At 30.9% G+C, this 121,099-nt stretch overlaps 11 protein-coding genes and 2 non-coding genes across 45 annotated transcripts; 4 read left to right on the forward strand and 9 right to left on the reverse strand.

Moving 5' to 3' along the window:
• Positions 1-2,899: 2,899 nt before the first annotated feature.
• On the forward strand, positions 2,900-6,541 carry LOC137830284 (trihelix transcription factor PTL). The gene is made up of 2 exons (XM_068637534.2): positions 2,900-3,778; positions 4,894-6,541. Exons 1-2 carry the CDS (start codon positions 3,273-3,275, stop codon positions 6,185-6,187), a joined length of 1,800 nt encoding a protein of 599 aa, XP_068493635.1. The 5' UTR covers positions 2,900-3,272; the 3' UTR covers positions 6,188-6,541.
• A 7,875-nt stretch (positions 6,542-14,416) lies between these two features.
• On the reverse strand, positions 14,417-16,472 carry LOC137830285 (fructose-bisphosphate aldolase 6, cytosolic). Its single transcript, XM_068637535.1, has 3 exons — positions 16,154-16,472; positions 15,544-15,771; positions 14,417-15,455 (listed from the first exon to the last, which is right to left on the reverse strand). Exons 1-3 carry the CDS (start codon positions 16,179-16,181, stop codon positions 14,638-14,640), a joined length of 1,074 nt encoding a protein of 357 aa, XP_068493636.1. The 5' UTR covers positions 16,182-16,472; the 3' UTR covers positions 14,417-14,637.
• A 4,089-nt stretch (positions 16,473-20,561) lies between these two features.
• LOC137830286 (FKBP-like peptidyl-prolyl cis-trans isomerase family protein) lies at positions 20,562-23,638 on the reverse strand. Of its 3 annotated transcripts, none has more exons than XM_068637536.2 (4): positions 23,187-23,638; positions 22,630-22,752; positions 22,222-22,338; positions 20,562-21,225 (listed from the first exon to the last, which is right to left on the reverse strand). In XM_068637536.2, exons 1-4 carry the CDS (start codon positions 23,556-23,558, stop codon positions 21,103-21,105), a joined length of 735 nt encoding a protein of 244 aa, XP_068493637.1. In that variant the 5' UTR covers positions 23,559-23,638; the 3' UTR covers positions 20,562-21,102. The 3 variants fall into 3 exon arrangements, with proteins under 3 accessions (XP_068493637.1, XP_068493638.1, XP_090161465.1); XM_068637537.2 differs by having other exon boundaries at positions 20,562-21,214; positions 23,187-23,612; XM_090305339.1 differs by having other exon boundaries at positions 22,630-22,729; positions 23,187-23,609.
• Positions 23,639-26,537: 2,899 nt separating this feature from the next.
• Positions 26,538-27,545, forward strand: LOC137830290 (putative phytosulfokines 6). Its single transcript, XM_068637549.2, has 3 exons — positions 26,538-26,724; positions 26,811-26,884; positions 27,233-27,545. Exons 1-3 carry the CDS (start codon positions 26,628-26,630, stop codon positions 27,338-27,340), a joined length of 279 nt encoding a protein of 92 aa, XP_068493650.2. The 5' UTR covers positions 26,538-26,627; the 3' UTR covers positions 27,341-27,545.
• On the reverse strand, positions 27,171-36,219 carry LOC137830287 (polyadenylation and cleavage factor homolog 4). Of its 28 annotated transcripts, none has more exons than XR_011084195.2 (11): positions 35,302-36,175; positions 33,819-33,920; positions 33,374-33,628; positions 32,754-32,873; positions 32,213-32,668; positions 31,427-31,465; positions 31,106-31,327; positions 29,738-30,925; positions 29,375-29,413; positions 28,754-28,816; positions 27,171-27,450 (listed from the first exon to the last, which is right to left on the reverse strand). XR_011084195.2 is itself a non-coding variant. In XM_068637546.2 (9 exons), exons 1-9 carry the CDS (start codon positions 35,695-35,697, stop codon positions 29,402-29,404), a joined length of 2,790 nt encoding a protein of 929 aa, XP_068493647.1. In that variant the 5' UTR covers positions 35,698-36,175; the 3' UTR covers positions 28,857-29,401. The 28 variants fall into 28 exon arrangements, 12 of the variants coding, with proteins under 12 accessions (XP_068493647.1, XP_068493646.1, XP_068493645.1 ...); XR_011084194.2 differs by having other exon boundaries at positions 28,754-28,855; XR_011084193.2 differs by having other exon boundaries at positions 28,754-28,813; positions 31,106-31,465; positions 35,302-36,177.
• Positions 36,220-40,915: 4,696 nt separating this feature from the next.
• LOC137830291 (Ribosomal RNA processing Brix domain protein) lies at positions 40,916-43,659 on the forward strand. Its single transcript, XM_068637550.2, has 6 exons — positions 40,916-41,111; positions 41,193-41,396; positions 42,440-42,685; positions 42,772-43,014; positions 43,107-43,172; positions 43,310-43,659. The coding sequence occupies exons 1-6, from the start codon at positions 41,043-41,045 to the stop codon at positions 43,424-43,426; spliced, it is 945 nt and encodes a 314-aa protein (XP_068493651.1). The 5' UTR covers positions 40,916-41,042; the 3' UTR covers positions 43,427-43,659.
• Positions 43,660-44,855: 1,196 nt separating this feature from the next.
• TRNAM-CAU (transfer RNA methionine (anticodon CAU)) lies at positions 44,856-44,940 on the reverse strand. The gene is given in 2 exon segments: positions 44,856-44,891; positions 44,903-44,940. It is a non-coding gene; the product is annotated as a tRNA-Met (tRNA).
• Positions 44,941-45,610: 670 nt separating this feature from the next.
• Positions 45,611-48,948, reverse strand: HSFA3 (heat shock transcription factor A3). Of its 2 annotated transcripts, none has more exons than XM_068637552.2 (2): positions 48,324-48,822; positions 45,611-47,008 (listed from the first exon to the last, which is right to left on the reverse strand). In XM_068637552.2, exons 1-2 carry the CDS (start codon positions 48,564-48,566, stop codon positions 45,893-45,895), a joined length of 1,359 nt encoding a protein of 452 aa, XP_068493653.1. In that variant the 5' UTR covers positions 48,567-48,822; the 3' UTR covers positions 45,611-45,892. The 2 variants fall into 2 exon arrangements, 1 of the variants encoding a protein (XP_068493653.1); XR_011084197.2 differs by having other exon boundaries at positions 46,961-47,008; positions 47,242-48,948.
• A 1,078-nt stretch (positions 48,949-50,026) lies between these two features.
• CTR1 (Protein kinase superfamily protein) lies at positions 50,027-59,186 on the reverse strand. 2 transcript variants are annotated; one of them, XM_090305344.1, is made up of 17 exons: positions 58,217-59,072; positions 56,687-56,988; positions 56,456-56,600; positions 56,220-56,323; positions 55,952-56,016; positions 55,808-55,875; positions 54,295-54,684; positions 53,835-53,875; positions 52,986-53,054; positions 52,794-52,894; positions 52,591-52,675; positions 52,386-52,484; positions 51,580-51,648; positions 51,357-51,488; positions 50,806-50,900; positions 50,521-50,719; positions 50,027-50,237 (listed from the first exon to the last, which is right to left on the reverse strand). In XM_090305344.1, the coding sequence occupies exons 1-7, from the start codon at positions 58,775-58,777 to the stop codon at positions 54,580-54,582; spliced, it is 1,350 nt and encodes a 449-aa protein (XP_090161470.1). In that variant the 5' UTR covers positions 58,778-59,072; the 3' UTR covers positions 50,027-50,237; positions 50,521-50,719; positions 50,806-50,900; positions 51,357-51,488; positions 51,580-51,648; positions 52,386-52,484; positions 52,591-52,675; positions 52,794-52,894; positions 52,986-53,054; positions 53,835-53,875; positions 54,295-54,579. The 2 variants fall into 2 exon arrangements, with proteins under 2 accessions (XP_090161470.1, XP_068493654.1); XM_068637553.1 differs by having other exon boundaries at positions 55,808-56,016; positions 58,217-59,186.
• A 10,711-nt stretch (positions 59,187-69,897) lies between these two features.
• Positions 69,898-81,101, reverse strand: LOC137830294 (uncharacterized). Of its 2 annotated transcripts, XM_068637554.2 has the most exons (20): positions 80,571-81,101; positions 79,874-80,445; positions 76,605-79,451; positions 76,140-76,517; positions 75,294-75,384; positions 73,920-75,210; positions 73,762-73,841; positions 73,484-73,568; positions 73,321-73,412; positions 73,183-73,251; positions 73,013-73,049; positions 72,851-72,933; positions 72,124-72,594; positions 71,840-71,876; positions 71,701-71,758; positions 71,407-71,549; positions 71,198-71,263; positions 70,969-71,083; positions 70,841-70,879; positions 69,898-70,377 (listed from the first exon to the last, which is right to left on the reverse strand). In XM_068637554.2, exons 2-20 carry the CDS (start codon positions 80,280-80,282, stop codon positions 70,139-70,141), a joined length of 6,630 nt encoding a protein of 2,209 aa, XP_068493655.2. In that variant the 5' UTR covers positions 80,283-80,445; positions 80,571-81,101; the 3' UTR covers positions 69,898-70,138. The 2 variants fall into 2 exon arrangements, with proteins under 2 accessions (XP_068493655.2, XP_068493656.2); XM_068637555.2 differs by lacking the exons at positions 69,898-70,377; positions 70,841-70,879; positions 70,969-71,083; ... (2 more) ...; positions 71,701-71,758; positions 71,840-71,876 and having other exon boundaries at positions 72,523-72,661.
• A 2,913-nt stretch (positions 81,102-84,014) lies between these two features.
• On the reverse strand, positions 84,015-91,287 carry FK (Ergosterol biosynthesis ERG4/ERG24 family). The gene is made up of 13 exons (XM_068637556.1): positions 90,861-91,287; positions 90,643-90,760; positions 90,469-90,539; positions 90,262-90,318; positions 89,159-89,250; positions 88,660-88,707; positions 87,640-87,760; positions 87,505-87,551; positions 86,572-86,653; positions 85,334-85,410; positions 85,104-85,223; positions 84,527-84,601; positions 84,015-84,417 (listed from the first exon to the last, which is right to left on the reverse strand). The coding sequence occupies exons 1-13, from the start codon at positions 90,918-90,920 to the stop codon at positions 84,264-84,266; spliced, it is 1,122 nt and encodes a 373-aa protein (XP_068493657.1). The 5' UTR covers positions 90,921-91,287; the 3' UTR covers positions 84,015-84,263.
• Positions 91,288-94,091: 2,804 nt separating this feature from the next.
• Positions 94,092-94,174, forward strand: TRNAL-UAA (transfer RNA leucine (anticodon UAA)). Its single transcript has one exon. It is a non-coding gene; the product is annotated as a tRNA-Leu (tRNA).
• Positions 94,175-97,460: 3,286 nt separating this feature from the next.
• On the reverse strand, positions 97,461-104,021 carry ATCSLA09 (Nucleotide-diphospho-sugar transferases superfamily protein). Its single transcript, XM_068637557.1, has 10 exons — positions 103,644-104,021; positions 103,191-103,490; positions 103,019-103,117; positions 102,672-102,924; positions 99,835-99,945; positions 99,503-99,639; positions 99,041-99,154; positions 98,762-98,961; positions 98,164-98,358; positions 97,461-98,027 (listed from the first exon to the last, which is right to left on the reverse strand). Exons 2-10 carry the CDS (start codon positions 103,488-103,490, stop codon positions 97,865-97,867), a joined length of 1,572 nt encoding a protein of 523 aa, XP_068493658.1. The 5' UTR covers positions 103,644-104,021; the 3' UTR covers positions 97,461-97,864.
• Between the last annotated feature and the right edge of the window lie 17,078 nt (positions 104,022-121,099).

Consider the following 121,099-nt stretch of genomic DNA (forward strand, 5'->3'; position numbering starts at 1 on the left):
TTAATAAGGAGTAATCTTTTTGCACTAGTAACAACTCTTTGTAAATTCAATTTGCATTTCAGCCTCGAAATTCTAGTTCATAACTACTCTGGTAGAATTGAATTATTGAGTGAACAGAACATAGGCACCGGTTGTATGATGGATTGTGTTGTCTAACTCTTTAGTCTCAAGCGAGCAATTCAAAGGCATGAATGATGATATTTTATGTTCTTTAATTTAAATAAACACCCAATTAATAGTTAGAGGTTCAGACACTTCTCTTAAATGGGCGTATCTGTGTCGGACACATGTATTGGTGTCGACATTCATACTATACTCGTAGGACACTTATCGGTGAAGTGTTCAAATCAAAAAATATTTGTTAGATTTTTAAAAATTCTAACATGATTCTAACACAATTTTAAAAGGTATAAATACAATAATTTTTTAAAAACTCAAATTTATTGTATAAATTTTTATTATGATTATAAAAATAAGGAACAAATTCTTTAACCAGTCATGAAAAATATATTCCTGCTCCCAAAAGAATCAGAAACATATTTTTGCACATAAATATTTATTTTCAATTTATATAATTTAAAATTATATAATATATAGATCCGTGTTCTCGTATTCTATATTTTATAAATTATATGTATTTCTGTGTCCGTATCGTGTCAGTGATAGTATCTGTATATGTGCTATATAGTTCATACCACACAATTTTCATTAATAAAGCATTGGAAGAAGATATTTCTTGAGAGTTTGTTTCTGGCCTTTGAGCAGCTTCAACTTTTACACATGTTCTCTAAACTTGATTATGAATGTTGCACTTAATATTCATAGAGCTTTTAATGTATTAAGTCCAAATTTCAACATACCATTGCACTCACACAGGCACTCATATATATATATATAATATAATATAATATAATATAAAGACCAAGTTAAAACTTATATGAGTTATCAAATTGTTAAAACTAAATTCTCATTGATCATACTCTATCAAGAATACTATCTTTTTTATCATATTTAACTATAACGAATTTAAAAGTGAGTGCATTCAACACAGACTTTATAGTCATATAAGGACTTGTTGTTTTTCTCAAAAGACCCATAATAGTTTATAACTTAATCTGTTATAATTAACCCATTAACAAAACAACATAAAACAAGAATAAACTTTGTTTTTCTTTTTTGCTTGTAGTTGCTTGCCCGTGATGCTCCCCTGAACATTTGCTATAATATTTATATATAGAGACACACCATTATAATATTTTCTTTTGCCAAAAAATTATTTCTAATAATTAAATTTCAACATAAAAAATAAAATTTGAATATAAATTTAATTTTTGCTAATATTTTTTTATTTTTATAAGGTAGTATTAAGAGAGAGAAAATTAAAGTGTATTTAAATTTTAGTTAAAATTCCCAAAAATATTCAATATATATATATATATATTAAATATTGTAATAACGTATTTGACACTTTTTTTATACAACTAGAAGTAAGATTTATCTTAAATTCATAGATTTTAAAATTATAATAATTTTGTAACTACTTAAAATATTAAGACTTTGAATGTTTAGTATAAATTATCTGTAAACAATCCTATTAACTTGAAGTTAAAGAACTTTAAAAAGATTCCACAAAATATTTTTTAAACTAAAAGTAAGGGGAAAGTTAAACAAATTGTTTAAAAGTATTTATTTAAAAATAAATTGAAAGAATTTTTTTTGTAGTGAATGATTACCAAAATAAATGAAAAAGGTAGAATCCGAGACACTATACACGCGTCAGCAATGCAAACTTGCTGTCTTCCATTCGTCATCCCACTTTTAGGACCCTCATTTCAAGCTTTCATTCATTTCCACCCCTCAATACACACACACACACATTTATATATATATATATATATATATATATATGTTAAAATCAAGAGAATAATAAATTAATAAAATATCAATAAAGTGGTATTTTCATTATTTAATTTATTATTTTAAAAAATGAAGAGCGGATATGTTTAATAATTATAGATCTTAAAACATTTCATCTATTAAAGAAGAAGTTTATTGAAATATCATTTTTTTTTAAAATTCTATTGTGATTTACAGTTTCATAAAATAGATTAAATAATCTTTACTCTATTATTTTTATTGAAACCAGGTTTTTAAAAATCCTGATTACGAAATAGTTATAGAAAATTTTGCAAAAACAAATATTATTAAAAGGATTTATTTTTATCACTTTCCTTAGATACTAAATACATACATTATATATATATCAAAGTAAATAAAAAGATTTCCTTTAAATAGTTTTTAAAAATAAACTAAATTGTTAGATATTAGATCTTTTAAAAATATATCGTATGCATAGTGTTTATAAATTTAAAAATATATTTATATTTCATTTTATTTTGATGTGTTATATATTATCTTTGAAATTTAAGTAAACAATATATATATATATATATATATATATATATATATATATGTATGTATAATATTGCATAATTTAATAGTTCAAATGTAAAATTGATTTACTTTAAAAAAAAGTAATAGATATTTTATTTTACGCGAAACTTTATTGCTTAAAAAATAATTTAACTTATGGTTAAGGGGAATTATTTGCTGAAACAACCAGTTTCATATAAAACAAATAGAAGTAAATAAGAGATTAGTGAGAAATTAAGATTTGAATGTTGAATAGAAAATTGTCCGTACACATGTTTAGTTGGAGGATCAGATGGTCGGCGAAAAGAAGTGGAATTTAGATTATGATTTGAATAATCTTAATAAATTATTGAATTAAAGAGTTGATTAAGATTTAATAATATTTTGTGGCCCTCCAAAGTGATAGGCCACACACATATATTCTTGTTGTGTTGGTGGCTTAGGGCTTAGACCCTTTTGCTGGCTCCTCCCAAGCACTTGAACCCCACTCTCCATACTGTTCTGAACAAAGACACAGAAGGAAGCAGCATTGTTCTTCGAAAGGCCAAATAGACAGATAACATACCCAAACACTCCAACACTAATACTATATACTATAGTTTAAACACACACAGTGTCACACTCTTTCTCTCTCTCTCTTAGTCTCACTCTCATACATATACACACACAACATCACAAGCATACACTTGGACATGGGATGGGACCATAGTCCTCAGCTGAAATTTTGAGCTTTTTCGTGCACGACAGGATCCGACTCTGCCGCTTCTACCACTCTCCCCTCTCTCTCTCCCCCCTTATTTCCAATTCATCACACCCTCTTTCTCTCTCAAGTCCCATTCATGGAAATGGAAGATCACCATCACCACCACCACCATCAGCATCAACATCAGCATCAGCATCAGCATCAACACCACTTTGGCGTGAACGATCTCAGGCAAGTCGTCAATGGGCCGAGGACCTCCAACAACAACAACTACCCCTCCATGCCGCCGCACCCAACGGTCGAGCTTTTCCCCGGCCACCGGAATCTCACACCCTTGCCCATTCCCCAACACCATCAACAACACTACGAGGTCATGATGTTCGGTCGTGACATAATGCCACCTAGCCTTCACGACTTCGCTTCCACACCCCATGATTCTGTTGCTGCAGCAGCAGCAGCCACCATGACTCTACCCACTCCACCTACCTTTGATGCCGAGGGTGCAGGTTGCATCGGTGGAGACCCCTCCACTGGAAGATGGCCCAGACAAGAGACCCTCACTCTCCTTGAGATCAGATCTCGCTTGGACCCTAAATTCAAAGAGGCTAATCACAAAGGACCCCTGTGGGATGAAGTCTCCAGGTACACTATTTAACTTTATTATCATCTCCTTCCTTTAACTTCTCCATAATAAGTTAATCACAAACTCTATTGCTTAACTTCTTCAACTTCACTGCATAAGTTGATTTTAGGTTATTATAGAAATTTAATTAAATTTACGTTTTTCTTTCTAGAAGTGTTGATAGAGTGCATAAGTTAATTACAGGTTTCAAGAGAAGTTTTTTATTATATTTTTTGCTAGTAAAATCTATATAAATTACAGAGTTATATAGTAGATTTAATAATTCTTTCTGCTTTGATAGTACCTACTTTTCTCTTCAATTTCTATAGATTCGAGTTGAGAATTTTAAAATGATAAGTTTGGTGTAGTCTGTTTTGGATTTTTGGAAAGAAAAAAGAAAAGATAAGGGCAACCTACTAAATTGGATGCACATGTGGTGCTTCCGCGATTTAGTTAATTGTGAGATGACATGGATGGACTTGACGTTAATTTTGTCGTTGGGAGTTTTGGAAACTATGACATGTAGCGGAATGCATTAATTTTGTTAACCTTCTCTTTCGTGGGAAATGACTATACTGTGTGCAGAAGCTGTTTATACATATATATATATATATAGTTGTATATTCAATTTGCGACTATTGATCATGTACTCAAAAGCATTAAGTTTATGTAAGTATACCGATTCTAGTACGGTTTCCATCACAGTCTGGTTATGCATTTTGAAATTTTGTACCCATCTTTTAGGTGCAAGATTTGGTTCCCTTTGTTTCATTATTTGTTTTTGGTTGTTGAAAATTCATTGACCATTCCAATGCATTTGCACCTGTCTTCTGATACTATCGTATGAAATGACACCAAGCCGAGGCTCTTCCTTCGAAGCCTCACTTATGTGGCAATTGCAGTGTCGCATGCTTTGTTATGCTTGCTATAACTAGGTACCAAGAACCTAAAAACGTCACTGCATGGCATTGCATAGAATTATTAATTAAATGCCAAAGTTCGTGGTCACATGGGAGGATCGAGGGAGGGCTGTTTCTTTGAGAACTAGGGTTCTATTCAACAATAGTTCTTGTAGCCTTTTCCTGTTTAATGTCTTCCACACCCATTTCACTTTTGATTGTGCTGGTGATCTCAGGATCATGTCTGAAGAACATGGATATCAAAGGAGTGGGAAAAAGTGCAGGGAGAAGTTTGAGAATTTGTACAAATATTACAAGAAGACAAAAGATGGTAAGGCGGGAAGGCATGATGGGAAGCATTACAGATTCTTTCGTCAACTTGAAGCCTTATATGGAGAAAATAGTAGCACAGTTTCAGTCCCAGAAACCAATGTTGTTGGCAGCATTCATTTTCAAGCAAGCAGCCATGCCCCCTCCCAGACCAATCAAGATAAGTTTCAGTCTCACAATAGCAAGAATTGTGATAGCCTCAGCCTCACCAACTCCACTAACTTTGATACAACATCATCTGATGATGACAATGACCACCATAGCATGGAGAATGAGTCCATAGAGAAGAGGAGAAAGAGCAACAGTGGGAGGAGTTGGAAGGTGAAGATAAAAGATTTCATTGACTCGCAGATGAGGAAGCTTGTGGAGAAGCAGAAGGAGTGGTTGGATAAACTGGTGAAGACACTGGAAGAGAAGGAGAAGGAGAGGATGTTAAGAGAGGAAGAATGGAGGAAACAAGAGGCAAACAGGTTAGAGAGGGAGCAAGAGTTTTGGGCCAAAGAGAGAGCATGGATTGAAGCCAGGGATGCTGCTCTAATGGAGGCTTTACAAAAGCTGACTGGAAGAGAAATAATGAAGGCCGAAACTCCCAATGATGGTATAAATATAACGGCTGCTGAAGTTCAAAACCATAGTGAAAACCAGAATAATGAAGATGAGAGTATAATGTTAAACAGCAGCAATGTTATCAGAGGTGCTGATAGGTGGCCAGAATCTGAAATCACAAGGCTTCAACAGCTGAGAGCTGAGATAGAGACAAGGTTTCCATATAGTGAAATTTCAGAAGAGGTTTCATGGGATGTAGTAGCAACCAAAATGGCTTGTTTTGGCTACGAAAGGAGTGCTTTGATGTGCAAAGAGAAATGGGAAAGTATCAGTAACTATCCAAGGGAGGGTGACAATAAGGAAGATAGCAAGAAGTGCAAGGAAAACTCTAGAAGCTGCTTTTACTTCAAGAACAACGATGATCATAGACAATCTTCCTTATACGACCAAGGAAATGCCTATTGTGATGATATCAGTGATCAAGGGAAAGAGATTGAGAGGCTACAAACAAATAATAGTTCTTTACCTTCAAAATCCAATGCTGGAAATGTTGATCCCTCTGATAGTTGCTTCCCCTTCTTGATGAGTACCGAGAGTGGAAACTTGTGGGAGAACTACGGCCTAAAGCTCAATAAAGAAAACCAAAACCATTGAGTGAAATATATGGGTAGTGTGATGACTCGTGTAAGAAAGCACAGATATTTGACAGCCTAGTATCCGTGACGATCTAGCGTGCATCGTTTAAGCAAGAGATAACTGAGGGTTTATGTATAGAGATTGATGATGTTTAGATGGTCAATCTTAATCTATATATATATATATATATATATGTGGGGAATTTAGGAGAAAAATAATGGCTTCAATTTATATTTTAGCGAGGGAGGCTGTGTCGGAATATGACACCAATTTCAGGTTAGTTTCTTTTTCTTCAACGCATCAAAATTGTATTACCTGCTATGTTGCACCTTCGACGACATTTGTATATCAGTGTTGCTTACTATTTTCCCTCGTGCTTCTTTCTGAGTAGCTTTGTCTCAAATAGTGCAGGTTTTTTATGTGTACTGAAAGTGGGTAATTGATGTAGTAACTTTTTTCCTTTATTCTTCAGTAAATATTTGTACGAACAAGGAGATTAATGTGCTTGTTCAGGAATCAAACCAGGTCCCAAGTTTTACTATTACGAAAGAGCTTTTGGATTGAAAATTAGAGCAAAATCAAATGCTCATATTCGGGAGTAAATGGTCGTATATGATTTCTTCTTCTCTTTTTAACTTTATTCACTTTGCAAATCAACAAGGAATATATCTCAACAATTTAATTTACCATGCTCATGTAAAACAGTTATCAAACTTTTAAGTTGTTATTTTTATGGTCTGATATATAAAACCTTTTTCGCGCGCCCACATATACATAATATGTATATATAAATACATAAATATGTATATATATACATATATATATACATATATATATATACATATATATACATATATATATGTATGTATGTATATATATATACTGGATTATCTTCAATACTCTTTTACAGAACTTCAGATTTTTTTTCATGAGAGATAGTTTTGATCATGTTAAATACGAAACATTTTAAAAAGTAAAATTTATCTTTAAATATTTAATACAGTATTATAGATTCAAGATTACTAATTACTAATGAAGTTATGCTAGTTTATCTATACTTTCGGCATTCTATAAATCTGTAATAAACTAAGAGTGTTGGCAATGAAATTCATGTAATTATACAGGTTGCAGAAATAAATATATATAATTATGCGCAAAACAACATTGCATTACCACAGAGTTAATTCACGTTTGGTTTTGGATTTGAAAGCCTGAACATATGTTAAAAAGGTAAAATTGAAAAAAACATTTGTTTACACTTGAGTTGAATTAGATTGGAAACCAAGCTTTGTTAGAATTTTGTCTTGAAACTTGGTCTGAAATATAAGAAAAAAGTCTTATCCGTTTGGTGTTTTACTAGAAAAAACCTAGCTAATGGTGCATTTTTACAACTGGATCTGCACCCAAATGATGGTGAGTGATTGAAGTGTTATTATGAATATTATACGTTGTGCATTGATTAATTATGGATAGTTAGGAAAATTGTGAGGAAGAAGTTGTGTGGTGTAATACTTGTCTTAAGTACACTGCAACTGAGATTTTAGACACACACACAGATAAACATGTATGTGTAGGAAGAGCGATCTTTCTTCAGGAATATGATGTACTGATCTTGATGAGTGTGCAAATTAATGAGCATACAGTTAGCAGGTTTGTGCACAAGGATCCATCAATATCATACAGCAACACGTTGCAGCACATACCCAAAAAAGCCATACATCACAGCATAGTAATTCTCCAGCGATACACTCGACAGTTATATATATTTTGTGGTCCTTCCTATTTGACTGTCAAACAAAGCCCCACAACACGGCGCAATTCATTCATTTTACCTTCCTGCCCTTCACTCTCTTCTCTGCCCATACGTTTAGGGTTACTATTTATATATCAATCATCAAACACATTCATATAGTAAAACTATGCACACATCACTTCTAAGCTTCCCTTTGGGGATTCCCATTTAAATATAAATTAAATTTTAAAATTGCATTATCTTTTCTCCACCTCTAATCCATTTTAAGATATATAATTATCATATCAGTTAACTATTTATTTAGAAATTAAAAGAAAATGGCATCTGTATATTATTTTCTTGTTTTATGACGTGGCTGACATGTTAGATTACAGACCTAAAAAAATATGACATGCAACCCAGAGAATCATTGTATAAATATCTAAATCGCAAATGATCCAATCACGATTATTGTCAGTGTCAGGTCTCCATACATGTCTACCATGTGAATTTTCTTATAAAGGGATCGAAATCTGTGTCTGAAAAAGATAAAAAAAAAAAAAAATTCCCACCATAGAGCCATCATAATTCGATACATTTTTCTCTTTTACTTCTTTAACCATGCACTATCCTGGAACAAATGATAAACAGGTTTTAGAACGTGAAGATGTTTTAGGGTAATACGATAATTAATAAAGATATGTTTTGAAATAAAAATGGCATAAAGATGTGAATGGAGCATTGATCCATTACAGAGTGGTGAAAGCGATCTAGTCCCCACCAAAGATGAAGATTGAAAATAAAAAACAAGAATTTTATTTAAGTTTTGCAGTGCATAGAAAGATAAATAAGAGGGTAGGACAAAGTGAAATTGTGCAGTGGAAAGTTTTGTTGTATGATAAGGGTGAGAGGGTACTGGCAGGAGGAGCAGCAGGGGTTTACTATCACTATAGCTATACCACAAAAACAAGAACAAAATACACATGCATTAGATATATATAGGTGTAATTATTATTATTATCGTTATAATGTTACCCTCCTTCTCCTCTGGACAGGCAGTGTCCGGACCTGGGAAAGAGTAAAGAAGCTTCCTGCAAAAGTGAAGCGCCCCACAGGGCTGGGGAGACAAACTGCCAGCACCATCCATCGTCACACCCTTTTCCTTTGACTTCTCTCTCACCTTTTCCCTATCTCTCCAACAACCCTTTCTTCCTTCTTTCTCTCAACGTTAATTACCTCCAAAACACACATTTTCTACTTTTATTTCACCTCTCTCTGCATTTAACTTAACTGCACATTCACTGTTTATATCTAAATTCGAAACTATTCTCAAACTTTTCTATTTTTCATATCCAAAATCTCCCTGTAAGAAACATCAAACCAACCCCATATGGAACAAATTTCGTGTTTGTTTTGGGGTTTAAATCTGAACTCTTTTTACACGGACCGCACGGACCAGGAAGGGGTAATCTCTTAATCTCCTGTCACATATACGTAACATGAACAAATCAGATTTATTAAAAGACATTTTTTTATTTAAATGTGAACCCAGAATATGAGTATTATACAGGTTACTATTTTACACTGATACGTTTTGAGCATTTTTATATAAAATGGATTCACTTTTTTATTCTTTCACCAATTATAAGTACTATTATGAGATTTTATTTATTTATTTATTTTGCTTTTGATTTTCATCTATTTTAAATCGTTCTCTGTTTTTTAAACCAAAGTTTTAGTTAAGAAAGTCAATACGGTTTTTGAAACAATAAATGTATTTCATTATTCTCTCTCTATGTCCCTTTCTATAATTTTCTTACGAATATATCACATGATTTCTTCAATCCAATTATTGGTGGATGAATCGAAGATACCAAAGAGAAAGAAAATATAGCAAAAAGCATCATCTTTACTTGGTTTCGTTACTAATACGAGGAGAAAAAATATTAAAAAAAATTAGTAAACAAGTCACGTGTTTAGTTTTTTTTTTTTTCAAAACAAAGAGAGAGGGTTTCTTATATATATTAAATGACTAAAATTATTCTAAAAATAACATTTTAAATTAAAAAACTATCAAATTATAATATTATGGTTAAAAATAATGGAAAAAATATTTTAAAAATATAAAAACCGATTTACAAATTATTAAATAATTTAAAAACCTATTGTCTTAAAAAAATGTAACTTGTATATTTAATGTCCTAAGAGATGACTAACTGAAAACCTTATATGAAGGAGTGTTGCAGGAGGTTTAAGTATTGTTGGGCGTAGAAGGCAATAAATTTTGATGAGAATTGAGAGGCAATAATGAAAAACTGGCATCAGGTTCTGAGTAGAGAGGGACTTATCCTTCTCATAGTATCTACTACTGTCAACCAAAACCTCATCCATATCTTCGCGAAAACAACTACCCTTACACTCATTAGTCCCTACCACTTTCAAACCTATTCATTCGCACAATACAAACAAGAACCCTAGTGGAATGTTTTCTTCCTGCACCTCAATACTTTCTTCATGCACTTCTATAATTCTTCTCATTTCAAAACTACCCTTATGTAAATACTTTTAGGTTTCTTCAAGGTGAATGATGTTAGTGGTTAAGTGGTGTTTTGTGCTACTGTTTTACTGTAAATGTTGTAGTATTTGGTAGTTTATATTAAAACTCCAACGAAATCTTATAAAATTAATTCGTTAATTCGTGAGGTTTGTCACTACTAATATTTTATTTATCTATACTTATATATAGGGATTCACTCTTTAACTGATCTCAAATTTTTTCCTATTTTATCCTTAGATTAATATTTGGTTTTATTTTATTATTTTGGTTATTGCGTCATTTTCTACTTTTTAAAAATATTTGAAATAAATTATCGATTTTGAATTGTAAGATATGATTTATTTTAAAATTATGAGAGAGAAACAAATATTAGGAAACATGAGTAGTGACCAAAGTAGTGGCAACAATTTTGAAATGTAACATCTTCTTTTTAACTTCTTTCATAAATATTTTAACTCCCCACTTCTTGGGTTAACCTCCACGATTCTCATTTAACTCTTAACTCTTTATTTTAAGTCCTTTAATATTGTTCCCCCTTTAATTCCTTATTTTAAGTCACTAACACTCAACTTTCTCAGAAGAAATTATTACTTTTACTTTTGGATAATAAGAAGAAGGCGAAAGAAAGAGAAATGTTCTTCTATATGTTCCTTCTTTTTGTTAGTATGTTTCCTCTTAACGGAGAGTGACGAAGACGAAGAATGGTTCTCATGGAGTTATTGGAAAGAAGGCTTAACATATGCAATTCAGAGGTATCATCACTGAGTCAGACACCTAATTGAAAGGGAGACAGGCGCAACTCCGTGACTCGATCATTGGTGCACGCTACTCCTCTTCAATCGGTGCACGCTATTGCCGCTTACTAATGCCATAACAACTCCCCTTTCTAATTTTTTTTGTTTCAGTTCGTTATTTTATAATAATTTATTATTTACATCTTTGTCTCTTCTTCCCTTTCTATCTTTTTTTTTTCATTCGTTCTTCTATAATAATGTTCTTCTATAATAATTTATTATTTACATCTCTCTCTTATTTTCCTTTTCTATCTTTTATTCTTTCTGTTGGTTCTTCTATAATAATTTATTATTTAGTCTCTCTCTCCTCTTCCCTTTTTATCTTTTTTTTCGTTCTTTTATAATAATTTATTATTTACGTCTCTCTCTCATTTTCCTTAACTATATACCAACCTTTTTAAAAAATATTATCTTTGAGTTGATTTGAGTTCTAATGGGATCATTCATTTTTTAAATTATTTTTGTTCAATATTTCTGTAATATAAAAATGTGTATATTTAATTGTTGTGTAACAGAAACGGTTAGTAGATTTTATTTTTTTAAAACAAAAAGAATTTAACAAAATAAAATAAAATCAATAGATACAAATTTATAATTTGTTTTTTTAATTTTTTTTATTCGCAGTTAGTTTGGGATTTTATAGAAAAAGGGTGTTAAAAATGGTGTTGATTATTAAGGTTTTAAAATAAATAATTAATATATTTTGATGTCATAAATGAAAATCTTTTATTGTTAAAGATCCATTTTTTGTGAGTATCATTTGGAAGTAAAATATTTTATTTGTTCTCACCTACTACGTTAATTTTTGTTATCACCTAACTGGCAGGAGAGTAGAGAGATTGGTTACTTTTTTTTTGTTTTAAACTGATATTCTTTTTATTAAATAAGCATATTTTTAATTTTAAAATTTTATTTTATTTGTTCTCACTTAACTGACAGGAAAATGAAGAGATTGATGCCTTTTATATTAGGAAAGAGTGGAGAGAGAGGGGTGAAATATGGATTTATGGACGGTTACTAGTTTTTAGGCAAAAGAGTGATATATAAAAAAATTGTGAAAGAGAAATAATATAAAAACATATGTCTCCAAAATCTTAATTTTGAGATTCTGAAAAATTGATATATAAGAGAACTCTGAGAGAAATAATATAAAAACATGTTAATGTCTCCAAAATCCTAATTTTGAGATTCTAAAACTGTATTGTTGTTCTTCCGTCTCCTCAATATTTCATCACCGCCACTTCACTAGGTCTTCCGTCTCCTCAATGCTTCAAAAACCCTAATGTTGAGATTCTGAAATTGTGTATTGCTAATTTTCTTCATATTTCATCTTTTTTATTTATCTTATTTTAAACATATTTAATTAAAAATAAATATAAATATAAGTAATAAAAAATTAACACAAATAATAATATATTATTTAATTTGATTAAATTTTATATTTAATTATATAAAAAAAAATGCGGATTGTGTGCCCACTAGTTTTTTATAAAAAATTTAACATGTTAGGTAGTTTAACTACTTATATACTATGAAATGTTTTAATTTTAATTTTTAGTGAGATGTGAAATTTTCAATAATTTCATTAAGATTTACTGTGATAGTTTGTGGTGGATTCTAATGGTTCATGGTAGTTGGAAGTATTTTTTTGTGATTAATGGTGGCGTGTGGTGGAGAAGTAAGTTATTTTAATTCTATAATTCAAAAGTCATTTTCGGATTCGAAAATAACTTTTGAAATTATAGAAGTCAAAATAGAAAGTTAGCTTCCAAATTCTACAATTTGAAATTATTTTTTAGATTTATACATGACTTCCAAACTATAGAATTTGAAATGAGGGAGGGTGCATGGATTTATATTTAATTTTTAATTTCATTAAGGGTAAATTTGACTTTTTATAAAAAAAAATATGGAGGTGTAAGAAGATTGTATGAAAGTGTAGAAAGAAGGTATGGAGGTGAGGAAGAAAACTCGCTAAATGGATAACCTCTTGTGGCCTTTGTTTCTGACTTTTGAACTATCTACACACAAAAATGGGGCAATTGGACTATACCTTTCTTTTTGTTAAACATAAAACCGGAAAAGGATTTTTTCATGTTTGGAACCCCAATTTTCAGAAACCATCCCATGCTCTTCACAATGGTCACTGTGCTCAAATACTAGAGACACTGAATATTCATTTTAATGCTACCAAAAATTTTGTTTTAACCATCTCTAAACATCAACTTAGGTTTTTCATATAATTAAATTGAGGTGTACTCACAAAATATATCCTTTAACACACTTTTATTATGGATTAAAATTCATTACAAACTACAACATTGTGAATAGGAGTTCATTACATAAGAAGTGATATCCAGATAATTTTATAATTTCTAATAAATTTTAGTTGATGATAAAGAACGTTTAATATATAAAATGTTAGCAACACGTTATTTCAAGAGTCTAGTTGGTTTAATGTGTTATAATGTGAGCTTCTTAAACTAATTATTTGAATAAAAAATTAAAACAATAAGACTCCAAGAATTTTTTTTAATCTTAGGTTAGAGTATTTCACAGTTTTCAAAAATAATAATTTTGATTTCGTGTCATTTGATTTTAAGATACGAGATGTAAAGATTTTGGCACCTCGCGATTTTAATTGATTAAAATGGAACAACAAAAACTAGACTTGAAATTTAAGTGATTTTTGCATTATTTTTTTATTGTAACTAACTCTTAAGAAAAAAAAATATTAAATTAAGTATGTGAAAAGCTTTCATCACTTCTTAGTGTTTTTCTTGTTTTTCAAAAAGTTTTTACTATATTTACATTAGTTACTTACAATCACGTACATTTCTAGGCTAAATTTCCTAAACTATTCATTGTGATGTTGTGCTATAAGTATCCTTAATTAATTTTATATAATATTTTTATTCACTTAAACTGAAAATTATTAAAATCATTAGTCTAAATTAATATTAAAAGAATTATATTTATTTTTTATTAAGTTACCCAATTAAGTTTTCATCGAAATTCAGGCACAAAACCAAGATGCAAGTAATCGATCACATAAAGACATCGATATTCAATGACAAAACATATTTATAAAAAAAAAAACAGAGACGATGAAGCTGTCTTGTATTCGTGGAGAAGAAACAGAAACAGAAACAGAGACAACAGAGTGAAAAGGCGAGAGAAATAGTTATATATTCTCTTGGTCTTTTAATACAAAAAAGTAAACGGCGAGGAGGCCAATATCATTATTCTCAGTACGTCCTATAACAACTGAGCATGGAAAAAGCTCCATACAAAAACCCTACAAAACGGCACCGTCCAACAGTGCATGGAAGGAAGGAAAGCAAACAAACGAAGCCTTATAACATCCTGCAACTCTCTGTCTCTCTCAGTACTTATAATCTTTAACATGAAGAGACTCAGAGGCGCCATCGCTCTTGGCATCACCCTTGTAAGTCCCAAGCGTGGCCTGGGAATTGGCCTTGCACCTCACCAGCAACGCTGCCTGTGCCTTCGGAATGTTCTCGTCCTTCCCACCCCACGCTTTCAGCGTGCTCTGCTGCAGGGCTCTTCCGTACGAGAATGTCAACGCCCACGGCTTCTTACCCTTCAGCGCGTTCATTGCGTTCAGGTTCACCGTCGCCTCCTCCTCGCTCTGACCCCCTGAGAGGAACACGATCGCCGGAACCGCCGGCGGAACGGTTCGCAACAGTGTCCTCACCGTGTGCTCCGCGATCACCTCCGCCCCCACGCGCTTACTCTCCGACCCAGGCGTCACCATGTTCGGCTTCAGCAGCGTCCCCTCCAACATCACGTGGTGGTCGTTCAGCGCCTTGTAGCACGCCGCCAGCACGCGCTCGGTCACGTCCGCGCACTTCTGGATGTCGTGCGGCCCGTCCGACAGGATCTCGGGCTCCACGATCGGGACCAGGCCGTTCTCCTGGCAGATGGCAGCGTAACGGGCCAGCCCGTTCGCGTTCTCGTGGATGGACAGTGGTGAGGGCTCGTTTGGGCCTATCTTGAGAACTGCCCGCCACTTGGCGAACCTTGCGCCCGCTTCGTAGTACTTCTTGCAGCGCTGGGCGAGGTCGTCTAAGCCTTGGGTGGTGGTTTCGCCGTTTGTTCCGGCTAGCTCCACCGTGCCCTTGTCCACCTTAATGCCCGGAAGAACTCCTCCTTTCTTCATTACGTCCACGAAGGGTACTCCTGTGACACACAGAAAAAAAAATCATGAATTTGCATCATCACTTGACGTGTTTGCATTTGATATGGATCCTGGTATGAGTATGAGTACCTGCAGCTGTCTTTTGGTAGAGGGTTTCCTCAAACAAGATGATACCACTGAGGCATTCAATACAACCAGGAGCAGTGAATAGAAGCTCACGAAGAATGCGTCTGTTTGTTTCCACATTCTCCACATTGATGCTCGCTAGACGCTTTCCGATGGTGCCGGTTGACTCATCAGCTGCAAGGATACCCTTTCCAGGGCTCCCAATGTGTGCAGCATTTGCAATCAGCTCATCTGCATTTCATGCAAAATTCTTCATAACTTACCATCATATACACAAACATACATACAACACTTCGATTCTAATAAAAAATGATCTTGTTCATTCATATATACATGCTATTCAATAACATGAATTTAACATCATTGAACTTGGATCATATCTTCTTCCATTCGGTGATATCATCAAATTAAAATCAATATTTTTACGTAAAAATTCATACCCAGATGATCCACCTCAACCTAATTAACTACAAAATTGAAGCACCAAGAAAAAGTGTCCTGGGTGCAAATAGGAACGATAAAAAAAAAACATGATCCCAAATCATATAAGGAGTAATTAACGAGATAACAGTACAGGATCCAACGAAGAAGAAGAGTAGTGAAGGGTACTAACCTTGGTATTTGCTCTTGAAGCAAGACATGGTGGGTTTGTGAGAAGGGTTTGGTGTGTGTATTGATTGAAAAGCAGAGTAGACAAGTGGAAAGGGAGAAGTGTGAAGGTTTAGAAAGCAGTTGTCTGGAGATTTATAAGTAAAGAAATGAAAAAGTCAAAAGCAATGTATGGACCATAGATGTGGAAGGAATTAAAAAGGGCAAAGAATCGCTACAAACTCATGTTTGAAAACGTTTATGTCCGTAAAACAAGTTGGACTTTTTCATCTTTCTTCACTTCACGCCCCACTCGTGCCTTTCCCTACCTTCATCACCTTCTCAATTGCCACTTTTTCTTATTTCTTTTTCTAATAAAGGAATAACATTTCTACTCCTTTTTTATTTCCCAAAATAAACCATTGCTTAATAATTGAACCAATCATAACAAGAACAATAAGATAAACGTCAATTTTTTATTATTAATTAAACTGATTATAAAATTGTGTGATTAGCTTATTGGAAGAACACTGATATTGCTCTCACACATGAGAAATAGAAGGAACTCAAGTGTCCTTAGACTGTTTCTGGTTTTTCCTAATTGCGTCCGAAACAACCGTTTCCTAAGACCTATATAATATAAAGTGTGGTTAACATTTGCTTTCACATAAATTGGAAAAAAAAAACTGAATTATAAAGAAAATATTCATAAATATTTGGAAAAATAAAAAATACATACAATAACGGCCGTCTGTTAAATCGAAAATAGGATCGATTCTATAAGATATGAATATGAATAATATTAAAAAGTTAGTTAAAGTGAAGCTTTAATGATGTCTATGGTTCAAGTCTTCTAGAACAGCTGAGAAACAAATAATGTCTGAATATTCCAAATATAAATATTTTCTTAAAAGAATTTGTCAACTGGTTTAAATTAAATTTGAATTTATGTAGTCTTTTTTGTTAAATCTAATAGTGTTTATATATCTTTGGCATATTTATCCTTAAAACTAAAAAAAAAATCAATAAATTTTAAAAGCTTAAAGACTTTGTTTAAATTATTTTTTTCCTTTTAATTCCTAGATATGTTATTGTTGTCACAGCTAGGAACCAAAATAAAAATTTTAATCACTTAAATATTTTGAAGGACTCATAAAATAATTTTACTGTTAACCATTAAAAATATATGAATGGCGTAAAGAAATACCAACTAATATACTTATACTTTACAATATTATTAGAAAATATTAATTGATATTTTCATCCTCTAAATTGAGGTAGATTTTAGCCTATTAACTTTTTTAACTCACTTCACTCCTTTAACTTTATTTTATTGTATCACTTATACTCTCTTTTTTAATTTCCATCTTAATATTTGAATTTTCAGCATGCAACCAAAACGTCATCATTTTAATTAAGGCTCTTGTTCCTTTGTTTTCTTCTTCATCTCGCATCAGCAACCACTCCTTTTATAATAAATTGTTCTTCTTTGCTGCACAAACATGCTAAGTTGCATCATACTTGAGAAAGAGACAAAGGACGATGACAAGTTTCTCAAATGACGGCATGCTCCAATAAGTGATCTAGGTTTCTACATTTTTCCTCATTTTTAGTCACTTCTTCCTTTTTAACCACCCTCTAATTCAGAGCTACTAACTAGGTTTGGTAATTTTGGCTTCTTATATTTTATAATTTCATGTACATTACCTTCAACTGATAAAAAAATGATATGTCTTTTTTTTTCTTATGATCTGAACTTGATTTTCGAGTTTAATTTAAATTTTATACTTTCTCATACTTGTAATAAAAAAATTATTAAAATATTTTTACATTCTAATTCACATTTAAAATATGTTTGCCACTTAGAAGAAAAATTTATAATGATTTATTTTAATATTTTTCCTATTACAAGAGGTCTAAAATTTAGATTAAAAATAAATGAACCAAAAACATATTTAGTTCTAAAAAAAAATGTAAATTAACTTTGTTAGAGTTTATTGCTAGAAACTTTTCACGTGATTTGAGTGTTCCAAGAATAAAAGGCTTCGTTGTATTTTTTTCATACTAGCAATGGTGTAGCAAGTCTGGACCCATACTGGTATTCCGGAGGCCAAATGTGTTTTTCTTTGGCTATGGAATGTTTTTAATTTGCAGAGAGAAATTTTAGAAGAAAAAAAACTTATTTTTATAAAGAAATTAAAATAATTTATGATAAAATATATTATTTATAAAAAATATTGGAGTTATAGGAAGTTTTGAAAGAAATTTGACTATTCAAAATTAGAAAAGTTGTTTTCATTTAAAAAATAAAAAATTGAAAATATTCATACTTTCTCCTTTCTCAAATTTGTATTTCATTTCTTCATATTTTCTCATCGGTTTCCTCTTGATTTAGAACTTAAAATAATGATAGATAAAAGTTGAGGAACTAAGATTAGACGCAAGAAAATATATAAAACATGCAAGGTAACTCATTTACTTAAATATTAAATTTTTAATATTTATTAAATTATGTAATATGTTAAAAATAAGTAAAATTAAAAAAATCATATTATATATATAAAAGTTGAATTCTCTTTAGTCATATTTCTACTATAAAAGTTTTTAAAATTTAAATAATTTTTTAATAAAATATACACTAGTACAAAATAAAAAAAAATTATGTCACAATTGGTAAAAAGAAATCAACGTGAAAAATATAGAAGTTGTATAACGATAGGCAATTTTATTACATCAATTATGGGAGAAACTCGCGTAAAATATTAATTTTATTTGGACTTATATTTTGAGTACTCTTTATTTAAAATAAAATAAAAACTACTTATTTAAACTTATATTTTAGAGTATAATTTTATTTAAATTTATACTTCAAAAAATAATTTATTTTTAGTTTATATATAATTTTTAAACAATTTAATTTTAAAAACATATAAAATAATTATATATATATATATATAATTTTACTATATTATTTTAGCATTGAAGGAAGAGGAGATTGAATGAAAAATGAAAGATTATGGTATTATTACAACAGTAAAATGATAATTAATAAGTAAAACATTGCAAATTAAATGATGAGTAGATAATAATTACCAAATGAAACTTTTAGAAAGCATAACCATTGACTTAAAATATATGTAATTTATTGGTTGCTGATAACGGTCTAAAACACGCCTAACATTGAAGGCATGCTTAGCTTTGTACTCGTTAGTTTTTCTATAGCTTTCACTGATGACAACAATGCTCATATGCATATGCATATTACAAAACAATTATTATTTCCTTTTTATAAAGAAGTATACAACTCTGACCTTTATTCTTCCTTTCTAGCATAAATACGTAGGAGATACATTAAATTATGTAATTTAATTTCATAATTAATTAAATAAATATATTTTAAACTATTATTTAATTATGTTGGAAATATAAATAAGAAGATTTTATAATATATGATCTCAAAGTTATTGTAACAAGAGTTTATTAAATTATCAGACCATCAATTAAGTTGATATTGGATTATCTATTTAAAGTTTACTTTCTAATACATTAAAAATAAAATATTATTTTAAATTTTGAAAATGTAATTTATTGTCTATTTTGAAAAAACATTTAAAAAAGAGTTTATCACTTTAGTCACACTGTTAGAAAATCTTTGTTCAAATTAATGTTACATGAGTTTTACTACTTAATCTGATTTTAGTTTGTAAACTTAACCAGTTAATAGTCTTCAAAATATTTTTGTAAAGGTTAAGTTTAAGGAATAGTAGTAAATAATTAAGTTTACGAGATTGAAATAGCAGTTAATGATTAAGTTCAAAAATTAAAATTAGTAAATAGTGTTTGAGTACAAGAGTCAAAATAACGATAAATATATAATCGACACATATTTTTACTTTAACGAAGACTTTTCTGATGATGGAATTAAAGTGACACAAAATTTTACTCTAACAAATTTATAAACTTTAATATTTTAAATACTTAAGCGGCAATGAACTATATTTTCAAATGCTAGAATGATTGTTTATTCTTAGATTTATACAATATAGATCATATCTTTAAATTTTAATTAGATTGTTTAATATATGTATATATATATATATTAAAATTAATGTAATATATAATTTTAAACTTATATTAAAATATAGATAATTTAATTACTTTATTTAGTAATCAAATTTAAAACACGTACCTATTTAGAGGTATTTTTCTTGTTCTCCAATTTGCTTACTCCACATGTTGCTACATTCTTATTCTAATACAGGGGTATAAGTAGAAGATCCTCCAATATTCAAGTCACTAATTGAGGGTGATAATTGCAAGTAGGGTAACTAATTGCTGATAATAAGAAGAAAAAAAAACTGCTGCAGTACACCACCGTAGCAACCTTTTCCAGCATGAGGGAAGAGCTCCTAATTACCAACTTAGAAATCAAATCAGACCAAGAAGAAGACCTCCCTTAGATGAAATACACAACATTGTTTCTAAAAAATATCAACACACTGCTTATGTTTAACTATACAAAGTTTACCAATAGGAACTACAAGCAATCATTCAATAATTGAAGTCAAATGCAACTTTCACAGATCAAGTTCAAGTTATCAAATGCAAAGGATTTGTTCCACCTTTCTTCAAAAGCCACATGTCATTCATATGAAGGAGAAAATCTTCCAAAACAGCCAGCCATATTGCTGTGAATTTGACGTTATTGGTCACCATGATCATAAGTCTAAATAACATCTCATTTTCACCCTTCAGTTTTCCACCTTTCCATTTTCACTCTTAGGAAGTATGAGGAATTTGAGGGAATATTATGAGTCCACTTCAAAACTAATAATTACATAGCAGACATCATGATATAACTGCATAAACTATAATAGACCAAAACCAATATGTTATGGAATGCCAAGATAAGTTTTTATCTTTGCCAATAATGATAAGAGTATATAGCTGATTGCCATGCTGTATTTGTTGACTTCACAGATGCCTCACGCTAACCAGCTCAATATCAAATATAACTGTTCCTAAAGTGGAGCCTTCTCCATTTGCACGGCGAGTTGGATTAAAAATGGTAGTGAACAACCTCTGCCTGTCAAAGAACTTTTGTTTTGGAGGAGGAAGGTTGAAGGAATACGACACAAATTACTATAAGAACAATATAAGAACAAACTAAAGAGATTAACAATACAACAATCAATTAAGTTGTTCACCATACAAAAAGGGACAAAAGAAAAGTGGATCATTATTTTTTCAACATCAATTGGGATGATATTTATATTTCATACAGCAACTAGTAATCACTTCATTTAACATGTATAACTTCGCAATGTCAGAAAAAATAAACACAAGATATAACATGGCATGTTACATATTAGGACTTAAGCACAAGAGGAGAGTCTAACTCAAAAAAACTAGTCTATTAGGTGGGAGAGCCTCACTTCAAGTAATTCAAATGAGACTCTAACAGTAAATTCCATACTCTGTGTTAGATAAAACTCCTTTTAACATCAGTGTAGTGTCCCCTTTTTTTTTTGTTTCGGTTTTCCTTTTATAACCCAAAGGAATATTAGATGGATATTTTATCTTTTATCAGTAATAAGAAGTATGAGCCAGGTAGGTTGTAAAAGGAAATTGTTAAAAATCTGTTATTGGTACTGTTTGGTGCATAACAACAAAATTATTGGATAACAAGTGCGCATCATTATGTTATATATTAATTGTAATGATCCAACATATAAGGATGAGAATTTAAGCCTATCTCTAGTTCTTTCTTTTGTTTTAGGAGGCTGCTGCTTTGGCCTCGAATCAGAGTCCAACATTATAAGACATTGTAACACAGCCATAGGGTGCATGGTGTGTCCTGCATATGTTTCAGGGAGGTGTTTTTAGTGCTTATATTCTTCAAGGGGGTAAAGAAAACATAGCATCATCAGCAATTAATTAAAAGGTAATATTGGAGATAGATGTTTACTAGTTTTCTCTGCAATCCTTGGTCCAACAGCAGAAGAGAGTATTGCAAGAAGATTACTTTGAAGATATGGTGTACAAGTACAAGCATAAACATGCAATAAGTTTGGAGCAGAAAAAGTTTCTTACATTAGGTGGGATTGGCTCTTGTGATGTGTTTTGGTAACCAAGTGATGGGGGTATGATGACTCTACGAATACCTCCTACTTTCATCGATCTCACTGCCACATCAATTCCAGCAATAACCTACACATAACATTTGATTCAGATATGACATGCATAGGATATAAATATATAATTTAATTACAAACTTTGAAGAACATTCATATAGAAGTTAGTTTTACAATCCATCCACAAAAAACTTGAGCGGCAGTTTCACAAAATGTAAAGATCACAATTATAAATTTAGGTAGTGAAGATATTTTTCTTTTACTCAACAAAAACATGAGAACATGAACATTAAAATAGTAATAAAACACATTTTGACATTTGTAGTGTTACTATATTCTGTCAGGCTATCTCCCTTCCCTTCTATACCTTGCCAGAGCCAAGGACAAAGACAAATGGACTGGGATCGCCATTGTCATCTTTGTGGTCATAGGTTGAGTCAAAGCGCCATCCCTGCTTTGCTCCCAGCCTCCCATAGTAGTGAATTGCAACCTTCAAAATAAGAACAACATATTTACAATGTTAACCGAGCCATAATAAATAAAATAAATTCAAGAACTTAACATGTTTATGCGTTGATTATTCTACACATATAATGCTACGAATTATCTTACACTGGCAACAAAGTAAATGCATCATGGCATAAAGCCAGCCATAGAAAATAACAAATATTATCACCACTAGAGGGTTTTTATACTATTAACCAATGTAAAACTATTTTAAATATACTTTTTTGAAGTTAACAACTTAACATGTATGAAAATAACTTCAATCATGAGTTGATAGCAATGTAAAAACTTTATATTATCAATGCTTTCTAATTCAAATTAAATTCATATATCATGTAAAATTAAATGAGAATAAGAATTGCAAATATGAAAGATTGGGAAGTGTTAATATTATAGATGTGAAAAGGGGAGAAATACCTGGTCCCCATCTGAGGGAACTTCACCTGAACCATCAAGGAGGTCCAAAGCCTTAACTCCACCTGAATCGGGGATCTCAAAGAACTTTGACAGGGGGAGTTTTGAAGAAGAAGAAGAAGGAGTGGGAGAGGAAGAGGAAGAAGGAGGAGAAAGTGAGAAGATGAATGCAGAGAAAGTGGTGGAGATGAGAGAAAGAGAAAAAGGTCTTCTTGTTGTTGAGGATGATGGTGAAGAAGTTGCAAGGATGATATTACATGGATATTTTGTGAATGGCAAAGGGCCACAGACACGTGTGGCACTTGCAGAGACACAGCAATGTATTATCGGCTTCATTTTCTTAGTTGTCAAAACAACGAACAAGTTCTTGAACATCTTGTTCCATAGCAAATCGCATTTCTATAGTACTTTTTTCTTTTTAATTTTGTTGGAAACAAATCTTTATCCTCAACACTAAAAAACTTTCATTTGTCCGTTATAATAATAATATGATAATATTTTTAATTAAAAAATAAAATTAATATAATTAAAATATTAATTTATTAAGTTATTAAATGGGTGTATTTACTATTTGGAGTGTGAAAGTATCATCACTGAATTTTCTTGACTTGGAAAAGAGACATGCCATTAAAGTAAGAAATTTTCACTTATATAAGGTTGTTATGATTTGTAGAGATAATATGATTTTTATTTTATTTTTAGGTCAGAATTTAATTTTTGGAGAGCTGAGTTCTGACATTTGATCAGCTGCCAAAACTAAATTATGACCTCTATTTTGTTTTTTTTTTCTTTAAAAAATAGTGGAATTGAGAAAGAAGTAGGGGGGGAATTAAATTATTAATGGTTTTAAATAAAATAATTTGAGAAAAAAATGGAATAAAAGTGTAGAAATTTATTTTTTTTAAAGTGAACTTGAAAAAGGTAATTATATTTAATAAGTGTGTAGGATATAATTATTTAAACAAGCAAAAAATTATAAATAAATAATTTTAAATAGATTTATTTTAAAGAAATTTAAATTAGAAATATTCATAAATAAGAAAAAAAATAGAAAAAAAATGAAGAATTATAATTAAGAAAGTAATAAAGTATGTGATATAATTGAATTTATTGAGTTGTAAAATGTATTTTGATTTTAAAAAATAAGTGTGTGTAATATATTAATATAGAGAATAAATATTTAAAGAAATAATTATTTAAAAATACATATATTTTAAGAAAATATAAATTAAAAATATGTAAATAAGAAAAAATTATGAAGAAGAAGATGAAAGATTGAATTGTAAAAGAAATATTACTTATTTCAAATGAAATAATTTGAGGGGAAAAATTGAAATAAAAGTGTAGAAATTTAAAAAAAAAAGTTGAGAAAAGTAATTATATTTAGACATATAAATACGTGATAATCCTAAGAAATACTCATTAAACTCTATATACTCACAAATCTTATACTCACAAATCTTAAAGATTCTTAGCCAGAGAGTTTTTTGTCTGTGAATTTTTCTTCTTTCTTTGTGATAGGTCAATATCACAGAACTAGCTCAATTTGCAAAGAAATCAACTTTTTTTTCCACCTCGGACCCTCATACCTATTTTTGGAAAACAAAAATATTTTAGTAAGAAAAAATAATTTAGATATTTAGATATAAGGTAACAAATAAATTAATTAAGAAGTAATTAATTGGATGTAAAAGTTAAAGAAATTTATTTTCAGAAAACCCAATATTTAGAAGTAATTATGTAGTCTTTTTTTTAAGAAATAATTGTTAATAAATTATTTAATTTATAAAATGTTATGATATATAATTTTTAAAAATTTGTAAATGTAGAATATTGGAGAAGGAAATCATGATGATTTGGTGTTCAATTAATTTAAAATTGAAAGTGCTAAAATGGATTGCCATTGTCAATAATTTTGTTTACTTAAAACATTATTATAAATATATTACCTCTAAAATAATTTAAATTGTGACAATCAATCGATTTTGTGAGTAATGGTTCTAAATTAAGGTCATGAATTCAACTCAAGGAATGAATCATTGCTAAAGAGATATGCTTGGAATTTACTCTCTTATAACTTTAAGGTTGTCCTTGTGAATTTAAGAAGTGAGATCTATTAAATAAAGAGTTGAATAAAGGTCATTTTAAGTAATCAATGTAACTTCATCCAATCACATAAAATGTATGTGAGAAAATATTCTCCTACTATTCCTAGCTGTCACAAGTGGCATCAATAGCATTTGTTTTTCAAGAACAAGAATTAATCATTTTGTGGCAAAAAATTATTCATGTCTTAACTAACCTTCAATTTTGGGTTGAACAAGAACATTAAATAGAATCATGTTCGATTCACATCACTTCTCCTTTGCACCCCTTTACATTCCTTGTACACTACTGAAATTACTTTAGCAGAAAAAGGTGAAGAATGAAAAAAAATGAACTTCTTTTTAGTGATGTGAAGTCCTCCAAATAAACATGTACAGGTTGTGCTTTATTAGAGCATGCCCCACCCATTCTTGCACAGTTTTTGTTTTTAAGCTAAGCTTCGCACGACAATAATTGTTCTCATAATAACTATATTTCTGTATTATGGTAGTCAATGAGTTGGTCCCTTTTTTGGTTGTTAATAATCAGATGATTAGTGTATGAAAATCAGCTTCTATTATGTTACCTTTTAGACTTAAGAATGATATTAGACCTTTAAACCACAGAAATTTGTAGCTTTTTGTTGTCTATTATTTAGCCAACTAGAACCATTGTGAACATTTCTAAATAAACACATTCCCAAAAGTGCGTGGAAGTTCTGAATTTAATTAAGAACTGGTTTCACATTACAGGCTTTTCGATAGATAGGACTAAAGTAAAGTTTAGAGTGCTTTTATGAGCAGATAAGAATATAATGGGAGATTGGTGGTCTCTGAAGATGCAAAATAAATACGTGTTGGTGATCTCATGCTGTCATATTTCATTTTTTGTATTTAAAAGATGCGAAGGAAGTGCTAGTAAGTCATCTTTCATTGTTGGGTGTGATCACTTTAATTCGTTTTGTTTTGTAGCTCCGTTTCGGACCACAATGAAAATGACAATCCTTATTCTCCTGTGTTTTCATGCTGAGAAAAACGGTGGGTCTGCACACCGAAATGATGCGATGCTCTTATCACATGAAGAATGAAGAGGCTACTACGTATATGAGCAAGGTTGGTGTCTTTGTTGGTTTTGAGTTAAAGACAAAGACGGTAAATGGGTAGGGCCCATGAAGGTGCTTCTAATTCATGGACTATTAGGGGGGTCACCACGTGACTCAAACCCTCCTTAAACAGCTTTATTGCAAACCTTTTCATTTATTTATTCCTTCTTCCACTTTCTTTGCTGCATGCTTGCTTGCTTACTTTCTCTTGCATTCATCCCTCTCTATTGCTCTCTCACTCCCTTAATATTCAACCAATGAAGCAACACATTGCTTTGCTTTTCTTTCTTCTCCTTCTTTCCTCCTTCCAAGCTTCTGCCCGTCTCCTTCAACCACCCAAAGCTCCAAGACAAGGTAAACTACATCACATGCTGTATTACATTATATTCTATTTCATGTCTTTGTCTTTGTTCACCTGAGGTTGTAACAACTTTATATAGGTGAGAGGGAAGTGGAGGTCAATGATAACGCTATTTCTCAGTCATCCCTTCAGCTAAATGATGATATGGAAGAAGTAAGAACACATGTGATGTTTAACCTATCTCCTCCAATTTCTCATACAGAGTTTAAAACCAAAATGAACTTGTTTACCTGATTCATTGCCTTCATGGCCTGTAAAATATTTTCTGTTTATATTTCTATCCTCACTTTGAATTATAACAATGTATTGGTTTCTTGTAATTTGTTTTCTGTTTTCAAAAGTTATTACGAAAACAAGGGAAAAGAGTTCTGTCTTTTGTTTTCACTTTCTGTTCACTATTTTTTTGTAGACTTTTTTAAACAAATGAAAACATGAAGTATTTCTCCAAACCAAACGCCAATAGTTTAATTGCTCTCTTGGATGTTATTTCATTTCATACAGTTAATGGGTTCAGAGGAGTGCAATGTGAAGGATGAAGCCTGCAGTAGCAGAAGGATGATGGTGGACGCCCACTTGGATTACATCTACACACAATACCACAAACCTTGAATTAATTGAACTTGAACTTTTGTTCAAAGGCAGAGTATTAAGTATGAGTCCCTAAGATAAAACCAATAAAACCATGTTCTGTTTTTCCGGGATCTAAGTTGTGCCTGTCCCTGAAAATGAAAAAGGAAATAATTAATTATATTAGCTAAGGATAGACGGTGAATCATCAAATAAGGTTTTCGGGATACAACTTTTCCATGATGAATATGTCTATTCACAAATCATAAACGTCTAATATTATTTATATAATTATTCCTACATAACTATGAGTAGACAAGACCATCTTGTTCACTTTGCCCAAACTAAACTCTAAGCTAAAATGCTTTTTAGTCTTTGAATCACAGTTTTGTAATTTTAATTTCTCAGGAGTTTCAGTTCCAAATCTACCTATTCAGTTTCGCAAATGTAGTAATTATGCAATTTTAGTCTCTTGCACTAATAGCACATTGTGAAATGTTAGCATCCCAGTAGAGTTGACATCTTAAATTTTCATCAATTACATGCCATCACATAAAAAATCTATAAAAGCAAGAAAAAAATACAAGTAACTGACAAATAAACTAATATTGTAAAATTTGTACAAAATGGTAAAATTAAAATTGCACAAGTAATCGGATACCGAAATACAATTAATACAAAGTATTTTCCATATTAGCACTCTGGTGACCATGAGTTCATCGAATTTCAGTGACAAGTCCATTTACTCGTGTTGTTTGTATAAAAGAAGGATTTGTAATTCTATAGCCCTTGATGTAACAACAACTTGTCACGAAAAATGGAACACTAAACCTTTTCTTCTTTTCAAGGAAGGTATGTATGTAATTAGGATACCTTATCCCTCCAAAAACCCAAATTATAATTGTTAGACCTTACGAAGTTGAGTGCCCATGAACAATAACCAGTTGATGTTGCATCTGCCACAAGCACCACTAGTCCAATGTTAAGGGGAACACGTTGAAATATGCAGCCAATAGGTTAAAAAAATAACATAAAATACCATTGAGGTATATCAGTTAATGAGTGTATTTCATGACACAATACATAATTGAATAGTTTCATTAACTCCTTAATTAACAAGATTAGCACATGGATGACTAATGAATCCTCTCCAATAAACATTTTGATTTGTTTTTTAAATGTTTTCACACGAACACATCACCTCACATGCGACTCAGTCATAGTTAGAACATGTGCTGAAAGTAAAGCATAAAAAAAAACTGAATATCAACTCTTGTGCAACAAGGAATAGGGAGAAATTTGACAGTAGCAAAAATAAATGACAACAAAAGCAAAACGCAAAAAAAATGCGTTGCAGAAATTTCTTGCACAAAAACATACAAATGCTGTGCGAATACCATTCATTAAGTACATAATTCGCTAACTAAATGCTGGGGGGTGAAAAGGCGTATTTACCTAGCAGAATCAACGTTAAACAATAAAGGCTCAGCATCCAAATAGGAAATGTACATCTTTCTTCTTTATTGAACACCAAAAATGAAAAACTCAGTCAGTACTCTGCAAGAAAAATACAAATCAACATTCACTATTGTTCATAGAACTGAAATTTATAACATTAGGAAAGCAATGTCCCGGTAGAAAGTAACACTGCAATTCCGAAACCCCTAGCAAAGGACCGGGTGTAAGGAAAACACACAAGGGAATCAGAATAGTTGGAATTCATATGTGATACAGAGAATGCCATCCAACATTTGGATAACTACTATGACCATAGTGCTTTGCCCCATATTACAACCAGATGTTGTTTAAAAGGAAAAAAATCCACTTCAATAAGCAAAATGAAGTACTGCAACCACATCAATGAGCAAAAGTTGAGGTGCAAAAGCTAACGCACTTTATACACTTTGAACACCAAGGAATTTCCTCTTCCTTCCTGGGTGCAAAAGAAACTAAAGAAAACAAAAAAAAAAGGTGCACAAAATTTGTTTGACACCTCTAGAAACCAATTAGAGAAACAATTTAGCATTAAGAGCCATCAGATTTGATTAATTCAAAGTAAACCTTTTGTTCCCTCACCTTCTAAGCTCTTGCTACAAACTTGATTTAATCCTGCTCCTGCAAAATGTAACAGATGACATTATCAGAAATAAAAGTCCTTCAATTTGAAGTAAGCAAATAATGGGGAAAAGGTCAGAATAATTAAAAGGAAATAACAAAACAGATTTTTTTTAACTTGAGAAACACAGAACCTAGGACAATCATTTGAAATGGTCTGGTAACAGGGCAAGTTAATTTTCAATGCTCAACTTCCACTGATATATCAGAGCATAGCAACCATAAATTTAACGAGACCCTCTTTCAAATAGGAAAGGTATGTTACATTGAACTTAAACCAGAAAACCTCGTTTCTGTCCACATACATCAAGTAATAAGTCTTACCATCTCAGGGACACTAGAAATCAAGTTATCTGATAAGCAATTTGCATGAATGATAGGACCCCTTCCTGTACTCGTATCTCCAAATCCCATCTCACTGTTGCTATCAGAGTTAGCAAAGTAAACAGCTCCTTTGAACATCCACCCCCCACTTTCCTCACAGTAAAAATCTTCAAATAGCTCACCGCACAACACACACAAGCACTGGTTTTCATCTGCTGCTACAACAGTAGCATCTTCTTGACTTCTGTCTGCTTCATTGCCATATGTATCTACAGAATCAGCCTCATTCTCTGATACACATTCAGCCTTGCCAAAAATCCAGTCACTTGACTTAAGATACCATCTCGATGCCTTAGTTAAACCATTATCTTCTCTATCCCTTGTGGCATGCCACTCCAAGTGTCTATTTAACTGTTTCTGGAATCTAAGTCTAAAGCCACAAATGCTGCAATGATGTGGAAGATCATCAAATAAACCACTAATTACAGATGAATGGAATTCTCGTAACACATCAAGCTTAAACTCAAAGCCAATGAGATTTACAACTCCTGGGCTGGTTGATTCAGACAAGGATATGGGTGTTCTTGCAGTGTCATCAACATCATCTTTGATAGAAGGGACCGGAACAGCTGCAGAACCAGAAGCTGAGGCCACAGGCAAAGAGTTACCGGTGGTAATGCTATCGCTTTCTTCTTCCAACCGAGTCAGCAACTCAGAGGGCACCTTAGTTGTTGATTCTTTTTCTGCAGATATCAAGCCTTTTGCAACTAAAGAGCTTAAAAGATTAGCAATTGGATTCAAGGTATTATTGGCATCACTTGTCTGAGCTGAGGCACTGCTGACATTAGAGGATGCAGGTGGTAGAGTAGATAACCTAGGCGGTTGTCCAACCTTTCTTTGAGGTATTTTTGAGAGAGCAGGTGAATTATCACTGGAAGGACCTAATGATGATGGTAATGCAATTGTGGACACTGAAGAAATTAATGTGGCAGGGGAAGGACCACCTGTTCGTGAAGGTCGAACACCTAATCGAGTTGGAAGATTCCCTGTACTCGTGCTACTTTTAGTTTCTCTGGCTAAAGAAACTTTTGACACAGGTGGCTTCTCAGTCTTAATAGTAACCTCATTGTGAGAAGTGCCAAATTGCTGCTGATGCCTTGCCTGGAAAGTCATTGAAGAGAATGGACCCTGCAAATTTTTCAGTTGTGATCTTTGTAAGTTACCATCCTGAATATTAAGAGGAAGGGCAGTTGAAGAATCTTTAATATAGTGGCTCTGTAGACCTCCCAGAAATTCAGATGCCTTATCAGTCTGGGGAAGGTCTTGCTCTGCCAGATTTTGCAGAGGATGAGAATAGTGCACACTTACTGGCGGTGATGGAGACCTCCGTCGCAAAGGTGACTGTCCAGAAGGGTTTTCATCTCCCAAAGAATGAAATGGTCCTGCAACTCCTGGCAATCCTATGGATGCATTTGACAGGAAAGGCCGATTCCCCATCCTGGCAGTAGAGGCACTTGTACTAGACGGTGTGGACACAAATCTGCTCAACTGACCAGCCTTCCGATCCAACTCATCAATAGAGTGCTGCTCCTGCAATTTCCATGATATTGATGAATGATGCTGAGATGCAGGAAATCGTTTCTTTTCATTGGCTTGAGATTCAATGGCTATTTCTCTATTGGCATTTACCACAAAAGGATTTCTGACTTGGTTCCGATCTTCAACTTCCTGCACACAAAAAAAAATATATATTATATTTATACAACAATTAATGTGCATAGCTACATAATGTTAAGAATGCAAAATGACCAGGAAAAAACCAGGGTTATTGTATTAACTGGTTAGTGAGTAATTTAAGGATCTGTGTTTCTAGGGATTTGGAGTTTAACTGACGGTAATTAGAAAATTAGGGTCAGGTTGTTTGGGTCCCAGAGTCCTGGGATGTGTGATTCCAATTCTAGGTACAACTTCGTTTCTTTTACTTCTTTTTATTGGGATTTTAAGAGTCCTTTAAGCTTGGTTTGTGTATCAATTAGAGTGTCCTGGCCACCTACAGTTGGCATATTATTTCATCCCAAAACAGAATTTTATGAAGAATTTTTCAACCAAATATTGGTTTTCAATACCATCCCTATGAATCTAACAGAAATCAGCTTGTGAGATGAGTGTGACAGTTGTCTCCCAATATATACTTTTTTCAGGCTTTATCTCTGGTCAGAGTAAGAATTGGGTTTTTCCTAGTACAACCCCTCATGCCCAGCACTACTGGACTTGGTGCATAGATAATATGGTAGGTAACCCCTATTTTTTAATGAATCTATGATAATTTTAGAAAATAGATTTGAGCCTAATCAACAAGCTTGTGAGATGCGGATTGTTGTTCATTTATACTCTCTTCAGGCTTTATCTCTAACCATTTCCCAACATATTTTGCATCAATTTGATAGCCAAACCACCAACTACCACCAAGCTTACCAAATTATCATCATCAGCAGTCCAAGCATCTTTGCTCAAGCTGCTAACAATAGATGTACCATGACCAGTCAAGCCAGAGTTCATCTCATCCCATGTGTACTCCTCTTCCTCAGAATTTTTCCAGCTATTTGAGATCACACTGCTCTGTGTGCTTGTTATTTTTTGTGCTGGTTGATGATGTGTATCCAAAATCATGGACTTTGGTGCTTCAGTATTCAAAAAACTATACTTGAGACTCAAACCATTTCTTTGTCCAGGCATGGTCCCCGCAACAACACCAGATTTGTTGTACCAACCTTTGTCATGTCCTGACTCAGTCACCCTACCACCAGGTCGGCTGATACCCAAGCCCAAATTCCTTGAAATATTGGAACCAAATTCATTGCTTCCATAGGATGCACCAGTGCTCTTTTCCGGAACAGAATCATTGAATGCATCTCTTCGAGCACGATCATTCTGCAATGTAGATTATCACATTAAATTATGACAACTGACAGTGAATGGAATAAGGGGAAAGAAACTTTACTTCACGTGAACTGACATTAACAGTAACATTAGGATCCACCCATGGTCGTAAAACACCTAAGGTTCTACCAGGCATCTCTAGGTCATTATTTGAGTTTGAAATGGCTCCAGTCATATCATCAACAACTCCTTTAGTCTTCAAGACAGAAAAAGTAGATGCCAAAAGAATTAAGCACTAGAAATGTGAAATAAGAAAGGATGTGGCAACTTAAAGTAACACGACAAAATCTCTTTTGGTATAACAGTTAAATTATCAGCTCTGCAAGGCCATCATTGTATGGATAATATCTACAGAACAGTGACAGTTAGCTCTCTAACAAACTCATCCCAACTGGGGGGAAGAGTTCAATGTTTCCAAGTTTATGCATCTAAGCTAGAGTTGGTTGACTAGATGTATAAAGTGCAGTTGTCTACGATATCCCACAGGACATATTGTCCGTCAAAAAAGTGTTAGTGATAAGTGTTAAGGTGTGTCAATTAATCCATATGATATATCCAAATCCATTTTCATCAGGGAATGAATTCATATCCAATTCATCACAACATAAATTCTGAATTTGTATCTTGATCTATCCCAAACAAATCAATGTTTTAAAACTTTAAAAGATAAATTTGAGGTGCAATCATTTCACCCACCCTGCTGGACTGCTGTAGACGTTGCCTTTCTAAATACTTGGGATTAACATGGATACTATGAGGTGGGCGTTGTGACTGTGAATCACTCCTGAGTGTAGCAGAAGCAGATGAGCCATTGACTGCAGAAGTGAAGCCTAATTCTTTCTCAATAATCTGAAGGGTCTGAGGAGGAAAGACTCCTTTCCAAGTTCCGAAAAGATGTCTCATACTTTGATGGACAGAAGGATCAACCTGTCTGTATGCTTTGCAGAATACCTAAAATGTAAAGGAGAATTAGAAACTATCGCCTTAAAAATAGACATCTAAATCCAGAAAGACATGCAGCACTTGAGTACTTGCATAACATAACTACTTAACATATTCGCCATATACAAGTAAAAGATGAAGATTACAAGAGAGGAAAAATGAAATCAACAACAGGCTAAAAGAAGAATAAATGTCTAACCTCAGGTAGCCTGGCAGCAAAGTATTTTATATAATCCCGCCCAATATTCTTAACAATACTGTCTAAGAGATAAAGTGATGGCAGCTTTTGATCACTAGGAACCTGGAAATTCATTAACACAACTTATGAAAAAAGACCTTTTTTAGTATTACAAAAAGAATAATGACCAAAAAACAAGAAAAAAGACAGCCTGCACGTGTAAAGTAACAGAAACTAATATATACTGGTCGCACTTGAAAAATAGCAGTAAATAAAATTAAAATCCACAAATAGTATATCAACAGCAATTGGGTCTAAAGTTACATAAAAGTTTCGCTAAAATGTCACGACTGTTCAAAATTGTTAGTTATTTCATTCCTTAGTTCTAGTTGCCTGTAACAGTCAAGGTCTTGTAGTAAGGAGACAAATAACAAAAGTAAACAAAAACAGGATAAATATTTTATTGGCCATTTTGATCATATGTTGCCCTTCATGGAACAAGTGCAACATATAACAAAAGTCTTAACAATGTACAAGATGTATTACAGTAGTCTTCGGAAACTCAAGAAATATGAAACGTCTTATCCACAATCTCCATTCCTATAAATTACATGTAACTTCCTCAATCAAAGCAAATCTACAAGTAGAAAAATGAAATGATAAAAATTACAATGTCTTTGTACAACTTGGCTATAAAACTTGAAACGATGCATTGGATCATGATCTACGGAGTGACAAAATACTGTGAAAGTACAATGTATATTACAAATATTAGAATTGGAGAGAGGGAGATGGACAGAGAGAACATTTATGAGATTGGAAACAGTGAAATGGTAATTTTTTTCCTCATATGATGTGTACACTTAAATTACTTTATAGATTCATCTTCCCCTGTGCATACTTAGTCAAGAAAATACCAGGACAACTGTGGTGTACCACTCTCTAATGATGCTGCTTGTCTGTTGCAAATGATTACAAAACTGCCATAATCTTGCAGATTGAAGAATGATAGCCTTTTTAACTTTATTTTTATTTTGATTGCAGAGCTCTCTCTATATACGCCAAACATTGAGTGGACCAATAAAATGAAATTGGAAAATTATAATAAAGCCCATATCTCCAAACATTTTTTTTCTCCTCCCGTGGCAACTGCAACTCTTTCCCAATCATCAACAACTTCTACAACAGTTACAACAGCTAAAAAACCACATTCCATAGCAAACATTACAATACTGCCGCTTTCTCGGAAAGACGCTGTACCACACTACATAACATAAGAAATGACGCCATTTATCACAATATCAGGAACACCAACATAATATCAAATCCCGTTTTCCTTTTCTATTCCAAGTATGTTACAACAATTTTCTATCAGGATCACCAACATAATATAAAATTCCTTTTTTTTCTATCCGTTCAATTCAATCAGCAATTGGCTACATATCCCTAACAAAACAACAATTGAACAGAGAAACAGCTGCACAGTACTATAAACTAAGTTCACCTCTAGAATGTTAGCACAAACAGTTGCTGCAATGGCCTTCTCCGCAGCTTGGTTCTCCCCTGCAATGATAGTCAAGTTGGTAATTATCGGTTTCGAGTTGAAAGTAAGTTCTGCAAGAGCTGCCTTATACTGAGTAACAAGCTCCTGAAATGGCAGTGGCTGGGGCTGATAACCGCCACCTCCAGCACCACCCCGGCGACCAAAATCATTGCTTTCAAGGTCTCTTTCGTTTGTTCTAAACCTTGCAGACGGTAACGTTGCAACCCCAGAAATCACTTGTAGCTGAGGAAACTGTCTCGCACCCGAATTCGGAGCCCGATCCAGCTCTTCAATCAATCGGGCCTTCTTGGGTCCTGGCTCTCGCGATCTATCGAACGGTCTACGCGAGTTCTCCATGCCCGCCAAATCAAACGCCTCAAAACTAAAAATAAAAATAAACCTAATCCTAACCCTAATTTACATACAATTGCGCGACAAAGATGTAGAAACTAGATTACAAGATGAAAATAGTATCTCTGTTATTGAATTCTTTACATCAAATCAGAAAAAATCAATATAAGCGAAGAAAAATTACAAAATTGAAACAAAAAATAAACAACTATAAATTACAATGATAACAGAACAAAACCCTAATTTCAGTTAGTACAACCGAATAAGAAGAAGAAGAAGAAAAAGAAAAAGAAGAGCGATAGAACAGAGAGGGTTGAAAATTTGTTTGTGTGTGTAAAGAGGAAAAGAAGGGTTGGATGAAATAAGAGTGTAAGAGGAAAGATGGTTTCTCAGTCAAAAGCTCCTTCCTTATATTTTCTCATGTTTTTCAAGGAGGAGGCTATTATAAATGGAAGGATTTCCTTATTAATTTCTGCTTTTGTCCATAGCTTCACTCCAAATTCTGTGTTTTTTTTATTTTTTGTTTTTTCACGTTTGAGATGGGGACACTTATGAATGGTTTACGTGAGTGACACCGTCTTCCACATATGGTGAAAATGGTGGGTTTTGAGTTTTAACAAGATAGAAATGGATAATAATGGAAATTGAAAATTTTAACAAGGTAAATAATTATGTGTCATTTTTAGAAATATAAGTAAAGTACGATAAGACAAAAAGAATGAAATACGGGACATCAAATATCAAGCTTTTGATCTAAGTGAAATTACATTACGTTCGTAAAGTAGTACGAATGAAAGTATATATATAGTTTGGAATCATTAAATCTCATATATCAAGAAAAAAAAAATTGGCTAATTTTCATTTCAATTTTAATTTACTATCTACTTTCTTTCTTTCTTTGTATTTCATCATTTATTTTCTATTTTATTATAGCTTGTTTTTACTATTTTAATAGCAATTCCTTAATTATGTTTTAAAGCATTATCCGGTAGTTTACACAATAAATTTCTCAAGCCAACCCAAAAATTTTAATTAATTTGAATTTAAAATTTCTTAAACTATAGTATTTATGATCCAACCCCAAAATTTTAATTAATTTGAATTTAAATTTTCTTAAACTAGTGTATGTAGGATTCACCCAAAAAAAATAATTAATTTGGATTTAAATTTTATTAAATTAGAGTATTTATATTTCTGGTTAGATAGGTTTGTCTATATTTTAATTTTGTCCAAAATTTTGATAAAGGTAGTTTAAGTTTATTTGTTAATAGAATATATTAATTGTAATATTACATATGGTTAAACTGTAAAACTTTAACAATATACCGCTATCACTTAAATGTTTATTTTACATAATATAAATTTTATGGAAAAAAAATATAATATAATGCTATAGAAATTTTTTATTTATTGTCAAAAAAAATTGAATTATTAAAATATAAATGTTTGGAAAACTATATATTATAAAAGAACAGTGCATTAATATGGTAGAATGACTCCGAAAATAATCTAAATTCATTCTAAAATATATAAAGTCTAATTGTCTCAAGGTTTTAGTGAAACAAATATTTCTTGATTTTCTTGTGTCAAGCCTTGAGGAATAGGTTGATCACATTTGTTGATTTCTTTTATCTTTAAATATTAGTTTACTGATCTTTTAATTAGTCTTTTTACATAGGTTTATCTTAAAAATTGTAAATTTATTACTCCTTTCGTATTATTTTATTGATTTGTTTGATGTTTTTTTTTTAGTTTTGATATACTCTATTTTATTTATTGTTGACTTTTTTTTTAAGGTTTTCAACGAAAATTGTGATTATTAACATAGTGTTGACGTCAATGTTTGACCCACCTGATTAAAGTAAAAAATCATCCAAAGTATTACACTTGTCATGGTGGCGAGTCTTAACTTAGTCCACTCGAATGAAATAAAAAATCATATCAACTATTGCACTTGGCATGGTCTTGAGTCTTAACTTGGTTCACGTGATTGAAGTAAAAAAACCATCACAAGAATTGTACTTGGCATGGTGTCGAGTCTTAAATCGGTCCACTCGACTGAAATAAAAAAATTATCCTAAGTATTGCACTTGACATGGTGTCATGTCTTGACTCGGTCCACTCGATTGAAGTAAAAGAATCATCCCAAATATTGCACTTGGCATGGTGTCGAGTTTTAACACGGTCCACTCGACTAAAGTAAAAAAAAATCATAAGTATTGCACTTGACATGGTGTCAAGTCTTAACTTGGTAAAGTAAAATTTCATCACAAGTATGACACTTAGCATGATGCTGAGCCCAAAGCTCAATCGATTACTACTAACAAAATTTCAATTACTTAGTTTATAAGGTCTCGACCTGAGGCTCGGGGCTTGTGGTGCGGGTTGTTTCCGATTAGTTAGCCTTTAAGATTTGTTCTGAGGTTGGGGTTTAAGGTGTCATAGGTTGAACCCGATAAGTTTTTAGGCTCTTGCGAATAGGATTAAAGTCAATATGAATGCAATCTTAAATAATAATAAACATTCAATATAACAATCCCGTTATTTTCTTCTCATATTATCATAATAACTGAAAAACGGAAATTAGCCTTGAACAAAAAAATTAACATTTAATATAAAAAAACAATGAAAATAAAATCGAATACAAAATAATGGATAAAACAGGTAATGCATAAAAGGAACACATATGATAGAAAAAAATCAGAAAAAAAAAAAAACTTACTAAAACAAGTATGTTTCAAACTATCAAAATTAATAAGGTAACATGTATCATGATTTTCCTTTTAAAATGTACAATTTTGTTAACAAAGTTTGAATTCACTATGTGATTCAAAAGATTTGGTAAGTTTGAAGTTAAATCTTATACATCACTCCTATATATAGTTACATTTAATTCAAACTTTTCTAAGTTTGCCATTTTAAATATATGTATTGTTGCAAAGGTCGTGGAAAGTAAGTTATAAGCAAATTTCAATGGTAAAGAAATGTTTTGAATTCTTACCTTCTTTTATTCAAAAGTGAGTGGATTTATTATCCAAAATCTAAAACCCTTTATTAAAATTCTAAGAGCTATTTCCATTTTTTAGTGGCCATGCTTGGATTTTGGTGCACATATAAAGACCATATTATTTTTTTATTGGAAGATGGTGTTGTGAATTTGGATATGGATACTTGATGCCTTAATTGCATTATTATATATGTTAGGGAAATATATTGAAAATCCTCAGGAGGGATAAGTTAATATATAAATTTTTATTTTATTAGTATGATAAATTTTGTGAAAAAAGTTATAATACTCTGTTAATAATCAAAGAACCTAAGCTATGATCCCTTGCAAGAAAATAAAAAAAAAATAAGATAAAGGATAGAAAAAAAATATCATGAATCTTATATTATTTTGGTTGTGTTTAAATTTCTCTATGAATTTATATATAATTTTAATCACTATAATTTTATGGGATTGTTCTACTATTTTAGATATTATAAACATATTTTGTATGTAAAAAATACAATCCATCAAATCTATAACCCTCTTGAAAACCAAGAATATCACTGGATCACGTAGAAACATATTACATAAAACATTAAACCCTATTAATAGAAAAAAATCAACTAAAAATCAAATGTGAGTGAAAATATATCCTTTGATGTGATAGATAATAAAAAAAATAAGAGCAAGAATTTATACAAATATATCAATATCTTCAATTTCAGAATTTTTTTTACAAATTTATGTTCTTAAAGAGTTATTGAGAACTAGAATAAATTAGTTGTAGTTTTGTAAGACTTGAAACTCTAGAAATATACATAAAAGGTTTTTATATAAACTAATCTAATTAATTATATTCAGTGATGATTAATGTGTTTTCAAAGACTTTTTATGATATTTTAATAAAATATTGAAGTTTTCTTAAAAGCACAGAATAAATATGAGATGCATAGAAAGTGGGCCGATAAATGCAAAACTTATAATAAACTTATTTAAATCGTCTGACTTCTTTTAAAAACCATGACAAAAACACAGAAGTTTTAAAAACTAGTATGGTCCTATAAATGATCCTACAAATGCAAATTACAAGTTAAGACACAATAAGGAATTGTATTGTACGAAAAATAGTCTTTGACAAAATCTTTAAAATAAAAATACATATTTTGAAAAAAATTAAAAAGAACATCCTCAATAGATATTAGTAAATTATTTTGTTATAAGAATATAAAAAAACAGTATGACACGAGAATTGGTTATGAAGAAAACAAACCAACATGCTCATGCACATTATTATCAAGCATCATCTAATCTAATGATATTCTTAGCAATAAAATTGTTAAAACTCAATCTAAACTTGATTTGATAGTCTAAAACACTAGATGAATTTGTAATATAAAGTTTAATAAACCCTAAACCCTAAAGTTTAATAAATAATAAATATGACTAAATATTAAAATGTTTTTTCTTTATTAAATTTTATTATATATATTTCATATAATCATTCACATATCTCTTAATATAACAATAAGTAACTATGTATAAAATAAACTGTGAATGTTATCATTAAATTTTTGTTAAGAAATAATCTAATAGCTATCGCCTATACTAAATAATAACCAATATATATATATATATATATATATATATATATATATATATATTATACCTTACTCGCATATATCAATATTCACCTTCAAAGTACTTACGCAAAATTTGCAGTAGTGCTTTTTAACATTGTGAAGGCTTGTTTTATTTATCTATTAAATTTGATTTAATATGTTTAAAAAAACATTTTTCCATACTTTAATCTTTTTATAACTTCTTTAATAACGATGAATCAACAATAAATAAAAAAATACAAAAATTATAATAAGTTTTATAAAAATTAAAGTTGAGGTCTTTTAACAGCATCATAAAAAAATATTAAATTACTTTTCCTATCTTTATATTCATGTAATTCATTCAAATTGATTTCTATATTATAAAAAGTATAGTTAAATTTCTCAATTTTTAAACAAGCATAATTTCGGCAAATTTTAAAAACCAAATTAAATAGGTTATAAAATTACACGGACAAAAACTGAATAAATTATATAATTCATTTTTTATTAACATATTTGTATGAGCTTCGTATGTAATGGAGATAATATTTTTTTGAATTCTGAATGAATCCCAATAGAACAAAGAAAAAAGAAGAAGAGAGAGTAGAAATTAAAATATAAAAGAGTAGAGAAAGAAAGAAAATAGGGTAAGGGTTTAGTTGAAGAGAAATAAAATAAGAAGGCAAAAACCCTGCGTCCTCTTCAAAACCCTAAAACGTGAAAGTGTTGTGCAAAAAACTGCATAGTCTCTATTCCTGGCGATGTTGGAAATTAAAACCGCCAAGACCCGCAGGGGCAAGCGGGAGCTCGAGAAGCGCGCCCCCAAACTCGTGAGTATTCATCCCTTTTTCCTCTCTCTCTGTTTCTTTTCCCTGAAAATCGTTTACATTTTTTGGGGAAATTTTTTGCAGGTGGAATCGGGGAAGAAAACGCTGATTTTGCATGGAACGAAGACCAGCGCCGTGCTGAACGCCGTGCTGGCACAGATTTTTCACCTGAAGAAGGACAACGCCGTCAAGTTCAGCCGGAAGAACGAGAACGTAAAGCCCTTCGAGGCCGGTGGCGAGACTTCTCTTGAGTTTTTTTCTCTCAAAACCGATTGCAGCATATTTCTGGTAATTACCCCCCGTTCCGTTAGGGTTTCGAGTATGTAAATGACTTGGATTTTAGTTATGTAGAGGATAGCCGTGATTGGTGAGATGATTGTTGTGTGTCCGAGTTTTTGTGTTATGGTAATTCAAGGCCTTTTTCTTCAGAAACATTTGTCAGTAAAATATGTTTTTATTTGATGATGGTAATGGACAGTCTGGATATGTTGCCTAACACGGTTTTATGTAGTATTTGGGAGGGTTGGGTTTTCGAATTTTCAAATAGAGTGATTGGGATTTTTTTTTGCTTAAAGACCACGTGTATCCTCCACCAGAGGCAATTCTACTCGAGCAGGATAAGAACACTGTGTGCCATAAACTCTCCTGCTTATTTGACATATGTATATCCATGATGCGTTTAATTAGTCTAGAGCTGAAATCTTTCATTTTTAACATATTTTGTATGGATAAGGCAATTTAGATCTCTAATTTTTCACATTCTTTGTTCTGTACTGGGTGTTTTTTTTTTAATTTCTGACATAATTTTGCATCTGTGAAAATACTGTTTAACAAAAGACTAAGTAAATATTACCAGTTTATAGAATTCAGAGAAGTGTAAATTGCGGAAAAGAGCGTGCTCAAGATAAAGATATTGCATCAGTTTTGGGATTAGAGTGTTCTCATGAGATCGTGTAAAGATGCAGTTTTTCTAACTGTCTGTCTAGTTGATCGTCAACTAAGTGTATTGGAAAGCATTGGAATGCACTGTAGTTTCTGCATAAACTTGATTTGATGTAAAAAAAATACCGAGAATGCATGTATCCAACATTCACACACACTAAAATTCTTTCATTTTTATGTGGTTTGAATTGATTTTTTTCTCATCTTGCTTGGAAAATATCCTATCGAAGTTCCCATCATTTTAAAGATTCTTTCAATTTGATTTCCAAACAAGTTGATTATATGTGTATGTGAATTTAAATTTACTTGAAAATTGAATTGTTCTCTTCAAATTCTCCACACAAACACTCCATTAAGGTTTTCCGGTTTGCTGTTTGTATTTTTTGCAGTATGGATCTCACTCAAAGAAGCGGCCTGATAACCTTGTTTTAGGGAGAACTTATGATCATCACATCTATGATTTAGTGGAGGTTGGTGTTGAAAATTTTAAACCCATGGAGTCCTTTAGTTATGATAAGAAGTTGGCTCCTAAGGAGGGGTCAAAGCCTTTTATTGTTTTTATTGGAGAAGGGTTTGAGGCTGTGGAAGAGCTAAAACATTTGAAGGAAGTTTTGCTTGAACTTCTTCGTGGTGAGGTGCGTTGCCATTGTTTTGTGTGGTCTTGCAGCATCACTTTTTCCTTTTGCTTATATTGGCCTAAATGATGTGATGGATTGTGCAGGTTGTGGAGAATCTAAATCTTGCCGGAGTAGACCGGGCATATGTATGTGCGGCCCTTTCTCCAAATCGGGTGCTTTTTACACACTGTGCATTGCGGCTGAAAAAGTCTGGCACTGTTGTGCCTAGGATGGAATTGGTAGAAGTTGGCCCTTCCATGGATTTTGTTATTCGTCGGCATCGCCCTCCTAATGAAGGTTTGAGGAAGGAAGCAATGAAAACATCAAGGGAGAAGCCAAAGAAAAAGGTTGGCTTCGTGTCCAAATCTCTTTGCTTTATCTGTCACTGTAAGATGAAACTACATGTCTAAATTGTGTACTTGCTCTGTCACTCTCACAGGAGAAGAATGTTAAAAGGGACGAACTAAAGGGAAAAATTGGAAGTATTTATATTCCAGATCAGAAGGTATATTTTCATTGTATCAACTGTTTTAAATTAGCTCCTTCAGCGATTTTTTTTTTAACGTGGCCTTTGCACGTTACTTTTCTTGTTCTGTCTTCTGAAAAATATCTAACCAACTGCAACAATGTGATTGCGCTTAGGTTGGAGAAACCGCTTTACCTTACAATGCAAAAGGAGTCAAGAGGGAGCGCCGAGAAGCCAAGCGGAAAAATGACAATGATGAAAATGCTCCGAAACGGAAGAAGGAAGATGCTTAATACTTATAAATTGCACCAGTTGTCCTTCCCTGGATCTGATTATAAAGTGATATATTATGTTAGTCTGCAAGCTTTTTAGGTGTCATGAATATTCATGATTTCCCCTTTACGGGGGTTTTGTCATCATTTTATTCACTGTATTTTTACCTTCATATTTTTGCCAAATTGAAATGCTGTTCTTTATCATCTAGTTTTATGAAATCATGGGTCGGAGCTTCTACTGTTTTATGAAATCAGTCTTTCATTTATATTCAGGTAGTGTTGTATTGTAGCATTTTATTGTTTGCAGCGATTCTTTGCAAGTGATATGTTATTTTTTTAAGTGGTCGTGAGCCAGTTTTGCAACCCAGAGTTACTGGATCTTATTTACATTCTCCCGTAGTTCTTCTACCCCGTGGAAAGTTTCCCACTTCAAATATAATTTTGTGAAACTTGTTTTGGGGTAAATTGAAAACTCAAGAAAATAGCTAAGGTTGGGAAGAAAGGGTATATAGTGATCAGTTAATCTTTGAGATCAGTATTTATTCTTAAATCTCCATTCAGGATTGTTGTATGTTTGGAAGAGAGTTTCAACAAGGAAGTGTGGAAGTGTAAAGTTAAAAACAGTATTTTAGAACTGATACTGACGGAGGCTATAACTGATAAAGTTTTGTGGTGTCCATTTCTGGTAGTAGTGTTTAGATTCTATATTCTGAAACATCATACTCTAAAGTCAAGGAATTTCCAGTCCAACTGATTAGAGCATCCAAATGCATGGTTTCAACTGTCGTCAAAACTGAAAACAGATGGTGGAAACAAGAAATCATGTCCCCTTTCTTATCAGATTTTTTATGAACTGAATCACTTACCTGTAGCTGCTTAAATTCTTATTCGGCACGTTTCCAACAGAACAAATATATTCTAATGGAGACAATTCTATAATTTGAGTAATTGTCGCAGTGGATAAAAGTACGTTGCAGTAGATAAAATTGATTGAGGAAAACTACAATTTTTTTGGTCGAGTAACATTAGTTTAAGGTTTGAAACTATGAATCTGTCTGTCTATTTGGTGTCAAACTAAATTTGTTGTATTTTTAAAAAAAATTCCCACTGGACTTGTTTAGTAATCCGTGTCTCAAACAATATATCCTTCCGATGATATTATCTTTTCGTTCATATAACATTGGCAGAAATAAATCCAACCAGAAGCTATTTTTTTTTCTCAAATATTGTTACATTTTTTCTTCAAAAGTGTTTATATTATTATTATTTAATCAAAACAAGATTTTTTTCAAATTCACTTTTAAAATATCATTCGCATTCCTTTTTTTTATATGTATCATTCTCATTGAAGCATCAAATTTCCCCACATTGAATTATTAACTTGAATCATCATTTCAAAATAATAAATATTTTTAAGGATTAGGTTAAATTGTAAGTTAAAAAAAGATGGGGTGAGAGAGGCTCGAACTCTCGACCTCAGGATCACTCAGAAGCTATGAGACCTACGCGCTAGCCAACTGCGCCACCACCCCATGTTCTTGTTATGCTTTTTCTGTAAGTTGTTTAAAATAATCACAATTTTAGTCAAATTTATAATGTAATTAATTCTCTATATATACAAATTAGAATAAGTATCTTCAATAATAAGATCGTTTTTAAAACATTAAGAGTTGCATGTCTCCTATATTTAATTTTTTTTAATTTTTTATCTCCTATGATGCATCCTTTTTCATCTTTATTTTAAAATTTAATTTTAATATTTGTTAGAAGAAATTATCAAATTGATAAAAATAAGTACGTGGCATTCTATCATAATATACATAATTTATTGTAAATCTATAACATAATTTAATGGTAAAAGTATTTATAAAAAATATAACTGTAAGTTTTAGTTATATAAAATAAATTTTATTATGCAAATTGCACTGGATTAAATACAGGGTACAATATAATTTATATGTTAAATTTTTTAATTATATAAAATTAATTATTTAACAAGTGGGATAAAAATAACATACAAATTTAATAATAATAAAAAAACTTAGCAAATTCAAATAACCTTAGGCAGAGTATTATTAATAGAGTAAATAAAAAGTTAAATAATTTTTTTTTGAGAAGAAGCATATAATCAAATAATCTATGAGTGTTTGCTTACCACTCATCAGGAATTGAGCATTATTTGCAAGAGCTGGGCATTGCAGAGAAAAGCAAGTTCCAAAGCAGGGTATGATGAACCTGCCTTCTATGGTATAGACCTGTGAATATTTACTTGAATATGGAAGTTGTCAATAATTACACAATTAGAACTTACATGGAAAATTATGAACAATATTAATGTAAAAGAATAAAGATTTGAAAGTGAATAAGGAATGAAAGCAGGATAATGAATTCTGTTTATAAATCAAATGACTCAATAATATGATCCCAAGGAACCATTAACATAGGAAGTACCCAAAGGGCAACAAGTGCAGGAGCAGATGAAGCCTATGGATCAAGATTCTGAGGCCTATCTTCTTTTGGCTCACCAACTTGACCATCTATTTCACCAATAGAAGGTTCATCACCTGGCCACTTATGAATTCCCAAACTTCCAGAGCCAATATCCCAGATGTCTGATTCAGACATGCCACTTGTTACTCCAAACTCTGGAACATCTTCATAATTCATAGGATTGCCCCACAGCTCATTCCCACAGGTTGAACCAGCACCACTAAGATTGAGGTCCGAGTCCCATATGTCTTCAAGCTTGATAATGTCTTCAGTTCCAAGAGCAGAAAAATCTTGAAAGCCTTTCTCCTGGGTCAAAACCTCTGGGAATGAAGTAAAATACTCTGGAGGAAGTTCTAGACTTGGGCTCATAACACTCTTCCCTTTGTAAAGGGGGTCTTCAGCTCCAAAGCTGGATCCAATCATCATTTCTTGGGGTGGTGTGATCCCGTGCTCTGCAGCCAAATCATCTGTTACAATATTCTCAATTTGAGAAGTCAGATCTTCTGCACCTCCACTCATTTCTCCTGCCAAACACTGTGAAAGGTAGTGAGGTGACTGTTCAATGGAAACCTGACTTAGTTTTGGAGTTTCAGAAGACATGTCTATATTTCTCCAATCAGGTTGGTACCTCACTATCTGTCCTTCTTGGAGAGTTTCTACTGTTCCAGACTCATGTTGGTGCTGCTTGACAAACTTCCTTACCACTCTTGGAGAATCTATTTCTCTTTGTTCCTTCTTATGCCTAAGGCGGGCTAAAAAGGCTGGGTTTTGGATCAACTTGGCCAGGAAAGAAACCATTTGTTTCTGCCTTTGTTCTGCAGATTGGAGCCTTTGATTCACTTCTCCTGCACGGTTAGCCGTTCTTCGTTGTTCTTGCTGCAAATCAACCACCTCTTCCATCAACATAGTCCTTTCATTCCTAAGCTTTTCTATCTCAACCTCAACCTCAGACCTCCCTGCCTCAGTAGAAGATCCAATTCCAATATAGCTACCAACCTGCTGGAATTGTGTTGACCTACGTCTTTGTATGTTCTTCAGCAAGTGCTTCTTCGATCGCTGGAATGCTTCATTGAAAAACTCCCACTTGTCTGTGTCAATCTTGCGGAATCCCTGGAGACAAACACCAAGTTACCTGAGAATGTATGGAGCAGAAGCAGAAGGCCCCAAGACAAGAATGAGTAGGGGGGCATGTATGGTTTAGGTTCACCAAAACTTAGGCACTATGATCTGATAGAGAGAGGAAGCTATATTGGAGAATGCCATCTATAAATTCAGAGCAAGCTTTACACAGAGATAAGGAAAAAGTCAAAATGACACATGCCCCAGAGAACCTTGAGAACTACCTGCGGAAGATGAAATCCCTTCTAGAGGAGGGAGAATATTTCTCCTGTTGTCACTTCCAGTAGTAGTAGTGGTAATCTCTCAAAGTCTCAATCCTAACTACAATGCAATAAGTAAAAATCCAAACCATATTCTTATTACTCAATTCCATTAGTATCAGTAATAAGCATAACTAAAAATAACACACGAGACTCACAACAATACATCTCAATATAACAGCAATTACAATGGGCAGATTCAGTAGACTAAAATACTAGAGTCATGATATGCGAACACTCCATTGTTTCAAATACCTAATTAACACTTATCATTTATCTCTATCTCTCTTTCTATCACATCATATTACCTATTATAACTACATTTGTTTCCTTTTTCTCTCTCTGTATTCCTCTACTTGTCAATTATATTGGAAGTGCCCTACAATCTCTATTCAAACATTAAACTAACTCTGACTTTAACAAAGGAGAAAACACAAGCAAAGAAACCAAGGGATTGTTTGATTCTCTTCTCACTTCCTGTTCTAAAAACTGTTCTCTACATCAATTTGATAGCCATTTTTTTGTTTTCTTCAAGTACTATCCATTGAAGTACTCAGGAGACAAACTTTTCAAAAACAGAAATGTGCTCACTAGACAAACACTTTCCAATGCGATCAGGGGCTGGGACAATTTTAAAAAAAAAACTTCATTTGAAATTGGTAGACAAAACATGGCCTTACACAAAACTAAGCTTCACTCTCCCTCCCCGCTCAAGTACACTACACACCCAATCATTACAAACTCGCAAGCATTCAGAAAATCCGTGCAAGCAAAGAAACCATATTACCTGTTTAAGAAACATTACACTCCATCAAAATGCGTCAAAATTTTAAATTTATATACATTCCCAAACCCCAGTGGATACATCAACTTGACCAATCAAAGTACATACAAGTCAATCTAACCCAAATTACAAAAACACCAAAGAAAACACAACCAAGTAACTTACATATGGACCCAAAAACCAAAAACAAAAGGAACAGTTACAAAGAGATGAAAGGAAGAAGCCATGTGTGGCTCAGTGAAAGCAGAGCGAAGATACCCACATAAGTATTGAGCTGGCGAACGAAACTGGAGAAATTGTTGTGCTTGAAATGTCGCGGCAACACGATTCTGGCGAACTCCAGAGGGTCCCAGACGACGAAGCTAAAGCCCGTGGAGCCCCAGGAGATAATCGGGTCGAGAGTGGGGTCATCGACGAGGTCGAAGGTTTTGGACAAAAACGGTGGAACCGGGTTCATTTGCAGAACCTCCAAGGGCTTGGGAAAGTTGTCATCAGTGGGGTTCATTGTGAAGTGTGAAGATTAATTAAGGAATAATAATAAAGGTTTAGAGTGGAGTTTGGAGGGTAAGAAAGGGGTTATTAAAAGGGTGGGAGGGCGGTGGAGGGTGGAGGAATGGCGGTGGCAAAGGAGGGCCATTGCACAGTGAAAGTGTGAGTGTAAGAGTGCCGACTTTGATTAATATTTGAGGTTGAGGTTGGTTTGTTTCGTGGCAGTTACGTTGGTTAGTTACAACTGGGGATGGTTGATTCTTGGGGAACAGTGTTTGTGTGTTGGGACCGCGTTGTTGGGTAGATATTTTTGTCACAGACACTACTGTTTAGGTGTTTGTTGGGTTTGATTTTGTGGCATTGAGAGCGACTGGTCAAGTCAGATACTTAGTGCACAAGCCAACTCTACCACCCAATACCGGATTACTAAACTTTGCTTTTTCTTCATCTTGTCTTTTCTGCGGATTTTTCCTGGGCCCTCGCCTTTTCTTTTCTTTTATTGCAGATTATTAACGATTCTGCACAGTGCCAAGTTCTTTTCTGGTTCTTTTATTAACACTCGTGTTCTCGTTCAATAAACTAAAATTTCCAACGGGATTTTGCTACCACGTATTCCTCTTGGTTTGATTCACCAAAATTTAAAACCCGAGTCTGGTTTGAAAACCAGCAAGCTATGACTGCCACCTTTCTGTTCCATTCCATTCGCTTCTTTTATAATATTCAAACTTCTCCAAAAATACATTTTTTAATAAATTAAAATTAATTTGTATGCAGATTAAAAATAAAAAACTATAAAAAGTACATAGCTTGTTACAAATCAATTTATATATAAATGAATTTTAACTTACTAAAACTTGATGTTTCTTATTTTCTTCTTCGAACATCTCTTATGTCGAAAATATACAATGTATACTTCTTTCATCTCAAATTTTAACATTTACCGTTTGTCCCAAAATAAATAACTTTGCCCTTACAGAAACTACTTCAATCTTAATGAATTCTCTATATTATATCTTTGTTAGTTAGTCAACCACTACATGAGAAAATGACTATGGTAGTAAAATTATATCACAAAAATATGTATTATTATTCTTAGTTTATGTGTAAAAAATTTAAACTGCAGATAATTTAATACCAAGGGAGTAACTAATAAACACTAGCTGTACATTAACAGATATTTTCTTCAATGCTCCCATTTTGTGTAAAACGATTTTTTCAATTAAGAGGTTTTTATTGAAAATTCTAGAATGACTAGTAATTATAAAAAAACCAAGAAAAATGCGGCGTGAGTACAATGAGTGGCGTGGGACTGAGTATAATAAAGGATGCTCATTCCAGCAGGAGGGTCAGAAAGACATTAATACCAAAATAGCGTATATATATTGATATAAGGAGGGACCAGTTTTGAAAGGAGTCCTACCACGGAATTGATTCAGGTAGAGAGAGAGAGTCTCTTCATTGATTCAGGCACAAAAATGTAAAACACCGCTGGCAAAGCTGCTTATCATTAACTGAATGTAATTACAATGGAGGAATTTTTTTACATACAAAACTATGGAAGGAGAAAAATAAAATATTTCTCAGTAAAATTACAAGATCACCTAATCAACCAATTTTGTCGGAACAATGAAGATGGAGTATCCTTGCTCTGGGTCGGAAATCAGTTTAAAGAAATATACAATTGACTCTGCAACCAAAAGAGACATGAACAAGTATTAGTTTGACCAAGAGGTAAGTCACACGATCAACAAGCCACAATGAATAAATATAAACTCTAACTATATTTTGATCCAGCTGTAACTACGCTTAGCATGATTAATTCTCTTACCCGAAAGTTGTGTATGATAAGAGAAAATCAATATTTCCACTAGAAAATTGACAGTGCCAAAGCACAAACTAACATTGAGAAATATTAAGTCCCATCTAGATTTAGTGTTGGCAAGAAAACCTTTATGGAATTCGACACGTACCTAGGACAACTAAAAATAGTGTAATCTTGTTAGATATCAAGATCGATAAAATCCTGTCATATGTGCATGAAAAGCAACTTGGTGTTCCATTCAGGTGAGTAATGACATGTTCGGACGACCAGGTTGAGGTGTAGGGGGTTTGAGCAATGGCCTCAAAGAATCCATAATACTCGCAAAAGAAGGTCGTTTCCAAGGCTCACTGTAGTAAACAATGTAAATCAATAAAACATTTTGATAGAATATTTAATTGAAATACATAAAAGCAAAAAATGCATCTGAACTTACTTAGCCCAGCAACCCTCGATTAGGGCAGCTACTTGGGGATTCACATCACGTGGGATCTCAAGTCTTTTTCCCTTAAAACCAACAGCTGCCACAACCTACAGACCAATATGAATTTGTGAACATTGAAGCAAAATAAATAAATATGTAGTAGAAACATAATAGTGTGTGACCCTTCGCCCAGACCACTCTCCTTAAACCTGGAGTGTATTTTTACACTTATCTCTGTGTATGCAAACGCAACCAAAGCAAGCGCGATAACAATGACTGACCACATACTAAAAGGCATAAAAAAAATTCTTCCATTCAGCCACAACCTTAAACAGTATACCCATCATTGTTGACTTGTCAAATACATGCTCCAACCAATATACATTTCTTGCAATCATTTTTAGATTTGTATTCCTTGCCACATGCTATTCCAATTTCATACTACATATTCTTACGGCTATTCATTTCACATAAGTTTCATAAATGCTGAAACAATATAATTACAACAAAAGTACTAAGCATAAACATACAGCAATTTCCTGTATAACAGTTATAAAATAAACCTGTGCTGGATTTAAATTAACCCATGGCTGTTGCAATGTTGCAAGCTCCCATAAGATTACACCAAAGCTGTAAATATCTGACTTCTCATTTGATGGCTCATCACGAAGAACCTCTGGAGCCATCCACTCGGGCTATGGGAGGAAAAGGAGAAAAATTAAATGTACCTCTCAAACAAACATAAGATGTAAAAAACAAAAATATCTGAAGCCGATGAGAACTTACAGTCCCAGCAGCTGACTTAGATGAGAGAAACGTATTGGCCTTCAGACGGGAAAGCCCAAAATCACAAACCTACAAAGTAGGCAATACCATTAATAGGGGGAAAAACCTCCACATATGTCCAAGAAAACAGATCAACCCCTCCCACTCACCAGCCCCAATAAAAAAAAAAAAAAACTCGCCCAGACAAATTATTACCAACACACCGCACATGTTATCATAATAAATGGCTTTTCAACAACTTCACAAATTTGCACCAAAACATACACAACTAATTACCAGAAGGCTGAAACTTCTATCAGAATAGAGCAGGTTTAGAACTAAACTCAATCTTCCACCAGTTCAAAAATGTCCAGATGAAACCAAAATACTAAATTATCACTAGAATGTACCAAGAAAACAAGTATTGATTACTATTTCAAGAAAAAAATCAAATCAATAGTTTATTCGTCTAGCTCCATTTCTCTAGAAAATCTAAAAGAGCAGTCAAGCTATGTGGAACCAGAAGGGTGTTCCTAATGGGATGACGTACAAAATTTTAAAGGACAGGTGGGAGAAGGTTGCTCGGTCCCTAGATGAAACCTGGGATAGCCAGGCATCCTAGCAACTGAGCAAATATAACATCTTACTACATTCAAGCTATGCTAGAACAAAAAAGATGTAAACATAGATGACTAATTATAGCGTTGCATCAATGCAATGCTATCTGCAAGAGAAATGGAAATCTACTGCCATGGCTGACAAAATGATTTAAATGAAACTCTTAAGACTATTTGTATTTGGTATACTAGAGAAAACTTCATTCCTACCTTCACTGTATATTTTTTGTCAACGAGAAGGTTTGGAGATTTCAGATCTCTGTGAACAATGGGAGGATTACGTTTATGAAGATAATTCATCCCCTTTGCCTGCAAATGAAAAAATAACATGGATATCAAAGAATACAAAGATTATGAAATTACAATTTCAAAAAATAATAACCAGAACAGTAGAGTTTATTTTATAAATGCATACCACATCATAAGCCATACTAAGCCTACGCCTCTCATCCAACACCTCTTTGGCACCAGATCTATGCAACAGCCTATATAAGCTACCCCTGCACTTCCGTCAAAAACTCTTAGATCTCAATGTCTAAATATCCTATAATCCTATATAGCCTTGAAAAACTTCACTCTTTCAGGGAAAAGGATGTAGAACAGGTAGAGGAGTACAACCTTGACAAATATTCCGTGACAATTGATAAGTTAGGGGGCTGTGTGACTGCCCCCATAAACAAAACAATGTTTGGATGCCGCAAACGTTTCATTATTGAAACCTACAAAGAGAAGCGAAAACACAGCTCAAATAAGCAACAGGCAAATATCTAAAAAACACAATATAAAGCATGCTTAGGATTTCAAGCATACCTCCCTCAGGAACTCCTGGAAGCGCTCAGCATGAAAATCCTGTTCCATCAAAATTTTCACAGCAACATCCTGCAATTGATTGTTTTGAAGGATGTAAGAACAGAAAAACTAAAAGACAAACAGGGTTGAAAGGAAGAGGGAAGCATAAGAAAAATGTGTGAAACACTATTTCTGTTTCAAGCTTCAATGAAGCAATCCTGGAAAATACACAATCCTCACGGATGATATATATAATATAACCCCCTCGGCCCCAACACATACTCATTCGAAATGATGACACAAATATGGCTAAAAAACATGAAAACAAAAGAGCATAAGCCCAAAATATCTAACACTTTGGCAACATTATTTAAGGCTCCATTTGTTTGCTGAAAATAAAATGCTTGATGGAAATAGCTCCATGAGCAACAAAACACCTAATCCTCTTGGCAGATGACATTTTTTCAAATAAACTCCTCGTCTTTCGATGGGCAACTCAATTAGAAAACAGAAATTGTATATTATTGTTACTGATGGCTGGGCTTGTACTAGATGTGCATTGGGCGGAGCCTATAAGGATAATTCTTATTAATACTATTTAAGGAGTAACATTGGGCAGGACTTCTGTTTGTATTAGTTTTACTATACTTGTCTTTGGCATAGATTATTAAGCATAAATAGGAGTAAACAACTTAAGGGCCGGTATATCATATAACAATATGTCAATTATACAGCTTATTATTACTCTCTCTATTCACTTTTCATTCATTCCCTGAAATTTTAACAGGAACAATTCAAACAACCACATGCTGGCCAATTTATAAAGCATCAATTAGAGAGAGAGAGAGAGAGAAGGAGAGAGAGGCTTACTGAGCCATTCCACTCAGCACGATGTACAGTTCCAAAAGAACCTGAAATACAATGGGCCACTTTCAATTTAATGACTATCGATACTAATTACAAAAGTCATGCCAGTACAAGAAGCACGTTACTAATTCATTACTGATCTTTTAGTTAGGAGAAGAGCTTGGTGATTAACTTGGTTTGGGAGAAGCAAGGAAAAAATTGTGTTTGTGTGGAATATGCGATTGGATGTAACACTTTGAATTCTTTTATTTAATGATCTACCCATAAAGCCCTTAATGGAAGGCCCCGATCAAATGTGCATATGGATTGGAGACTGCACAACTGAGATGGCTTCCTTTTTTTAGTTTCCTTCTTTTCTACTATCATTACTTTATATTCTCTTTTCTCTATCCAATAGTATGGCTATTTTTGTCCCCAAGACATTCAAAAGCAAAAGTTGTGACTTATAAAGGAGGAGATATACCTGACCCAATTTTCTCTCTTAAAACAAGATCACTCCACGGGATGTCCAAATCCTCCATGTCAAGCGTAAGCTCTCGAGTATGTTTACTAGGAATCAGTTGACTTCCTTCAATAAACCTCTTGCCCTCAATCATGTCATCATTAGTATTTGTAAGTGCTAACGGGGTAGGTATACCAACAGGACGCTTATGCTTTATTGGTGGTGGATACTTTCCCACTGTCGAGTCTACAATGTTCTGAGGAGCATCACATGGTAGATATGTTTCAGAAAATTGTTCACGTGTACTCAGATGAGAATCTTGGGGATGGAGAGGAAGGTGGGAACTTCTATTGCTGTCTGTTGAAATTGGCCTGGGGTTATTCCTGTCTTTGTACTTCCCATCAAACTGCTCTGAAATAGAGAATCCAGAACTTCCATTAGCAACTAGTTCAAATTTAGAGGATGACAAGCACAACTACAACTAATGTCCAACATGCAACATGAACATTTATTCAAAGAACACGATTTTTGGCACTATTTCAGATGTTGATTTAATTGCAAATTTACCAAACATTAAATAAAAATTCACTCAAATTTCATCCTGTAGACAGACTATATTATGTTAGCCGCTGTTCATCACAATAAATCAAGAATTTTGTAAAGATATTCAACAGACTTGACCAAGTAACGTGAACTGTTCTTCCAATTCTACAATACAGAACTCAACTTAAAAGGAACATCATATAGCACAAACATCAAAGAGAAAAAAACATTATGCTTTTGTAGTAGACATCACATTCTTGCAATTTACAAGTTTAGAAAAACCATGTCAACTAATTGTAGTGAACATATGAACGACAAAATTACAGACACCAGCCATCTAATCTCTTAGTGCATATAAATTGATTAAAACAACAAAAGGACAGAATTCAATGAAAAAAAACGAGAGTTTTAATTTAACACACTAATATATAGGTTTTTAAGCAAATTAATTATGGAGTATGGCAGGCATAGCAGATTTAACACCAGAAACTGATAGTCTAATAATTATCTGAAGCCAGGACCTATTACAGGTAAAAAAAATCTACTCCAGAGCAGAATGCTGCTCCTCAGAAAAGATATCTTCTTCACATACAATTAAAGCCAAAAGTAATTGCGAAAACTAACTCCTCACTCTTTCCTCCCCATGACCTTCCCCCTACATGGGATCTATGGCTCTATGCCAGTACAAAACTAACTCTTCCAACTTAGATGACCAAGTCTGGCGGCCTACTTCTTTTCCCTAACATGAACCTTCCAAATTTTGGTCTTCTTGACCACTCAACCCTATCACAGAGTAACTAGCTTAAAGCAAATGATTTCATCATTCATTAAAAAAATAGAAATCAAAACGAAAAAATGAGGGACTACTGCATCTTAAATTATTAATAATTGCAACAATAGGCCATTAACAGGATCTTTCAAGATGTGAAAACAACAATAAAGCATTCCCAGATACAGAATATCATAAAGTAATAGGAAATATGAATATAACCTGCAGAACTGTTGTCAAAGACGAGCTCAAGAGACAGACAGTCCGAGAAATACTGTTTGGCCAGTGACCTGAAATCAATGGTAGGTTCAGCTGGTTTAAGTCGTGGAAAGCGCAAGGGTGAAGAAAATGAGATGGAAGTTGGACCATTGAGCAAGGAATCAGGCTCAGATAAGTGTCCTGGCTTTCCAATTAAATCAACAAGATATTCCCTGTATTTAGATTATGTCAGATGAGAGGTGTCAAGAATATTACTATTAAGAAGCATATATTTAAAATGTTAATTTATATAATGCTCACAGAATGTTAACCATTTAAATAATGTCCTTTTCCATGGTCATCATAACTCACGGAAACTAATTTTTTCACTGCAGCTCTACTCAAAGAAAAATGCGTTTAGCAATAAAGCACATACCTCTCGAGCCCAAATCGTACAAGACAAGATGAGGCATCATCCCTTTTGCAATATTTACAGCCCTTTGCAATTCGACATGGCAAATCAATGGCGTCAGCTAGTACCTGGAAATATTGAGTATAAAGCAAGTCATTTAAAAACAACTTAAACACAGTTGCATGCACTAAAGCAGCAAACAAAAACAAGTCATCATGCACAATCACAGCCTTAACCCCCTAAGAAAAGTGAAGCCTTACTTTGAATAATATAGCACGATGCCTGCAGAGGCCAACAGATAGACTACCTATAGGAATAACAACAGATCCTAGGCAATCTTTAAGATCATTACTGCAATCCCTCCAGATGGAAACAAGATTATCCTCCCCAACAGAAGCTGATCCCCTTGTTAAAGCAATAAAACACAGTTAGACTGACATGACCAGTCAAAAACTTAAATAGGTCAAGCCATGAATGTCAATGAGGCTCACCCCATACGGTTGCAAACCAGCTTGGAAAGCTGATCTACAACATCTGAAGTTGTTATGCTGCTACAAGAAATGTTATGAGCTCTATTTTGCAGATCTCTTAAGCTGGGGTCACTGTTTTGATCTACCAAAACTACTTCAACTGAAGAAACAATGCTGGGATTCACAGACTTCAGCATATCAACTGAAGGAATTCGGCCATTTTCATGCAGATCAGTACACACAGTCCATACAAAGGAATCCATCCCGTGAATCAAGTAAAAGCCATCTGGAATTTTGTCAGAGTATGACAGACAGCCATTCACCTGATGCATGTTATTAATAAGACACAAAATTAACAATTGAATGTGTACCAAATATCAATTAGTGCATCAAGTCTGTCAAAATGAAAAACTTCCAGTTTCCTTTCTCAACTTTCTAGGAAAAAACAAAAGAAAGTTTTTAAAAGGAAAATAGAAGTAAAATAAAGAGTGGAGGGATAATTTTTCTTCTTAAACTTAATTCATATAACTCAAGAATCAGGTTTCAACTTCATCTCTGAGAAATTACAATAGTACTACTTAGTGGCAATTTCCTCAAGAAAGACCAAGTACCCTCTGCTCCCCCACAATAGCGCCAATATATAATTTAACATTCCGAAGCTCCTTAAAACATTACATTTTTCAATATTGAATTTTTATGCAGTGCAACAACAAGAAAATAACTCGAGAAGGAACAATATGATAGGCACACAATAAGAGGATACCCAGCCCAAAATTCACAGCAATTATCAAACAGTTTCCCCCAAGGAGCAGATGCCAGAGGGTAGAAGAGAAAAGCATAAAGGAACCTGATACCCATTAGACTTCAACACTGTAATTGAAAATCCAACTACGTCCTTTCAGACAAACAAAACATAACTTCTTAAGAAGATTTTTGTTAGGAATTAAATGGAATGAAAAGAATAGAAAATAGGAGAAACATCTTTGCTACAAGGGTTTCCCCATAACAAAGGGCATAAGCTCAATCAACAGCAGATACAAGATATATCCTCCGTTCCCCTTAATTACTCCTGCTCATATCTAACTAATTTCTTTTACTGACTGATGTATTCAAACTTCCAGTAACTAACTTTTCCTTCACCTCCATCTAACTTCAAATGATTATGTACTAATGCAATTCCCTTCCTTCCATTCAAACTACAATTTTTAAACTCCTCCAGTCACTCATGGCAAAGGACCAGCAGTCTGAATGAACTTCTAAAAGTTTGCAACCATTAACCAAAATTTGATTGATCCTCCAGTTGGCGCAGACTACAAAACCTACATAATATAAATTCAACAATTTGCAGAGAATCACATCAATCATAGAACCACTGCAGCTTCACTTCTTGCTACGTTACAATGCACTTAATAAGGTTTATCGGAGACAAAATAGACCCATGCCCACTCACACTTTACACTATCCAAGAACACCTCACGTGAAATCCATCACCGGAATTCCCAACCACAATCCAACCCAAGTGAAAACAGAGAGGCACAAGGATCAACGTACCCAAAACCTATGCGAAACCGCCTCCGCCGATGACGAGAGTCGCAAGGCCCCATCGTCCGGCATCGGATCGAGGAAATTGGGATCATCCGCGCACGTGGCATCCGACGAGAGACGCAGCGCGAGCGCGAGCTGCAGCTGGTAGCTCTCCTCCGTCTGCTGTGCCCAGCTCTTCCCGAAGGACCCCGCGATCCTCGCCGGAGCATCGGAGAACTTGCTCCGCTCGTCGTGGAAATAGCCGAAGGCGTCAACGTCACTGGCCGCTGCCGTAGACAGCGTCGGAGCGTAAAAGTCGCCGCCGCCGGAGAGCGAGCTCTCGCCGTAGCTGCTCCCGCTGGACTGCCTCTGCAGGCCGACCGAGGAGTACAGGTTTCCGATCCGGTTGGCCCCCTGCTGACCCGCCCTGTGATCGGCGATGAGGTCCCACTCGGATACGCGGTCCAACTTGCCCGCGCGGCCGGTCTTTCCGTCGCCCGAGGAGGACGGTGCGGAGGCGCCGGAAAACTGGTCGTCAGGAAATTGGCTGAGGAGCGAGTAGTTGGATCTTCTAGCAGGCATTTCCATCGCAGTAGGTTCACAAAACCCTAAAACTCGCCATTAGTTTTTGCGCGGTTTTCTGTTTTGGTATTCTTCTCTCTTTCTTTTTCTCTGTCTCTGTCTCTGTCTCTTTCTCTTTCTCTTTCTCTCACTGTAACTACAAGCAGGTGTGACCCCTGTATCACTCAGAATGTTGAATTAGTCCTCTCTCTCTCTCTCTCTCAAATTCTATGTCGGAGAGAAATCAACGAGCCCTGCCTTTTCTTTAATCGGTGGTGCAGTCGTAATTACATTCCTTAAACTTCCTTTTCACCTTAATCTTACAAATCATCATCACTTGTGTCTTAACTATCCATTCACAAAATTCGTAATTAATAAATAGTTATTCAAATTTTGTGGGATAAGCTTTTTCCTAAACATTTATAGGAATGTACTTGACAAAATCACTATTCAATCAAAAATAATAATAATTAATAAGCAGATATCAAATTTTGTTTGGATAAATGTTTCATAAACATTTATGAATAATGTATTGATCAGATATTTCAAAAACTTATAAATTAATTTTACTAATTTATAAATTAATTTGATCAAACTTTCTTAGTACGTGAACTTATTCTCAAAAGTTACTTTAAGTGTGATGAAAATGAGTTAACAAACTTATAGTTTTTTAGTTACTATCAGTAGCTTTACGACCTTCACAATATTATAAGCTGTAAGCACTCTTTATTAAATATATTAAAAAGTCATATATTTTTTCTTAAATTAAAATTTGTTGTGTTTGACTTAATAATTAATAAAACATTCCAATTTTAAATTTTTTAAAATTATTCAAACATAAATCTCTTTTCTTAATATATAACTTAAAAGATAATTCAAATATTGATTTATAATGTTATATTTATATAATTCTTATCATTTTTCAACAATTATCTCCTTTCAACGTAATTTACTTAAACAAAACACAAATCAATTAAATACACAAATTAATATTTTTGTTATATTTAATACCTACATTCAATCAATTAAACAAACAAAAAAAATAGTTAAAGCAAAAATTGTTTCGCTGTAGTAAAAATTGTTTTGTTTGAACGAAATATTATTCTTTTAAGTAAAAATAGGATCAGGGTAAAAATTGAGTTTCGGTTTTATATATATTTTTTTCCCATAAAATCCTTTGTTTTGATAAAAAAATCATAAAACAAAATTATACAATAAATTTTTTTTTTCCAAAATCAATTTTGTAAATACAATTTTCAAACAAATTCAAACTATTGTTAGAAAATAATAAATAGAATAGCTCAATCAAAAGGGAAGTGAATTGGTTTTCAACCTTTTCTAAAATATTTTCCGTTCTTTGAGTTTGAAAATTGATTCAATTTCAAAAATAAGTTCAACTAATTTAGGAATAAAAAAGTGGGAATCTATAAAGAATAAATAAAGAAAAAAAATTACACAAAAATTATATCGGTTCAAAACACAAAATCCTGCATATAATCTCTCTTATTCAATATTGAAATAAATACATTTCACTATCTTCAAAAAGTTTGCACAAACACTCACCTAAACAGCAAAAATATACTAACTCTTGAATAATTTTTGTGTTTTATGGTTTATGTCTCTTGAATATACTAACTCACCTAAACACACTAAAAAAGGAAAAAGGAAAAGTAAAATTTATGTCAGTTTATATACATATTTAATTACCTGTTCTTCAATTCCATTTTTATCAAATGACTTTAAAAAAATCTATTTATTTAATTTAGTTTCTTTTATGAACCAAGGTGGCCTGAAGAACATGTTTTTCTCTCAATTTTATATTTACATTTTATTTATGAGTAGTGAAATTTTGTTTAAACATTGAGACAAAAAATTGTCCAGTAAATATATACTTTTACTTATTTATACAAAATTGTTAAAAGCTATAATTTGTTTAAACCTATTTGAATTTTGTATAAGTTAAAAATAAAAACATTAAAGAGATTATTTGAAAAAAATTACAAATTAACTCAAACTAATCTTAGTTTATAAAGAAAATAGATAATATTAATATATATAGTAGCACACACTCATAAATATACTCATCAAAAATATATTGGAAATTCATTATCATCTTTTAGTGTTAGGGTAGTTATGTACTTTGTAAAAGTTTATGTAAAAACATTCTTAATCAAATAACAATTATTTAATATTCCTCAACCTCATTTGATTATTAGTTTACATAATCAAATAATAATTAAATATCTAATTTTTTTAATGAGTTTTAAGCTTAATTCTTTAAACCATATGACCCAATACCATTTGAAGTGTTTTCGTACATCTTCACAGTACATGTACATGTATGTATATATAAAATCATATAAATTAATACATCACGAAGCATGATTGTCATAGTTAAGTGTACTTTGAGTGAATTCATATTGCTTAAGTAACCTTACTTGCTACCATTGATAAATACTACTTCTCTAACTCCCTCACACCATTTGAGCGGTACAACTTCAAATAATAAAATTGATTTTACCTCTTTCTCGCTCAAACATCAACTTTATACTTGAGCGTTCTCATAATGCTTAAACAATACATTTATTGTGTTTCTATATATAAGTAATGGGACATAAACCACATTGTTTTATTAGCGCGATCATATCATTGTTTGAAGATAAAAAATAAAAAGTTGCATTGATTTTTTTCTCGCTTAAATTATACATTTTAATACTTAGTTAAGAAAAAAATTCAACATCCAATTTAATAAATGAAGTATAAAAAAAAAACATTCAAACACATTAATATTATTGCCAACCATTTTCCAATTATTCACTAATATCATAAAAACTTTATATTACCCAAAATATTTTAAAGCAAAGTATACATATCAACTTTCATGTACTTAATCATTCAACTACCAATATTTTCAAACATTTAAATAATCATTTAGATGTTAATATTATCTCAAAATAAGTGTATAACTAACCCCTGTAGAATCTAATAAAACTGTAGACAAAAAGTAAAAAAAAATAAAAAACACTTCACCAACAATACTTTTCCTTTATTAAACATCCAAATAAAATATAAAACATTTAGTAAAAAATGATCTAGTTATTCAAATCGCAACTATGATTAAATCTGATAATTATCTTGTTTTCTCCTTAACTGTATCATTTTTCAAAACAATTATAGTTAATCTCCATACTCAAATAAAAAATAGAGAAAATAGATCTTAAAAATATAGAACAGTAATGAAATAAATAATAGTTATCTATAACCTATTCATAGTTTTTTATTAAAAATGATCTTTATAAAATAATTTCAATTTTTTTATGAGGAAATATGTTAAGAATCTTACTAATGCATTATATTTTTAAATAAAAACATTAAATTGTTAACCCATGGTTTTTTTAAATTATATATTTTTTATTTGAATATTTTGTTGAATTTTTAACAATTTGTATTTTTATAATGAACAAAAACAGGGTTGGCAAATTCGGTGGGGTTTGATAAAAGAATATGCACAAAAGGGATTTTCGAATACATATTATTAAATTAATGATATCATCATTTTTAAAAATACATAGTAACTACTATTATAGTGAGAAATTTAATTATTCTTTTAAGTGTAATAATATTCCCTTCAATTTTATTATTCTTATAAACTACTATGTGCATGAACTTAATTTGAAAATATATAATTAATTTAATTATTATTCTGAAATTGTATAATACGAGTAATGTATTTCTTTATTAGACGTATTTTCTATTTTTGTTTAAATTTATTAAAATGATTTGTATTATATAATTATCTATAAATTTATTTATAATAAGATTTTCTTAATTTCTATACACAAATTATGTTTTTATTTCTAATAAATACAAGGTGTGATTAGGAAGAAAGATGAATTATGTTTACCAAATGAAAATCTGATTATGGTGGGTGAGACTCTTTAATATGTAGGTACTTTTTTTAAAATTTCAATTTTTAAAATATAATAATTTGATGTAAATATATGCAACAAGGTATGTGTTTTAGCCAGTTTTCAGGATATGCTTTTGTAAAAAAAAAAAATAAAAAAAAATATATATATATATATATATATATATAGAAATTGTGGTTTTTAGCAATTCATTATGTAAGGATCTAGAAAATGATACTGAATATTTTATTATTAAAATGAAAATGACATATAAATAGAAAATTCAGTTATTCAGGTTTCATTTTAAAATAACCATCATCTCTCTAAAAGTTTCCCTTTTCCTTTCTCTCCCTTCTCTCTAATATTCTGACCTCCTCGTTCATCTGTTTGACGATCAGAGTACGCCATTAGACTCCTGGCAGCAAAGACTACAAGTCTACCTCTATGAGTAAGTTTTGTTCCTCTTTTTCCTTTCCTCTCCTTTTCTTCAAGATTCTGACTACCTCGCTTATCAGTGTTAGACTCTTGGTAATGAACCCTATAAGTTTGCCGGATCAAAATATCACATAGAGTAAGTTCCTTATTGGCTCCTTTTTCTTTTGAGTTAATTTTGATCTTATTAGATTTTGTACGGGTTAATCTCTGTTAACTCAAGGTCCTAGTTATATAGTTAGATTTTGATTAGGACTCTGTGGTGCAGGTTAATTACCTTTAACTTTGAGCTCTTAGTGAGCATAACAGGTAAGGAAGCTAAAGTTTAGAAGATTCTGGATGTGGAGGTGACGTGGTCACCAATTCCAATTATTTTTGCTTGCAGGATTGTCTCTTTTAAAGAGTAAAATAATATATTGACTGGAATGGTTGATTTTGAATCTCTTATGAGAATAATTTGTTGAAAGTGTTTGTGATTGAGAATTAAAAGTGTTTGAATGATAAACTATTCTTTTTGAATATTTTGGTTGAATTACTTAAGTGAGATGTTTGAATGAGAAGTGGTTGTGTGATTTCAGATGATGATTGATTTAAAGAGCATATATTTGGAATTAATTATGTGTTTTAAGTAAAGTTTGAGATATATTTGGATTGTTTAGAAAGTATATATATATATATATATATATATATATATATATATATATATATATGAAGTGATTGAGTGGTGCATTGATATGTTAAATGATGTATGTAATGAGGTTAAAGTGTGATCAAGACGTAGTATTTTCAGGAAATGAAATACCATGTTGAGATTGTTATTAGGGTGTATTGATTTGTGAGTGTCCTGTGAATGAGACGATCCTGAAAGAACTGATCAGAGCAGTAGTATGACAGGTGCAGGTCTCTGGATGCTAATTTCGTTCCAGAAGTAGAGTTAAGTGTCCATGTGTTGTGAGTCAGTAAAAGTCTGACATATGAAAAATGAATTTTATGAACGTTTGAGAAATCATGTGAATTATGCTTATTAATTTGAAATTTAAATTATATCAAAACATTTTATATAGATAGCTTACCCTGTTATTTGTTTGTGTTTGTTTCTCTAACTGTGATCGTGTATTTACACGGGAGTAGATGAGATTGCAGGTAATAGAGCTCCTCAATGAGCAGCAGAAGGATTAGATAGATTTAAATTGAATGCTTTGTTTTGTTTTGTTTTTAAACTTTTTGGAAAATCCTTATGAAGAGGGATATATTTTGAGATACAAATATGAGAAAACAATATATGTTTATACAATAATTAGATATTGTACGTTAATTAGATATTGTACGCATATTTTTTATTTTTTTTTAAAAAAAAAGTAAAAGTTAGGGATGTTACACATTACAAGAAAATTATGAAATAGAAACCAATTTTTAGATACTAAATAATTAGTTGCAATAGTAACTAAATTAGAAACTATTTTAGAAACTAAAAAAATTAGTTTCTAAATTAGTTTATATTATTGATAAGTAGTTTATAAATTGGTATCTAATTAGCCACCAATGTTTTAGATACCAAATTTAGAAACTAAATAATTGGTAGTTAAAACATTAGTTGCTAATTAGATACCAATTTAGAAACTATTTAGCAATAATAGAAACTAGTTTAGAAACCAATTTTCTATTTAGTTTATAGAATGATCTCTAATTTAATTACTATTGCAACTAATTATTTTGATTTTTAAAAATTGGTTTCTATTTCATGATTTTCTTGTAGTTATTAAAATCATGAAAACTATAATTATTAGGAATTACTGAATCAACACCACCACCTTTAAAAATACAATATTTATGTATTATTGTGACAGTACATAACTCTAATCTAATCATAACATTCTTTACTTTTTATCTTTGAAAATTCTTTATCATGTGAATTTTCACTATTTTTTTATTAGTAGTTCAGTGTCTTAAAAAGTTTTGTTTATATGATATGTCTGTTATTTTCTCTAATTTTTTAATAACATATTAATATATATATATATATATATAAAAGTATGTATATATTTTCTTTGAAAGGTTATACTATATTCACTAAGGTAAAAAATAATTAGACACTATATTAACTGAATTAAATACTAATTTTGTATCTAAATTAGTTATCTAAGTTTTAGTTACGAATATTTTAGATTTTAAATTGGACTCTAAAAGACCAATAAAAACTAATTTATAATATAAAGTAATAAGTAGTTAAAAACTTATAAGTAACGGGTAAATATCAAATTAGAAACCATTTTATAATTTTTTATTAATAATATAAACTACTTTAGATATCAATGGTTTTTTTAGTTTATAAAATAGTATTTAATTTAATCAAATAGTAACTAATTATTTTGGTATCTAAAATTATTTGTTATTTAATGATTTTTGTAGTGATTAATTTCTTATATATTATAATAAATGTCTTACCTTTATATGTTCTAAAAATATCATATACTCTCTAACAAACAAAGTAAAATGTTTTTTCTTTAACATATTTTTCAAAATGACTAGTCTAGACGAACAAACACTATCAAGAAAAATTATGTTTTCTTAAGCTTAAACGAACCTATTACCTAATGTATCATCCTCTAAGTTTCGTAAAAAATATAATTTAATCACTAAAAAGTATTGTAAAATCATTTTCAATTATTTATTTTTGAAAAGACTAAGAAATAAAACAACTAGATAAATGAAAAAGAATATGTTTTTTTTCCGTTAGATAATAATCTACAAGTCTAAATCAGAGAGTTTTATCAAAGATACGTGAGATTTTGATGATAAAAATAATAACACAAATTTGTTTAGTGTGTAAAAAATCGAATAATAAAAAACAAATTTTGTCTAAAGGTAAACTAGAAAAAAAAAAAAAGTAAAGTGAAGTATATGAAGATTATATACAAGTTGAAGAAGTGTTAAACACAAATATACCAAACATCAACCAAATTCTATACATTCATAAATACAAAAAAATATCTACCTTCAAAAATAGTTGAATGAGACTTCTTAAAGATGATTTTGACAAAGCATACTAATCTTTTGAATTTGTATACTCACTGTACTATTTCAAAAAATACAAAAAAAAAATGTAAAATAAAAGTTTTCATTCACCATGTGCACAAATTCAAACATTAGAAAAATAGCCGACAATAAAGCAAAACATACAAGTTAAAGTAGATGTTTTTATAATCTTTATAAATTGAAGTGAAATTATGAAAGAAAAAAAATGATTAGGTAAGACACCATTATATTTAAAAATGATTATAAATTGCATAGATTTTTTTCTCAAACTTTCCTAACATTATATTTTTTTATACTACTAACCAGTAAGAAACCATTTTTAGTGTGAAATTTAGGATGTTTGTTATTAAAGTCAACAAACATACATAAAAGTTAGTTTTTAATTTTATACATGTTAAGTTTTATTTTAATTAAAATCTAAAAAATAAATGTTTTTACATGAAAAACTATTATAACTAAAATCCATGGTATACACATAAGATTATATAAATTTATTACAATGAACAATTTATATTATTTGTATTATTAATAAGTTTTTTTGAAATTCAATTTAAGATGAAGATAAAACCAGGTAGATTAAGAGCAACAGACAATTATAAATAAATAGAACAATATTTTAAATGGTTAAGAATAATTTTTTTTGTTAATTGCAAAGACAGTGTGCCAAATGCACATAAAAAAGAAAAAAAATGTATATGTATTAAAAAAAGTGAAAGAATTAAGTGTGTACTATGCCAAAACAACACTCATAATTGTTTTTAGTTAAAATTTAGACATATTTTATAATAGTTAATGTGTATCACATTAAAAATCCTCAAAAAATTGTGAATCAATTGCCCCTCCAATCATGTAGAGGATATGTCATGGAATAGATTACTAAGAATCTACTTAGGACTTAAAGGAATATCTTCTAATACTTTATTTTTTCTAATTATTCATTGGGTAATGAGAAACAATATGTATTTTTTACACACTTAAAGTTTAAGTTAATATTCATTAAAAGTTATATAATTACATAAAATTCACTTTTAATAATTTTTAAATTATAAAAAGTATGTTGAAGAGAGAAATAAATGAAGAGATTTTTTTGAAAAAATATCATGCCAGATCCTTAAGCAAGGTCCACCCTTCTTATCCATAAAGACCATGTTACTAAAAGAATGAATCTTTAAATATTATTTATTAGAAATATAATTTGGTAAAACATTTATTATTAAATTAAAATCTATAATTAATAATGATAATATTAAGAAGTAAATTTTAAATTAAACTCATAAAATATATGAAATATTATAATACAAACATTCATCAAACTGAATTTTAAATGACTCTACACCATATTAAAAAAGTATAATTTAATTCTATAAAATTAATTTTGAAAATAATATTCAAATTCACTTAAAAGATAATAAAATATTTTAATTTTTAATTAATGTGTGATCTTCGATAAATATTATAAATTTTAGTTAAAAACATAATAATAAAAACATTATGAACATTGCTGTCCTTAACAAATATTTCTTCAGAACCAACAAAATCTATGATTTCACTAATCTGGGATTGTGAGTTGAAATATCCTCAAAACCTAAAGTAAAGAATAATACTAAATTGATTACAATATAAAAATTGATACATGTGTGATCATTACGTATGTAAATATCTTTCATATTAAAGTATTATTTTTAAAAAGAAGAAACGGGGTTGGTTCATGTATCTGAGCCTGAAGCTGTCATGGGTGTGATTATTTTTTTCATTACTCACTCTTTAATATTATTTAAAGTCAAATGTGGAATTCATAATAAATAAAATAAAAGAAAAGTAAGATGAGACGGAAGCCACCGGTATGCGACGGTAACCACGATGTTTGATTGGAAATGATGAGTGATGCAATGACAAATGAGGGACAAGTCGGCGAATCCCAAATCAACCAAAATATTTAATATTTTATAATATTACAATTTCAAAGTATTAATTTTTCTGAAAATATTTGTTTTTCTTAAGTGCGAGTTTTTTTAGAGACATTTTAATATTTATATACAATATTTTGTATTTTAAAATTTTAATCTAGAAGTACGTAGAATAATCATAAGTTTTTTAGTTTTTTTAATAATTAAAAAACTGTAAATTTATATTTTATTAATATGAAAATTTTAATCTTTTTAGTTCTTCAAAATTATAAATGTGCTATTATTATCATGGAAGAAGTTAACACCCTTATGTTGATTTTGATTTTCAGAACAAAATATGTTTTTTTGTCTTTATAAAATTGTAAATAATTTTTTTCGTTCATCTAGAACTTTTGGTATATTTGAAGTGCTCCAAAATTATAGTTGTGTTATGTCTATTGAAGTCTGTTAAAAGGATTTAATATTTAATTAAGGATTTGGTTTATTTATTTTTTGTCAAACTTGTTTTATACTTTCAATTTAATAAATTAAATTCTCAAACTTTTACATGTGATTTTAGTATTTTTCTATACTTAAATGTAATATTTAGGGATTGTTTTATACCATCGTAAAGTTAATAAAAAAAAAACTAATTTATATAATGTGATTCTAGTATTTCTTTATCCGTTATTTTTTTTTCAGCAAAAGTATTTCTATATTTAAAATTAACATTTAATAACGGTTTTTACAGTTGCAAATTGGATGCAAGGATTGTATTTTCAAAGTTGGAAGATTGAATTTATCAATTTGAAAATAAAATCAGATTTTGCCTTTAATGTCGTTAGAAATGTTAATTTTGGAGGACTAAAAGCACTAAAAATTTGGAAGAGGCAAATAAAAGATTTGTAATTTTAGAAAAATGGAAAACATATTTTATATCTTTTTGTGAATGATCACATGTTTTTACTATCATTCAAAGGCATTTTGTTTCTAGACTAAAGAAGTTAAACAAAATAACTTCACTTATTCACGTTTTATTTTAACCGACCCTTCATTCTCCTGATTCTTGAAGAAGTTTTGGGCTTGGACTTTGGCCCAAAATTGAAAACCCAGTCCAACTCATGGAGTGGAAAAAAAAATCAAAATATTTGGAGGGAAGAAATATTTATGAATTAGTGGCAAAGGCGGCATAAAGATTTAATTTGCGCTCATTCCCACCCGCGCCGCACCCTCTCTTTCACATTATCTTCTCTGCCTCAACCCTATTGATGTTCCTTTTCTTTGAATCGATGTAGTTCGCGCCAAACAACTCTCAAGGTACGCTTTCTTGTTCAGAACCTCTAATCTATGATAATCGCTTCCTTCTTCGAAACCTTCACTCCATGTAAATTCACTGTTCCTCACTTCAAAATTTTACTCTGTTAAGTTACTGTTCCTTATTACAATGTTTAAGGCGAAATTTGTTTTGTATGCAATGTTCGCGTCGATTATTGTGTGCATGTTTTTGGATGAAGTGATTGAACATTACTATTTATTTAGGCCATGAAATTGTTTGAAGACAATTTTCTGTTGCCAGTTTTTGAGTTAAGAGTTGTTTTCGTTGCTAATAGGAATCATGATTTTCATTTTACTCTTTGCTATGCTGTCTTAGAGTTTTCAATCATAATTTCCAGCTAGTCGGAAAATATCGTCGTAAATATTACTGAGTTTTAATTGTACTTTGTATTACTTTGACTACCTTCACTTGGTGAAATAAGAATTTGTCGTTATTGTTACATGATGATAGAACTTAAATTATAATCAGATTAAGTGTGCGCGCAGCGCTGGTGAAGAGAGGGGAATTACATTCAAATCTAGAATATTCGTAAGTGTATGTAAGCAGTAGTTGGGGTAAAAAGTACTTTGCTGTTTCGCAAGTAGCCTCACTTCATCTCATATAGCATTACATGGCTCACAACACTTCACGTATTTTTTTTTTGGAAACAAGAAACTAGAGCTAAGTGCTACCAATAGTACATTATTAGGGGTCCTAATCTGGAAAAACCGCTCAGTCTGTGAGCAAAAAAGAAAGAAAAGCTAAATAAAATAATGACTTCGTCATTTTATACATGCTACTGGCCAACCCACTATGGGATGAGTAATACTGATTTGTCTGCAGTTTCTTCCCCTCTCTTAAAAGTGTTACTGTTAGAAATCAATTCCGGCTGTTCTATATTTGATTTCAATCCTCGTGATTTTGCCGAACTAGACTCCTTTTCTGTCTTCTCTTTGGTCTTAGCCAACTTGCTAGCCGGGAAATGTAGTCTAGCCATCAGAGGACGGGGTGCTCGTGTTTCCCTGTCAAATCCCCGCACGCAGACATAACCTGCAAAACATTTTCAGATAGGTTCTGTTATATGTATACCTGCTTTTCTATTCAGTTATGACATGGTTCTCTCAATTAGAATAGAATGGTTCGTAATAATTTATTTCCTTTTTTTCTCTAATTAACAATATGCTTCCATATGTTATATTAATACCAATTTTGAATGCTGATGCTCGTCCAAATAGACTTTTAGTAACACTTTCAATTTCTTGAAGTGTGAGCATATACATAATGCTTACATGCTTGCAAAATTAACCTAAAAGCTATAGATGATGTAAGGTGGTCTGTTATGGTGGCATCCATAGTGTTTTTAACAAATGAAGTGGTAGAAGTGCGTTTATTTAGTCCTTCGATCCTGTAGTCTATAAAGTTTAAATTAGTGATGTTAATCACACCAATAAGAACTAGCTAAAGTAGGATATTCAATTAACAAAGCAGGATTACATTCAGAATTAAATCATACCTCTCCAAAAGCATTGTTGAATTTCTTGAGTTGTTAAACCTGATTGGCAGAAATCATATATTCAACTTCATTGTTTGATGTATAGTCATTAAATCGTAATATATTACTATGAATTCTAAAGTCTTTACCTTTAAATATTGTTGGCACGGAGGTTCCAAAATATACTGTTCGTCTATTTAGGTTCCAGATCCAACTTCGGGGCACACTAATTGGGTTAAGACTGGACTCATGGTCAGAAAATACCTGTTTCAAATTATACGATTTAGTACTAGCTTATATTTCAATAAATAAGTACAAGAGGAAAATAGAGTTAGCAATCCAAAAATTGCACATTCCAAAAATTACACGTTTTTTTACCTCATTGACTTGGAAATAGGTGCCATTTAGTGGAAAACTTCCCCGCATAGCTGTTCGACATGGTATCTGTTCATATTTATCATGAACTAAAGTCAGTCTATTATCATGCTTGAATTCTATGCATATGTATTCCCTCCCCAGCCCTAAATAATGCATACGAATTATTATGCTAATATGGTTAAAATAATGATTTTGATAAGCATTAGTACCAGGAGTGTCCCTCTAACTATCTGTGAATTAGATTCTCTGAAACTGTTGCATGAAAAACATTCCTTCTCATGACAGAGTTGGCCATATTCTTCTTGGGAGCTACATTTGCTTTCTGGTGGCTGTATAGAATTTGCTGTTTCACCTGATGTAATAGTTTATTTGAGAAAATGAGTTAGGAAACGCCAGAAATCTGAAAGAAAACATGTATTTTAAAATTTGGAGCAGACAAATGCTAGCAGAGCATCTAAATTCATCTGAAAGGAGGCAAGGTAGTGAAATTGCTATTTGTCTACCTGGAGTCCATATAGCAAGAAGGTATTTGCCTGGATCATCAGGCTCTCGTGTGTCCCACTGTAATGCATAATAGTTAATAAAAGATGGGACATGCAGGACAAAACATAGCTTTGATTAACAGATGCAACAATAACTAACCCCTTGCAGAAGAGGATGAGTATCTGGGAGTTCATAACTGTAAAAGTAAACACAATCAGTATATATTGTTAGAATTGACTGCTGTAGCAGGGTTGTTGTGATGCATGCTAAACTCTAGATCTATTATATGCAAGATACTTATTTCCCATCATATAATATTGCTGGATTATAATTCTGGACATGTAATTACTGATTGCTGGTCTTGCATTTGAGGTAATTATTATGCAATTTCGTCTGTGCATTCAATGTGATGCAATTGGAGATGAGTTTGTTATTTTACTTACACACAGTGCTCTGTTCGTAAACGGCTCACATTCTTTAGCTTGGGCATAGGAATTGAAGCAGCTTCTGGATTCAAAGCAATCAATGCCTTTGACATTTCACCTTCTTGAAGTTCCATCTTTTGTTGCATGTAATTTTGTAAATTCAGAGTGAACTCTTCTATGTTAAGCTTGATTGTAGGAATTTCACATGAATCCTCATAGAAAGCATCCTCTATATCAGTTTGTGATACTAGGGAGCATTCTGGTTCTGGAGTTGTTGGCTCTTCAATGATAGGGTGACAAATATTTATTTCAGACTTTGATTCCAATGGCTTGCTCACTTCGGTTAGCTGAATTTCTTCTTGGGTTGTGTTCTCTGGGGGAGGCAAGTGCAACTGACTGATGATTTTAGATGGATTCTGGTTAATCACACGATTTGCAGCTGTGCTAACTATACTCTTCTGCTCTGGTCCAGGCAGTGCAAGCCTTGCACTGCATACAATATTGTTTATTTGTAATTGATCTATCATAACTTGCAATGCATGGATATTACTGGGTTCTGTGCGTCATTGAGATAATTTCTAACTGTTATTTAAGTAAATATTTCTTAATTAAACAATTGTAAAAAGGATAGAATGCAAAGGTACTTTCATTTAATGAGTTAGTCTGTATATTGCTACATATAATACTTCCAGTGCCTTCTAGAGTACTAAAGCTTGTAAAGATTTTTAGTATTACATATACATACCTTGCAAATGCACTTGCAAAATGTCTACATTCTCCTCTCATTGGGCATGCATTACAATTTGGTTTGCTTTTTGTACAAAAGACCTGCATTCATTGTAGTTTTCGTCTTTATCATAATGGATTTTGGTATGTACGGTGAGTCTCTTGAGAAAATGCAATATACCTTTCCAAATGTAATCATCTGGTAATGTAGCTCATATCTGCAATATATTGCAAAATAACATACAATAAGCAAAAACGAAGAATCAATATCTATGCCCTTGCTAAACTTGCAGGAACAGAAAATGTATTTGTATATTATTTTGCTACAGTAATTTGAAATAAAATCTTTACAGTGTTTTTTGATCTAGCTTGCACAGTCGAGGCCAGAGGTATTTTTGTATTGATTCCAACACTGGGTACCTACATAAGGCAATGATGTTAGTTTTCTTATCAACAGAACTAGCGTGTCATCATTTATGTAGTACTCACAATTCTAGGAGATGCAACTGTAGTGATTCAGGCAGTGGCTGCAGAGGGACCCACCCCAGTCGTACTGCTATACGTCCAACATTTGTGTCTACCTGTTATATGCCAATAATTTATCAGATTTATTTCATATTCCTGTAATTGCACAATACTTCTTTCAACTTACCGGGAAGGCAAGGTGGTGCAGTGTTAAAAGCCGCACACACTCCACACTTTTCAATCCCAATCCTTTTACACTGAGCAAGTATTCTCTGTATGTATAAATCAATTTTATTATGATTATATTGCCTTACAGGAAAAAAGTAACATCACTTGTGTGTGTTTTACTAGTGAATTGAGAGAGTTCTGGATGTTGGTTTCTCCAACCAGAGTCAGGAAATGCTCACACTTTATTGTGTGAGAAATAGTACTTCATTAGGTAGTTTAATTAACCACTGGACTTACTTTGCTTTGTCAGGTGGAACGTCTCTCAGCCATTCAAGGTCAATGCTTCCATGTTCATCAACCAGTCGATTCAGGAAACTCTGCATAGTGTAAGCAGCATTCATAGGTTGTCTGTCTCAAGAAAGTTATAAGTAGGATTTCGAGGGATTTGTTTCTACCTGAATACGTTCTGCAAGCCTGTTGTTCATACCCCGTTCTTTGATGGTATTGGCAATTTCACCGACATCTACACATCTCACAGCTTCCCAATCCAAAGAATCCATGGTGTTTTCTGTCTTCTCTCTTTTCCCAGCCTTAGCTTGTGCTTCTATTCTTAAAATATCCCAGTTAAAATCATCCTTTTTATCTTTTCCTTGTTCCTTGCTCTTTACTTTTATTGGGGCAGAACTTATCTCATTGGTTCCATTCCTTGTCGCACTTTTGTGCTTGCCAAGATCTGATCCCCTTTCTTTCTGCATAATATCTTGAGTTTGTCCAGGGCTGTTGAAATTGAAAAAGCTTTGCTGCTGGTGATTGCTTTGTTCCTGATGGACTTGAGACTCGATAGTTTGAGAAAGAGTAATTGCAACTTCGCCAGCAGGTTCTGTTGTTTGAAAACTAGATCTGTTCTTGTCATTTTCATTATTTTTCTTTAAGAAGTCATGTGTTGATGATTTGGTTTTGAAAGGATCAAAGCAGTCATGGGACACGTTGATGGATGCTTCTGAAGAGCCTTGAGTAACACTTGATTTTTGCAAGCTTTCTATTGGATTGTCATGCTCCATACATAAAGGTTGATCATATGCATCTCTGAAGTTCTCATTTGATTTGCTTTTATGATTGTTATCTTCATAAAACTTGGTTGAACTAACCATTTCGAGGAGTTTACTGAAAGAAGTGTTACTATCAAAATGATTGTACTTTGCTGTGTTGGACAGAACTTCTACTTCTGAGTTGCTATCAGAGCATGATCCTATTTTCTCAGGATTTTGATCATTTGAAAAATCTCCAGAAATTTGAGATGAAATGACAGAGCCTTGGGATGAAACTATGTCAATTAACTCTTTCCTATCACCATCATAACATGATTTTTCTTCTCTTTCCTCAATTGTGGAACAACATAGTCTACTCTCCATTGGACTACAGTGTTCCTTAATATTTTGTTGAGATGATACTGACAATCTGGAGTTTGATTCATCTGACAAGCTAATTACACTGCTGGTAGTTCCACAGGAATCATTGCTGTTGATGGCTTCTTTTTCTCCAGAATGCTCAACTATATCTACTGTCAAAGAACTCTGGTCATAAACAGATTGATTCAATAATTTTACGTTCCATTCAGTGCCCTCATCTGGTTCAACTACATGCACTTGTGGTTCTTCTACCAGCCTTGTGTCTTCTGCCTGTTGTGCTTTGCACATGCTGCCTGAATTTTTGGGAAATCGAGCAGCAAGAGACATAAATGCAGAGCTGCCAACAGAGAATAGAAAATGTTACTGTGGCCTGACATCAAATTTATAAATTTACCAAAATTAAGCTTGAAGAGCTTATACCTGGAAAGATGGTCAGAGACATTCTGGGTGAGGAAAACTCCAACCACTGAATCCACAACTGATCCTTTCCATCGAGAAAATCGTCTGTCTCCTGTTGATTATGATACATATTAGTGTATGAAGAAACTCTTATAATATGAAGTTGTTGATTGTTCATGGTCTGTAGAGATTTTCTGCATAGTCTTCTTTCAAGATAAAATTGCAATTATTTTATTTCCTTCAAAGCTGTAACATCTTGAGAGTGTGGTTTCATTACGCTATTTCATTAAGTGCTATATATCTTAGTCAAATTAGATCAAGTCATTGAGATTTATGTATACTACACTTGAACAAATATTTCAGATATTTATTTCACATTGCACTATAATGAAACAGCAGGTACTGTCTTTGATCATTTGTTACATATAAGAGATGTTGAATATAAGAATAAATGAGATATGGTTGCTATTATACCTGTCTTACTTTTACAACTTTCTTTCCTTTAATCAATTCCTGGAAAACCCCCAGTATATGATCACCAAAGTTTAGGTACTTTAAATTTTTTAATCAGAGATAAACTCATCCATCATTCTTTTTATATTATCACTGACCTAGGTAGTTCACATATAATCATTTCTTAACTCATGGTTGTGGTGGTCTGGGATGACTGTTCTTGTTATAGTTGTTGGAGGTAGGGTTTACCATCCTAATCACATTCATGAGAAGTAGGTAGACAGATAATGTTTACTATTTTAAGATGTTGTTTTGTCTTGCATCTTCGTTTTCTCATTTCTTTCACTTCATTGATCACATGTAAGTTTGTGCCTTGCTAGGAGTTTCAAAGGTGAATAATGTCAAACATGATACCTTGTACAAGATGCATTCGTGCAATAAATGAGTCTGCTCGTCCTCGGAACACATTTCGCTCTTCTTCCCACCATTTGGCCTTGTCTTCATCTGTTCCGTCAATTCCAGGACTGTTTATATCAAGCAACAAAAGCTTCCACACTCTATCAGTCTCATCATCAAGGTCAACCTTTGGTCGTAGATGCTGTTTCTTTATCTGAAAGGGCACAATGGCTCCATCTACACGGAGAAGGCTGTTTTTCTGTTTATACAGAACAAGTGCATTCTGCTCATGAATTGAGAGGTCTCTGGCTTCTGTGTCTATGTTTAGTCGTCTAAACTGCAATGCTAATGCATCAACATAGTTCATGGTTTTCCACAGTACTTCTGAAGCAACATCTGCAGTGCAAAAAATTTCATGGTGGAATTATTTGTCCTTTCCGATGTATAATGTTATTAACGCAAAAATAAGGATTCAGTTCAAACCTGATGACTTCCCCACTGCCATAGAGTAATTTCCCAAAGTAAAATTATGGTGCTGTAGCATCCCGTTTGTGCTAGAATGTGCTGAACTGGATAGGACCTTTTTCTTTCTATTCCGCTTCTTTTTTGGAAGTGTTGTAGGTGTCTCGGCGACTAAAGCACCAGTGCATGTTTGAGGTCTTTTTGCATCCCCACATGTTTCTCTGCCAGAGATCTCTACTTGTTTTGTAGTATAATTTGGTTCAGTATCACAGTTCCTAATTCTGGTTGGAGAACCAGAATCACAATTAGAGGTTTTAGACCTTTCTGCCATCCTTTTCAAAGACAAGATAAACTCGTCAAATGTTGGAGTATCATCAATGAATTTTTCAGTAAATTCACTAATGACTGGGACTCCTATTGTATTATATCCAGATCCATAAATACAGCAGCTAGAGCTTGATGCATAAGGATGTCCTAGAGCATCTTCCTGAGGGTATGTCTGTTGGAGTTCTTTTGTTGCAGTCACAGATGTGATGTCTGTGGCAGAAGTTTTCTCCTTTTCAGTTCTCATTTTCTTCTGTACGTTTGGAAACTGAGGGCAAAAGCTAGCCTGGTATGATGACAATTCATTATAGTGTGCACCAGTCAGATTCATGTTGCTGTCATCTGCATGACTAAAGCTACCAGAACATTTCCTCTTTGTACCAACCATTTGTAACCTTATGGTTGAACTTTGACTATTACAGATATTTCCATCCTGAGTAGTTGCCTGACCTTTGTTTTTGTTCCCTACAGAGTTGGCATTCAGCTTTTCCCCAAGGTGGGTGTATTTTAAAATAGCCGAACTAGGGTCTTGTGTTCTCTCAGACGATGGAATGCAATTAGTTGAAGTTGCATTCATCCAAGTGTCTTGATTATAGGTGAGACCTACTTTTGTTTCATCTAACGCCATATTTTCCTTTCCAAAGGGCGAATCTAAATTTTTTATAGAGTTTTTCCATGACATATTGTTAGATTTATGTATCACTGTTTCAGTCAGATTCAATTCTTTTTTCCTCACATTCTTCCTCTTGCTGGTCAGGTTTTCTTTTGTCTTTGTCCCAGGGAGATTGATTTTTGAGGATGGACCTGGGGCTTGTGCGTCCTTAGGTGGTGTCATGTCTTCATTTAATGTCTGCTTTGTGGAAGTGTTAAAATCATAAGCAAGGCTTACATTCATTTCACTGCCTGGATGTCCGCTTAGATTCTCTTTGACTGCATAACTTTTTTCTCTTGCTCTTTCATCAAAATTTATGGACTGTGTGCATGATGTTTGGGCAGATGCAGACATCTTTTCTCTGGTCAATTCTCCTGGTACTTCTATTGGAGGAGCAGATGTCTTCACTCCTTTCTTTCTCACATACTTCCTCTTAGCAGTTGGGTTTTCCTCTGGCTTTGTCCCAGATCTTTTTTTTCTTGAAGATGTATTGGCTTGTGTTTCTTCTGGTAATGACATGTAACTGTATGGTGTCAGCTTCATGGCAGTGTTTAGATCATACGCAAAGCCTACATTAGTATCCTGCATGACTAGACCAATTTCACTGCCTGGAATGACAATAGGATTCTCTTGGATTGCATGACTTTGATCTCTTGTTCTCAAATAAAATTTTACAGACCCTGCATATGACATTTGGGCTGACTCAGGCACATTTTCTGTAGTCATTTCTCCAGTCACTTCTGTTGGAGAAGTCTCATTCACCTTTTTCCTTCTTGTATTCTTCTTGACAGCTGAGTTTTCTTCTGGTTCTGTCACGGAGCCTTTTCTTCCTGAAGATGTATTTAGGGCACTTGAGTCTTCTGCTAATGACATGCAATCGTTTGATGGCTGCATAATGGAAGTGTTAAGATAGTTTTGTAGGCCTGCATTCATTTCCTGACTGACTACACCAATCTCACTACCAGGATGTACTGTTGCATTCTCTTTGACTGCACAACTTTGATCTCTTGCCCTGCCATCAAAATTTATGGACTCTGTACATGGCATTTGGGTATATTGGGGCATCTCTTTAGTCATTTCGGCTGCAGGAGCTGAAGTCACGTTCACTCCTTTCCTTTTCACATACTTCCTCTTGGGAGCTGGCTTTTCCTCTGGCTTTGTTCCCCAGCCTTTTCTTCCCAAAGGAAATATATTCAGGGCTTGTGTGTCTTCTGGTAGTGATGTGTAACTGTTTGACGCCTGCTTCACAGAAGTGTCTAGATCGTCTGCAAGGCCTACATTCACACCATTTCCTTTTCCCAATAGTGCAATTGTGTTTTCTATGGCAGCAGAACTTTCATCTCTAGTTCCCATGTCAAAATTTATGGCTCTTTTACAAGACATTTTGGCAGTTCCAGACATTTCTTTTGTCAATTCTCTAGTCACTTCCATTGGAGGAATAGAAGTCTTGCTCAGGGCATTCTTTCTCACATATTTCCTCTTCACAGTTGGGTTTTCTTTTGATTTAACAGGCTTTGGGGTAACAGGCTTCGGAGTTCTTTTGGGTTTGCCTTCTTTGATGACCTTGGGACGGTGCTTTCTTCTCCTCGGTTTTTGTTGTGGTGTTTTATTAAGATCGGTATCAAGATTGCTTCCCATATCTTGGTTTTGATTCTCTTTGAATGGTGAAGAAATAGCACCAAATTCAATGGCAGGGTCACAGAGTTCTTTGCTGCTCGGCAGGACATTACTGTCAAGCTTACTGGCATGGCCAGTTCTCTCTTCCCCTCCTGGATCATTTTCTTCCATATTGATTTGCATTGATGCTATTTGTCTGTTTTCTTTGTTGGCATTGTCAAGTGTAAATGGGGTATCCTGTGAAGTTGTGTTGCTACAGCAAGCAATGTATGTTTCTGTCCCAAAAGAGAGTATGCAAAGTGTAAGAGCAATGTGATCCTAGATAGATCAAGTAATAAAAGGAAATTAAAGCAGAAACTTATAAGAAAATGGTGGGTGTTATGCTTGCTGTGCAGGTTTTATGAACGTTACAAGGCAAACATAGTTTCAAGGAGAAAAGTGCATGCAATCAACTTCGCATTCATACTCTCCTCATTTCAATACTAAAATGGACTTTAATATAGTATGCGTAACATCCCAGTCTAATTTACCGGCTATACCCTCACTCTAGCTGTGGCTCATTTTTTTATTGCTCTACGTCATCATCAGTGTTCGGCTTGGTACGATCATTATTGGTGCACCGTTCCAGAGAGACATGGAGGGAAAATCTTATAAAGCTATCACACGAAGAGTAGCAAGAACAAAAAATAGGACTTACCCTGAGGGTCTCGCATATTGTCAAGGATGACTGAAGGAACAAATGGATTTTTCAATCCTTCATTATTCCCTTGTGTCACACTAGAGTTCCTCGATTCAGCCTCAACTGCGAACAAATGTTCACAAAACCCGAGTTTGCTGAAGCTGGAGGCAGCATCCGAAGCTGTATGTTCACAAGTTTTGCCACAGTCACCTGCGACGTTTGACCCAACATCCGACCTACACAATTTCTCTTGGCCAATTAAAAATTCAACACATGCAACTGCTCCATTTGCATGATAACCCATTTGGTTAATCTCCCCAGGTGTGTAGATCGGCACTGGTTTTAGAGGAACAGGCTTAATAGGAGTGGCAGGGACCAAAGGAACCTCAACTTCTGGCTCCTTTCTACCCATCTCCCCAACCTCCATTCACTTCTCTTCAATGAAAAACGTCAAGGAAAAGATAAAAGAATTAAATTGCTGCCTGGGACTATCTCAGGGTGCTCTCAGAAGCTCAGTTTCCCCATAAAGGTCACAACTTTATTCAATCACGATCTTTTCCTCACTAGAAGGAGCACTTCTACGGTTGAACCTAATTAAAAAGTATATAGAATGTGAAATAAATGTAATAAATTCGTGAAACTGAATAACAAAATCAGAGATACAGTTTCCAGTTGATGCAATAAAGCAACATTGACAAAGGTAGGTTTGTAATACCTTGTCGGCGAGTAATCGGTGGGTGATGAAGCATGTGACTACTAGGTAATTGCAGAAGGGATCGAATAATTTATTTCTGCCCAATTATTTCAAAAAAAATCCAAAACTTCTAGACTATGGAAAACCACAAAGCAGAAGCAAAATACTGGCTTGTTGATTATTCTCTTTGGAATCTCCGTTTCTGGCTCTGCATGACCGCAGTTTCTTCCATGCGGCAAACCAAAAGGAAATTAAAACAAGTTCATGGGGAAGTTAGTTACACAGAGTCAATGCTGGAGATCTAGATATCTCATGTATGTGAGGGTAAGTGCTAAGTTGTGAGTTCTGACGGAGTGAGCAGGGAGAGAGAGAAGGAACACAAAATTCTATATGGCTCAATGTGCATTCCGAGCTAGGTTAATTTCACTTCTATCTTGCACTCGGTTGAAGAAATCAACATTTAAAGGAAATGGAATAAATATATTTTAATTTTCACTTTCATATTTATCTCCTTCATCATTCATAAAGTGAAAGAAGATGATCAACTAGGGCGAATAAAGAATAATGTTATTCATATATAAATGTTTGATGCATCAACTTTATTTTAAAATTTAATCTCAATATACCTTTTTTATATAAATACTATTCATTTGAAAATATTTTTACAAAAAAATCGCATTTTAAAACTTAAGCATCATATATTCTTAAGAGAAAAATAATATATTGAAATAAAACAAAACAATAAAAAAACATTATAAAAAAAAAACAAATCAAAGTTCGTGTGCATTAATAAAATCTACATTCAAACTCATAAACTGTATTCATTGCTAGAGAAATCTCGGGAGATATACAAGGTAGTAAACCATGGCAAAGTAAAGTAAAACAAAATATGAAATCATTGTTGAAAATAACGTCTAATTTCAACCTATCAAACATATTTATTATCTTTATGAAAAACATGAACATCATTAAAATTAATAGCTTTAATCATAGTTGGACAACAATTACAATAATTTTAATGGACATGAAGTAACATTAACATTCATGCAAATCTAAGAGAATAAGTCTTGAATTCATACATTATTTTATGCATATAAAATAAGTATATAAATTTATTTAAATTTAATTTTAATATATTATTATCATTTAAGAATAGATGAATAATTTCATTAAACTTTTAAAATCGCTTTAAATTTCTACCTTTGCCCACAATTTTAAAAAATATGATTTTTCTAGTCATCAAACACATTTTATCTAATAATATTTTTAGTTTTATTAAAATTAAAAAAAATGATTTTATTTATTTTTAAAAAGTTTTCTTGAACTTTTGTTTTTATTTTTTCTTTCTTATGATATGTAAAATGAATAGATAAATATTCGGTTAAATATAATAAGTATTAAGATATTTTACTTTTAGTTTAATAAAAAAGTTAAATTTTTACACAAATTATTTTTATTAATTTCGTTTACAACTTCATTAATGATCGAGATAATTTATTAATGCTCGAGATAATTGAACATATAATATTTGATCTATAATAATTACATGTATTTATTAAAGGAAAAAACTATCTTTGTAATTAACTTTAAAGAATCCTTTATTTTTTTTTATAAATTTAAAATCCTTAATCATTTATTCAAAATTAATAACATTTAATGTTAACTCTTTTCTTTAATAAACACATAATATATTCAACTATCTTTACAAACAAGTTCAAACAACATTAATAAAATTAAAGTTTTCTTATTAAAATTATAATTCTATTTTTTTATACTCAAAACAATACGTGACGGTATATATTTATGATATTGAAGTCATAATATATGTCAATAAATATTTTAATTATCAATTTTAAAATCTAAAATAATTGGTAATTAATCTATAAATTTTATTAATAAAAAATTATTTTATATTAATAATTTTTTAATCTTTAAAATAATATCAAATTTAGTGACTATATTCATTAATTATTTTTTGTCTTTAATTTATATTTAATGATTATATTGAAGTGAACTAACACACATGTTGTAAATTATTTTCAATCAATATTTTCTATTCCTAACAAATGTTCCAATGGTTATGACATAATTAATGTTATACCTAGGATTTTAACTTATGCTTATAATTATGCTTTTATTAAACAACCTTCATTACTTGAAGTGAAACAATATATACCTCAACGAGAATTGGAAGAAATTTGGTGGTGGCCATAATGTTATTTGTTGTTACACAAGTAGTAGGGATTTTGGAATAGCAAAAAATATTTTAGGTGCTTCAAATACATTATCAACAGATTAATAATAGAATCTTCACTGTAGTAAATCTTTATGGATCAACAACAAAATTAAAATTCTAAAGCCTTTTATTATTACTTACAGGTTAAGGAAAGCAGATAATATTATTCAAGTTGATCAAATATGGAGCACACATTAGTCATAACAAGAAAGCCATGTAAAGGAATTTTTGGGAATTCAAGTGCTGAAAACATAGTTACTTTTGTGAAATTTACAAAAGCATATTCAACTTCTGAAGCTAAACTTCTGGATGGTATTCATATTATTGATACCACTATTTAAAAAGGTTGAATAGCTCTTTAGGTGAAGATGATTTTTTGCTTACTCTGAAATTTTTACTCATAGTTCTCTTGTTCCTTAGAAGTTCAAGAGCTAAGAACATGTGTTGAACTTTTGAATGTTGTTCAGAATATTATCACTATTAAAAAAGGTTGAAGAGCTCTTAGATGAAGACAAATTGTAATCTTCCATATTTTGGTTTGGTCTTCCAATTTTTTGTATTTTTTAATTGTATTAAAAATGTTGCATATGGCTTATACAGGTTGTAGTACTAATCTAGTTCGGATTGCAACCTAAATAATGATTCTTTCCTTATGATTACAAAAAAGGTGCTACAGTCACTTATCTTCACTGAAGGTAACTCCACGAACATGTTAGGAATTTTTGCTATATATTCACATATTAATTTTATACTTACCATTTTCAATGTTTATGGTAATTGGAAAATTGAAATTGAAAATATTATGTAGTTGTTTAGATGGGAGTCCACAAGCTTACTATTTTTTGAAAAGGGATTTGGAGCATTAAGAGATGGTGGTTGCATTTCAGCATTTTTGGTGGTGTCCCTCTGTACAACCTGCCAAATCTTTATCACCTAAGAAAACAAAGATTTTTTATTTTTTTACGTTAAGCATTGTAAAAACAAAGCAAATTGCCTTTTCAGGAACAATAACAGAGCACAGTTTAATCAAGGTCTTTCTTAGTCAATAGATCTTGTTTCTCATCATGAATACAACATTTCTCTAACTTTGTACTACCAAATGTTGTGATGGTCCACCATTTACTGGTGATGTGAAAGCATTGAATCCAGTATGTTTAGCAAAATCCAAAGGACTTTGCTACATAATTAATGCCTGTTTAACCTCCAGGATGGAAATGAAAAGCAAGATATTGAGCCTAAAGTGCAACATGAGACATCAAATTGATTCCAATAGGCCATCATTCCCAACATTACTGGTGGTGATGGTAAGATAAGCCAAGGATCTTTCACCATGCCATGCTCTTTTCAAAACAAAAAGAGAAATGTCAAAAAGAGATGGCCACTAAAAAGAAAGCCATGATCCAAGATAGGGGACCCCAAGAACCAATTTACATCAAAGTGGTTAGTAGCATTGGCAAGAAGAGGCCCTTATTATACTCCTAATAAACATAAGGCAATATTCTCCATGGAACAAGTTTACGATACTCTGCCCATATCTCTCTATATTTCTCTGCACAACGAGCTTCATCCCTACTCTCTCTCCAGATCAACAGAATAAGAAGATAAACAGGATAGAAGTATGGAATTGGTGAACTGCAAAAATGAGTCAAATACAAAGGTTTGACACTAATTTCTTTTAGAAAAATAACAAATATCCATGACTTTATGTCAACATAATAAAGCAAGTAGTTAAGGAGATCACCTTATCCCACAAGGTAAACTAAAGGAGAGAGCAAGCATCAAATCTCCTAGGTAATTACAGTGCCTAGCAACACCCCTTCAACATAATAATAAGAAGAATAAAAATAAGAAAGATTGGTGACTTCAATAAGAAAAAGAATAAGGATATGAACGTTGCTCTAGCCAGCGAACGTTGTCACAAATTATGAACTAGATGAAGAGTTTAAAAAATAAACCACACATGCGTATAAATCCCATAAAAAAATATGACAATCATCTTTTCTTTTTACCTCATAGCATCTGAATTTGTAATAGATTCATGATCATATCTTACAATGTTTTAAAGCATCTTTAAATTATTTTTAGGATTGGTTTTCCTATTTCCTAAGTTTTCATATTTCTTTATATTCATTGATATGTTTCCTTTTTTCATTAGAATTAAGAGTGTAGTCACTAGTGTTTGTATGAACAAGGCCAGTGCTTATGTATGTGTCACATTGTAAAACATCATATTGAATATCAGTTTCAGAGAGTTACTCTATTCTCTGCTTTCCCCCTATATCTAAAATTCTATAATTTCAACATAAATGAAATCTTACCAATAACCAGACGCTAGTAGCTTGCCTCCAACAACTTTTGGAGGCTTACCCCAAATAGGAGCCTTTGGATTCTTTTTGAATACGTGTTTTTGCTTGTTTGCTCCTCGAAATACCATATATCTGCACAGTTATATTGCACAAATTACAGTTTATAAGGTTTACTGATAGAAGTGTATGTCACTTCAGGAGTGTATGCATTACAGAAGTCACTTTTACATATTTCAAGTTACCCGATCAAGAAGACAAAGCAATTAGCTACTATGGCAGCCGTTGTTAACTCCACACTGTTCCTCAATAGCCACCACCCCTAACAGCAATTGCAGATTGTCAACACACAGGTAAACTATGTTTGAAGCGTGCATCTGAAGCACGTACATACCTTTGTTGGTCACTATCAAGTCTTGACCAAGCTCACACATACACACGCACAAAAGAAAATAAACTATATGGATTCAGCATATGAGAAATTTAACTTGCTGAAATATGAAAAACATGGATTAGCAAGACAGAAAGAGAGTCTCTTGGAAAATGATTTGGAAAGTCCCCTCATTTAATAGAAATCTAAAATGTCAGACAGAAACCAAAGCAAACTAAAAGGAAGACATAAATAACACACATTTCGTATTTATCAATTGTAATGGTAAATTATGCACACATTAAAGAAATTATAAGTCAGGAGCTGCTATCTGAAAAAGAAACATTATTCTAAGAGGAATACAAATTCAAATTCTCCCTCGGTCCATTTCTAGGCCTTTGGGCATTACTTTCCAACTTGTTTTCTTCTAGTTCAGTAGGTTATCTTCTTCAACTGAATTTGTCACCGATAAGTAATACAACAAGTATTTAGTTAAGAGTAAGATCAAATCAACCTACCAAAATCCAATAAACAAAGAAAAAAATCTGATAGTGGATGAAAAGCCCAGCCCAATTTTCAAACAAGGACACCACAGAACCTCCTTCCATGCCCATGCAAAAGATCAGAAGGCCATTGTGGATGGAAAATTTGATCAATTAGGCTTTTTCTATTTTAAATATTGCTCTTGTTTGTGTTTTATGGATCATATTTGTGTACGTTGTCGATCCTCCAACTGTTGGGTTTCAGTCCTCATAAGGACCCTCAGCTTGTAATAATGGACAAGAATAACATTTGTAAGAATTTTCTATCCTTTAGACTTAGTCTGATACAAACCCTTTTCACCTACGTAGTAGTGACTGACCATCTAACAAAATCACTTTCAAGTTAATCCACAATGAAGATGACAAACAGAATGGAGTATTCAATGTCAACACAAGAGCTCCAAAAACACTTTTGAGAGGTGAAACTAAATTCATGGATAGAGAAGTTCAGTTTACAACTGTGTGTATGTATGACTATGAACGAAAAGGTAACATCTCCCACGCTTACACAAACAAATTGGAAGTTCAAACTTTTCTATTTCTCATCCAAAATCACAAGTATGACAAATACCTGTATGCTGAAAGTGAAAGGTATCCACACTAAATCTCCAAAGACCAACATGAAGCCCAATCTCTCTGCAATTATGTCCCAGCTGCAAAAGATAAGACAAAGATAAGGTTAGAAAGGGGATTTGGATCATATGTGATTGATCAAGTGGATGTCCTGATCATAATTTACTGAAAAATCCAGGAGGAATGTTGTTCAGTTAAATCTTTGCAAATTTTTAAATGAAAAATTATGTATATACTGTGCTGAACCTAGATCCTAGGTTTTCATAAATTGTTCTATCCCCATAGTTGGTTTATTATGGTAAACTTTTCCATAAAAAGTTTTAAATTATCTTATGCATAAGCTAATTTATAAAAGTTATCTCATATTAGCTTGCTTCTCTACAAGATGGTTTTTAACTCATGCATAAGTTAATTTTAGTGTATAAAGCTTTTTTTTCATTTTTCCTTCTTTTTTGTTATTCCAAAAATGCTTATGAAGAAGCTAACCCAAATAGGCCCATTGTATTTTGGACACGGTACTTATAAGTTATACTTGTATACTTCTCCACCCAGGTGCTTGCACTTCCAATGTCACCATGCCCCCTCCAACAATATTAAAATAAAACAAAAGAGCACAATAACCTACTACTTTCAAGCCAACTTGTTGATATTTTTGTTCATTTGAAAAGTATATTATAAGTTAATTTTAACACATTTAAATTGCATAAAAAAAAAAATTTCAAACTAATTTGAAATTTATATGGATCAAAATATGGATCAATGCACAGGTAGATTTTATTAAAAATTCATCGTTTGAAAGTTTGTCATTGGTGTAAGAATTTTAATTTACAACAAAGTGAATGAGAATCATCATCTCAAAACTTAGCATAACAAGTAATCCATGATGAAATTTATAGAACCCAAGTCTTCCAATGGAACAAATGTAACTCACGTGGATGTCATGTATTCTTCATGTACAAAATAGTCCAGGATGTATAGCTGAAACAAAATGGCAGAAATTCACATGTCAAGCACACAATATAATACATTTTCATTTTACAACAGACATGCAAGTTTTCGAGATTACTGCACAGAATAGCTGGTAGAGAATCATTGACTGGCTCAAAGTACCATCTTGAATGCTCTTCATAAGAATAGATAAATTGATAAGTAGCCACCCCATCATTCCAGCTCTAACAAAGAAAAATCTGCAATTTGATAATCCATTAAATTATAACAAAATGCCAGATTGATTTCAGTCATCATTCCCACCTCGTTAGATATGACAATGTAATCTTATTTGCAAAATTCAGTTGACATGCATGTGAAATATATGTAGAAATGACATGAAAAAAATATAAAAATATGCTACCTAAGAAAATAAAGACAAGGATACTATCCTAAATTTAGCCAAATGATGCAATATAAAACAAACATTTGAAAGAAAAAAAAAATTAAAATTTGGCCATGAGAGTAGGGTGCAGGAGGTGCAAATAACTTCAAGAATTATTATTCATGTCTTAAGATCTATTTTAAAACTGTTTGTCTCTAGTTATTGTTACATCGATATCTCACTTTTTGTAGGCTAAAATTACAACACAATACAAACATCTCTTATCCATGCTTGCTCTATTATATGATTAGTAGTATAGTGCCAGTATAATAATTCCAATTTGATTCTTTAAAACACACATATATGCTTTCTACTTTTTTTAAGATCCAGTCTGTTAACAGTGTTAAAAAAATAGGATGTCTAAACATGAGGCAAGTAGGTTGTCAATGTCAATAAACCTTGCAGGGAAAACTGAGTCAAGTTTCACAGGGAAAAGAAGAGAACAATCTACAGATCATATAACCACAGTTTGGTATTCAGAATAATCATGAAGGTATTCCAAATGAGATACAACTTTCATTGGCAGGTTGGGGCAAGATGTATCATTCATGGTAAGTTTATAAATCACAACTGAAACAGTCAAGTTAAATGAGAAAAAGAAAATACATCTTTCAGTGGCAGAGATGGGGAATGAAAATATATTTTTAACATGGCTTAAATTAAAAACAGTCATGTGAAATAAGAACAAGCAAGAAATTTGGGAAAATCACATACTTGAGGTCAATACCCATGAAGTGAGGATTTAGTTGTATTCCAAACCACCTATTTAAATAAAAAGAAAACAAACATCATCAAGATTAATCATAGAAAAGTAATTCCTTCTGGGGAGCAAAGTTGACTGCGTTACTAATTACATGCCAGTACTTAACATACACAGAAAGATAAAACATAGAAAATGCAAACAGACAGCATTTTGCCACTATATACAAACACACAACTACTTACATATTAAATAGGCCTTAAATTAAATATGTTATCTAACACTTAATATAACCTCTTGAAGACCATAATATTTTGTAGTGGTGCCTAGGGTCAGGGAAATGCAATAGAAGAGAATATTGGTCATAGAGTAACCCACTGCATATGCACATTCCTTCTGCCATCTCCCTGTTGTTTAAGCAGTTGAAAAGTAATATATGATGCTTCCAACATCAAAATTATGGCCCCACTTTTTAATTCCCACGAGTTAAAGCAATCCTAGTTTAGAACATACCAATCATGTATCAGGTTCCCACTGATATGAGGTTTTAGAGATGAGCCTTTACTTTGTGACTTGCAACCAAAAAAATACAGTACCAGGGTCACCTGCCATTTATATGCAAAAGATCAACAAAACTGACAACCAAAAGGGAATAAAATTATCATGCCATGCTGAATAGTAAGAACATCATAAATGATAATTCAAATAAACCATCTTATGTCAAAATTGTAAGGGAATAACCAAACCGTAGGTAGAAGAGATTGAACACTAACTGTAGGAAGAAGGTATTGATGTCCAAATATTGGTCATATAATTTAATTTTTCATCAATTAAGTTTAAAAATGGATCAAATGGGATAGTTCAATCAACCAGGTAAAGGAATGTCAAAGAAAACTTCAGACAAACGATTTGAAAAGACCACACTCTAACTGGTTTTACTAAAAACTTGGTAATAGAGCCCGATGGAGTAAGTGCCCAACTCCACCCAATAGGATAATACTACATTGTTGATTGATTTCAAAATGGGATATGTTCATATTTTCATTTCTAGTATATCTGTAGAATGAAGTTGAAAACTAATATATTTATACCAAATTGGTATTTACAAATGAGCCCCAGTATTGGTGAAGCAATGGCCTCTACAACAGGATCAGTGCATGTAACCTATTGAAGAAAAATAGAAAACCTTAAAGACGAAAAACAAACAAATTAATGTTCAACCTATACTAGTTTAGCGTCAAAACGTAAGATTCAAATCAGCAGTAAGTTGTGAACAAAATATAATCTCGGGAAGAGACATTAACCCAAAGAATGCATGTCATTTAAAGTATTTCAATAGACAAAGATGACAGGCAATAAATTAGACAAAACTACATGCAAGTTCAGTTTTACAGATGCTTTTGGGTGTTATCTAATCAAAATTAGAGTTTCAACTCGATAATACAAGTACTAAAAGTTCGCAGTAACGTCAACATACATTACTGATAAGAAAATTCAATTCTGATTGGATAAAAATACCAAAAACACTTATGAAACTGCATGCATGTAGGTTCAGTCCAATAAATTATCAGATGCCAAACTTTGACACTCCAAATATCAACTCTAAGCTCACATACAAGAAAACTAAAGAGAAACGTTGTGGACAGCAGCTCAAGTCCTCTGTCTGATATGGCCTGCAAGAATTACCAGAAAAGCACATTAAACATCTTAACCTTAATCTTCATGAAAGAAGCTGAACAATCTAATCTATCTTACATTTCACGAGTTCACACAAATGCGTCTAATAAAACTAGACAAAACAGACAAATTCAGGGAACACATACAGTGGGAGACACAAAACCCATCTTGGCACCGATCCCAAGAAAAGCAACCAACAGAAGAAGCGAGAGCAGACCTGAGAAAATGAAATCATAGTTAAAACCCCCCAACACATTTTTTCTTATTTAGATATAAAAAGACGACCACATTGTCGTTAACATGCATATATTATAACTGACCGTTGCAGCGATAGTGAAGACGAGTTGCATCCGGTAGAGCAACCCCAGGAACAAGTTTTCCAGGGAGAATGGATCCAGCAATGGCCAAGTAACTGAAGAACCCCGCGAGCAAAGGAACCTGACCCAGATTATAAAAGGGGTAAAAGATTGTAAATTGATCATAATTTTCGTATAATCGGCGAATTCGAAGAGACTGGGGTTGAGTATTGAAGACTAACGGAGTTCCAAGATGGCATGAGAGCGTGTAGGAGAAAACCCAGATCCACGTGCGACTCCATCACTTCCGAGTGAGTTCAAAATTGAGACTTTTCAATAAAAGTTCGAGGCTTTAGATTATGCTATGTTGCTACTTAAAAACACACTCAGCCGCAGATGAAAAGTGACAGAACATAGCGATCTACACCCAAGTCCTGAGTCCAACCATGTTCTGTTTAAAATTAAAAATTTCGTTTTTCCTTGGCCTCTTTAATCAACAGCACTTTTTAATATTTCTGGTAACAACACTCTTCACGTAGATTTTTCAAGCGGCTTTTATATGCTTGTACTACCCTAGTGTGTATTACAGGTGCATCAATGGAATATTCTATGCAACTGGATCCTTACTGAATTTTCTCATGATTATATATGATGTAGTGAAAATGTTGTGTTTATCCTTCTTTTTCTTAAACACTAAATAGGTGTGATGATATTAAAATTTGTGTATAATATGATAATGTGGAACTTTAGTATGAAAGATCTTTTTTATTATCATGTGATAATGTGATAAGTGCCAGTATATGTTTGTGTTTTTTTTTTTTTGTTGCTTATTGCAATTTGTTTTATTTTTTTTTCTATGTAGCAAAAACGGATAAAGATATGGACAATGACACGATACAGATATGGACACAAAGATACGTATAATCTCTAAAATGTATGATACGGGACAAATATATATGTATATATGTATTATATAATTTTGAATTATATAAATTAAAAATAAATATTTATGTACAAAAGTATGTTTCAAATCCTTTTGGGAGCAGGAAGATATTTTTGATGACGGATTGAAAAGAATTTGTTCCTTATTTTTATAATCATAATAAAAATTTATACAATAAATTTGAGTTTTTAAAAAATTATTGTATTTATATCTTTTAAAATTGTGTTATAGAATCGTGTTAGAATTTTTAAAAATTCAACAAATATTTTTTGAATGGAACAATTTACTAATAAATGTCCTACGAGTGTCGACACCGATACGTGTGTCCTTTAAGAGAAGTGTTTGAACCTCATAATTTTTTTTACACGTATGACACCTACAAGGAGTATATACAAGTTAAATATCGAATTTAAATTAGGTTTTTTCTTCCTGCACTTCCTTAATTACAAGTTGCTCCCCTATAATAAAAGGAAAAAGTGAAAAAAAAATGCTATTGAGTCATGTTGTAATTCCTATCCTAAGTCTTTTCCATTATCATTTATTTGTGTTGTAGTAAATTTTGTACTTCATCTTTGTTATTATTGAACGTGTTATTGTTGTTATTAGACGTCTCATAGTTACACGTTCTATTGGTGTTGTTGGCAAAGAATCAAAGCAATGCATATGAGTATTTTTCTTTTTTTAACTTTTCAAATCTGTTTTTTTAAGTAATTTTCAATCAAATTACACAAACATTCATAAATAACAGGAATATAATTTTAGGATTGTAAATTCCTACGTAACACATACCTACGTCCGCACAAGACAACCTGTAATTATTATTGCTATACATATGTGACTTATTTCAGCCAAATATGCTTTGAATTTACAAACTCAAAACATTCAAAGAGGTTAATGTTGGTAAATTTCTTTATTCATCAATTTGTTTATTTAGGTAATTATTTTTTCTTTCAAGATTAGGATATCAATGGTATTTGAATATTTTTATATTATGTTTATAACGATAGATACATAAATGAACTTATATCATATGCATATAATATCTACCAAAGTGTTTACATAACTAAAGTATTTAAAAAATCTCCAAAAGAACATCTACATCAGTATATATATATATATATATATATATATATATATATATATATATATATAACTTTATATTTTCATCCAAAAATTACTTTCAGACTTGTAATGTCATATTTTCAATTACAAAACATAATCATAGCAGACAATTTCATTAAAAAAATACAAGAAGAATACATTATTATGAATTTGAAATATACATAGATAAGTTAATTATGATTCAAATACAACAATTCAAAACAAATTTACTCGTGACTTGTTATTTAAATGAATTAAATAAGTAATTAAATTAATAATAAATAATAAAATAGTAATTAGGTTAAGGAAAAACAAATTTCCTGCTAATAAGATTATTTGATGACTATAACAAGATTTATATCTATATAAACCACTAAGACTTAAAAATAGTTTCCTTCCTAATAAATATGTTTGTTATTTTACCCTAAATCTATCAAGTAAGATAGATAGTAGAATAGTGAATAAAAAGAGTGAAATCTTATATTGCTATTAATCTAATTTGATATTATAGCATTGAAGAATAATCTCTGATCATAAAGAGAAAGGGTCGGAATTATTCATCTAATTGAATTTCTAGATGACCAAAGGATAATATTTGAAAAATATACACATATTTTATCTTATACAGGTGAGAATTAATGTCATTTTAAGATATTTTTTAGTTTTATATACTATACAATTATATTTAAAATAGTTAAATTTTTATATCATGTTTTACATCTAATATATTTCTTGGTGTAGTATTACCTAACACAATTTTAAAAAACACTTTTTTTTATAAAGAACCTTCCATAAGTTAACTTTGAAGCAAAATATATATATAATAGTGGTAAAAACTCTTCATTAATTTTTTTACCACCTTTTGTTAATCCAAGTGTTTTTAGAGTGCTTAGACCATCAATAAATTAATGGAATGAAAATTTCAATCTATTTAAATTATGTATAACAAAAATTAATAGACTCAATAATGTTAAGAATTGAAAATATATTTATGACGCTCAAGTGAATAAATAAACAAGGAAATAATAAATAAAAATTTATAAATAATAAGATATTAAGTTAAAATAATTTTTTTATATACTTTGATATAAAATAATTAAAAATAATTAAAAAAAGTTAATAAAATATTTTTTAAATCTAAAAATAGAATTTTAAAAAAAAAACTTATATAAAATCTAAACGTTTAATTTTTAAATAGAATTTAGAGTACCTTTTAAAATGTGATTAATTTGTTTTGTTATATTTTTTTTTATTGTATGCCTTATTTTATGAATAATGTATTGCATTCTTTTTTTTTTTTGGTAAAATGCAAATGTTTTTGCTAAATAATATATTGCATTCTTTGAGGCGTTTTTATTTATTCTTTTTATTTTATCTTAAGAGATAATAATATGTGATAAATAGTAACGTAACCAAAATTAATCAACAAGCAGGTTTGCCCGAGTGGTTAAGGGGGAAGACTTAAGATCTTCTGCACATAAGTGCGCGTGGGTTCGAACCCCACAGCCTGCATTTTTTTTTAATTTCAACTTTTTAATTTTATTTTTATTTATCTCTTTCTTTCTTCTTTTTAACATTCCAATTTTTTTGAGTTTTTATATCAAGTAAGGATTAGCATTAATAATATAAAGATTAATTTATTAATTAGGAGAAGTCAAATTATAGAAATCACTTATGTTATGACTTTAACCTACAAAGTCAATAAAGTTGACTTTGGTCCACTCTTTGAAATAGTGGACTAAAATAGATTAAGAGTTTTAATCTTGACTTATACATCTTAAAAAACCCATAATTATTAAAAAAATATAGGACCATCAAAATCACAAGATGGAATCTATGTACAAAGATTTTAAAAGTTGACTTTTAGTAAACGATTTGACTGTGAACTAAAATTAAAGAATAAGAACTATGATTAATTTGTCAAACTAATTAAAGTTTAAAAGATCTCTAACACTTGGTTTCAGTAAAATTAATTTATTAAAAACTAAATAAGACACTTAATTAAGAGTTTACCCTTAATAAAACCAAGTAAAAGAAGATTAAAAACTAAGATGTGTTATTCTTGATGACATATGGTGCATGCCAAAATGACAACAAATCATTGGGGGACCCTAAAAGACTTGGAATCATTATTAGGACACTCATGGACTTAGAAGAACACCAAAAACTTCAAAGGACTAACAAAACACTAAAATATATAATTGATTTTGGACTGAAAAATGGATCTAACTTTCGGGACTTAGGTCGTGAGATTGTGCAATTATTTTTAGAATTTTGTATATTTTCTAAAAAGTTCAAAGTGTTGTGAGGATATAGTTTATTTATTTAGTTATGTATTTTTGAAGTTTAGTGATTATTTTATTTTTGAAATTCTAGTGAGTATTTTATCTAAAAATATGCTCAATAAAGAGTAAAAGAAAAGTAGAATCACTAGAAAATAATTTTTATAAATTTAATTATGACATTCTCTTTTGTAAAGATATTAATTTCTGACCAAACCTTTCAAATTTGGGAGTTTTTCTTATTATGAGAATCGAAGGCCGAAGACGATTTTTTTTAATTGAATTATAATTATCCGTAGAGAATTAACTACTATAATTATTTTTATACAAAAGTTAAAGATGTTAGAGTTAATTAGGCACTGAAATCAAGTTAAAAAGATCTTTATGGAATTTGATGAATTTTTTTATTGCATTGGTTACTCCTGGTAACATTTAATAAAAGAGTAATTACATTTTTATATGATACTAAGATCATTTAAAATCTATTATAATGAAAGTTATTAAACTTATCATATAATTATTTTATTAAATTAATTATGATAGTTAAAAACAATAAAGTTAAATGAGGAAGTGACTTGTCTGAATACTATCATTGTTTTACAAGAATTAATGTGCAATCCTAAGTGCGTTATGAGATTACTTAACTATTTTTCCATGAAAATACGATGTTGTAGGAAAGCATAAGTATAGTTAAATTTTCTTTTATTCTTCTCCTAACATTAAATGAGTGTGAATTTTGTGCCATTAAAGTCCAATGTTTTCAACAGTGAATGTTGGTGAAAGGGAGTTATGTTTAGTTAATGAAGAGGTGTTTCTTAGTGGAGGAAGGAGTTTGCTTGACAGAAGTTGTCATCATTCTTATTTGTTATTTATTATTTGTTGTGACAAAAATCATTTTGTGCTAGTACTTTATAAATAACCAACAAATTATTACCAATTTCTTTTATTTTTTTATCAAATTTATTTACTATCCTGAATAATTCATATTTTTATATTAATTTTTCATTCTCAATTTTTAACATCCTAATTTATTTTGTTTAATTTTAAATATTATATTTCTGTTTATGTTTTATAATACTTCAATAACCTTACTTTTTTTCCATTTTTTTCTCGAATATAATAGAAGGAAGTTTACCCTGTTTTATACATAAAAAAAATTAAATTGTATCTTTAAAAATAACTATAAAAATCTTTTCAGTAGACTCATTTAGTGTTATGAATTTAATAATTTTCTATATTTAAAAATTCAAATTGAAAATATTTATACGTAATTACCTTAAATAAAAAAAAACTTTATAAATATTTTTATTTATTTTAATACTTGTTTAAATTAAAGTTTATCGAAAACACTCCCATAAAAAATGTGAAAGTATGACTAAAATAATATTCGTCATCTTCTAAAAAATAACAAAATGTCTATTATAACTATTGAAATTATTTAATAATATAGAGTTTTTTGGACAGCTAATAACATAGAAATTAATCCAATAATTAAACATATATGCAAAATTCTAACATTTGCAACTTTATCTTTAAAGGTTATTGGCCGAGAATTGATAATTTTATCCAACAAATTTGTAACATAAACAGTCAAAGATTATTATATGTAATGTTTGTTCTAACATGGAAATGAACTGATGGGAAAATGGTGTGTGTGACCATAATCACTTTCTATTTGGTCCACCTTCCTTGTTTGGCAGAACATGCAAAAACCAGGTTATTGAAAGTAATTCAACTAGCCTTCAACCCACGTTGCATTTGTTCAGTTGTCAATTTCATATATATTTCCATTCACATGTTATAAGATATATGTGGTTTGAATTCATTGCATTGTATATTAGTTTGGAAAAAAATTATTGGCCTTCTCATTTTATTGATGCGTTTACATTGATTTCCACTTTTGTTATTTTAATAAAAATTACTGCAACAAAATTATGACAATACAATTTCAAGGGCTAGCAATTGAGTGGACGACTCTAGTTAAATTATTGAAAGGTTGATTATGGCAAATAACATTCACATTTTGATTTTTCTTTTTGAAAGCTTCGGTGACCTCATATTTCCTTGATTGAATAGAATGGTGAAAATTGACTTGGGTTCACACATGCTTGTTGGATTATTAATGGAAAACAAACATAGAGCTGCCAGTTATAAATGCTTTTGACATGTTGTTACCCTTCACAGGATTCAGGAAAAAGGACTGATTTGGTTTACCTATGTTTCTACTTCTGTTACCAAAGTGAACTCTTTTTTGGTGCCAACAGCAAATGCAAAGAAAAGGAAACTAGAGACAACTTTTCTTTGTTTCCTTGTGAGGCATACCAATGTTGGTGGTTGGAACTCTTTAGCCATAGACCAAGCCAACTAAAATATTCACTGGTTAATGTTAAGGGATGAGTGTCATGTTTCATATTTATGATATGATTTTTTCAGGTTTAGTTAGAAGTTAACATATTAGTTACCGACACACTATTGGTATAATTTTAACTAATTGACAGAGTAAGACAAAAAGGAGATTCAACACGAAACTCTGTAATCTATCCCATTTATTGAAGATGTTTATTATTTCTTCGAACAAATTCAAGTAAAGAAGGAAATGATTTATAAAATTTAAAAAGAAAAAGAACTACAAAAATCCTATAAACCATCTGTCCAATCAAAGATGTTTGCCCAGGGAAGATTGATGCCAGTGCTGTACTCATTTTCTGTATACTTCATTTCCAAAGGAATAACTTCTGTAATTTTCTTATGTATCTTTGTTGAATATTCACAAAAAACTGTTCGAGCCACGACTCTGATTATGCAGAACCTTGAAGAATGACCACCCATAACACAAGCTTTAATTTAATGTCACAGATTATACTGTGAATGAGCACTATTACATTATGTAGATATCTGAATGAAGTGTTCTGAAGTTCTTTTAGGAGTTGGGAACGATAGTGCCAACATATCCAAATGCCATGATGAAGAAAGCAATTGATTGAATATATAGGAATATATAGAACCGGTTTTTCCCGAACATAACATCATAGCAGCCACAGAAGAAAAGGTAGAATCCAACAAGAAGTTCCAGCATGTGAATTCTAATGATATTGAACACAAAGACAGCAAATATAGATTGGTAAGCACTGGGATATAATCTAAAGTTTGAATTAGTGAATATTGTTATCTGATAAATGAAACCAAGAATAACAAATTAACAATACTCCATTATTATACCTGTCTCCAATCCTGAAACGAATCTTCTTGGCTGCTTTACCCCCACCTTTACCCTTAAGAGCATCTCCAAGTTTTTCGGTGACAATCCATTCATTCACTCGGCTAGCCTCTAGTAGACCAATAATTGTAGCCTTTGTTCGATGCAGAGACATGGTATTCTCAAAGAGAATCCAGAAGACCAGTAAGTGGAGTGACCTGAAAAATACACCTTTAGTCAACAAGGTTATACTTGTAAAACATATTCATTGTCTTTTAAAGTTTTAAATGTTTTTTTTACCAGTAGAGAACCAGGGTGTGCTTGCCCATTCCTCATTACATTTACATGGTTTAAGGCCAGTCACATGTGCTATGCATAAAGAATCATATTTGATGCGTTTATTATGCACTCTATGGATATCTTAAGTTGGGTGTTTAATTTTTCTGCAATGTTAATGTCAATTTTTTTACATAATGGTCAACAAATATTATGTGTATATATATATATATATATATATATATCAATTTGTGATTGAATAATAGTGTAAAACAATTTATGATATTGGATAGCAGTAGAGGTAACTAGATTTTAGAACGAAGGAAAAGTTGAGAAAATCAAGACCTTGGAGTTCCCACAGCATTTAGGAGTGTGATGATGGAAGGGATATAAACAGCACCCCACTTGGGTACCGCCACCTCAGGCACCACAACTGTTGCAGGTAAGACAATGCAGTAGAACACGAAAGTGTTTAAGTGGGCCACGACCTTCCGGACGAAGAAGAAGCTGTAAACCACATATATCTTCTTCCACAAGGATACTTTCTGCAATGGACACACACAAGAATTTTGGTCATAAATAGCCAATACTTTTTGTCCTGCCAATTCAATGGGGGAACCTTACCTTGTTCCTTATTATCTCCATGACCATTTTCCTGAAAAGATTGGCTGGTCCACAAGACCACCTGTGCTGTTGGTACCGGTAGGCCTTCAGAGTACTTGGTAATTCATTTTTAACCTGTTGTCCAATTAATAAACTCATGCATGTCAGCAATAACCATGTAATCAAAAGAAACCAACCAATTAACCCTCCTAAGTCCCAATTAAATTTTGGAAAAAAGTAAAAAGATTACAACAGTGACTGGTATTGAATTATGTAAATCTATTTCCTGAAGTTACTAAATTCTGCATTGGTAAAGAACACGACCGAATGAAACTGTTTGTGCTGTTTAAGCATATGTACTGCTATTTTAGGTTAGTATTTACTAATAGTCCTATCATGTGATGGACATTTCATCAAACAGTATAGAGACATTTTTCCATTTTACCACTTTTATCAGAAAAAGAAGAGAAAAGCAAATTTCACCTTCAAATTGGCGAGGTATAAGAATTTCCATCCTTTAAGACTGGCTCGGACAGCCAGGTCCATATCTTCCACTGTGGTTCTATCCTTCCACCCCCCAGCTTCATTCAGCGCCGAAATTCTCCATACACCCGCAGTTCCTGTACCATTTACAACAGTACTAAAAATGGTTGCAAAATCACCATGCTACAAGTCTACAACTACAAGAAAACATTTCCATTTTCCAGTGTTGTACTTAAAATCAATTATTCTTTTCTGAAAAGGAAAACAGATGAAACTGTTTTCGTTTTTTATATTTTAGGGAGAGAAACTATTTGCCTCTAGATGATTATTACCATTGAAGCCAAAGAAGGCGTAAGTGGAAGACCCCACTTCTTGTTCCACAGTAAAATGGTAATCCAGTGACATCTCTTGCATTCTTGTCATCAAACATTCATTGGCATTCACTGCAAAACAAAAAATAAAAAATGGATTGTTAATTCCACAAAATTGCTGCAATGTAATTAACAATTTCATCGTGTTATTGGGAATGATTTAGCAGGAGAGTGCGACATCAATTCAGCTGTCTCTTGGCCATAGATTTAGACAGTGACATGGAAATGATGGTCCACCATTAAAATTGCACATGCAGCTGCCGGATGCACTAGTGGTGAATATTTTCTTTGGTGAATGAGTGATTTCTAAGATTACTAACAAAAATATAAAAAAAAAGTGCAGAATCATAGTGCTACTAGAGAAAATAAAAAAATAATAACAATAAAAGAAGAAAGGAGATGAAAAAAAAACATCTTATGAACAATCATGAGATTAACAACCACAATTATACCAACAACAACTATTGTGTGTTCGTAAAACATAGGCACCCCCTACGCATGCAGATAATTTCAAGTATTGCCCTCTTTTGCGGTCACAACAATCTACCATAATTATGTTTCGGACTTTAAGAATAGTTGAACCAAAATTGCAACTTTCTTGATGGAAAAAAAAACAAAAACTTCAAAAGTTGAGTCCAATTTTTTTTTGCAAAGTGCTAATGCACATGCTCAAGTCTTTTCTTGGATTAGTACAATGTCCTTCTCGTTTAATTGGCACGCTTATAAGTCACTCAGATTGCATTGCACAGAACACAGATGCTATCATATTTTCCTTTGTTATGTAGTAATCATACTGTTGGAATACGAATTATTCCTTATGCTTTTTAAATGTATATACAGCAAAGTGTAATTCAATGCGTGCAATTTTTGTTTTATACATCATCATTTCTTTGATCTAATTATAGCATATGAATTTTGCAAAATCATAAAGAACCGCACTACTCAAATAGCCAAAAATAATTAACAGTCCCACAGAACATCATAATTGACCACTCAGATAGCTAGATAAATAACAGCCACTTGCAACAATTGTAATTATTTTCATTTTCAAAATGTTTTTTTTAATTTTGATGTACCAATGACAATGTTACACTTCATCTTTCCAAAAACCATGCTTACTAATTCAGGTAGACGATTCAAATGCAGATTAAATCATGCTTCTGTTCTGCCTCGTATACGTACAAATCTAGCACATACTTTTGTAGGTAGCTATTATGATGACCTAATTATTAGGTGAAGATATAAATGACTCTAACTAGATCTCTAACATAAAGTTACCTGATCTTTAAAAAATAATAATTAACGAACCACCATTGAGTTGCTGTGCCTATAAACACCCACACTAACTATTTTTTTCTCTCTACTATGGTCTATCTGTTATCTCACTTTTCGGCCACAGAAAACTAACCCCATTCTCGCATTAAATGAACTCCTAAACACACTCATAGCCCCTGCAACATTATTGTTGTATCATGTTTAATCATCTTTCAGTTCATTTATGATGGGGACTTCTCATGGCGACTGTATTCAAAATTTCAAACTAGAAAAAAGAGATTTTGCTTTGTAGCCACTCCCACTTTTCCAGATCTTAGAAGACAAGACAAGTGAACCCAAACTAACAAAGTATGAACACAGCACTAGCTAGAGTTGAACACACATGGAACATGCACAGGTTCATACAAAAACAAAGATGGACCCACCATGGCCGAAGCAAACAAAAGCATTTCCAAAACAAACGATACCCACCGACAGTTTTTTTATTGGCAACGCTGTATTTTCCGAACCAAGACCATGGATTAAGGTTAAAATGGTTAATCCCAGAAAAGAAAAGAAAGAAAGAAAGCGAAGCCGCCAAAAGCTTAGAACCATAACTCAGGACAATATGCTGTACTTTTTTTTTTATTAATTAATATAATAATTAAAATTAGTATGACTTTTAGATTTATTAATAAAAAAAGTGAAACTTATTTTATCTCGTTAGTTTCAATAAAACATAACTAATGAATGGGTTTGATTTCTATAATTTTTAACACGAGTCAATTCATAAATTTATTGCATATAACAATTTCGTATCAAAAGACTGTATAAATTATTACAAATTACAAATAATAGAGAAACTGGAGTAAAATTATTATTAAATTATTATAAAGTATTATTTTGTAAAAGTTTCTCTATAAACATTTTACGAGTAAAACATAAAAAATAAAATAACATAAATTTCTTCTTATATTAAAACTAAAGCTAAAATTAGTTCATTAACAAGTTAGAAAATAAAAAATTAATGAAGTTAAATGAAAGCATAATAACTTACCAAAAATATTACTTTAAAAACTGTAAATTAAAAGACACCAGTTAACGATCATAATTTGTTCAACACAATTTTAAAATTGTTACATACCAAAAGATTGTTTCTCTTTTCTGTTAAAATTATGTGATAAGTAACATATCAATACTCTTAACTTATCTCTTAATTAATGAGTCTATATACGTTGACATCCTATAACGGTTAAAAGTAGTGGCAGAAATGATCTTTTAGAGATGAGTGGACATGGTAAAGTGGGGTCTTTCACTATTATGGAATTGTCAAAATAACAGTTTTTTAAATTGAGTTAATTAATAGAAAAAATAATTATATTTTTCTGAAAAGTTTTTGAAAGAGTTTACATAGACAAATCCTATGTAAAATAAATTTATTAATTTTTATAATAATATGTAACTGGTTTGATAGAATTAAAGTGTGTTAAATGAGGTGTAGATGAAGAAAAAAGAAGGAGCGTGTTGAGTGAAAGAGAATGTACCAAACTTCCAGCGTGCCTGAACGAGACCAAGTTCAGGGTTGTTGACTAGGAATGGGACAGTTCGCCAGAGGAAATCAGGTTCTGGTTGAAAATCCGCGTCAAATATGGCCACATAGTCACATTGCTTCACGTAGCTACGTTTCATCCCTTCTTTCAGAGCCCCTGCTTTGTACCCATTTCTGTTGTCCCTCACTTCGTACTTTATGTTCACTCCTTTGCTTGCCCATCTGCTACATTCCATTTGCACCAACTCCTGCATTTTGTTCATTCATTCATTCACTCACTCACAACCCCTTTATCATCAATGTCTTCAACTTTTACTCAAAAGAGACTAATAGCATGCGTACCTTGATTGATGGGTCAGTAGAATCATCAAGAATTTGTACGATGATCCTGTCTGAAGGCCAAGAAAGGCCACAAGCAGCACCGATTGAGAGTTGATAAACCTGCATTTAGAAATGTCAAAGAGATGTGGCTTTGCTTGTGAAGTTCATGGGAAAACTATGCTGTATATGCTACCTCTCTTTCGTTGTACATTGGGACTTGGACCAAGACCATGGGATAACTAGAGTTTCCCAACTCAACGTCCTCCTTCAGAGACTCCCACTTGTAACGCTTCTCGGGTCTTCTACCGAACAGCTTCACCAAGCAAATCACAAACCCCATGTACACCCTCTCCACCAACATCATAATCGACATGCCCAAGCACACAAACACTGCAACTCTCAGCAGTGGCACCATCACTGGCTCCTTCACTTGGCTCCAAATCAGACCCACTTGGGATGAAATGTCATCCCTCGCCCCTTCAAACGCTTCCATCTGAAAAAAACAAACACAAAAACAAGCAAACCCCATGAAATGGATTTCAGAAAATCAACCATCTTTTGTAAAGCAGCAGCATATTTTCTTATGGGTAGTTGCTATATGTGTTTTGCTTCGAGGTCACGCATAAAGGAAGCTGAAAAAATAAACCTTGTTAGTTCCTCCTCTCTGGATCTTTGAACACTCAACTTTTATGCTTCGGGAGAAAGAATGGCGTTGGTGATGCTAGTTTAGTAATTGCATGACACTTTTTTTGCCACGATGAGCAGAACACTGATAATGTAAGTTGGTATTATTATGTGAGAGCCTAAGAAAAAATAAAAGGTTGAATAAAGGAAAGGTGAAAAACAAAAGAATGAAGAAGAGGAAAAGAGAGAGAGAGAGTGTGTCTTCTTTGTTTTTTTTGTTGTAAGAGCAATGGCCTCTAAGAGGGAGCTCTGTATTCTCTCTCTGTCTTTCTCTCTCTCTGTTTGTTGGCCTTTTATAATGGGTTTTGCATCCAAAATGGCTCAAGATCTCAAAACTCTTGCTGCCACAAGCATGAATGTTATTACTATAGAAAATCAAATGTCAATTAGAAGAGCCTCTCTTACCTGTGCATTAATATTTTGATATTAAAACCTTAACATCACACAATTCTTTATCAACATTTAATGAATATCTTTACTTCATTTACTAAACTTGATTAAACACATCATTTTATTAACATGACTATTAAATAAAATCTTATATTTTAATTTAATATATATATATATATACTTTTTTTATTAACAATTTTTAATGAGTTTGTTTTAAAAAATATATATTAATTTATTTTAACAAAGTGCCATAAGAGTATCTAAAAATAACACTCAAATCCGGCCTGGTGGTGACCAGAGCATGAAAGGATCTACATGTATATCTGGGGTTGTTGGCCCTAATTTTCTGTATATATATATATATATACACTTTTGATTTTATTTTTTATTTTCGTTATTTAAAATAAATATGTTTTATTAAACATCATAAATTTATTAAAAATAAAACATTTTATAATATATAAATAGGTATAAAATTTATTTTATCAAATTAATGTTCAACTTTTAATATCTTTCTTATATGAGTGTCCAAATTATCATTTAAATCTCTTGAAAACTAATTTGGATATAGAAAAAAATATGGTAGTATTGGTATATGAAATGATATTTATAATCTTGGGTCATAACAAATTCTAAGTACGCATTTTATTATATGTTTTTGAATTTTTTTAGAGAACCATAGTCAATTTTTTAATGAAAGTAATATTTACATTTTATTTTATGAATTTGTAAGTAGGGTAATTTCTTTTACTTTAAAAATCATTTTATTATTCTTCTAATTATTTTATAAAAATATTATTGTTTTTAGAAACCATTGATTAAAAAGAGACATTTAAAAATAAAAAGGATCACATTTGGCTTATTTTTATAAATAAGGAATTAAAAGGAAATAATTTATTTGTGAAGGGATAAAAATAAATACTTTCTTACGATTTTCTTTTAAGTTTTTTGTATTTTAATTTTTTTTGTTAAATCCTTAAACTCATAAGTTTTAATTAGATTTCTAATCATACTTTTAGATAATACTATTATTCATTAAAAATTATTAGTTTAAAAAACTACACTAATTAATCTAACAATCTATAAAAGATTAAAATTTAACCAACTCAATGGGATTCTAACAAAAATTAATCAAGGACACAATTAAAATTGATATAAATATTTACGGACTTAATTTTATACTTTCAAAACACCGCACTTTATAAATAAAATTTCATTTAATTAAGGAATATGTAGATTAATTTAATTTTTTTTATATATTTTTTAAAAAAATCTTTTATATATGCTTATTTGTATTTTTTTTCATTTTTTGGTATATATAGCTCATCATGCCTCTTTTTCTCCATCCTAATTTTGCATACTTTTTAAAGGTGTAAAAAAAAACGATATAATGTAAATTTATAACATGTTTTTAATAAATATTTATTATTACTAGGGGTTGCAAATGAAACATTTAAATATCTAATTAGTCTTGCATAAAATGTAGTTTAAGTTTGTACTTCTTTATTTTAATTATTAAATGAGTCATACTTAAAGCTTTGACTTGATTTGTTGAGAAAACATAAGATTTCAATGTAACTGATTTATAATTGGATTATTTATTTTATTTATTAAAAATATTTATCAATTTTTTAAAAATTATTAGTTTAGATTACGTTTTAATACTAAAACATGAGATGAAAGTGAGGAAAAACAGAATAAAAAATATAATAATTATGAATTATAATTTCCTAAAGATGTGACTTTTTATTTAAAATTAATATTTTGAATGATTGTATATATGTACTAGTTCAATTTATTTAAAATCATTAATGTCAACGTTAAAAATTTTTAATCTATTTTATTTATATGAGTAAGGTCAAAAACAAATCTGAGATTTATTTTTAAAAAATAATTTCGTTATTAAACAGATTTTGAATAATTCATAGATAATTTAAGCCATTTTTGCTATTAGCTATTAAGAAAATACTGTTCACTTGTTAACTCTCTATCGATTAAAGATTATGAAATGATGCCAAAGACTAAAAGTGGAACTTAAATTATATATCATCTTGTGTCTCAAATTGTTCTTGTGTACAATAAAAACAATTGAATTTAGGATTTGTATTAACTATCACAAGTGGGTCTCAATTAATTTCAATGAATAATAAAAATTACATTAAAATTATTATTTTTATGAGCTCACTTTTTATTATTTTCCTTTTTACTAAATAATTATAATTGTGATATATGTGATGCTTTTTCTTTGGGTCAAATAGTTTAAGACGAAATGCTTTCTTATAGGGTACAAAGAAATGATGCTTTTATTGTTGATGCATCACCATCATATGGAGTTGTGATGGCAGACACAGACTTTTCTTGACTTGACTAAAATAATCTAAATAACAAATATTAATTTTTACTTTCGTATTTTTACAATCATTGTTTGAAATATTTGTAAAAGTAGACTAATCATAATTTAAAGTTACACTCAGTAAATTTTGGTACAGTTAATTTTAATATTCCACAATTTTTATCTCTTAATAATTAACATTTTAGTATTGTAAAAATACGGTAATTTTATTAATAAACTAACTAGTAAGTTGAATTATGACTCCTAATAATGAAAATTCTAGCTATATTTGTTTTGTGCTAGATCATAATTGTTTTCAGAAACAGATTATAAGTAGTTGGTTTAAATATCGTGTGAGATGCATTATAGGGGAAAAAATTATAATGGTGTGTTTTAAGTTACTTTTTAAATGTTATAAATATAAAGTTAATTTTTTTTTTCATTTTTTAAATTAGTCTCTCTAAAATTTTCATTTTTTTATATTTTTTTTCTTTAGATATTTATGGTTGCTTCTTTTCATGAGTTTAAAATATAAATAATTGATAATAAATTTTTTTTTTTTTTAAATAATTTTATTTAGGTAATTTTTATGTTCTCATATAATTTCAAGTTATTATTTTATTTTTTTATATTTTTTTTCTTTAGATATTTATGGTATCTAATCATTAGTTACCAAGACTTTAATTACTTACTATTTTGTATTCTAAATTGGTTTCTATTAGTAGTCTTTCTAAAATATTAGTAACTAAAACATAGATAACTAATTTAGATACCAATTTAGAAACCAGTTTAGGTATCAATAATTTTTTAATCTTTAAATTAATATTTAATTTAGTCAATATAGTGATTAATTATTTTTTATCACTAAATGTGATTACTATTTAATGATTTTTCTTGCATTATTGTAGCATCCTAGGAGTATTACTCATATATTAGCTGATATAAGTAATATAAACATACATACACTATTTGAAAAATATAGTATATTATAAAATTATGGGTCATTAAGATTCTAAAAAATATTATATATATATATATATAAATATCATAACATATTAAATATATTATACTAGATATTAACATTTGTCTCAACATCATACATTTATTTATGCAAGCCTAATGTATGAATATTTGTCAGTTTTCCACCACACAACGCCTTAATTTACGTGATCATATTACAAGTCATGATATCTCTTTTATTTAATGAACTAACATCTTTAATACCTTGCCACGTATGTCAATACACTATTAGGTAATTATACAATTATATCATACATGCACGCCTCATCAATGATCTTACATTAATCATGATGCATATCATATATAATTAACCTACAAATATATACATCATAATCATCAATAACTTTAATTGCAATATATGCATAATAACCACATATACATTCTCACAACAAATGTCACTTGAGCGAGCTCATCTTCGAAATCTCACTTTCTATAAGGAATCTCACCATACTTTATGCTTTCACATAATGTTTGAGTGATACACATTTGTTAATTTTTTTTTGTAAAAGATTCAATGCTTTAGTCATTGTTATTTTGACACTTGAGAGACACTTTCACCACTTCAACGTCCTGACTTATATGTATGACTCTTCAAAATTTATGTGCATTACCACAAACTTCACTTGAACGACTATTATGTTACTTAAACAATATACGTCTAGAAGAAAGAAAATTGTCTTAATCTCTTTTTCGCTCAAATTACAATTTGATTTGAACTTAAACACACAATCATTTGATTATTCAAATTGTTATTAAAACAATAAACGATAAATATAATCATTATATATCGCTTGTACCACGTTTAAGCCATATAATATATATATATATATATATATATAATAAAATTATAAACTTAGAATCATAAGTATTCTTTTAATAAAATTAAATAATAAGACAATGTTGACTAAATTAACGTTTAAACATATTTTAATAACAATTAATTAATAAAAAAATATTAAATAAAACCTCTAATATGTTTATTTTGAAAAATACATAATAATAGAAAATTATTGTCAGTTTCACTTATACAAGCTTTCACTTAATAAAAATATTAATTTACTAAAGTCGATTAAATTGACATAATCTTTTTATTTTAATTTTAAAAAATAAACTTGTATAGAGTAAACCAACGAAAAGACTTTACATAATAAAAAAAATAAAATTTAAAATAAGTTTACATCTTTTAACTCATTCAAATAATTTAGAGTTATTTTCGTCTTGGTTTAGTGAATTTTAGTAACATTTCATTTTAATTAATATTTTTGTTTTAAAGCTAATTCATTATTTTCTTTTAGTAAGGAAGATCATATTAAATTAAAATATTTTTAAATTATCAGTTTGCAAAAGTAATTATTTTTTATTGGTTAATTTTATTTTAAATCTTTTTTACTAATTTTATTTTACTAAAAGTAGAGTAAAAATATAAATTATTATCATCTCTTAGAAAAATAAAATAAAATTTTATAAATTAAAAATGATAAATTGAGAAGAAGAAAAAAACAATACGCACTGCATGAGTATTATGATGATCAATCTTACTTTGTTAATTAAAGAATTTCTTATTAACCACTTACTTAATATGGGATTTATGGTTTAGAATATTTGATAACTCATTTTACTCAATTTATATTATCAATTTAAAAATTGAACTTTGCACGAAATATATATATATGAATTTGTAACTTTTTTTTACCTTAACATTTCAATAAAACATTATGCGTATCCTAATGTACTATTTATTTTAACGAAATCTTCCTTTAGTATTACATAATTTATGTTTAATAAAAAAATTATTTTTTAAAACTAAAATAATGTAATATAAGACCTGAATTTTATTTTAATGTTTATATTTAAATGAATATATAATAAAAAATTTATGAATATAGGATTTTCTTTTTTATTTCTTTCAAAATTTTATCTCATTAAATTATGTTATGTTGTCAAATAATAAGATTTTTTTTTATGTGAAGACAACATGATAAAGAGAAGGATATAAACCAATCATAAGTGAGTTATGTAACATGATTTAAACCTTATTAAAATTCTTTTTTCTTCTTATCTTTTGGTGACTGGTTAAGAGAAAATATAATAAAGGGTTTTATATTAAGAGTTTATGAGGATTGTTTTGTAGATGTGCTTCAATCTAGTTAAGGAAAGTTAACAATTGTTTTTATTCAATAGTTTAATTTTTCATAATTGTTGCGAGTTTAAGTTGATTGTAACGTGGTGTGTGCATGTGTATGAAAAAGATTATGAATATATATTTTTTGAACATGTATTTGGTATGAAATGAACAATGCATGTTGTTATTGATTAATTTGGGAATAGAAAATCATGTAAAAATGACATTGGATGTATTAGAATTGATGAGATAAAATATTGTTTCTTTTTTATTCTCGATTTTAGTATCACTTAAGCTACTAGCCACCACTTAATCGATAGAAGAGTGCTTAAATGAGATTATAACTTGAGCAAGGGAGAGGTTGAGGTAATTCTTTCTCTGCTAGAAGCATGTCTCTCAAGTGGCGAAATGATCGCCTAAACAAAGTTGAGGCAGTGTGATGGTTCTAGAAACTTGAAGAACGCACACATGTAACAATGTTCAAACATCAATGATAATGTGGGTGAAAGTTCTAGAAAAAGTATGTCACATAAGTAACAAGTTGAGAGTTGGAGTGAGGAGAGTACATAATTGATTTGTCTTCTTAGGTTACATCATGTTCAAGTGATGAGTTGTTGCAAGAGCAAGGAGACATATTTCTAGTTTTGGAAAAAAAGGATGCTCAAGCGAAATGAACTCAATCAAGCGATACCTAGGATGATATCATGTCTTAGGTGACATTATTAAGCATGTTAGCTCCTTAAGTAAAGGAGATATTCTAACTTCACTTATGATCTAATAATGTAGATTGAGACATCAAGTAGAGAGAAGTTGAAGGAGATGCATACATCATGCTTGGATAAGTAGACATATGAATTACCCTGACATTTTTTTTATCGACAAGAAAGAATAAATTAAATAGAGGTATTTAAGGAATACCTCAATCCTTATTTATAACATTCGTAGCTTCCAACACCTACCAATACAAAGATCTAACAAAAGATTGCACAAATGCTTCCATAGAGCATGAAGTCAATATGTGGTCAAACAGAAAACAAAACATATGTTGTTGGCTTTAAAGGAGTGTTGCTAGTAGGCCAAACATAGGTTGTTGGCTTTAACAGAGTGCTGCTAAGATTACTCCAACACTCCTACAAAACTCACAAAAACACTATTCCATAACCAACTACTTACAAAAAATAGGGTTGAACAATTACCCTGACATGACACAAGTGTTAATCTCTATTGAGGCCTATTTAATGCGAATGAGTCTTCCAGAAGACATCTCGTAACAATTTCATTGTTCATTGAGAATATGATTAAGGATTTTGGCATCTTGTGACAATAATTCAAATAAGACTATTCATTGAGGGTGTTATAAGAAATACCTTCATTTGGTCGAGAATGCAACAATGTAACCAATTGTGTGATTTACTATATGCGCCAATGATCACGTTATGTGTGATAATATGTATAAATGTATTATATACATTACTAGAAAATCATTAAACAAAAACTAATTTTAAAGAAAAAATAATTAGTTATTACACTAACTAAACTAGATATTATTTTAAAGACTAAAAAAACTATTGATAGTTAAAATAGTTTTTATTATTGATAATTAGTTTCTAAATTGATATCTAATTAGCTACCAAGATTTTAACTACCAATTATTTAGATTCTAAAGTTGGTAAGTAAAACCTTGGTAGCTAATCAGATATTTAGAAACTATTTATTAATAATATAAATTACTTTAGATACCAATAATTTTTTTAATTTATAAAACAATATATAATTTATTTAATATAACAACTAATTATTTTTATCATTTTTCTATTTAATGATTTTCTTACATTGATATCATACAATAGAAAATTTATTTTTAATTAACTCATTCTTTTCTATTTATTTTTAATTAACTCATTCTTTTCTATTTATTTTTAATTAACTCATTCTTACATGTTGATATGGTAAACTATTATGATCATATGTAATTAAAGAGAAAATATATTATCAGACAACAAATTTACTAAATGAAGAATTATTTATATGTACTTTTTTTTATAGTATATATCAATATTTTTTTTAGGACTCGAATATTTTTCTATTAGTATATGGTGTCTAATATATGCTAGAAAGTTAGAATGTTATGATTTTTAATAACCTAAAACTAAAAATAAAAAATACATTTACTTATTCTTTATATCATTTTATACTTAGTAATAATTTTTTTTAATAAGTGCATAGTACATGTACTTCTACGTACTAAGTTGTGTAGAACATGACAAAGCTCTTTCTAAATACTTAATGTAATTATACAAGCAAAACGCAATCTCAATTAAATTTTTTTTTTATTAAATTAGAATAATTTTGTATGAAATCATGCATTCAATGGTATACCTATTAATTATTTTAGCAACTAAAATTTTTTAATTTTTAATTTGTATGAAATGAGATATGTTACTGTTTTAAAATGCTTTATTTTATTTTTTTCATTTGGTATAGATTTTAAATTATTTTTTACAGTGATAATTTAAAATGTAAAACAATTAGTATCTATACCTAATGTTAGATGTTAATTTATAATTTTTTATTAATAATAAAGATTACTTTAAATATCAATATTTTTTTTTATAAAATAATATATAATTTAACCAATATAATAACTAATTATTTTTATCTCTAAAATTAATTATTATATACTTTGAAACAGTTAATTCTTTTGGCTGGTAAACCTGGAATGTGCCTTTGTTATGAATACTCTATTTATGAGTAAGAAGATTGGAATGAATAATCGTTATCAATAGTCATAAATCTTTCTAAATCTTCACCTAATACTCTAGCCCTTAGTCAAATAGCATATAAATGGAATTCTTAATTAGCATGTTAATACTAATTATTAACTTAAACTTAAATTTCAAATAGTGACTATTCTCCACTCGCACGTCATTATTATTCATTACAGACTTAGACTTTATACCCTTAATATTATCTATTAGTGTTGTGTCTTTATCGCACAGGCAAACGAAGGACAAATATTAATTTAAATATGGTGTTTACACTAATCATCAATATTATATTGGCTTAAAACTATGTTATGTCAAGGAGAAGTGAAATTTGCCCACTAATCTTCCAAGTGCTTTGAATTAACTTCAATTCTGCTTCATTCAATGGATAAAGTGATATATTATGATGCTGTTGTTACATCAATGTTTCCTGTGAATTTTTTAATAAAAGTTGTGGCCAGCATTTATGTTTGCAAAATATAGATATTAATTCAATATCAAATCTAAAATGCTTTTAACAATCATTGGCATAATAAAATTATTATCAACTAATTTTATTTTTTTTATGAGTGTGTGAATCATCTTGACTTTTACTTGCTATTATTCACCTTGGATTTTCCAAAGCATTATTTATCATGATTCTTTCTAGATCATGTCTTAGTCTTAAGTAATATCCAATGAATTAGGCATTTGTTTTGGTTACATTAATATAGAAAACACATGCATGCGTATTTAGGTTTGAGTTTCTAATTATAGTATGAAAAAGAATGAATAAGGGTCATTCAAGAGGTGTTGGTTGAAGGTGTAGTGTCCTTAACTTTCGTTGTCAAAGGCAGCTTAACTTTCGTTACTTAGTCTTAATTAACAGCCAATGAGAGAGTTGGCATTTGTTTTGGCTACAATATAGAAAACACATGCATGCGTATTTAGGTTTGAGTTTCTAATTATACTCAGAAAAAAAATGAATAAGGGTCATTCAACACCTATTTAGGTTGAAGGTATAGTGTCCTTAACTTTCCTTATCAAAGGCCCCACTTCTCTAACCTTTGGAGTCTATTAATTTTTTTAAATGAAATCATTATTACAATGAGAGGCCCGTGATTTTTTTTAATGAATATATTTTAACAAATTTCACCATAAATATTTTTAGAAGAAAATAAAAATATATTTTATTAATAATTTTATATGTAATTTGTGAAAAAATATGTCAAAACACAATAAGAGAGAGTTTAATTATGTTTTAAATTTTTTGAAATATTTGTTGGAGATTTCATCGATTAGAGATAAGATCAATTTAAAGTATATAAGTGAGGATAAACATTTTTTTACTGTTTCACCTGCTATTGAGCTTCTCTATTTGATGTCTTTAATGTGAATGTACGATGTTCTTGTCGTGAAGAATGTATTAGAGATCTCACATTAGCTAAAAAGAAGACAAATCTATAACATATAAGTGCGAGAAAATATTCCATTATTGAGCTAGTTTTGTAGGATTGAGTTAGATTTAAATTCTACTATTTTAATAATTTTCGAACGTATTGTCTGCTAATAAACAATAAGACAATAGTTTTGACTTGACATATGATCTGTCAAACTTCTTTTCAAATTTTCAAATATTGATTTCCATATCTCTCTTTCTTCAATTATGGTATTAAAGTAATATGCAATGGTTAAGGATAAGAAAACAATATTTATACTATTTTATTTTTATAATGGTTTGTCTCAATTACATCCATTTCTCAATCAACTAATTGAATGTAGACTATTGAGTTATAAATTGGGTATTATTTGGAACGCAACCACTCCTAGCTAAAAATCTCGGGTATTGCTTCAAATACAACATCTCTTGACTAAAAGCTTAGTATTATTTGGACCTCAACCACTCATAGCTAAACCACTTAGTATTGTTTGCAATGCAATCGCTCTTGACTAATAAAAGTATTATTTGGACAATAGTCACTTTTGACTAACCCACTATGTATTGTTTGGAACGTAGTCACTCCTTACTAATACAAAATATTGTTTGGACAATAATCACTCATGGCTAAAACACTCAGTATTTTTTGGAACACAACCACTTTTTGCTAAACATATAAAGATGTGATCACAAAAGGTTTGCTCACTAGAGAGTGCTAGTGTCTTATGTCGTATACAAGTATATGAGTTCTCTTCTAGTTTGCTATATTAACACAACAATGTTCTCTATAAAGTTTTTAATGATGTAGAATGATTTTAACTGTGTTTTGACACTTAACAATCATTCATTTCCTTATCTTCTTCTTCAAAGGATAGTTTTATATAGAGCTTAGAAGAAAGAGTCGTTGCAAATCCCCATTGAGAATCCTCAACTTAAATCTTCATCTTCGTTGCTTCGTTTATTCATGTCAGTGTGCATTGATGAGTTTTTCCAACATACTGATAGCTAATGTGACTTATCATACCTTGGTCAGAGAACTTAAGAAAGAGCGTAAGACTGTATGAGACACGTAATCATTCTAAAGTTGTTATAAGTCGCTTTAAAATGTGCATTGTAGTGAAATAACTTTAACACGTCTTTCAAAAAATAATTGATATAGACATAAAGATTTTGTGAGATCTCTTTAGTGAATGTGAAAATGAGAACATTATATAATAGATTCATAAATTATAATCATTAGATTTTAATACTTAGAATCTTATAAAATCATTGTCTCAATTGATAGACAAATTTTTGTCTCAAATGATTTATTGTATAATCCTTACATCTTTCATATAAATATGTATAGTTTAAATTTGATTGTTTTAAAAGAACTTAATCAAAACGTACACAACCTCATGGATTTTTTCAAACATAATTGTATTTTTATTGTTAAACAAGAAATTAATTCAAAAGAGAATGTTAAAACTAAAAGATTCAAGTAGCAAATTAACATAGTCTCGATAACAATACATGTCTCGAGAAGAATATGATATACTGACAATAGTAAAATTGTTAAGTTCAACAAATTGAGAAAACACTTATAATCATGATGAAAAATCGATAGTATAATTCTGAAATTCAAAATACTTAATGAAGTAGATACTATGAGTCAAATACTAAGCAATAATTATGCAACTCCTCTTTTAACCACTAGAACATAATCAAGATAGTATTACAATTTTTAAGCATGAATTGGGAATACAAATATTTTTTTCTTTTTCTGTGTTTTACACATTTTAAAATTCGAAATGATGTAGTAAGTTTGAGAAAGTGCTCAACATAATGGTTATTCAATATTATCCAATAAATTAAATGCACTTTATATCTTTTCAGTAGTCATTTTATATATTTTTTATATTTATTTAAAGTTTTCTAACCATATTTAAATTACTGCATTGCATTCTTTCATTTGTAATTTATTCTTTCCTCAATTTCAATTTTTCCTTTTAAAAATCTAAACTTAATCAAATATTAAATGTTCCTATAATAATTTGGAGTTTATTGTTTAAGTAATTGTGGTTATAACTAAACATCATAAATTAATTTGGAGTTGATAATCTCTATCCATTTTAAATAATTTATAATCATATTTTTTTTCTTAAGTGGAAATTAATTTTATTAAAGAACTAATTTAATTTATTTCTCACTAAAAAACCCACCCTCAAGTGTATTTTGAGGTTTGAAGGTCATATTCTTCTTTTCTAAGTGAAGGGTTACTAAACTGGTTAGGTTGAAAGTAGACATATGAGAAGTCGAGAGGTCGAAAAAGAAAAAGACAAGTGGAAATATTATGTGGAAAGGCACCCAAGTGTCAGTATTAGTAAGGGACACACATGAAAGATAAATGAAATTATTTAAATACAAAAATCAATTAATAAAAATTATTAAAATGATGTGGCAAACCCAATAAGTCCATTAACAAGTAGTATAAATAGATATAATGTTTAATTCAGTTTTTTAGTTTTTCTATGAATTAATTAACACAGATATTGACTTAAGGAGGGACTGAAAAGACGAAGTGAAGGTCATTCTCACACATAATTAGTACAATTACTGTTACCATAGTAAATTTGTGATAAAATATCTCTTAATTAATAATATAGATTAATTTCTTGTAAATTGTAAAAATTACAAATTGTAATCCTTCTTATAATGTGTTTTAGGCAACATAATGCCTATCAAATAGACGTTGGTAATGAAGTGATACAAGTAAAATTAGTTAAAACTAAAAAATAAAATAAAAAATACTTGTATGAAAAATCATATTAAAACCATCATAATATTATTTTTACTATTAATTATGTTAGCAGTGAAAGATTTACATAATCAATTCGATAACTACACACAAATACACATACCCGTACTCACATATACACACAACAATTCACATCTTCTCTTAACAAACCACCAAAATGATAAGAAAAGAATATAGTCTTTTATAAGAATTAACTCATTTGCCAATATTACACTTGTGATTTGTCTACTTTGCTGCCTTATATGAGTGTCTTCTCAATACTATAACCTAACAACACAACAATAATCAGATTCTTTTATGAACTTAACATGAATGAAATAACAAGTAATATGTATGAAATTTGTATCTTTATCTTAACATTTATCTTTACATAAAACTCATTTTTTACCATCATTCCTAGTCAAATCTAAAATGGGGATCTTTCTCATTCATATTCCTCCCAACCAAGCATGTATTCATAATTTTTCGATCATGTTCTTGACCTAGAAAATATTCAAAAAAAATAGATTCATAACTAAGATTATTTAATTTTCACATTTTAATATGATATTTTAAATTTAGAAATAATCATGTTAACGTGGTTTTTTCTTTGTCTTTTCTTCATTTTAAAATAAGAGAATATTTATTGTTCATACTTATATTATTTCTTTCTCTTTCTCACGAAATCTTAGATTCAAATAACTAATATCCTCTCATATATTTACTTCTAAACACTACATCCATATAAATAAACAAATATTTAACATGAAATATATTATAATATTAAAAAACTCACACTCATTGTACACAATTTAAACCGTATACCCTAAACACATAACCACATCGTTTAGAAAAGTTAAAATATATCAAAAAATTTAGATTAATTTAGCCAAAAAAAAATAGTAATAAGTTTATGATTTTTCCTTTCGTTTTTAGTTAATCTGATTGAAGTTGACTTGAATGAATATACTAGGAAAGAATTAGAAAAGTTTATAAGAAGTTGGAAGAAAGTAAGAAGGTTTGAATTTGATACAGACTCACCAAATTGGGTGGGGAACAGAGTGGCAAATCTCTTTTTTTTCATAAGAAATATGAATGTGAAGTGAGTGCAGAGTTGACACTGCACCTTCCTTACCAGTTAGATCTTCTCCACGCAACTTCCACACTTCAATACTCATTTCTTCGTCTTTCTTCTCACCACTCACCGCCATTACTAACGTCAATCTAATGTTTATGATCCATAAATAAACTACTCCATCTCTCACTATATTCATATAATCATAATCTTTCTCATACATTTTTATTCATATTATTTTAAATTCTTTATGTACTGTCAGTATAAATATTCTTCCCATTCAAGAGTTATATTTATACATGCACATAAAACTTAAATCAACTTCACAAACATTAATGAAAAAAAAATTACTTTTTAGGTTTCGCGAAATTATATAATAATTCCTTTACATTTTATACTTATATCATTTTTTTATAGAAAAATTAGGTATGATAAGCATATATACAAAGTGTAATTCTAGAGTTCTTTTGCAGATAAATTTTAAATGGATAAAAAATAGAAAATATATGAGATTTAATATACATGGTCCTAATAAAATAAAAAAAACATGCAAAAATTTTCTTTTACATAACTTTGTAATATAGAGAAAAACCTTGATCATTTTGAAAGAAGACGTATCAATTGTATTCAATGATTAATATTCTTTCTATATAAATTAATTTGAAACATCTTTTAAATGTAACACAATTTCAAAACCAAAAAAATGCAAACATATATAGAAAACACAAACAAGGATTGAAAAAAAAAATGAAAAAGAAAGGTGATTTCACGTATTCAAATTTTATACCATTTCTCTTATCATAGTTTTAAATATCCAGATATAGATTTGAACAATTAACTCATTGAATAAATCAATTTAATAAAAAATATCAATGAGTCATAAATATGAATTAATTTAAAATATTAATAATAATAATAACAATAACAATAACATTGTCAACAATAATATTATACAAAATTTGATATATAAAATTATTTTCGTATGTAATCACTAGACACATTCACCTACAAAATTTTAACCATATTAATAATTATGGTGCATTTATATTATTATTATTAAAATATTAATATTCATAATAATACTATTATTAATAATAATAATAAATAATATTATTAATATTAATATTATTACTATTGTCAATAAATAAATAAATATATAAATATAGATATGTAGATAATTTAACTTTAAATATAATACTAAATTTACTTACCTATTTATATTTGTATATGTAATAATTCTTTAAGTAAATTTAATTTTTTTTTAGTGAAACTCGTGGTGATATAATTAGCGTGTGGTGCATTAAGATATCAATAATTATTTAACTTGGTTTTAATTCTCTAATATTAAAAAAATCAATAATATCTTTTCGTTCAATCTATTAACGTCACTCTAGTCAATGCCGATAGATGTGCAACATTGATTTTTTTAAAATATTTTGGAAATGAATTAAATGATTTTAGAATATAATGATCTAATTAAACAATATAAATGAATAGAGAGCAAAAAGAATAATGACACTTATTTAACCTTTACATTCTTCTCTTAAGATTACATGATATTTTATTAGTTTAAGTTTTGTAAATTAATTGATTTTATTACTTCATTTGTATCTTTCTTTAAAACTTATTTTATATCCTGATAAGCAAAAAAACCCTTTTTATTGTTATATATAATTCTTAAATAGAAAAAAAAAATACATTCATATAATATCCATTAACTAGCAATGTTTTTTTTTTTTACTTAGTTATACATTTATCTATATAATCATCTACAAAAATAATATTCATATAACTTAACTTTTGAATGTTTTATTTGTTTTGCTTGAGTTTATTTTTACGAATAATATTATAATATCTTAATTGAGGCTATGTGAGCCTAAAGAAGGTTAATAATAATTAAGGTTTTTTGAAGGATGATAAAGGCAGAACGATGAAGGGTCAATCTATAAACATAAACAGACCCAATAGCTAAAGGTTTTGCTTCCTCAACCCCCATAATTGCTATCTTCACATCTATTACTTTCAAAATGACCAATCTACCCTTGTTATTTTATATGAATGTTGGATTCTCCTTCATTCAGTTTTGTTCCATGGTGGTTGTTTTACTCCATGCTTAGCTATTACGATGAGCTTTGGTGGTGGTTTGAAGTTGGGTTGGTTCCGATAGAAGGGCATTTTTTACTTTTTATTCTTTTATTATGGGGGTACAGGTTGCAATTAACGGAGTGCATGAAGAAAAAACTATGGTTGACATCTTAGTAGCGCCCAATTACACATCATCTACAGCTTCAAATTTGGCCCAAACTCAATATTTTATAGGCTGTTTCTTCCTGTACCCTAACAAATTTCTTCCTTCACCCCATCATTTTTGAAGAAGACTATTTACCCCTTTTAAAAATACTTCTGGATTAATTTTTACAATATATTTTTGGAACATATTTTCTAGAATATATTTTTATTAATTCCAGATTTACCAATCCGAAAATAAAAAAATGTGTTTTGGAAATGATATTTTGGAATGATTTTTTGTCTTTCGAATTTCCTAATCCCGAAACATCCTTTACTTACGGAACCTCTATTCTGAAAACATTTTTGCTTACAGAACTCCTATTCCGGAATTACCCAAAACAGCGAGAAGATAGTTTTGGTATTTCAAAAATATAAAGGGTGCAAGGAAGAAAAATTTGGGAGTGCAGGAAGAAACTCCCTATTTTATACTCATGAAGGAACACAGGGAAGAAACCCAAAAACAAATCCAGCTGAATGGGCCGGCACAGCACATTTTTAGGCCTAAAAAAATATTGAAACGAGGTATTTTTTCATTTAATGGTAATTTTTGAAAAAAAAAATATTATAATAATTTTCAAAAAAATTATAATAATTGAAAGTTTATCTCGCGACCTCTTAAGACTGTGAAATTATTTCTTAAATGTTGGTGTGAATAAATATATTTCCGACAAACTGGTTTAATAAGAAGATTGAGATTAATTTTGAGAAATTGATATATTTAGAATAAGATACTTTTTATATAATCAATTAAATTTGGTGAAAATTAATTTTTATTGGAAGAAAAAAAATAGTCCTTGCAAAAAAAAAAAACCCTAATACTTTTAGTAAGAAAAACAAATCTTACTTATCATTGTACTATATCATCTAATAATAAAAATTAAACATTTGTCAATTTCAAATAATTTTTTTTTCTAAAGTAACCAAGGCTAAACTTATTGTTGAATAGAAAACTTCAAGAGTCATATTAAAATAGATAAAGGAAAACTATAATTTGATACTTACTTTTTATTCACACAACTAGTTCACAACTCTATTTAATAATAAAAATATGAATTAAATTATTCAACAAAAATAAAATAAAACAATTATAAGATAACTATATAAAATGAGAGTTGGCAAAATATCATGCGCATAAACAAATAAACAATTCTAACATCAACAAAAATTAAACACGATATATAAATAAAAATATATTCACTTTCAAGTTTTTTTTAGTTTCATTCATGTTTTGT

Source organism: Phaseolus vulgaris, chromosome 7 (genome assembly GCF_051622355.1).
Source record: "Phaseolus vulgaris cultivar YP4 chromosome 7, ASM5162235v1, whole genome shotgun sequence".
NCBI classification, from domain to species: domain Eukaryota; kingdom Viridiplantae; phylum Streptophyta; class Magnoliopsida; order Fabales; family Fabaceae; genus Phaseolus; species Phaseolus vulgaris.

Bases quoted from the DNA above. Each gene is read 5' to 3' on its own strand.
- FK (XM_068637556.1), bottom strand. From the start codon at position 90,920: ATGGAGTCGCACGTGGATCTGGGTTTTCTCCTACACGCTCTCATGCCA. The intron at 88,708-89,158 runs GTATGTTCTAAA...TTATTTAAATAG, and splicing joins GGGAACCTGATACATGATTG to GTGGTTTGGAATACAACTAA. The intron at 85,224-85,333 runs GTAACTTGAAAT...ATAACTGTGCAG, and splicing joins TGCTTTGTCTTCTTGATCGG to ATATATGGTATTTCGAGGAG.
- LOC137830290 (XM_068637549.2), top strand. From the start codon at position 26,628: ATGAAGCAACACATTGCTTTGCTTTTCTTTCTTCTCCTTCTTTCCTCC. The intron at 26,725-26,810 runs GTAAACTACATC...AACTTTATATAG, and splicing joins ACCCAAAGCTCCAAGACAAG to GTGAGAGGGAAGTGGAGGTC. The intron at 26,885-27,232 runs GTAAGAACACAT...CATTTCATACAG, and splicing joins TAAATGATGATATGGAAGAA to TTAATGGGTTCAGAGGAGTG.
- LOC137830284 (XM_068637534.2), top strand. From the start codon at position 3,273: ATGGAAATGGAAGATCACCATCACCACCACCACCATCAGCATCAACAT. The intron at 3,779-4,893 runs GTACACTATTTA...TGGTGATCTCAG, and splicing joins CTGTGGGATGAAGTCTCCAG to GATCATGTCTGAAGAACATG.
- LOC137830286 (XM_068637536.2), bottom strand. From the start codon at position 23,558: ATGTTCAAGAACTTGTTCGTTGTTTTGACAACTAAGAAAATGAAGCCG. The intron at 22,753-23,186 runs GTATTTCTCCCC...CTTATTTTGAAG, and splicing joins TTCCCTCAGATGGGGACCAG to GTTGCAATTCACTACTATGG. The intron at 22,339-22,629 runs GTATAGAAGGGA...TGTTATGTGTAG, and splicing joins TTGTCCTTGGCTCTGGCAAG to GTTATTGCTGGAATTGATGT.
- CTR1 (XM_068637553.1), bottom strand. From the start codon at position 58,777: ATGGAAATGCCTGCTAGAAGATCCAACTACTCGCTCCTCAGCCAATTT. The intron at 56,017-56,219 runs GTATGTGCTTTA...ATCTAAATACAG, and splicing joins GTACGATTTGGGCTCGAGAG to GGAATATCTTGTTGATTTAA. The intron at 53,055-53,834 runs GTAAGCCTCTCT...AATCAATTGCAG, and splicing joins GTGCTGAGTGGAATGGCTCA to GATGTTGCTGTGAAAATTTT.
- LOC137830287 (XM_068637541.2), bottom strand. From the start codon at position 35,697: ATGGAGAACTCGCGTAGACCGTTCGATAGATCGCGAGAGCCAGGACCC. The intron at 32,874-33,373 runs GTGGGTGAAATG...TCTGTCTTGAAG, and splicing joins GTCTACAGCAGTCCAGCAGG to ACTAAAGGAGTTGTTGATGA. The intron at 31,328-31,426 runs GTAAATGCCAAT...TGGAAATTGCAG, and splicing joins AAGTCAGAAATCCTTTTGTG to GAGCAGCACTCTATTGATGA.
- LOC137830285 (XM_068637535.1), bottom strand. From the start codon at position 16,181: ATGTCTTGCTTCAAGAGCAAATACCAAG. The intron at 15,772-16,153 runs GTTAGTACCCTT...CATGAAATGCAG, and splicing joins CTTCAAGAGCAAATACCAAG to ATGAGCTGATTGCAAATGCT. The intron at 15,456-15,543 runs GTACTCATACTC...TGTGTGTCACAG, and splicing joins CTACCAAAAGACAGCTGCAG to GAGTACCCTTCGTGGACGTA.
- ATCSLA09 (XM_068637557.1), bottom strand. From the start codon at position 103,490: ATGGAAGCGTTTGAAGGGGCGAGGGATGACATTTCATCCCAAGTGGGT. The intron at 99,640-99,834 runs GTAATAATCATC...TAAATGGTACAG, and splicing joins CGCCTTCTTTGGCTTCAATG to GAACTGCGGGTGTATGGAGA. The intron at 98,359-98,761 runs GTCTTGATTTTC...TGTATTTTTCAG, and splicing joins AATGCTGTGGGAACTCCAAG to GTCACTCCACTTACTGGTCT.
- LOC137830291 (XM_068637550.2), top strand. From the start codon at position 41,043: ATGTTGGAAATTAAAACCGCCAAGACCCGCAGGGGCAAGCGGGAGCTC. The intron at 41,112-41,192 runs GTGAGTATTCAT...AATTTTTTGCAG, and splicing joins AGAAGCGCGCCCCCAAACTC to GTGGAATCGGGGAAGAAAAC. The intron at 42,686-42,771 runs GTGCGTTGCCAT...TGGATTGTGCAG, and splicing joins TTGAACTTCTTCGTGGTGAG to GTTGTGGAGAATCTAAATCT.
- LOC137830294 (XM_068637554.2), bottom strand. From the start codon at position 80,282: ATGGAGGTTGGGGAGATGGGTAGAAAGGAGCCAGAAGTTGAGGTTCCT. The intron at 73,569-73,761 runs GTAAGTCCAGTG...TTATACATACAG, and splicing joins GTTCCACCTGACAAAGCAAA to AGAATACTTGCTCAGTGTAA. The intron at 73,252-73,320 runs GTGAGTACTACA...TGCCTTATGTAG, and splicing joins CAGTTGCATCTCCTAGAATT to GTACCCAGTGTTGGAATCAA.
- HSFA3 (XM_068637552.2), bottom strand. From the start codon at position 48,566: ATGAACCCCACTGATGACAACTTTCCCAAGCCCTTGGAGGTTCTGCAA. The intron at 47,009-48,323 runs GTGGGTATCTTC...GTTTGTCTCCAG, and splicing joins TTCGCCAGCTCAATACTTAT to GGATTCCGCAAGATTGACAC.